Source organism: Nesoenas mayeri, assembly GCF_963082525.1.
Source record: "Nesoenas mayeri genome assembly, chromosome: Z".
In the NCBI taxonomy this organism is placed as follows: domain Eukaryota; kingdom Metazoa; phylum Chordata; class Aves; order Columbiformes; family Columbidae; genus Nesoenas; species Nesoenas mayeri.
The window spans coordinates 8,410,666-8,530,679 of NC_137542.1; the positions used below are offsets into that span (position 1 = coordinate 8,410,666).

The 120,014-nt window shown below is 42.5% G+C and overlaps 4 protein-coding genes across 4 annotated transcripts; 1 reads left to right on the forward strand and 3 right to left on the reverse strand.

Annotated features, from left to right (window-relative positions):
* Positions 1 to 1,781: 1,781 nt before the first annotated feature.
* Positions 1,782 to 69,337, forward strand: PLPPR1 (phospholipid phosphatase related 1; the record flags this gene model as incomplete). The annotated part of the gene is made up of 7 exons (XM_080361935.1): positions 1,782 to 1,844; positions 35,481 to 35,669; positions 49,051 to 49,183; positions 57,674 to 57,924; positions 65,042 to 65,218; positions 67,200 to 67,331; positions 69,305 to 69,337. 7 exons carry the CDS (start codon positions 1,782 to 1,784, stop codon positions 69,335 to 69,337), a joined length of 978 nt encoding a protein of 325 aa, XP_080218061.1.
* Positions 69,338 to 73,144: 3,807 nt separating this feature from the next.
* On the reverse strand, positions 73,145 to 75,047 carry MRPL50 (mitochondrial ribosomal protein L50). The gene is made up of 2 exons (XM_080362333.1): positions 74,946 to 75,047; positions 73,145 to 73,669 (listed from the first exon to the last, which is right to left on the reverse strand). The coding sequence occupies exons 1-2, from the start codon at positions 75,023 to 75,025 to the stop codon at positions 73,279 to 73,281; spliced, it is 471 nt and encodes a 156-aa protein (XP_080218459.1). The 5' UTR covers positions 75,026 to 75,047; the 3' UTR covers positions 73,145 to 73,278.
* Positions 75,048 to 77,934: 2,887 nt separating this feature from the next.
* ALDOB (aldolase, fructose-bisphosphate B) lies at positions 77,935 to 81,074 on the reverse strand (the record flags this gene model as incomplete). The annotated part of the gene is made up of 8 exons (XM_080362402.1): positions 77,935 to 78,030; positions 78,250 to 78,449; positions 78,611 to 78,785; positions 79,291 to 79,374; positions 79,597 to 79,757; positions 79,916 to 79,970; positions 80,480 to 80,691; positions 80,963 to 81,074. The coding sequence occupies 8 exons, from the start codon at positions 81,072 to 81,074 to the stop codon at positions 77,935 to 77,937; spliced, it is 1,095 nt and encodes a 364-aa protein (XP_080218528.1).
* Positions 81,075 to 96,842: 15,768 nt separating this feature from the next.
* PGAP4 (post-GPI attachment to proteins GalNAc transferase 4) lies at positions 96,843 to 98,030 on the reverse strand (the record flags this gene model as incomplete). Its single annotated transcript, XM_080362461.1, has 1 exon — positions 96,843 to 98,030. One exon carries the CDS (start codon positions 98,028 to 98,030, stop codon positions 96,843 to 96,845), a length of 1,188 nt encoding a protein of 395 aa, XP_080218587.1.
* Between the last annotated feature and the right edge of the window lie 21,984 nt (positions 98,031 to 120,014).

A 120,014-nucleotide genomic window follows, 5' to 3' on the forward strand; every position in this document is an offset into this window, starting at 1 on the left:
CAAAACAAAGCAAAAAAACCCCACCAAAACAAAACAAACCACAATGACACTAACCTTTAAGATAAACCTCATTTTATCTCCAAAGTAACATTGAAGTATGTTTGGAAAAACAGGCATTTTGAAAATCCAGAACATTTCTATTTCCGAACTGGGATACAGTGTGGGATGGGAGTGTCTGAAGTGTGTCACAGGCAACATCTCCTGAGTATTTTGTTTGACCTGGAACTGCGTTTTTCCGTGGTTAATAGTTCAGAAGCCACAGGACGTGGCTTCACTGGAGTCATTACAGCTGTGCTGTGTCTAGAACCATATTACCAAAACCGTCGTATACATTGTGTATTTTACAGCTCTAGGTCAAATTGTTAAGAGCTGAGATAAGAAATACATTATCATAGGTGGCAAAAGAAGAGCCTGCAGCATGGTGCAGGTGGCAGGCACTGGCAGCTGACCCAGCTCCTCAGGCTTCATAACCTCTGCTGAACTCGGTTCTCTGATAATAGTATTTCTTCCAGTGGACCTGCTGAGAGCTGGTGAGAAAGCACTGACCCCTTCGTGAACCTCACAGGCTCCATATGCCAAGGCCTGAATTGCCACCCAGATGCCAGCGAGGTCACAGAGCCGGGGGAAGATGTTGTGCAAAGCATCCTCTGGAAAATAACACCAGCTTTCACCTCCTTCCTCCCCCCTGCCCCTAGCCTGTGGAGATGCTTATGATCTGGGCAGGGTTTCTGTGTGAGTGTTAGAAGTGAGGTCAGGCCTGCCTAAATCTGTACTTTTGCTTCATTTACTCGTGTTAAAATTGATGGCAACGGATTTCCGTTCTCTTCTGTGTCTCATGCTCTGTGCAAACATGCACCTGGCAGCTCTGAGCTATGTGCTGCTTTTCCAGACCCCTTTTCCCTGCTAGCCTTTCCCCCTCTCCAAAATCATTTAAACCAGGCTTCGCATCTTGATGTGTTTCCTCATGCATGCAGAAAAGCACATGCATTCCCAGTAAAAATTCTCCATGTTAGTCTTCAGTTCTCTCCTTTCCTACTTTTTGTGCTGTAAAGAGCATTATAATGGTGTGTTAATTAGAATAGCCAGAGGCCTGAAGTAATTCTAAGTAGGTAATGTTTTGTGGGTTAGTGTATGAATTTAGAGCAGACTAGAAAGGCTCTGCAACAAGGGCACAGTCCTTCATTGCATTTTTGTTGTATTTGCTTGTGCATTGTTTTTTGTGTGTAAGACACGCTGTTGTCCTGAGCAGGGCAGACTCTATGCAGATAAACATTTGGATCATGTGTACAATTAATGTACTGTGTGTCATTTGGATCATGTGTACAATTAATGTACTGCGTGTCTTTTAAAGTGCAAGTTCACAAGTCAATTGCCAAGACCTCTTGATTTAACACACACTGTAGACAGGACAGTGAGCTGAAAATGTAATTTTACAACTTTGGGGAAGACACCGTTGCTTGGGAGTGGATTGTAATTAAGGAAAACAGTTGTATTGTGTATCGCTTTTTGCTCTGCACATGATGTGTCTTGTAACCTGCATCTGTCTCTTTTGTGCTGCAAAGGGAGTGATGCCTTAGGTTATTTCGTACAACCACAAGTTAGACCTTGATGTTCCTTTTAGGCTGTATCCCTGGTCCAGTGTGTCAGTGCTCCATGTTACAAATCTCATTGTGTTAAATACGGAGTTCCCAAAAACGTTAAACATACTGAAACACCTTTGTCTTTTGTTTTTCAGGATAATAACATTTTGAACAGTGCCTCCGCAAGAAGTCTGATGAGAAATGGCTTTAGGAAACAATACCCAGAGAAGTTATTCCATCATCCCCTGCTTCATCTTTGTTGAGGTGAGTGCAGCATTCAGTTGCAAAGTTGCATAGAAGACAGCTCTGTCCTGCAGGAATTAAGTCATTTGTTGGCCATATTGTTTGTAAGGAAGAATGCTTGCTCACTCAATAACATTAAATCCATCTTCATACTCAGTGCCATCAAGTTCCCCTGAAAATGGTCCTGCATGAGTTAGCCAGATCTTAGGCACAAGCACAAAAGAATTAGATGCTGTGTTTTCAAGACTGCCTCTACCCAATTTGCCAGCTAGTCCTGTCATATTTGGTAGAGAACGGGCAATACCTGCAGGTGTAGGTCAGCAGCAGATGGTTGCTCACATCTTCCAGTTTTTCCTCAGACCTGTATCCATCTTGCTGCCACACAAGGACTAGACTTTTTTCAAGGAAATGTCAGATCTCACAGTCTAATGGTTCATAGGCTTAGGAAGCAACACTCAGCTCTAATTTTAGTTCAAATGGAACATAAAATTTAGATGAGGCATGCCTATCCTTTAAGCGTGATGAAGAAGCTTGGCTAGCACAAGGGCTGTGAACTGACTAGCAGTGAAGTTACAGGAGTGATTGTTCCTGCCATGAGTATGGCTCCACATCTGTGCTGAGGCTTTTTTGAGGTCCTTCTTTTATCACAGAATCACAGAATCCCAGAATGTCAGGGATTGGAAGGGACCTCAAAAGCTCATCCAGTCCAATTCCCCTGTCAGAGCAGGAACACCCAGATGAGGTTAAACAGGAACGTGTCCAGGCGAGTTTGAATGTCTCCAGAGTAGGAGACTCCACAGCCCCCCTGGGCAGCTTGGTCCAGTGTCTGTTATCCTCACTGAGAAGAAGTTTCTTCTCAAATTTAAATTATTAATAATTTTATTAATTAAATTATAAATCAAATTTTATAATACTTACCCCAACACAGACAGACTGACAAAAATCATTATCCACATCAATGAGTATTTAACTGGTGCTTGTTAGGCTGGAATGGTTTTCTTGGCAAGAGGGGAAATTCTGGGTTTCTAAGGAGGATGAAAGCTTCTGTCAAATTTAAATGGTGAAAAGGAGATAACTGCCTGTGACTGTCTCCAGAGCCACCAATACTCACTCTTTACCCCAAATTGTGAGGCAACTTACGCTCTTCCACAAGAGACACACTAAGGACAGTCAAAAGACTAACTGTAATGCTGGGTGTTGTGTAAGACTTACCCCATTTCCACTGAAACCTTGGAAAGGTTTGAGTGTGCTGCAACAGCGTCTATAATGGGCACTGTGAGCAGTTGCTTTCTAGAGGTCCTGAGCACTGACTTGTCCCCAGAGACATGGGAAAGCACACAGTGGTATCCTGGACCTCTCTAACCCTGACTCGCCTGGAGTCCCCTCCTCATAGCATCTTCTCCAGCCAGGAGATGCAGTTCCCTTATACACACTCCCTAGTTTCTGTACTGCTAGCTTAGCTCCCAAAACACAGTCAGATGATCCCTGGGTGCTTCATCTAACATAAATAGTAGTTTTCCTTTTGACTTGAATGGGACTTCCTTGCAGGAGGAATACGACTGTTCGGAAGATGAGGACAGAGGAAAAACGTAATAAAACCACTAGTAAAGCTTTGCACAGGACCTTCCCAGCTGTCGCGATAGCAGACACCAGCGTGGGAAGGTGTCTGAGCCTTGCAGTGCTTCGCAGGGATTTCTTACTCATGTCATGTCCAGCTTCCTGGGGAATCAGTGTCTCTGCTCCCTGGGGAAACTGGGGGGCTGTTTTGACTGAGAAAATGGTCACTACTTTGTCCCGTCAGCTAGAGAAAGAGAGGTTAAAAATGAAGGAAAAAAACAGCAATAAGCTCATAAGAAAACAAATAAACACCATCAGGAACAAGATGTCACAAATTTGTTGGTTGAAATAAGCAGCTCTGAATATTTTTAGTCCTATAAATGTATGAATCTGAGCCTGGTTGGCAGCCTATGGGAGAGATGTAAATTGTCCTTCTTGTAGGTGAGACTGACATGAATATAAGAATAAATCTTTAATGGACAAAAAGAGTGTACTTTCCTTGTCCTTTCATATACTTGCCTTGCTGATTAAAACAAAAATTTAAATTAAAAATCAGTCAAAATAAGAGAGATAGTATCTGAAAATATGATCTCTTGGCTACGTCTGATGAAAATTAGTATTTCTGCCCCTCTTTGTCCACAGTATAGGTTACTAATGTAGCACTATGGGAACTACAAATCCACAGACTTATGTCAAGCATTGTTTCATTAAACAACAGGAAATGTAATTTCCTGCTGGGAGTGCAGAGATGATTGATAGTAGCCATTCGGTCTGAAAAGCCACGGTAAATCTAAAGGCCCACTGAAGGTGATCTTTTTTTCCTGCTGCCATGACTCTGAGACTAAAGGAAGTGTTTTTCAGATGAGCGACCCCAGATACCAAACCCTGTGCTGGATTGCCTGGGTTGGTGTGAGCCCTATTTTTGTAGTTTGGAAGCCACCATGAGAACTGATGAGCTGTGGGACACCTGGCTGCAGCTGCTGTAACTGCTTGCAGGACAGCTAGAAATAGGTTCGCTGGTTTCACGGTAGCACTTTTCCATGCAAAACCAATCTAGTAGCAGACATGTTGGGTGATCATGAGAAGGATAAGAGATGGCCAGTAAATATTATCATAGGCCTGTTCCCTAGAACGTGCTGCCTCCCACACTGTCTTCCATGGAGTGTGGTCCTGTGATTAAAAGTTTTGAGGTATTTGCTCTTAAGAAGAGCCAAGCCTTGGTTGTCAGGTCAGAGGTGCTGCCAGTAGATATTTGCTACCTGCCCAGTATGCAGCATGCATTCAAAGAAGTTGTGATTTCAGTGGCGGAAATGAGACAACAAACAGTTTGGCCATTTTAAATTCCATTACGCTTCAGTCTGTACAAATGTGACACTTATCATTTCAGTGGTTATCTGAATTTCCATTTTTTTGCATTTCATTTTCCTCGCACTCAACTTACTTGTAGCAGTTAATTATGAAACCTGACCTAAAGATGAATGGCTCATTATAAGAACTTAAACCCTGTGCCTGACTCTACAAATTCCTTTTTATGTTCAAAATATGAACTTTTTAATAAAAGAGAGATAGCATGTGATATCTAATCTGTAATGACAGAAATGTTAAATCAACATTTTCATTCCCTAATGAGAAACACAATGTCACATTATGAGTAGATTTAAAGGCTAAATAGGGAATCATTAAACTAATTTTTAGCCACTTATCAAATCTGAGTCCTTCTCCCAAATAATGCAGGCAGCTTTCTAGATGGTTCTTTATTGTATTATGACGTATGATTGCAGTCTGGCATTTGTCACCAAGTGTCTGTGAAGATTTGGTATATTGCATTTGGTTAAACGTGTAAGCAATTAGTCAGGAAATACAGGAAAATAATATTCTCCTTTTCCCTGCCCCTGTTCTCAGCATCATTCGCAGCAGCATCAGTGAAACGAGCCCAGCCTTGGTTTGCATGCAAGAGGTTGCAACAAGATGAGGCCAATCTTTTTTTCCTCATTCAGCAGACATCTGACACTGCTTTGAGCAGCGTGCAGACCATTGACTACCTGGTCCGTGAGGACTGGTGCTCCTAGCTGCTGACAGGTGTTGAAAAGAAGTGCAAAGAGCAAGATGCCCTGTTCCAGTAGCTTCCAGAGCCCTTTGAAGTCAGTGATGGACCCAGAACATGCAGCAAAGGCTACAGAGCTTCTAGCTGTTGGTATGCTGTGAATCTCTCCCAGCAGATACGAACAGTGCACAGCAGCCTGTTTGAGGATATGTTGGTGGCCAGGACTGATCACTAACATGGTCTTGTGTGTTGCAGGCAAGCATGAGCAAAAGTAGGAGAAGCAGTATCTGGGATGACAGGGAAAAAATTCTAACATATTCTTCTGTTTCACATACTTTTGGCTCTTGTGGCATTGGTTGCCAAAACTCTTTGTGGGGAATCTCCTCCCTCACGGGTGACAAAGTGCTGTCAGAAACCTCTTTAATGATGCTTCAGCAGAGGTGTCTCATTATTTTGCAACCCTGCTTTGGAAGGTATGGTCCAAGAAGTTCTATGATACATATGTGCACTGATTGAAGGTGGGGAAAGGTAAAATGACAACTGGCAGAGGTGTTCTGTACACAGTGGCCCAGTTTACTGCAGGCAGAGAATAAATTGTGAGAACAACTAAGGTCCCTCAGATACGAGCAACATCAGGTGTAGAAGTGGGAGAAGTGCCAAGTGTGGCAAATCCCAGCTCTCTTCGTAGGGGACTGCTGGACTGCCCTGATGTCTTGATCTAGCTATGCTTTCCATGGACTGTGGTCTTTCTTTGTCTTTCTTATCCCATTTTGGGAGTTAAGCTTTCAAGGACAAAACTCGTGCTAGGGTAGTGCAGGGGAGCTGTGTACAGTCTGGCTTTCAATTTAGTGGGTCAAAACGATTGTTCTTGCTTTTGCTGCGTATTTGATACTTATCGTTACTGACAGGAAGTGTAATGCAGTGTGATAATTGCATTTTCTGATAGAAATTGCAAGGATAGTTACGTACCATGAGTAAACGACATCCACACAACTATATGTGACTTCAAGGGGAAAGCATATGAACAACTCCTGAGCCATTGTGCCTGTTTGAATGGTAGTTTTTAAAGAAGCAGTTGGCAAGCAACACTTCTTTTAACTCCGAAGAAAACCCTCTCATCTCTTTTGAGTCAACAGCAGTTGTGACTGTAATGGCTCTCTAGATAATAAATGGAGAAATTTATTATGGAATTTCTGCTGATGCGGCATGTTCTACTTCCTTTTTCCTCCTTCTCCTTCTTCTCACAGTGGAAGTCCTGGTTTGATGGCTTGAGTTGTTCCAGGGTGTGAGTTATCTGAGGATTTATTTTCAAGTAGTTGCTTCTGAAGGAGACAGACACATCTGAGGTGTCTTTGCACATGAAAACACTGCAATTTTCTGGCACTAGATTTAATTAAATTGTCTTAAACTGATCAAAGAGTTACTGAATACTAAGTGACTTTAATATGACTGATGTATGTGCCACATTGTGCTTTATTGTAGATTATTGTAATCCTGACATTGACAAGGTAGTAGGGGCAGACTCAAGTAAGCATCACCATTAAAACTTAAAACATTTCATGTCTTTCAAATTCTGTAATCTGAAGATCCTACTTTTTCACGCTAAATCCATTATTCTGCCCTCAGGAAAGCTTTTGCAGGCAGAGTGGAAACTGTTTCCTCTTAACAACTCGTTGTATAGTGCATTGCAAAGAACTGAAGATTTTGTAAGAAAAATCCCTTCTTCCCCTCCCCACCATAAATAAAATGAAAATTGCTGCAGAATATTAATCTCTAGTCTTACGTCTATTCTAATGCAAACTTCAATTTGGACTTGAGGTATGTTACAGCCCCATAGGATTTCTTTTTCTACAATCAGTGGGGTAAATTTTCCTTTACTTGTTGCTATTCTGCTTTTGGACAGATTGAATAGTTTTCAAATATGATTTCAAATGTAAGTAAAATAAAAAGTTTCAACTTACAGAAGCATAGAAGAAGAGCATTCTTCTTTCTCTGCCTGCCTATGTTTTCCTGCCAGTATTTCATGTAGTCAAGCCAACAGCTGAACTACTCTTTAGCAAGAGAATTTCTGTAATACTGAAGTCAGTTGTGTGAAACAAGTGACTCTTCAACTCCTGTTTGTCATCACCACCACATCAGGGTTTAGGGAGCTATGAAAACCAAGTGAATTTAGAACAGTCATTACATATGTGGCACTTTTTTAATTCTAATTTTTTGTTTAGTTGTTCTGAAAATTCAAAAGACCTTGCATGTTTGAGTGTACTGGCTGGTCCCCTCTAATTTTAAGAAGCGTTTGGGGAATATGAAATATCTTTTTCTGTGTGTTGCGGTCCTCAAAGCAATATTTATAAGAGGCTTTGAATGTAACATTCTATTTGTGTTTCTTTAAAAAGAAGTCACTTGTCTCATAAGAAAAACCTGATGCTTGCATTAGAGCTTTAGTTATATGATGAAAATTGCATTAAAGGACGTATGAACATAGGGTTTAGGTTTTGGATATTCAAAATATAGGTTTTAATTTTGACAAAATAATGTCCAGTTCTCCTAGAAAACACCAACAAATTCCAGGCAGATTTTAACATGAAGGTTAACTAAAAAGCAAGTTGTACCAAGTTCCAAGTAGTTGCAACGATCAGTGACTTTCTTCTGTAGCAGTATCCACCATGTGGGGCTTTTTGATTTTGTCTCCTGCAGAGCAGAAGGGAAGGATTTTCCAGCAGTCCACGTGTGCCAGATCTATTCTTCCCTTTGCTATGAGTGTTCTATAGGTGCTTGTCATAGGTTTTGATTGCGGGGTGATAATAAAACCCTGGCAGATGTATTGTTAACCTCCTCTCCTGCCCCCTTCAGCCCCTCCCTCTCTCCAGAAGGGAGGGACAGAGGACAGAGAGAAGAGAGTTGGAAAAATTAAAAATGTTCTACTAATGCTACTAATAAGAATAGAGAAAATAATACAAAATATACAAAACCAATCTTGAAAGTCTCAGCAACTGCAGAGCCGGCACCCGAAGTCCTGGACTGGACTCTGCAGCCAACCGGAGCTGGATTCAGTCTGTCACTAGGGCCTCAGTTTGCAGAGACGACTCTCAAGGTCCTCTCCCAATGTCGGCCATAAGGAAAAGGGATGAGATCTTCGTGATCTCCCACTTTTATATGAAGTATTCATGTGAATGGGATGTTATACACAGTTGATCAGTTTCTTGGTCACCTGTTTGTCGTTGCCCCTCTCGCGAGATGTCCATCCATGCTTATCAATAACTTCGCATTCCATTGCTATGTTTACCAAAACATGTATCTGGTTTTCCAGGAAAATGCAGGTAACACGAAAGCTTTAGCTGACAGGCGAATTCCCTAAAAGAGAAACTTGTTTTTAACAAAACCAGGACAGTGCTCTATAGGTGTTTCGTGCTCTGTAGGTGTCTCGCACGCAGCCGTGTGGAGCGTGTGTGTTGTTTGTCCGTCTGTGCCGTGCAGGCAGTGGGGCTGTGCTGCTCCCCTGGGATGCTGTGAGGACAAGATGCCCTGAGGGACATGTCATGCGCTGGTGTTGTATAAACTGCCTATCATTAGATCCTCGAGTTAGACTGGCTGTGTGAATTGATGGTGACAGATGCTGTGCAGATTCGGGGGAAGCTCCTCTTGTAGCAGAGCGATATTTCTGCATAATCCACATGCTTCAATCACTTCTGTTTCTTGGGATTCGTTGTTTTGTATTCTGTTCACTCAGCATATGTATCTGCTTCTCTTTTGTTGCTCTTTCTAAATGTCTCTTTATGTTCCCCGTTTGCCAGTCATTCCTTATTGTTTGCTTTCTTTGTCTCTCCACCACGTTCCTCCTTTGTTCCAGATGACTGGATAACTCCATATTGTAAAATTGGCTTAATCTCAGTGAATAGGTGTCTCCTGAATGTTGCATTAGTTTTGTTGAATTGTTAGACAGCTTTCATATTACCTGACTGTAAACTCAAACTTGTGGTTTTTTTAAAATAATCCTTCAAGGTGCTTCAAAATTAGGCCAAAAAAGCACAGAAAAATGCACACCCAAAATGGGCACTCTGGAAAAAAAGCAGATTACTGTTTGATGCTCCTTAGCTTCTTGAGGACATTTTAGAATTAACGTTAAGAGACTGCCCAAAAGGGATTAGCTCCTTTACTGCATTTTTCTTTAAAACATAAATAGAAGTACTGTTGTGTTGTGCTTAGCAGACACGTGAAGCCTGTTTTGTATTCTCTCTCTTCATCCTGAAAAATTCCCATCAAAATTATTCCTCTTGACAGCCTGAGTAACATCTTAGTGTTTGCACCAATGAATTCAGTGCAGTTTTCAACTGATTAAAGGTATCAATAATTCTTTGTCTTCATAAGTAACTAAAAATGTACTTGGTAGTAGAGAAAAACGTTGGCAACATCCTGCTTTATGTGTTTCACTGTGTCCTGAAACAAGCCAACACTTTCTAGGACTACTTCAATTTATAAAATGGTGGTATTTGTAAAATGGTGATATATATAACCAGGTTTGTAATAGAAGGCATTGTGTATTTTTTTTTTTTTTTAATTACACAGCATTTAGGAAGATTGAATATGATTTGTTTTTCAAGTAGAAATGCATTTTGACAATTTGTAAGTTAAAAAGCCCCATAGCTTTATTAGAATATAGGTGGAAAAGCTAGTAATCAGAGTTGGTTGTATAGAGATTTTAAGAAACTTTTTCTAGAACCAGGTGCCATTCACGCAAGTTTTCTGTATTATATGTACAGAACTCTACAAGCCATGTTTGAAGCCTTCTAAGGTGGAAGACATTTCCAGTGATGACTCGGCAACTTTAATTAAACTTAAAATAGATAACAATGTGAAAATGCATATGACACAGAATGTAACATGTGCCACTATCTACCTACGGGAACAGAGTGGTATTATCACTCAAAATTACTGCTGAATTTTTCTCTCATTTCTTCTCAGAAGTATATTTAAATTTTTATGTTTCTTAGAGATCATGGTAGAGGGGTTGATGTGTTACTTCTTTTTGTTTGTTTGCACACTTCAAAGACTTGAGAGCTTTTCATATTTACTCACCCAAGCACACAGTGTTGAGAAATTGATTTGCTCAGATATATAAAAATTTGGAGATCACTTCAGGTGTAATGCATTACTGTATTATTGACTCGTCTGTGACACAACGGCACCACTTCCTCTGGTCTGCACCTCTAAACATATATTTTCCCTTTAGTCTGTAGGAATATGGCTGAGTTTATTTAGCATGATGTTTAACTTGCATAAGTTACATGAAATTTCAAAAAGGGTGGAAAGGAGTTAATAGCAACTCACAAACCCATACTAAGTTACCCTAAATACAAAAATCAAGCCTTCTTAGAACCAATCAGTAGGAAAGATCAGAGCAAAGCAAGATGCTGAATGCATATTTTGCGATATCAAACCCATTCAAACTTTTTGGCAATGGTTTTGACATCAGGAGGATTTTCAAAAGCAGAATAGGTCTCTTTAAGCGTGATGTCCAATTTCATCAGGCTTGCAGGGGACTTGACTTCAGGCTCCTCACCAGCCACTCCAGACATTGAAATGGAAGGTTTTGTTTTAGCAGTGTAAACAAGGGTGAAGTCATCAAGATCATTCTTGCAGCAAACAGATTCATGCAAGCGATTTAGCTTTTAAAGAGTATTGTCATTTTCTGCTCTCTAGAAATTCCAATAGAGTTTATAGACCAGTTTTAGGAATCAGGCTGCCAAGTCTGGTGCTTCCTTTAGAAACCTAAAGTATTACACCAACCTGGAATTCCCCAAGCAGCTGACAGAACATTTTGGTGCCTTGATGTGGGAAGTAAATAGTTTCTAAATTGTGGTATCTTTTCCCCCTCCAAAGCAGAAACAGATAATCCAATTAGCAGCACCTGAGTCCCACAAATAAACTCAAATAAAGCTATTATGAATGCAGAAAAACACGGCAACAAATAAAATAAAATACTGCTTTCTGGAGAAATTATACTGTATGTTTCCGTATTTCTAACTCACTTGGCTGGTGCACCTTAGGTTTCGTGATTTATTTCATGACTTCTGTGGCAGTCTGAAGGGTGTCCTCCGTCCATCCTCACGTCCCAGCATTTTAGCAGTAGACATTTTTTCTCTGATAGCTTTCCTTGTAGTCATACTACACTTCACTGGTGTATTCCACCAGAAATTTCTGTGAGATGTTTGACATCCTACAAGTAGTTCTCAGATCACGTTCCTAAAGTCTGATCATACACTCTCTCACACAGGTGACTTTGCAGGTGTTATGTAATTGTTCACAACTGTGAATTCAGTGGAGCTGTTGGAGACTGTATAGAAACTGACCATATGCAGATGCATTTGCAGGAAATATGTGGGAGTGGTATTGCCGGGAATTGTCGTGATGATTGCTTACAACAATGCTTAGAGATTGACCCTTATTTTTAGAGTTCATCAGTCTTCACAGCTTGTCTTTCAGCTTGATGTCATACCTAAAATGATACTTCTGATTCAGAAGTTCAGGCTTCGTAAGATTCAGGATAACTGTGACTTCAGTATAAATATACAATGATAAATTGTATTAGCTCCTCCTGGAACACTCCAGTTTTAAGTGAAGGAGTCAGGAGCAAAGATGCATCTTCGTCTTGAAACAGAGTGACTTAATGGTTGAGATTTCTCTTGCAGGTAGATTTTTAGAAATTGTTGTTAGATGAATGATTAATCAATATATTACTAAGCACATAGTCGATTTTTAAAGAGTGGTTACACAGTACAAGAAACCAAATGGTTGTGCCTAACAGTCTGTAACTCTTACTTTTAGATGATATGTTTATAGCACTCACTGGAATTAATGTCTGCATCGAACTAGGCCTGTCTAGAGTCCCATGTCTGCCTGTGGTCTCTGGTGGCCTTGCAGCGAAGACTCTGCATGTTATAAGTGCAAAGAGCCAGGCTGCTTTGCCCAAAAGTTCTAAACATAGCACAAAAGCCTGCTATATATCTCTTTCTTGTGTCATTTCATTTACAACTGATTTTGTAAGCAGATGAATGGGAGAACCCATGTAATAGGACTTGTGAGGGATAGGCTATTACTAGCTTAAAATAAGTTTGAATCTTTTATTAACTTTTCATACTTCCACAGCATTATTAACTTTTTATGATTGTACATTAATTATTGATGGGATCTATGCTTCATTAAGGTTAAATAAGCTTGGAAATAATGCTGTGATTATTACTGGAGTTACCATCAGTTTTGTCATGACTTCAGTAGGGTGAATTCTATAATTTAAAGGATAGCTACATTTGGTCATGTAATGGCTGAATTTTCCCCGAATTTCCTTCTCCCAGCTAATAAATACTGCATGTCTATCCTAAAAATCAAATAATCTATTATTTGTGGCAATTTAATGGCTTCTTTCTGGAGAGTTGACTTTGCATACCTGGAAGGAGCTCCAATAATAAAAATAATATATAAATACTTGTTATATACTTTATTAAAACACAGAAATTTAGCGTGTGATTATTTTGTGCAGATGTACAGCATTTTTGAATTTTCGTAAAGTGATGTAACCTTATGTGAAGAAGAAAGAATCTAGGCCCAATAGCAGTGAAAAGAGGATGCAACAAAAAAGCGGATGGGTACAGGAAAGAATAATCTAAAACAACCCTCCAAAATTTTAGAGGAATGTGCAGTAGGAACCATAAGACCAGTTTTGTCTGTGCAGCCCCTTTTCTTGCGATAATTTCACCTAGGAATTGTGTGACCAGTATGAAAATGCGTGTTGATTAGCAGTAGTGAGTGTGCTGATTTCACAGAATCACAGAATGTCAGGGATTGGAAGGCACTTCAAAAGATCATCCAGTCCAGTCCCCCTGCCGGAGCAAGAACACCCAGATGAAGCTACACAGGAATGTGTCCAGGAGGGATTTTAATGTCTCGAGTACTATAAACCTTCCTATTCCAAGCCTTACCACCTCAGTCTGCTTTGTAAATCAAGGACCTGTATTGGTGTGCTGCTTTTTCCTAACATCTGCATCCTCAAGTAATTTCCATTGGAATCTTCTCCGTACTACTCACTGTTTAGCTGCTTACAAAAAGCACGAGTGCATCCTAATGCCTCCTGCTACTGTACCTTGGTTTAGTAAGACCTTGAAGGAGATAAAACTGCCCTTTTTGCATGTGGAGACATGTTAAAGGGGAATTTTTAGGAACATCAGTAATGTTAAATCCAGGTTCAGACAGACTGTCGTATTTCTACTTGTTTTGACAGGGCTAACATTGATAAGGCAGTGGTATCTTTAAGTGACAGGGACAGAAGTGAGCGCCAGAACCTAGAGATTTTATGAATGTTTTCAAAACTCAAGTTTTCCCTTCTTCCCTACCTTGCATTCACAATTATGTAGCAAGACGATTACAGATTCTGAAAAATGAAGTGGTCATTATTAATTTTTTAATATGACTGCCTACCAGAGATAAAGACTTGCATGAAAGTATTGGCTCTGACACAACATGACTTGCAAGCAGCAAATGAGTTTCAAAGTGATAAGGTAATTGTTGTTTTAAAAGCTTCCTGTTCAGTTGGAAAAATATTGGAGGCAAATAAAGTGGATTTTATAATGCATTATACATATTAAAAAGACTGTGCCATTTAGATGAAGTAAAATGTCTTTGATAGTTTCCTACTTAATTTAAAACATTGTCTTTATTTGATTGTTATGAAGAGTCCTGCAGTCTCGATGTCAGCAGATTGTTTCTTTTGGCAGTAGCTACTGCATTCATCAACGTCTAACGGCTGTAAACCTGCACTACTCTATTTAATAACATTGGTCTGGAAGCAAAGGCAAGCTGTATGAATTTTGATGAATGCTGTTCAATTATTGACAAAGATTCAGAGCTTCAGCCACTTCCAAGGTTGTCAGCTTAGAGGGAAAGCCTTCATACTTGGAAGGAATAGTCAACAGTGTTATTAGAATAAGACTACATTCGATTTTCCATCTCCTGCAGATGGTTTTGCAATGATGAATTCTGGACTGGCTTGATACCAAGGGACTTGGGGACTTCTACTCAACACAGCAGTCCAGCTCAAGAGTATTGTAACACAAAATACCTAAATACAGGACACGCTGAGAAATTTCCATCAGAAAACATTCTTTGAAACTGAATTTTTAATATAATTTCTAATCTGGTGAGTTCACTGAAACTGTGGTAGTAGTTACCATGTTTTTCCACTAGCTCTGTTTGGAGACAACTAGAGATCCTGGATTTTTAAGATTCACTGCTGTGGCACAGCTTGATACAAACCCCATAAATTTACCCACGTCTGTGCCTGCCAAGGCACTGTATCTTTTAAGACTTCTCCAAGATGTTGAAGACTAACAGGAAGGTTAGAGAGCTACAATTTGGGTTTGTAAGGCATGGCTTCTGCTTCTAGAAGAGGGCCTCTCTGCAAGTCTAGAGGCTTGGTTCCCTGATGTAAACAAGGAAAGCAAACTGGGCAGGTAGGCTTGGAAAGCCTGTGGCTGTGAGAGATTTTGTGTTCTGAGGCAGATCAGCCTCTTGGAGATACCAGCAAAGAGCCCTGTAGGCTCTTGAGTCAGAGCAAGATCTGGAGGACATAACGTTTCAGAAACTGCGTGTAGCCTGGAAGCTTTGAAGCTGGAAGATCTCTCCCAGTGAATTTTTTTGTTGTTGTTTGAAATTAAATTTGCAGATTTTGCCTTTCAGCATGATCTGCTCCGATAGGATCCAGGTTGGGGTGCAGAGTGATGTCAGCAGGCAGATCTGTCTGAAGCTCTGAGACTCCAGCAGTGCAAAATCATGTGCTGCGTTTCCATATTCAGGCACTGTGGAGCAAAGGCAAGACAACAGGGAGCCCATGTGCCTCTACAGTACCTGCAAGATCTGTGACACAGGGGTCCTGAACTGTTTTCCCTGTGGTATTTTCACTTGTCTGCTCTCCTTATATGAAAATCAAATAGCAAGGCTAATCACACGCCTATGCTGACCATTATCTTGCACCCTTCTCCGCACTGCCCTGTTCATGCTAATTACACTGTGATTTGCCTGTGCAGTGCCACTGGGGATCTTTCTGTCTAAAGACATCAAAGTGCTTGACAGCTCTTAGGAGAATAGGGACCTGATTTAGAACAAGAGAGAGGAAGAGAGCTGCATTGTCCCCAACCCAAGCAGCCCTTGGACTCAGGAGGATGACATGTTTCACCAGTAGACTATGAGGCAATTGTGAGTCAGGCTAAAAGCCTGTCTTGGCAGCAGGGCTCTGAACATCTGTGGTAAGCAGGAGATAGCTAAGAAAGGGTATAAAATAGGACTCTTGTATGGTGACTGTCTCTGATACGATGGTCAGTATTTGCCATGGTCAGAGGGAGTATCACTGTATTTAGTAGCTGTGACAGGTTTTTCTTCCAGATTTTTTTTTACAGTTGCTTTTTGAGCCCTTGTAAATTGCTGGCACCTGTAAGTCCTATGTCAAGGAGTTTTAAAACTTACCTATGCCATCTGTGTTTTTGTTTATGTCACCTAAAAGCTTCATTTAAAGTCTCTTGCATCTAGGGCTTGGAAAGACTGCAATCCTTCCCTGTTTGACTCTGCCATACACAGCCATTTGCACAGCAGTTTCTGGGCTCTGCATTGAGACTTACTTGATCTTTTGGAGTTGTCTTCTGGAATGGTTAGGAGAGTCCTGGGAACCCTTGCAGGAACATTAGGGTACCATGAGGACAGCTAGGTGAGCCCATGGCTGCTGGCAAGCTTCAGTGGCTTGTAGCAAGCTCTGTCACCTGTTCCTGATCAAAGGGGGCTCTGGCCTTGCAGCTCTTGAGTCCTGATCAAGGAGGGTCAAGCACTCTTCTAGCAGGTACTAGGTAGAGGTCTCTGTAAGACCTGGCCTATAGCACAGCTCTGAGAGGTGGCTGTTTGTACGGCAGTTTCCATAGAAGCGAACTGTTGCCTCTGCTGACAACAGGCCCCGTGTCCTCAGTTAGGACAATGATGTGTCACAGGGTCTGGTCCCATCAGCCACTGGAGCCATTTTCCCTGTAACAACAGAAGTCTTGACCAGCACATGGAGCTTCAGGAGGATGAAACTTTGCAGATGTCAGGCTGCAGAGGCACCTGGGGCCTCTTGCTGTGGTTGGGACAATGGGAGACAGCCTTTTGGTTGTTCTTATTGAGAATCTGTGTCACCAAGTACATAAGCTGTGGGAGCAGGTCAGCAGACTGCACAGCATCAGAGATGACAAGAAAGAGATCAAGCAGGTCCTCTCTGAGACCCTACAGCTTCAAAAGCCTGAACCTTCAAGTGCAGCAGAGGGACAGGCAGAGTCTCCGCTTATCAGGTTGGAAAGTGGAAACTTCCATGATAGTGAAGTCTGGAAGCTGGTGCCTTCTGGCCCCAAGGGGAAAGCTTCTGCTCCACATGCAGATCTGCAATAGGTTCAGTGCTGTGGCAGCTCCCTGGCTGAGAGCTCTGTCCAGTGAAGCTCTTGAGCTGGCTAAACCTGAACCATGTGGCAAGAAATGGAGAGTGATAGCGCTGGGAGACTCCCTGCTCATGGAGAATGCAGACCCCATCTGCTGACCTGACTTGCAGAAGTCTGCTGCTTGCTAGGGGCTCAGGAGCGGGATGTTGTGGAAGGACTCTTTCAATCCTCAGATTATTACTCCCTGCTACTGTTCCACCTGAACACCAGTATATTGTTGGGAGTGACCTGGGAAATACCAGCTATGTGGCTCTGCATGCAATGCTCAAGGTTGTGGGAGGCCAGTCAGTGATCTCTCTGATACTGACAGTGAGGAGGAGGGCCTGAAGAGGACTGGATGGATCCTGTGGGTCAACACTTGGTTGCACAACTGAAGTCAGCAGCAGGGTTTGGCTTCTGTGACCATGGGGCCCTCTTTGAGGATCAAGACTGCTTGGAAGGGGATCAGCCTTACCAAATGGGGCAAAAGCATCTTTGCCAACTGGCTGGGCAACCTGAAGAGCAGAGCTTACACTAATTGTGATGTGGGAGGGAGATGATGACCAACAGTCATGTAAGGACAGGAAGGAGCAGGTTGGAAAGACCAGTGAACAACTGGGAGTGAGCAAAGGGCCCAGCGTGATGTGAGCAGAAGGGACACTAACCAACGAAAGAGCAGAGAAGTGAGATCCCACCAGGTACGAGCACCTAAGTAAGGAAGCAAGATGGAAAGGTCTCAAGCCAGGAAACCAGCACAGCTGGATGCTTCTCTGTCATACCACATTTGATTGTGACTTCAGTTCATGGATTGCCCTGTGAGAGAACCAGATTTTACACAGACATCCACAGATGCATGTGCACACACAGTCCCTCACTTAGAATGTATTACAAGCTCTAGTCAGCAAGTAGGTTCAGTTTTACAGATGGGGAGACTGAGGCACAGAGTGGCATGTCTATGGTTATTCCTTTGGCTAGGGTCAGGATCTCAGCATCTGCATGTGAAGTCTTTTATCCTGACTTTTGCTTCAATCTGAGATGTGACTCTCAGATTTGACTGGGAAAACCAGAGTGCATTTCAGCAGCTGCTAATTGAATACTTTTCTCTTCTTTGTAAGGTTTTGTTTTTTTTTTCTTTAATGGTCTTGAACTATCAAAAGAATTTTTCATAGCTAAAGAAAGTATTCTCTTAGAACTAAGCATTTATCAAGTTATAGCTCCATTGCACGGGCACAATATTTAAAAATATATTTTAATCATAAATAAATGCAGTCATCTGTAAAGCTGCTGTCTCTGAAACACAATTACTCAGCCTTTTCCTTTCTTCTTTTCCTCAGCAGATAGCAGAATAGGAATATTGAAGCATTAGTCATTTAAAAGTGCAATAAAGTGTTTTCAGGCATATGGGAAAAGGACAGGGATTCAACAGATGCTTAAAATGTGTCGGAGTGCCATGCCACTATAGGAAAGAGAGGGACAATACTAGAGAAACTGCTGCAAGTATTTAATAATAATAAATGAAAAACTTGGCAGCAGGGTGAAGAATTTAAAATTGTCATTTGTTGTAATTGGTGAAATTATCAGAGCGTCACTTGTGAAATAAAGAAACAGTCAAGGCACACAGGATTTTAGGCACTCTCTGACTGCAAGGAGAGTAGAGGTCTGAACACCTATCAAAATCTTCCTAACAGAACAGAACAGTAGTTTGATCACAGTAAAAGAGCGATAAAATGTGCTCATTTTTGGTGTGCTCCTGGTTGGCGTGTGGAGTTGCCACCAGACTGGTGGAGGTAGAAGGGCAGTTGTGGCAAAGGGTCTGGCTGCAGCCTCTTGCCTCTGCATACGCATTTACTGCTGGGAAATTATTTGCCCATTTCTAACCCCACACTGTTTCCTTAATTAATGCAGCTTTCAGAGAAAGCGTGAGCTCTTAACACCTTTCAAAGTCAATGGCAACATGACCATATATTTCAAAAGCAGCAGAAAGGGGCTCAAGAATGTACAGTGTCTAGGTGTTTGGCTTCTCTGAGGCTTTACATTTGCCATCGGTTTTCTGGGTTGAGAAAAATTGTAGAACAATAGTTCTGTCTAAGAACAAAATAGAAGTTATTGCTGTTCTTTAAAACCTTACAGCTTTCCAGCTAACCAGTCTATCTTCAGTGTTCACTAAAATACAAATATGGGTACATGTACTGATTTGCTTTGGAGTTAGACTTCCTTTCTACTCACATTTGCATTGCTGAAAGCAACCTCTTTTAAGAATCTTAACAGGATTGGTTTCTCATCGAGATTCTCTCCTAACAGACAAGTTGACAGCCAGAACGAAAAAAATGAAAACATGGGCAAAAATTTCTAAGGAGAGAGCAGATTTGAAAGTGTTCTCAGTGTGAGGAAGGTGAGAGGATGGTCTCTCTGACAAGCTGCTCTTCCTGACCATGCACAGTAGCTCTATGACTTTATTGTAAGGTTTCCCTCCCTGGAGAGCTGCTTCCCAAGGCAGGGAAGCCGAAGATCATGAAACAGCTTCCCCTTCCTTGGGCCAGATGTGATCCCAGCAGCTTTTAAATGTGTCAGCCTGATGGGGAGCTTTTTTATAGCTTCATTGTTCTTCCTGGAAGAGCAACGTGTGGATGAGGCAATGGCCTGTGGGCCCCATGGCAGATGTGTGTTAGAAGGTAACTCCTTTCTTCCAAGTAACAGGCTGGGAGTGATCTTCAGGAAAAGAAAGATGCATGGGGACAAGAATGAACAGCTGTTCACTGGGAGGAGAGCAGGTACGGAAAGCTGTTCTGCTGTAGTGCTCCTTGGCATTTGTCTACAAGTCAGGGTGGGCAAAAGTCCCTTCTTGAGTGTCTTTTCCTTTGAACTTTCCTCAAATGTGTTGCTAGAAATGCCACCCAATCCATCATTAACATGTAAGTTTACAGCCTGAAAAGAGGCACAGGGAAAGTAAAGATTGTATTTTGGTGTGGTTTGGTTTTCACTTTCTTCAAACCTTTGTTCCTTTTGTATTGTGCTTTATCCTAGTTCTCCCTTTCATCTGATTCTCCCACTGCCAGCCCCTTCAATCTTCAGAAAGATGCCTGCTTTTCCACCTACAAGGACACATCAGAAATCAAAATATACCTCTGCATCTGTGCACAGTTTTGCTTAAAGATACCACGTGAAGAAACTACAGAGCAATCATGAAAAGCATACTGAAGAGATATATTAGTCTATTGTGCCAGAATCCTGAGTCTTGTCAGGATCTGTTTCTTCTTGTCATTTGAGGAATAGATTTTCCTGACAGCTTTTATATAAGTGAAAATAGTCGTTAGATTAAAATGCCTTTAGAGTGCATGACAGATTTAACAGCTTTTATGAGCCATTTGTACAGTGAGATACCATCAGTCAGTGAACCATTCTCAGGCTTCTGTGGCAACATGGAAGTTATTTTAACCATGGGCAGCGTTACAGCTTTCCAGGGCAGTCCTTGTATTGGACACTTCTGGAGCACACAGCCCTGTGCAAATAAAATGTATGTGTGTGTGCCAGTCAGATCCATATTTATGTGGAATGACTGTGATACTTCAAAACTAAATAATCTGCAATTTTATATTTTGGTTACTGAAAACAGGCAGACATGAATCATTACAAGATTTTGCAGTATTTCTAACAAACTGGATGACTCATGGCAGTATACTCCAGGTTAAGAACTGCTGTCAAAAAGAATCAAACTCAAAACAGCCCTTTCAGAGAAGGGCATGTCTTGTTTCAAGGTAGAAGAACAAATTCAACACCAAATTCTCATTAAAATTTTGTAATTGGTCTCAGTTTTAGAAGACTTCTTTAATTTTGCTATATTGCAATATTTAAGTATCTCAATACATTCCTTTGTTTCAGGTATTTCTGAGGCTGTGACAGACCATTAGGTAGATCCAGTGAAAAGCAAGCTGCAGAACTTTATCTACTCAACCTTCCCCTGAATACAATGTCTTGTAGGTGACTAAAGCACATAATTCGTAAAAGAATTTTGCATGATGTGAAGATGTCATGAGAGAATAGCTGTCCTGTCCTGTCTGCCCCTCAGCGTACACGTCATTTGGGTGCTTTGTTTTACCTCAGTCGCTGTGCTGCTGATCCCTATAGCCGTAGGAGTGTTGTTGGGGCTTTATTGTACTGCAGAATGTTCTTTGCATTACAGTCATTATCAAATCTGCCCTGAGCTCATGCAGGACAGGCTGAAATCCATTATGAAGCAGATAACTGGGGGAAGATGGGCTCTCCAGATACATATCCAGTGCCTGGACTTGCTCCCTGTGGAGCAGTGTAGTGTAGTGACTGCTGAGATAACTGGACCTTCTGAAGCCTCAGCAAACATGGCCCTCCACTGGGAGGCTGGGATAGGACATAGTTAGATAATGAGGGAAAAGCCTTGGTTGGCTCAGTGCTAGATGTTTATCCATTATATTTTAGAACAGAATCTCGTTTTTCAGAGGAGCAAACTCTGAATCCTTTGAAGCACAGTTTGGAGTACAGTTCTCTGAGGACATCCTAGTAGACTTTCTATTTCTGTGCTCTCCTATGGGCAGTTGCATGAGAATCAGCAACAGATCATCCAACGAGATCTTCCAACCAAACAAGCTCTTCCAAAGCACCAGTTTCTAGCAGTGGCTGGTTGTATGATGCTTGAAACATAGACGTTTTTACTTATGTGTTAGATGCTGGATTTCATGGAGTCATTAAGTTATTCCTTAATAAGCCCTGAAGATGATCCCAGGATTTTGTTTTCTTTGGGCAGTCCCTAGATAGGTAGGATAACAAGTCCTGGAGGGGAGGGGAGGAGAGGGGAAGAAGAAGAAGAGAAAGGGAAGGGAAGGGAAGGGAAGGGAAGGGAAGGGAAGGGAAGGGAAGGGAAGGGAAGGGAAGGGAAGGGAAGGGTAAAAGAAAAGAAAAGGATGCCCTTGGTTGCTTATAGTCTAGTACCAGAATAGTCAAAATATATCTGTGCTCTGCTTCTGTTGCTAAAAAAAAAAAATCATTCAGAACAGATGCCATTTTAATGCAGCCTTTTTCTCCTAAGAAAATTACTTACTCTCTGTTATAGTTTGTTGATCATTTCAAGGTGCTAAATGCTGGAAGCAGCATTTTCCTGGCTGTGTGCCATTTGGAACTGGATAGAGCATTGATGCCACCTGCTGAAAAGCCTCTTGGGACCTGCTCAAGGGAAGATATATACTATATTTGGGGCTTGGAGGTTTTAATAACACTTGGTAGTAGTGATAACATTCTTCATGTACAAAAAGAATATAAAATAAATAAAATCGGATACATTTTCCCTCTTGACAGGTAGAAGTTTAATTCTGTTCTCCCCTTGCTTGTATAAATCTCATCCTGACATTTATCAGGAAAGGAGATCAGACCCAACATTACTGCGTGTTTCTAGTATAAGCATCAGGTTTTGCTAAAAGAGGAGTCTTAATTTTCACACACAGAAGATAGCCACCAATTTCACAGGAAGTTCAGAAGGCCTTTATTACTATAGCTCTTTGAGGAACAAATTCTGTTTTACTATCGAGTAACTGTTTGGGTTTTTTTCCCAAACAAAGGCATCAATCTGCATGTACTTGAGGAAAATATGTTAAATGAATTACAAGATGTGTATAAGAGAGACAGAAAAAGTGTGAGACACACCATGATGTCCCAGATACTGGAGCCAAAGCTAGATGGTCTGGACCTGAAGGCAAGACCTAAGTCATTATAGAGACATTTGCTACTGTAGCAGATGAAAGGTTTAATGATACATATCCTTAATGTGAGTGTCATCTGAATGGGCCTTAATGTCCCACTGTTACTGTGTATGTAAAATTATTCTTTATTTTTCTTAAAAATTCCACTCCTGTGTCAGGAGATGACATTACAATCTCAACTTTAGTTTAAAAACATTAGCTGAACTTCCAGCTTTTAATTGTGGAGAAAAAAATTTACAATGCTAGGTGAAAGAATGTGATTTCTGTTAAAATTTTAAATAAATGGCTCTTTATGCTACCCGTATGGACATACTGTGAATCATTGTAAATGACATGTAGATTTTAATACAAGAAGATCAGACCAGATTCAGTAACTTTTATGCTAACAGTGAGCAAAGTAAGAATGACATCACAATGTGCCAGGAGAAGGGATCGGCCCCGAATAAAAGATGAAGTCCCAGAGCCAATGCACCAGTTATGGCTTCCTTTTTAGCTCTGACTCCTTCAGTCACCAGCTCATTGCCAGACTGACTTTCAGACAGAAGAGCTTAGTGAGTTGCCTTCAAGTCAACAATGTGCCCTTGTGGCCAAGAAGGCCAACAGTATCCTGGGGTGCATTAAGAAAAGCGTGACCAGCAGGTCAAGGGAGGTTCTCCTCCCCTTCTACTCTGCCCTGGTGAGGCCACATCAGGAGTACTGTGTCCAGTTCTGGGCTCACCAGCTTAAGAAGGACAAGGAATTACTAGAGGGAGTCCAGCGGCAGGCTGTGGATATGATCAGGGGCCTAGGGCACCTTTCTTATGAAACTGAGAAAGCTGGGTCTGTTCAGCCTGGAGGAGAGAGGCTGAGAAGGGATCTCATCAATGTTTATAAATATCTCAAGGGTGGGTGTCAAGAGGATGGGACCAGACTCCTTTCAGTGGTGCCCAGTGATAGGATGAAGGTCAGTGGGCACAGGCTGAAGCACATGAAGTTCCATTTGAATATGAGGAAAAGCTTCTTTACTTTGATGAGCCAGAGCCCTGGAACAGGCTGCCCAGAGAGGCTGTGGAGTCTCCTTCTCTGGAGACATTCAAACCCTCCTGGACACATTCCTGTGTGATCTGTTCTGGTGAACCTGCCTTAGCAGGTGGGTTGGACTGGATGATCTCCAGAGGTTCCTTCCAACCCCAACCATTCTATGATTCTGTGATAAGCTTTAGGAAAAAAAAGTCTATGCTTTCTGTTGTTTGTTAGTGTAGAAGAACTAACACAAGATAAAATCTTACTGATGTGAACACCTACATTCTTTGTTCGTAATGGTTAAATTGTCAGCGTGGTTACTTTTCCCTCTGAGTCAGTGGAGAGTGAAATGGATGCTTTGAGGGAAAAATGGTTCAATTTAAAAATTGCTTCTTGGCAATACCTCTGTTCTCCAGGTCAGTAGCTGCTGTCAGAGTGCAGCTGTAGGAAAGTGGGGTGTTGTCAGTCATTTCCTCAAACGTGCATGATCTGATGTCAGGGAGCAACCGATGCTTGTGACCAAATATCCTCCGCGAGTGTTGAATGCACCTATTCTTCCTGCTGGTGATAATCCCCTTTGAAATTGCTGACTGCAGATTTACTGATAATAAAATAAGCCTCTCCTCTTTTTAAACTACATAAAACACCGACAAAGACTGCTTTTTAAAATCAGGCTGAAGCCACAATAGGTTATTAAACTAATTGCTACTGTCAGCGAATGGCCTGGAATTCCAGCTCTATTTAAAAAAATGAGATGATCTTGTGAAAAATACAGAGGAGAAACCAAACATATTAAAACCATAAAACACTACAGACTGCGTGGTTGTTTGGTAGTTTGGCATTTGGAATTTAATGTCGCATTAATGCCCCCTGCTGATAAGCCTTCAAAGATCCACTCTGGAGCAAGCTCAGTATTTAATAGTTCTGTGCATCAATACTTGCCTTAAATTAAAAATAAATCCAGCATCTATCTCGTCATAACTGCATTCATCTTAGAAAAAAATAGATTTGTTTTAAGTCTGCTCCGTAATAAGGCCTGTGCTGTCACAAAAACAATAACAAAAATGTCCTCACAATTGTCACATATGAATCCCTTCTACTGTTTGTTTAGTAAAAGGGACAAAGTGATGTAGTATGACAGTGTAGGATCTAAATTTTAAAGGAGAGATGGAATCTTTAAAATTTTGTAAAGAAAGCAGATTATTATACTGAAATATAGCTTGCCAAAACAGAGAAATTGCAAGAAGTTGGAGAAATACATTGCTCTTCAGGATTATACAAGGGGGACCAAAATGATAGGCCCTTTCGCAGCATTTGTTATCTATTTTCTAGCTAAATAAAAGATCTTGGTACTGATTTTTATAGAGACTCTTTTCCGTATGCCAACACAGGTATTACCTGATTCCAAAGGAGCTGCAGATTCGTTTCCTCCCTCTTCAAACTGTGGGGCAATGCTTTTCCTTGCTGCTAGTGACTGAAAAGACACTATGGTGTTTCTTCCAGTTTCTGACACTGTGCTGCTGAATCTTTCCTCTTTGTCCATTCGTCTCCCTGCCTATTTAGGGTACATAAAATCTTGTACAGTTGTTGGCTGACCACTGAAAGTTTGTACGGAAATCTACACCTGTGTGTGGTTCCCTCTGAAGAGAGTGAAGAGACTCCATGTTGTCCTTTTCAAGCACCAAAAGAGGAGTGAGTTTAGCCTTTTGCAGGCACAGCTGATGTAAAGAGGCTGTCCTGAGGGAGCCCAGCTCATCAGCAGTGCCATGAATGCAGTGAGAGCAGGGTCAGGCTGTTAAAACATAAGTATTGTGCCCATGAAGCCCTGGGTGAAACCTGGTGCCCTCCCTGTGCGCAGGGTCCCAGGCAAAGATGAGGCATTCTGCAGGGAAGTACCTGCCTTGCCCATGCCAGCTCTGCTCCCAGTCACCAATAGCTTGCACAGATGTTGCCTCATGAATGCAGAGAACTGGGCATTTCTCCCTTTCAGCAGGAACTCTGAGAGATCACGAAGGGAAAGGGACTGTCGCAGCTCACAGCCAGGTGGACATTTCGTACAGCAGTGTTGTGAACGTGGTACACGTATGCACATGTGTCGTAGTACTGAAATATTAATAGAGAAGACTGTGTGGGAAAAGGCCAGCAAATTTTGTAGCATTAAAGCGCTGATTTTTATCAGTGAAAGGAGACTGCAGAGTATTGTCCAGTGTTGTCTCAACCTTACCATGAAAACAGAACTAGGGATGCTATCTGCTCCCTAACATATGTGTATCTCTTGCAGGATCTAATGCATACCATGCAGCAGCCTGTGGTTTAAACACCTACAAAACAGCTGGAAGTGTCTGAGTTACATAGATGTGTACTTGAGTCACTAACATGAAGAATTAGGAGGAAAGCAGGACCAGCTAGGAAGTACCCACTGACATATGAGGGAAGAGGGCGGCTGATCAGGCCTACAACATACCTGCTGTCCTTTGCTGGCCCTTAAGCAGGCAAGTTAGCATCACCATTGCCAGCGTCCTCAGGAAACAGTGTGGTAGATCTATAAAGAATTTTACTTTGTTGTTTGTAAAGGCATTTTTAATAGTCTTTGAATTAGTAAGCCATTTCCTTACAAAGGCAATGGTTGTAGATTACAAATGAGAAAGGGAAAAACAATAGGACAGAATCATTCACCCACTATTTGGTCAGAAGCAGGTTCGTGGTTCTTGGACAACCACAGCATGAGATGTCAAAATCTTGCACACCCATTTCTGCTGTAGCAGACAGGCAACAGGCCAGAATTTGAAACAGGATATGTCCATGTCTTGAGTTTTCTCCACCATAAAGGAGAAGTGTGCTAAGCAAGTAGAGTATGTGGGCTAGAGAAAAGACGGCAGACTGCTGTTGATGTCAGCTACATTTCTTAGTTGATAAAGTCAGTGTCAGATTTCAGTGGATCTAGGAAAACTTGTCCACTCTGAGGTTTTTTTGACAGGGCAGTATCATGTGATGCATTCATCTGATGTGGCACTTTGTGTCCTCTCAAGCTTACATAACTTCCAGTGCCGATGGAGGTTAGAACATGCTCTAGCATCCTCATCTGCAGTCTAAGAGGGAATGTAGCCAAGGAGTTTATAGAATCACAGAATACCAGGCTGGAAGGGACCACAAGGATCCTCTGGTCCAACCTTTCTTGGCAGAAGAACGGTCTAGACAAGATGGCCTGGCACCCTGTCCAGCTGAATCTTAAAAGTGTCCAGTGCTGGGGAATCTGTCACTTCCCTGGGGAAATTATTCCAATGACTGATTGTCCTCGTTGTGAAAAATTTCCCTTTTTTGTCCAGCTGGAATCTCCACAGAAGTAACGGGTACCCATTGCCCCTCATCTTTTCCCTGTGACTCCTTGGAAAGAAGGAGTCTCCATCTTCTTTGTAGCCACCCTTTATATACTGGAACATGGTGATGTCTCCCTAAGCCTTCTTTTGTCAAGGCTTAACAAACCCAGTTTTCCCAGCCTTTCCTCATATGACGGCTTCCCAGTCCTGTGGTCATCTTCGTGTCCTTCTCTAGACCGTCTCCAGCCTGTGAGTTACCGAGTTTGTGCACAACGTGCCATTATTGTTCCCTCAGAAGGGTAGCAGATGTTTTCCGATCTCTTCTCACTCTTCCTGGAATGGTCCATGTTTCCATCTACTGTTGTAACACCTGTAGGAGTTGCCCTTCCCAAATACCTGCCCAGTAGTACCACGGATATTAAGATGATCTTCCTCCTATCTTACAGGTCGCAAAAAAAATCAATGGAGGAGACAGAAACAAAAGGTATTACAAGCAAATCCGTCTCTAGTGGAAACCTAAAATAATAGCTGAGGTCATCTGCAGCTTAGATTTTTATGTTGATATGGAGAATTATTAACTTTGAAAGGACAGATGCCTGGAGAAAAATGTCATTTTAATTAACAGGAGTGCCAGAGAATTATAGGTTGTAACGGATGCCTGCAACTGGAGTTCAGAAGACCACCAGCTCTGCATCAGTTTTCTAACAAATGCTGCTTCCAACAAACAGGAGAGAGTATTTCTGAATATTCCTATCCTACCTGGGTATCTGAGCATATGCAAAGATATCTGTCTCTGATGCTTTGGCATGGCTCATTTTTATACTCAGACCTTGGCTACATAAAAGCTACTGGACTGTGTGGGCAGGCATTCCTCCTCCCTTCAGGCTGGCAGTTTCAGCCTATGATTGATCCATGGATCACAGTTACCTACAAAAGAAAGTAGGCTTAAATTTAGCACATAAGAATCACTGGTATTATAAAATTCAAGGGTCTGTAAATTAAAAGGTTGAAAACCATTGCTTTAAACTGAGAGAGCTGGAGCAGTGTGTAGTGTGAACTGAGTTACGCCTGGTAATCAAGGCATCACATACTGTTATTTATTTGATTCCTTACATACAGAAACAGTTGTACCAATTACAGCATTTTTACACCTTTATGGCTCTGTTGCCATGAGGAGAACTGTGCTGCTTTAACTACACACCTAGAGCTGGAGAAATCTGCTGCTTTAGGTGGTTGATGTAATGTTAAGTTTCTGTAGTGTGGCACATAGAAATTCTTCAGCGACTATTATATAAAAAAGAAGCCGAAACAGTTTTTAACCAGGTGTCCTTGTTTTAGAGGCGATGCTACTCTCACAAAACTACTTTTCCTGAAACAAGCGCCTTAGGAAGATGTGAAGTCCTCTCTTGTCTGAGAGTGTCTTCTTCAGCCTTATAAACCTTACCTAGTCCCAACTTAATTACTAAAATGGTAAAATACTACAATTAGTTCTTGAAATGGACTTGCAAGAAGCTCTGCAGAGACCACTGTGATTTCTACACAGCCGCAGCTCCAAATCCTGTGTGTGCTGATGACCCCTCTCTGCCTCCGAGCTGCTTCCCAGCTGGTGCCACCGTGCCAGCGGGACTGACAAACTCCGGTGACAAAGCCGTGTCTGGGCCGCGCTGGCTGAACAGACCATGGCTTTTGTCTGCTGCAGCTGCTTGGGAAACCTCATTTCAGAGTCAGGTTGCAAAGTTAGGTATGCCAGGTGAGGGAAAGAAAACGCTTCTGAAGAGTGGCAGCTTAGAAAGGTCATTGGCTTTCGTATTTATTCTGACAGTTGTTATCTGGCGTAATTAAACTATTTGCGTGGAATTATTTTACTGTTAAGTGGAAATCCAATACAGGTTATTTTTCTCACTGTCTTTAAGTGGAGTATTTGTTCATTACACATTCCTCTAGCTGCTTTTTTTTTTTTTTTATATTTTCATCAAAAGTAGATTATTTGCTGCATCCAATTCCTTGGCAATCTAAAAGGTCACGCAGTTGGCCAGGTCCTTACCATGCATTAAAAACATTAATTCACTGCAGTCAGAGACTGTAAGAGCCTTTACTCTGATATAGAGGCCTGGATATGCTACAGAAGTGTGAAGGTGAAACGTTTTAAGGCATCTTATTTGTGATATGATGGTACAGAACAGATGCTTAACGAACTGCTGTAGGGACGAAGTCTTTTGCTGATCCCTGAAGAATTAACACTGCTAACTCCCGTTAATGCTAGTGAAAATAGGTACCTACTGCCTTCACACCTCAGTGTGTAAATAGGCATTTTAGCTGTTAGCACATCTGGATCAGATGGACTTGTAATTAATTGTTGTCTCCACCTTTGTTATCTGTAAGGAAGGCTCGTCTGATGAGGTGTTTAACATTTTCCTCACCGCCTGCCCACTCTGCAATGCAAAAATGTAGAATCTTCTTAAGAAGTTACAGTCAGGGTTTGGGCATAGGCAATATCAGGAGACCCGAAAAAATTCCCAGAGCTATCCTGTGGAAAAGCTTGTCAAAGTAATTGTTTTAAGTAAAATTATAATGTAATAATACAAATCCAGTCTTTTCCAGGAGTCTAATTCTTATGCCAGTATTTGAAGGAAGTTTGATTATTTAAGAAAACAAAATATAAGTAATCAGATGTTTTCTTTCTCTATTTATGTCAGCTACAGACACTAGGGATAGGAAATCTGTATCAGGTGAAGGATGACTTAGTAAGTGTTTACCAGTATTCTTTCCAGCAGTAACTTAGGAGTTCTGTATGTAGCTAACCTGTCTGTTTTCATGGCACACATATGCTACAGCTAGTTGGATGCTCCAGTGTGTCTATTTCAAGAGTCATGTTCTCATCACCTGGCTAAAACAGCACACCAAAATTTTTCAGGCTTTGCGTAACAGAAGTCACTAAATTTTATGCAGAAGGGGAGGTGGAAATCCTATTAAAATGGATGGAACTGTGAGCCGCAGCCTGCACCCATAGGGTTGAAAACACTCATGCAGGTTTGTGGTGCTCTGCTCATGAAATCATGACTTCCATTTCATGAGCTGAAGCCTCCCATTGAAGCTTGCTGGAAACAAACTGAGCAAGGCTATCGGTAGGGATCTCACCAACTCTCTGCTAATCATGTAATATACTGGTTTGGTTTCTTTCAGAAGGAATAAAAATGGAGTCTTTTATGTTGTCATTTGTGTGCAAGAACAATTTTCCAATTATCAGTCATGCACATTAAAGGCACTGTAAGATGTATTATCAGTAGCATGTGGGAAGGCTGATAAGCTGAAAGAATTTACCTATTTATGTATAAATACCAGCAGTACTTGGGGTTTTTCAAATTCATTTGTATGGATTTGCATTATGATTTAGATGAACAACGAAACACACAGCAAAAGGAGATTTTTGCTGTGGCTATATGCCTTTGTTACAGCACATAGAGATTGTATGGCTAGAGACTGCATGAGAAATTTTTACAACCTCTTCCTTTTCTCCCTCAATTTCTTGATTCTCTATTAAGAACTCTGGGAAGTCTTCAATACAGGCTGATCAAAAAGCCGTGCCTCCCACTGCGTCTGTTGTCTTTGTACAATAAGCTCTGTCTTTTACAGCTTTATGTCCTTTTCCTGAACTTTCCTGTTTGCAGAACAGGGGCCTTTTCTCTGTGGATAACTGTAAGGAAAAAAAATAATAATAAAAAAAGAGTTATTTGCAGTGAATGAAGAGACTCTGTGCAGCCTGGGACTTCAGTACCACTACTGGGTGTATAGTTTTGTTTTGTAGTAATTTTGTTTTGGATCTGCAGTGGTCTCTGAGTTATGCTGTCAGAATTTAATGGTGTGGCGAGGAATAGATGTTGAGTGCTACAGAATTAATCCATTTAAATAGCTGGATTTAAGGAAAAAAACACAAACCAGTTGTTTGAGTCCAACTTGTCAAGTCTGATCTAAAATCAAGCAAGAATTTTTAAATGAAGCTGAATCAGACACATGATGTGTTTCCTTCAGACCATCATGAATTAGCTTCTGCAGAATCAGGACATAAGCACATATCATTGAGCTTTTTCATGTTCAGATTATTGACTAATACAGAAAAATATGGTCCAGAAGAAAGGTAAATCTTGGCTGTGCCACTGGCTTTACTGTGACCTAAGGGCAGTCATTTTATCTCCACTGCTTTTGTCCTCTCTCTGTAAAATGGTGATAAGAGCATTTTCTTATCTTACAATGGAGTAGCAATGCTAAATATTAAGGATTATGACATGGGTAAATACTGTGGTAATGGAGGCCATTAAGCACCTTAGACATTTCTGTTCACTGGTTGCTTTTCTAAACTGAATTATTTAACATCTTTAATTTTTCCCAGGTAAACTCAAGGAAATGAGTTTATAAAGATTAATAAACCCTGCAAAATTTCAGTGTTAAACTGTATAGTGTTTTCTGAATTATGGAACTGGATAATTTCTATCTTAAATCAATGTACCTGCTCTTCTTCATTGCTTCCTTCAATGGCTGTAAACCTGAAAATAAGGAGAAAAAGCAAAGTTGTTATCTGCTACAAACTAACTATGACTACAAAAATCAGGGATCTGTGCATTTGTCATTTTAGGTCCTAGCTCTAGAAATCAAAAAAGGTTCATAGAATCATAGAATGATTCTGAGCGTGGCTGGATGGGGCACACCAGCCATGGGTCCATCTCCTGGCCCAGCTCTGCTGCTTAGAGGTGGCCTCTGGGTGCTTCAGTTCCAGGATGACCACGAGACAATGCAGAGGCTGTTTCTTCTCTCATCACCAGACAAACCTCATTACCTTGCAGGTAGTCTTCTATCTCTGGCGTCTCTGCTTCCAGCCACTTTGACCCTTTCTTGCAGCTGTACCTTCTTGGCCTAATTGCCATATGATTCCTCAATCACATGTTATCACTGTTGAGCACTTAAAATTTTAATTTCCCCTTTAAAAACAAACAAAAAACCTCATTCATGTCACGACACATACATATGAAATAGTCACCAAGTGAAAGGGAAAGAGGAAAGGTAAAAGAGGAGGGAAGGGGAAAAGAAAACTAAGTTCTCCATGTTTTTGTTTGCAGCGAATAATCACCATGAGGTGCAGGAATACACCAGACGGCTGTGGTCAGGTCTTCACTGGCTGCAAAAATTTTGCTAAGGTTCATGGTAACAGCTGGACTATCCTTTTGGTACCTCACATCATCTCTTGTTATCCTGAGACCATGACAGAGCCTGTTGAGCTGGAGGTCTAATTTCTGATGTCTGCTGTTGCTGTTTCCCTGAGATGCTGGTCATCAACAACAGCATCTGACATTTTCACAATTCAAATCTCTTTTTGCAGATAATATATTTTTCTTTCTCAGAAGAACAAAACAGAGAAGCTAAAGTGTGACTGGAATTGGGTTTGTTATTGAGGTATCTGTGGTGTTGCAGGTCAGTATTGACATAAGTCAGACTAGATCTGTATTTTATGTGTAGGAGGGGTATTCACGCAGCACTGAGGCAGCGTTTGGCTCTGGGAAGGTCGAGGTTAAGTTGTGCAACCGCTGGCTAGACAGTGCGTTTGGGATAAGTTAAATTTTCCTCCCATATCAAAAAAACACATTTTTTTGGAAATCTTTTTTTCCATACGACACCCAAATAAGTTCAGTACCTGCTTTCTCCGTTTGCCAGTAACAGGGGGAAAAAGAGCTCTCTATATGGTACCTTCTGCTCTCTCCCCCATGTATGTTGGCTGGGCCTGGCAACCTAAAGCATCTCTGAGGGTGTGTTTGGGATATTAAGGGTGGATCAGGTTGCTTCTGACAGCCCTGGGTGTAGGAGGTGCTGCAACTGAGCTTAAATACCTCTATCCAGGCATCCTGTAATCTCTACCATGTTCACCTGGGCATGTCAGTTAGTGACAGTGTCATTGCCTTCCTCTGATGTTAATTTATAAAACTGAGTTTCCCACGGTTGATCAGGAAATCTGTAGCTGTTCATGAGTTAAGTTCCAAATCCTTAATTATAGGACTGTGTTTGTTTATAGGGAATCCCACTGACTAGTATGCTGTAAAGGTCTCTGGGGAATACACAAATACATCTCACTTTATGTTTGCTAAAAAAAAAAAAATCCTTTGGGGCAAGTATGGGGTCTTGAAAATGTTAAACTATGAAAGTTGACAAAAGTAAGTACTTTTTTCAGCTATACATTTGAGAAACAGAATACTCTTAACAGTTTCATCTAAAGCTGTTACACAATCCGTATAAAATTTTGTGAGAGAATACATTTGTTCACACTTCTAGAGGTAGATATTGCATAGGAAAAATTACAGACTAAATCTTTTGAGCTTCCAGCCAGTTCCAGCTGTCTTCAATGGACACCACTGGCAACAGAAGAAGTGTAAACGGGGAGGACGGGCAGCGGGCAACTGCCTTCTACTGACCATATGTGGTTAGCTTGTCTGTAATTCATTGTGGGATGTTAGATTTCAAAGTTCTGGATCTTAAAGTTACTGAATCATTAGAAGGAAGACAAAATTGTTTCAGAAAACAAATGCTTGATTAACATTTTATGTTGACATATTACATGCTGTGAATCAGGGTGAGAGAGAGAACATGCACCATTTGATGAAATAATTATGTAGATTCCTAGTTGCATGAGATTCTAAAAAGGAGCTGTGTGCTTTGCCTGTATAAATTTCACTTGGTACCATAACGCTGTAATCAGCAGAACTTGATGTTTGAATCCGTAGAGCTGATTGGGTGAGCCAAAAACATAAAACAATCCAGGCTGTGTTTTCCAGGGGTAGCATTAATCTGTGGTTTTAAGAATGTGGCTACAAAACCCTATTGTTAATTTTGAAGGTAAAAAATGGGGGAGGGTTCAGAATCTCTCACCTTTGGCTTCACTTTGGCCTGCTTAAGTGTATCCTACAGGTTGCTCAGGGAGGCTGTGGAGTCACTAACCTTGGAGATACTCAAAAGCCATCTGGACATGGTCATGGGCAACTGGTTCAAGGAATGGACCAGGTGACTTTCAGAGGTCCCTTCCAGCCTCAACCACTCTGTGATTCTGTAATCTTCTACTTTCATCAGTGATTTCATGGCAGTTTATTTTAGTTGAACAGTCACTTAAATATACAATTACTTTAATGGCTGTCTGAGCATATTGTGCAAGGTTAGGCCACACGAATGTGTGGATGGCTTGTAAGTGTATCTTTGAGACAGAGTTGCCAAAATTACCTTTTAAATCTCTATTCTTACAATAATCTCATGACAACACAGTTTTTATGCAGAAATCTTTGAGCCAAAATACTGAAAACAAGTCACTTTGGAGCTTGTTATTTCGCTTTATTATTTTTATTTTCTATGCTGTGGCAAGAGAATTGTATATGTGACAACTCTTGTAAGAGTGGCAGGAGGTGTTAGTGTCTCCAAAGAGAATTCTGAATCAGATACTGTAATTTTTGTAATTTCCAAATCAATATTGCTATTTTTATAAGTGATGAGGATTGTGACAGGAGATTTCCTTTGCTACCTGGCAGAGAGGGAACAGGAATGATGAATTAGTATATCCTCTTTATTTCATGAGGTGAGATTAGTGACAGCCTTTTTGAGATTGTTTTGAGACGCGTTGTTGAAGCAGAGTGGGAAGTGGACACTGACAGTGACCAAAACTGATGCACAGTAGCTGTGGGCGTATGCAAAAAAAGTTGATAGCTGAGGTTTTTCAACTAGCCCATTTTGCTAGCAATAAACTACAAAAAAAGAGACAAGAAAGGCTATTTGAGGATTGTATGTGTGAAGCTGAAGATCCAGGCTCAGGCCAGAGTCTTTTTCAAATGCGGTTTGATGGAGTGGGGCAGCCAGGCAGTGCACAGTAGCTCCAACCAGTTGTTCAGGGAGTTGGGATTTCTGGGTAGCCTTCTAAAGCTTTACTGGTAAGCAGCAGCTCCAAGAAAAGTTGAGTGGCAGGAGGCAGATCTTCCTCTGGATGAGTTTTCACCTGGGGCACAGAGAGACCTTCTGGCTTAGCACAGGGTGCACATTCCCCAGCATGGGCTTACAGCTGCAGCGGGGAAGCATTTTGGCTTTAGCTTCCTTTATCCTTTGTAATAATCCTTTCCAGCTCCCTACCACTGCGCACAGGTTTTAGCTTGTCATTGCTGTTGGCTCCTGTAGTGCTGCCCCTCGTCCTGTAGCTTTCATTGATCGTTGCTGCTGTTGACACTCACATGCCCTTTGATAAAGTAGCTGTCAAAGCTCCCGTCGCTCTACGAGCCGCGCTACGGACCCACTGCCATCCGAGACGTTCATTAGTGTCGTTTGCCAAAAGGTTTATGTAACAGATGTTGGAAAGCGAGCGCGCAGAAACACACAGGCTCACACATCGGTATTGCGAGGGCTGTTGGGGTGACGGTGACGGGAGTATGGTCTGCAGGACCAGAGTAGCTCGAAGGCATAGCTGCATCTGTTAAAAAAGCAACTGATGTCTCTGTGTGACCATGCTCTATTTTCAGCTTGTCATCATGGCTGGGACTGTTCTGCTCGCCTACTACTTCGAGTGCACCGATACTTTTCAGGTGCATATCCAAGGTTTCTTCTGTCAGGATGGCAATTTGATGAAACCGTACCCTGGAACAGAGGACGAGAGCTTCATTTCGCCTCTTGTGCTCTACTGCGTGCTGGCTTCAACTCCGACAGCTATTGTAAGTATAAGAAATTATTTGAATTCTCCTTGACTGCTCTGTAAATAAAAGCAATAGTCCTGTAGGATCTTGTCCACTCTCCTCTCTTTTCAGCTGTAATTGATTTACGCTTAGCTGGGTCTCTGTTTTGCCTTAGCTTAATATGATCTTCATCAGTTATCTCCAGAAGTAATTATTCTGAGGTAATCACAGTGCAGGGCTGAGGGGTAGAGCTTGTTAAGCCTTTTACAATAGCTTGCTCACTTCAGTGATTAGTTGTGAATTGCCTGGGCTCCAGAGAGGCTCTAATGCAAAGGTGATGTGTTACTGGAAATAAGGAAACAGGATGAGGAGGAAGTAAAACCTGGGTCGGACATGCAGTATATCCTGGATTATTTGCGGCTATATTAAAAAGGACAGTTGAAGGGCTTTAAAAGGCTTAGATGAGCAGAAGGATGCTCAATACAAATACAAGTATTAATGCTGTTTCCTTTTTATTTATAATCTCTTTATTTTTGGCAGTCACATCCACATAACTTTTTTTTTACCTGATTTTCTTCATTATCGAACCAGAAAGCTGCAATGTAGCTGTTCTGAGCAGATCAAAATATTCAATTAGCTGAGTACATGCGATTCAAACAGATCACTGAGTCACTGATCAGCAAAACTTTGGTCCTTGTCCATTTTCTGTGCGAAAAGTTGCAAATTTCACAAATAGTGAGCTTTGCGGTGTTTGTAATTACATTGATAAATTCCTATCAGAGTGTGTCCTTGTGTACTGTGTTTTATGTCTTTCTCTTTAGTATGTTTTTCTTGTATTAACTTTGCATCAAATTCAAAAGTTGATTAAAGGTGTACATGATTTATTTACTGTGAAAGATGAATGCTGCACCACAGTCCTTTTTGAGTTTTTGTCTGCAGTAGTTTTAATGTATGCAACAGTGTAACACAGAATGTGGTAAGAAATGTGACAGGGATGTGCAGAAGAGGCTATAGTTTTTGGTACAGCATACTCTCTGAAAAAAGGTAGGGCTTTTGAATTGGATTACATCATGAGTTTATGAAAATCCTCTGCAATAACAGTATTGTTTTCTGTATTGAAACTCAGCTGAATGTTGAGAATTTCATTTTGCTTTGTGGTGCAGGGATAGATGACTTGCAAGTTAAAAAAATAAATATATTTCTCCAACTTTTCCCAAATAAGCGGAGTGCCATTGTTTAGGGAAGTGACTTTTGCAGGTGGTGTTTGTAAAGGGAGACTGAGTGTCATTACCACACCTTGATGTTTTAACAATGAAGTTAGTAGGAGGTTTGTCCCTTCATTCAGCATTGGGTCAGCAAGTGGCAGTAAGAATGTGCTCTTTATTTGGATCTTTAGTTTAAAGCCTTGCTCTGGCAAAATTTGATGCAAAATTTTGGTGTTTTGCTCCACTGGATCAACATTTTCTTTCTTTTCAGTGGCCCAATAACTTTCTTCTGCTTTTATTTATGAAAAGCTGGATCCGAGTCTTCTTTGGGAGCTGGGCAATGCTGTTTTTGTAGTTTCCTTAACCCATGTTAAATACAAGGAATGAAAGACGGTAGTGAATGTTGGAAGTTCTGGGTGCAGAGACCTTCCTGTAAGTGCAGTGTGGAGCTGGTGTGACCCTCCCACACAACACAAGCTGTCAGACGCTGGGTGCAGAAGCACAGTAATCACCCTAGGTGACTGGATCCAGGGCTGGATATAAACTAGTAGGTTGTTTCTTGGGTTATGCTATGTGGTTACACTGGCTGTCTGGCTTCATCTAGACAAGATGTGTTCAGGGACAGCACAGGCCTCTTTGCACCATACTTTATTGTCATCTCTAGGTACAACCTCAAGGAGACAATGGATCAAACTTCACTGGGAAGACATTCTTCTTTTCATTCATAATGTAGTCTGTATTAATAAATTATTTAATGCATTATTTGTATTATAGTATTATTAACACATTATTTAATGATCTAACGTATTATTACGTAGTATTGAGCTAATCTTCAACCAAAGCATATGTCAGAGGGATCTTTTTCTGTCCTCCTGGCTGGTGCTCAGCACAATGTTTCCATATGAAAAATTTCATTTTATTTCTCATACCTATCTTTCTGAGAGACTTTCCTCTGCTTGCAGGCTAGTTTCAGACTTCTGCTCCAGGTAGTAGCTGTTTTCACCCAGTCTTCCCTCTGCAGACTGTGTTTTGGCAATGATCATTAGCAGAAAGTTAGTAAGTGAGACAGAAAGTGGGCTCAAAGTCTCCCAAAACTCTCTCTGTGCATTGCACTGCTGGTCAGACCATTCATCATGAGTATCCTCAGCTGTCGTCTGGTACTGGGATGGGTGCTGCTTGTCATTCACACTGTCACAGTCTAGGGTGAGTCGTTTGATCCTCATTTGATCCTGTTGAATCTTGCAGAGACTTCAGTGAAAGGAGCAAGTGCAGCCGTTTCTATTTATACTGTGAGGATTGTACTTGCTAAAAAACAAACAAAAAAACCAACCACCTCCACGCCCCCCCAAAAAAAAACTAAAACAAAACCAAGCCACACAGCTGTGCTTCGTGGGAGGGAACTTTTTGTGTATTCACTGTAGGTTAAGTTGTAGCTTCACTCTCTGTACTTTGCTTTCAGCAACACGCACTGAAATCCTGCAGCTCCACCTGAGAAGAAATTGCTTAAGTCAAACATTTTACTAGCTGTTCCTTACAATCACTTTCCTCTCCTCTTCGAGACACTTCTTTGCTTCACTTTATGAAGCAAACTGGTTGGTTTGGCTAAGAGGATTTACAGCAAGTAATCTGATCTCCCCATGTTGCCTGTATTTTGCCCCCGTCCTGACACCCCATGGCATGAGTGGTGACTGTCAGAAGGGGCGAAGCCCAGCAGCAAGGAGCACGACACACTCATGGCACCAGTTAACAGTGTTTCTGGAGCTGTACAAAATAGTGTTGGACTCAGTACAAGCTCCCTTGTCTGAGGCAGAGGCCGCGTTTAAGTGCAGTCTTGTGTGCACAGGTCTGGAGAGGATTCAACGCCCTGGTTTCAGCATAGCTGTGAGGTCTAATAAAGCTGGCAAGCCAGAGGGAGCATCTTTGTAAATTTAATGGAATAGCTTTTTGTCTCAGTCATTTGGCTGTGACAGTGGCCATAGGGAAAACAGAAGCATGTATTTTATTTCATCCCTGACAACGCTTGTCTGAAGTGCTGTTGCAGGTTGGTGCCACTGCATGTGCATTTCCCTGCACTTCTAGTGGCAAAATAAATAACACCAACCTGTTTTTCTGCAGTTTTATTTGTTGTTCTTGAAACATGTGATGCAACTGACTTTGTTTAACCATATTTTTTTGCTACACTGGGTAGCTAATCATCATACATCAGAATTACAAAAGTCTTTTAATGTTCCTTCTGATAACCTCTTGGTCTCTGATAACAAGAGTTTCTTGCAAGGAGAGATGCCTGAATCTGATGATGACACTGTTAAATAAATGAAAATCACGTATGTCTGACTCTGTTCTGTGAAATGCATTTTTCTCCCAAGTGTACCACTGAGGATAAGTCATCTGCTGTACTCATTTGGAATTTTCTGAGTGTGGTGGTATTATCATCCTTGCTGCAAAGTAGTAGGATATGGTGAATTTGGCATCTATATAAAGAAAAATTGGTTTTCCTTGGAAAGAAAAAAATGGCCACTTTATTTCTGATTTAGTGACTTATCCCTGAAACATACATCTGCAGACTGAACTAGTAAATTTTCTGTTGGCACTGGCAGAAAAGGGAAATTCCTGGAAATCCTGCCTGGTTTTGATTGAACTTATAGTTAACTGTAGGTTCTGATGCCACAAAGAGCTTCATAAGATGTATATGGTTTCATCTTCATCTCATGCCAGTTGTTTCTAATGCCTTTTTTTTTTCTCAGAAACTTTCACCTTCTTGCAGGCTTATTTCACTTGTACTGTCATACTGACATTACTGGCAGTTGGTTATTGGACAACTGCTAAATCTCCAATGTTCCTGTTGTCATGCTGACATGGGTGTAGAAATGCTTTCAGCCCGTCTCACAATAAAATAGAAGCTATGGTTAAATCACTATAATTTTTTCAGACAGGAATGTGCCATTCATGACAGTCATGGCAAGCACTTGGGTTCTGTGCCTACAGCCAGTCTCTGGGGACCAGGGAAGGGGAGTGAGAAGGAGCCAGTCTCTGTGGCCTTACAAGAACAGCAGAGAACTTCGGTCCTTGCCTCCACAGCATTTCAAAGGATCAAAAGTTTCCAGCTTGCCAATAACTGTTTTTGTCTTGGGCTTCAGGTGTGCTACAGCAACACATATCTGCACATTTGGATAGCTGACCTCTGCTTTACAGAGCTTTAGACAGCCCCATATTTTGATGGTTACAGATACTTCAGGAAGGGTGAAACTAGCCAGAGAAAAAATGTAATTTCTTTTTTTTCCTCAGAGTTGGAGATCTTAGAATGCAGACCTTTTTCTGGAGGTAAATATAGCATGGGTATTTTTATCAGTGGGTTTTCCAGTGACAGGGAATGTAAAAATTAAGAGCGTCTTGAAAGTTTAAGCACCAGAGCTTGAGTTCCATTATCACAGGGCTGGTGAATTCAAAAGTGATTTGTCCCACAGCAGTATGTTATGCAGATCCTAGGAGAAAGCGCTGATATTCCAGTGCACTGTCAGTTCCAAAATATTGGGGCAGGGGTACGAGGAGGGTGAGAAATAATAATTATTTTAATTTTTCCCAGTATTACAAGTTTATGAAAACAATGTTTAAAGTGGAACAAGTTTCTCTGTATGAACATAAAATTTTCAAGCCTTTTCCTTAAAAATATTCTGGGATGACTCCACCACATTCATTAGTGTCTCTCAAGACTAGCTTTCCCTGTTAGGATGTTACTGCAAATCAGCCAATTCCCCAGCTGGTACTAAATAATCCTTCCAGGGTTCAGAGCTGCTGCTTGCACTGCTCCATCCTTTGAGATTTGTCTGCCTGCCCAAGAGAAGCAGAGAGGCTTAGGAACAGAGCCAGCTCACTGAAATGAATACTGAACAGCCACAGAAAGCTTCAATGGCACAATTCCTTGTTTCCTTAAAGTAGAGCAGAAATTGCCACTACGGTTTTCACACAATCCTCAGTTTCTCTCTTTCCCTTTCCAGGGAGGAAGCAGCAGTCCACATATAATTAACTGGCCAGTGCTGTTAATTTGTGTAATGTTTTGAGATAATGTTGGAATCAGTCAAATCAAATTAATCTGATTATTAATTAGAAGATGAATTAGAGTGCTGATCAAATTTACCTGAAGCGAGAAGAAACTGTTCCAGCTTCCCTCTGGGGTTTGCACTTACCTCCCAAGCTGCAGAAGCATCACTCTTTTAGATGGTTTTCCTGTTCTCTCTGCCACATTGTTTCTTGGCTTAGTACAGCTGTGTTGTTTCAGTGATTTATTTCTAGAAGGGCAGCGAGGGAGTTTCTGCCTGTGTTGGCTGATTCCCCTGTGGCTGCTCAGCAGCACATGCCGGGAAAAACACGAGTGGCTCATGCAGCTCAGACCTGTGTTACAGTAGCTTCCTCAGCTTTTTTAGGCAGAAATCCCCAGACTCTGCTGGTGACAGTGCTGCCGGAAAGCACAGACTCCTGCGCTGCAGTCTTCTACCCACTGTGCTGTGCGATGGAGAGGTCCTTGTCCATTCCTGGAGTGCCCCTTGCTCCTCGTTAGGGAAGCATATGTCCCTTTTCCAAGGAGATGTACCACACATGGTGCTCACGTGAACTTCCATTTCAGCTTGGTCCCAGAGCGGGGGGATCTCCACTCAAGGGCATTTGGCTACAGCTTTACCATTGGGAAACGGAGCTGGGGTTGTTCACGGGCCAAGGCTGGAGGAAGATCCCCTGCTGCCTCTCAGGTGTCCTCTGCGAGTGGTGGCTTGTGTCCCTCCTTTGAGGCTTGCCAAGGACCCAGCTGGTGAGGTGGTGAATGACAAGCTGGGGTAACAAGGAGTGAGGCAAAAGTGTGCCCGTTACAATGTGTGAATGTTTATATTTTGGTATTTAAACACCATTCTGGGAAACAATAAATACACCTTGTTTGTCTGATGTAACGCTTTCAGGTGCTTCTCCTCCCAGTGTCTCCAGGACTTTGTAATGGTCCCACTCACATGCCAGTTTCTGAGGAACAATGCACAGCTGTGGGAAATTTCGTCTCTTAATCAGATCTTCAGTATAATTATTTTAGACGGTTTTATCACAGTAAATTGGTGGGTTTTGTGCACAATGATGAGGCACTTGTGGTTTTGAGGCAGGCTGGAATCCAAATTGTAGATTTTGGCCCTTTTGAACTTGGAATTAAAAAAAAAAAAAGGTCAGTTTTCTTTCTCTGGAAAAGGACTTTTAACTATTCATTGCTGTTACTTTCATTGAACAACAACAAAGAAACACCAAGAGATAATAAGTAACTGAATGCACATTAAATTTTTGTCCTCAGAAGACTGTGGGTGAGCTGGCTCTGCAGTGTTAGGCTGAAGTCACTGCTTCATTTCCTTTTATGCAAAATACAGAATTGCTTCCTGTGGGCTAGAGAAAACCTGTCTACATGGTGATGGTAAAGATGAAAGTGTCTGAGAAAACTCTAAGCAGATCCCTGAGAGTTTGGAAGGGCCGGGGTCCTGGTTGTGGATCACAGCAGAAATACTGTGTCCTGGAGGGGGTGCCAAGGCAGAACCCCAGTGATCGCTTGCCTCCTACGGTGTCTTTTCTAAATATGAATGTTTCTTAGTGTTTGCCACCTAGGTTTGACTGTGGCATCTCAGCTGTGCAGTGTCAATATTTGACCCTGTAAGTAGCAGGTAGAATGGCAGATCAATAACTCTTGGGGCCTAAGGTAACTGCAAGGGAGATCTAAGGAATTAAGGAACTAACAGCACTAAATGAAAGTCCATATGAGCCATGTTCTTAGTGGGGACTGTAGGCAAAATGTAGACAAAGCACAAGAGGCAACTCTGCAATAGGCACAACCTGCAAGAAGGGAAACTGATCAAATATTAGGAGGGATCTTTTTATGATGACAATAGTCAAACACTGAAGTGGTGCCATCGTCAAGGCTGTGGGATCTCCATTCTTGAAGACATTGGTAACGTAACCGCTCAAGGTTGTGGGTTGAGTAGGAGTTCGACAAAAGGCCTCCAGGGCCCCTTCCCATCTAAATCACTGTGTGGTCCTGTGCCTCTGCGTTTTGTAACGCTAGTGAAAATCTGCTGTTTTACTAATGACAGATGACCGAAGCTGTGAGCTCCCATGTAGAGCCTGAAGTGTCCCTTCCAACAGGCAGCTGTTCTAATGCAACTCTCAGATAAACTGCAATGCAAAAGGGCAGAATTGCTTCTGGCCCAGTGCAAGCCAGTGCTGATGAAACACCTGCTGGACCATTTTGCAAAGGTCACCTTTTGGTGGACAAGACTTCTTTTCCCAAGGAGAGTTGTGTGGAGTCATTTTGAAACTGTTTGATTGGATCTGAGAGTCCCGTAACCTTTGTCTTCTTATATCCTCTGTACATGGCTCGCCTCCCAGCCAGTGCCTTCCTCATATCTCCTCCTACCCTTGGCAGCTATCTGAACACTGCAGACTTGATCAGTTTCATTATATTTGTGACACTAAAAATGCAGCCAGGCACAATCTTCTAGAGGATTCAGGAAATGTCACACACCTCGCTGAAACTTGCCCAGAATGGAGAGTGATGGTGTTCCGAGACACAGGTTCAGTTATGCTTGCTGGCAGAGATTTTTGTGTGTAATAGCGTGTCTCTGGATGTGGTTTCTATGTATACAGTGGTGATAATGAAGACTGACTGTGTCACAAGGATGCTGTTAGAGTAAACAAGTTGAAAGGTCTAAAAACTCCCAGAAATCAGAATGATATAAACTTAATGCATAGAAAACTCACAGAATCACAGAATGTCAGGGATTGGAAGGGACCTTGAAAGATCATTCAGTACAATCCCCCTGCCAGAGCAGGAACACCCAGATAAGGTTACACAGGAAGGTGTCCAGGTGGGTTTTGAATGTCTCCAGAGTAGGAGACTCCACAACCTCCCTGGGCAGCCTGTTCCAGTGTTCTGTCACCCTCACTGAGAAGAGGTTTCTTCTCAAATGTAAGTGGAACATTTTGTGTTCCAGTTTGAACCCATTACCCCTTGTCCTACCATTGGTTGTCACCGAGAAGAGCCTGGTTCCATCCTCCTGACACTCACCCTTTATATATTTATAAACATTAATGAGGTCATCCCTCAGTCTCCTCTTCTCCAAGCTAAAGAGACCCAGCGCCCTCAGCCTTTCCTCATAAGGGAGATGCTCCACTCCCTTCATCATCTTTGTTGCCCTACGCTGGACCCTCTCCAGCAGTTCCCTGTCCTTCTGGAACTGAGGGGCCCAGAACTGGACACAATATTCCAGATGTGGTCTCACCAGGGCAGAGTAGAGGGGAAGGAGAACCTCTCTCAACCTGCTAACCACCTTCCTTCTAATACACTCCAGGATGCCATTGGCCTTCCTGGCCACAAGGGCACAGTGGTGGCTCATGGTCATCCTGCTGTCCCTTGGGACCCCCAGGTCCCTTTCCCCTACACTGCTCTCTAATAGGTCATTCCCCAATTTATAATGGAAGCTGTGGTTGTTCCTACCCACATACAAGACTCTTCACTTGCCGTTGTTATATTTCATTAAATTTTTGCCCGCCCAAATCTCCATCCTGTCCAGGTCTCTGGATGGCAGCACAGCCTTCTGGCGTGTCAGCCACTCCTCCCAGCTTGGTGTCATCAGCAAACTTGCTGATAGTGCACTCTATTCCCTCATCCAAATCGTTGATGAATATGTTGAAGTACAGATCCTGTCTGTACTTCACATAATTCTTCCTAGTATGGGATCTCTGTTATCTTTCTGCGATCAGAAACACCATCAGTTGCACTTTTTCGTGGAAAGCAGCAGGAGGATGTTGTTTCACAGGGAGACTTCAGGCAATCCAGGCTGTGGGCACATCTGTGCCTCCTGCATCTCTTCTGTGCTCCCTGGCTGATGCTCCCACTTTATCTGTGAGGAACTGCAGCTGAAGTGAAAACTGTCTGTGGCAACTTTCACACAACCCTAGTGTTTGCCAAAAGTGCTAAAAAATAGAAAAATTGTGTTTTCCCGGTGAGAGAGTGAATGAGAGGCAGGAGGGCTGTTGAGATGCATGTGGGACTGCATGGAGGCCATTGGGCCAGACCTGCTGGAGAAGAGGGACGAGCAACTTGACCGAGCTGCGGTGAATCTGTAGTGAGTTTTCACAGGGAGGCGGGGAAAAAAGGAGGTGAGATTGAGGCAGTGTGTCTGGTGGTGAGCCAGTTTACATATAGGAGGACCAGGATTGTGGCACTCTGCGGGCAAAGGAGCTCAGACATGACTAAGGAGGAAGACTTGGGCTACTGGAGGAGAGGTAAGCCATAGCGTGGCGGGGGAGCAAAGCAGGGGTGCACTCTTCAGCTTTGCTGGAGGTTTTGAATTGAGGCACAAGGCTGGGCCCATCCTTGGCTGTCAGCACCATCAATAATTACTTTTCTAAACTGAATATAACTCTTCAGGGTGGCCCTTCACACTCACCCCACTGTGGTTCCTGTAGGAGTGCTGCTCTGGGATCCAACTTGTCTGCAACCTCCTGGTTCCTAGCTGAAGGACTATCATTTACACATCTATCATAGACAAAAGGATGTTTAAGAGGAAAATGGCACAGATGACTTTATCTGTCTCTTTGTTCAGGAAGAGCCAGGAAATAAGTAAAGCATGTGCAGCAGGGGTTTTTGAGAGCTGAATATAAAGGAGCAGGTATTTGATGACACTGCCAGTGATGGAAAGGCAGGACAAAATGAAGAAATTTTCTCAAGGGAAATTTCTCAGGCTGAAACAAGCAAGGAAAAAAGACTGCTGGGTTGGTATTTCTCATTCATACTGGGGCTTTGCAGCATCATTGTAGTACTTTCACCTAATAGTTGTATGAAGGAATGTGAGCAAGAGTGTCCAAGCAATGAAACCTTAGTGTAGTTGACCTGCTATTGCATTCAGGAAACCAAGAACAAAATCAGATCCAGTGGCCCTAGCTTTGCTTCGCTGTTGCCTATCTCACCTCAGACCGCAGACACCTGTGCTTTTAGTCCCCAACTTCCAATGCAATTTTCTTGCCATTTCAACTATCGAACTAAGCTAGTATGATACAATGATTAATTAACCTTGCTTTGTTTTCCCAAACAGAAATAAGTAGTTTGCGTGCCATTTTCTTTTTCCACTCATATCTGTGTATCTGTATTTAGATTCCAGATTTAGAACTGAATTGTACCAGTTCCTGGAGTCTTGATTCTGTTCTGGCAGAAGCTAAGGTGCTTAACAGTGTCAGTGATTGATTTTGAGAGGCCAGCTGGACAGCTTGGCTGGATGTGGCCATTGCTGATGCAGAATCATCAGGTTTTAAATCACAAGAATCAGCAGTTACTGGACTTCAGTAATGCCTGAAGAAAACAAACAAAAGATCAGTTCTTTGATTAAGACCACGTTCAATTTTGCACAGCTAGATTAGCTATCAGAAGTAGTTGCCCAGGCCCCCATTGAATTTTTAGGCAATAGCAAGGCTCACTTTCTAGAGCCCACATTAAACAAGGAAACAAAATCCTCAAATTTAGGTCACTAAATTCAGTGCCAGAGATAGCACTGCAAGAATAGTCCAGTTATGTTGAATCATCTTTATGACCTCACAAATAAAGCATTATTACCATACACCTAAACTCTCTATTAAACCAAAGGTGCTCTTCACTTAAAAAAATCACATTTCAATCTGTTACTCTATATAAAATCTGGGATACGTCTGCTTGAATCGGTGAAATGGAATTGAACAGATTTATAGCCTGGCAAAATTTACTCCTAAGTCTAAGTGGAACTAATCCATCCACACGGGAGTTGCTAGGAGTATTCCAGACAGCTAAGTTTGTAGAAATAAAGGTGGAAATTGAAGAGGGAAAGTATTCAGATAACTTCTGATGGAAAGAAACTTTAAAAACTGATGTATTGTTAAAGGAGGACTATTAATATGTTTTATACCCAAGTCTCTCTTATTTGAAAAGTTTCAGTGTTTTGAAGTCCACTAACCCATGTCTTCACAGAGTAAAATTTCTGCAGGGCATGAGTTGTCTCTCAGTGTGTACATATAGATCCAGGCAGACAGAAAGCCAAAGCATTAATTCAAACTTCTGAACATTATCATAATTCAAATAATAAATGGTTTGAAAAAAATGTGTCACTTTAAAACTGCTTTAGTGCAGATGGCCTTTTTCTTAATTCTCAGCCTCATAGTTAGTGAGCTGAGCTTATTGAACTGCTTGCCAATTCTGTTAAGAGCAGATGGAGTGAAATGGGATAAAGGCAATATTTCAGTGTGGCTCCCATGCACTGGTTCCCACCCCCAGATACGATTATTGACATACGTTTTACAACTCCACATCTCTTGCCATCAGCAGTTAGAATTATAAAGAGCCTGAGCATACTTGGCTTGAATGTCAATAATCAATAAGGATGCTCATCTGGCTTAATAAGGATAAATTGTTGCCCTTGAAACAACATACCATTCCAGCAGTCAAAGTGAACTAAAAGTAGTTTCTTGATATTTACACTAACTCTGGGTGTCTGTGCACATGTGTGTGCGCACGCACTTTTGTTACACATTTCTCCAGTCGTTCCCTAACGCTATAGATTCCTCTTGTGTGTCTTACAATCATGTATTAAATTAATTATTTTGAGTGTTCCGTTTTTAAAAACTCATTTCTTCCCTTGTTTTTTTGGTTGGGTTTTTTTTTTTTTTATTATTTATTTTTCCCTAAGGACTTTCATGACAAACTCTATCTTTCTAAAAAGCTCCCAGTTTCCACTTCTGAAGCCTGCTGACAAAACACAATAGGTGGGATTTTCAGATGTGCACACTGTGAGTGAACCATTGCTGCCTGTAAAGCCTGTGATCAAATTTTGTCCAGCTTTAGCAAGTGCAGATAGACCTCTCTGCAACAGAGTTAAATTAATTCTGAGTGCAAAGGAAATCGTGATCCTACTCCTATGGGAAGCAGTTATCATTTTTATAGAGATCATGAATGTTCTGATCACAAAAATGTACGTAATACATGAGCACAGATAACATAAAGATCAATGGATCCCTGAAGACCTCCATTTCCATGTTTTAATGAATAAAGCAGGGCATTCAGTAAATCAGACAGGCCAGAAGTCATCCTCTGGCCATCAGACTAGCTGGCATGTGCAAACGGTAGCCAAATGGCTAAATTTCTTCTATGTAAATAGCAGTGGCTGCATATGGCTTTCCTTGTGGGACTTGTCCCAGGCATTTTCCGAGACACTGTTGTCACCAGGACAGGCTGTGGCAGGGACCATACCATCGGGGTGACCAGCCATTGTGGACCCCTGCCCTGTCACTTTTTACTTTGTTAATACAAATATATTCATCGTGAATTTTGACTGACCTCCCCAAAGGTTTTGTGAGTTCAGATCGATTTCCATTGCTGGGATGTCCTTAATTTCTTTTCAAAGCTGACAGGGGCTCTGTAACCTGTATCTGGCAGACTTAAATGAATATAAGTTTGAGAAGGTTTGGAGGCTTCAGAAGCATCCAATATTGCTGAAGCTTGCTGGTAAAATGCTGGGGTGCAAGTCTACAGAACTACTTTTCACTTCCTGGACGGACAGAAGTCTTCCATCTGTGAAGTCTATACCGTCAGTAAATTTTAAATGCTAATAGCAAGACATGACAAATTCCATGCCAATTGCTATAAGAATGGGAGCTTCTGTGATCCATAGTAATCATAAGCTCATGCTGTATCCCAGGAATTAGTATAAGAAGGCCTAATATTTGCTGTGTCTTGCCACTGAGTGCAAGAATGACAGATCCTTCTCTTGGCTGGGAGTTGGGCCTATGTCAGTTCATCCCAAGTCAATAACTGTGGCCTTGCTGTGGATGTGCAGCATCCCAAAGACCCACTGCTGTGTAGTACTGTTTCCCTGAAAATGAGACCTTCCCCAAAAATAAGCCCCAGCATGATTTTTCAGGATTTTTGATGATGCTCTAAATATAAGCACTGCTCCAAAATAAGCTCTAGTTGCAATTAATAAAAAAAGTCAATTTAAATAGTGTCCAGGCAACTATACACGTAAAAAAGTATGCATCTTTTGGAGCAAAAGTTAATATAAGACCCTGTCTTATTTTCAGGGAAACGGGGTAGGTTCTGTGGGCTGGAACCAGACACCCTTGTTTTAATGTTTGCTTATGTCATTTTTAACCTTCTGTTTCTTTCCCTTTCCTGGCAGATTTTTATTGGTGAGATATCCATGTATTTCATAAAGTCAACCCGAGAAACCCTAATTGTTCAAGAGAAAACAATATTGACTGGAGAGTGCTGTTACCTGAACCCACTACTTCGAAGAATAATACGTTTTATAGGTAAGTGTCCTTAAGCACTGCAAGTTTAGTCCCTGTTTGCACCAAAACAGAACAAAACATCCAAATAATCTACACCACAAAATTAATTAAGCTGTGAAATCTTTGCAGGCGTCTTCCACCTTAGAGGGATAGTCCCCCTCGGGATTTGCAAGGTAATGTTGAAAATGTGCCATATCATGCTGTCTGGAGCTGGTTGATACCCTATTCCGCTGAGCTTAATGCTTCTTCTGGACTGTTCAAGAAAGGTTATGCCAATCAAGTCCTTATATGAATAATTCCATCATTGCTATTCTGTGTAAGCTACCCATTTTACTTACAAATTGGTCCTCACCAGCCCATCTCTTTGGCATTTTTCTTTTCAGCTCTAATTTTAACATCCATAGCTCTGCCACATAATGTTCAGCTGAGCACACTGTAAATAAGCCCAGAGCCCACTTCAAAATAACATTCTTATTTTTATTGTATTAATTTTTGTTAGAGATTTTGTTTAGTTAATTACTGAGAAGGGAGTGAAGAAGTTCTGTCACTAAACCATTTGGAGGTTGCTTTGTACGGTACTTGCAAACTGCTATGCCTTTTTCACAGTGTTGATAAGGGGAAAAAATGTCTACGAGACCTTCCTGAGGGGTCTGTCCTGTGGTTCTTTTGGAGCAGGAAGAAGAACAGCATTGCAGGTTGTGTTTCTGCTGTGACACTGACAAAGTTGTCCTCTAAACACTTCCTAATTCACAGCCATTTACAGCTGCTTAAACAGCATCCCTCTGTGTATAAAGATAAGGAGGGCTATTTGCTCACTTACTACTTGCTTGTAGCAGCAGAGTAAGAAGAGGGCAGCTCTGAACTGCACATTTAAGGGGCTCTGGCTTCCCTCCTTCTTGTTCATAGAATCGTAGAATGGTTTAGTTTGGAAGAGACCTTCAAAGCTCATCCAGTCCAACCCCTGCCATGAGCAGGGACATCTTCACCAGATCAGGTCGCTCAGAGCCCCGTCCAGCCTGGGCTGGGATGTCTCCAGGGATGGTTCATCCACCACCTCTCTGGCCAACCTGGGCCAGTGTTTCACCACCTTTATTGCAAAAAATTTCTTCCTCATGTCTGGCCTGAATCTCCCCTCTTCTAGTTTAAAACCATTACCGCTTGTCCTGTCATAACAGGCCCTGCCGAATAGTCTGTCCTCATCTTTCTCATAGGCCCCTTTTAAGTACTGAAGTAAGGTCCCCAGAGCCTTCTCCAGGCGGAACACCCCAACTCCCTCAGCCTGTCCTCCCAGCAGAGCTGTTCCAGCCTCTGATCGTCTTGGTGGCTCCTCTGGCCCCTCTCCAACAGGTCCATGTGTGTCCTGTACTGAGGGCTCCAGAGCTGGACACAGTAATTCAGGTGAACTTCATGAACTTCTTGAGAAGTTTCAAGTTCATACACGGGATGGAATGGCTTGTCTCACTGCTGGCATGCTGCAGTGGTAAATATAGCTTGCCACTGCCCAGGAGGAGCTTTGCCGACAAAGTACCACAGCACCTCCATCCCTGTATACTCTTAGAGGTAAAAGCATCCTTGCATAACAGCATCTTACAGAGAGATGGGTCTGAATTCACAGTCTGAGTTAAAAGATGAAACAGAACAAAGAGCTGAAAATACCTGGATCGCTTCTTTCCATCACTGCTGAATTTTTGAGCTTCATCTGGAACAAAAACATCTGCTGTGACTGTGACAAGGGTTGTATCACTTCCATGGAGCACAGCCCTGGCTGCAGGGAAGGGTACTTACTCAGGGCATGGAGTTGAAAGACTTATCCTATGTTAAGGTTTTCAGCAGCAGCAAATATGTGCTGCAAAGGAAGAAGAGCCATTGTTTTCTTTCTCCTTCTCTCTCTGTGCCTCCTGTTTTATGCATGGAAGTTTGGAAGGGGAATGTTTTTTTACCCACTCTCGCACCTGGGGGTGGAGACAAAGCACCTGCGGTCATTACTCAGATCTAGCCTGTGTGCTGCTCATCAAAACAAAAGACGTGGGAATGTAGTTTGAAGTAAAATACCCTTGAACCTCAGATAACCTCTAGGATATATTGACAGATAGTAAACTGCCATTAGGAGAGAAGCAGGGTACCAGAGTCCACCGGGCCACTCAGGGATGTTTGACTGTTCCAGCACGTTCAGCATGTTGCAAAGTCCTGATCAAATATTCTTGCCTGCGGGGTCAGCACTAAAAGAGCTTATACTGTGGTGGTTAAGCACTTGCTCTGTATGTTTTCTTAGAGCTAGCTTTATTCCTAACCGTTCATCTATTGTTTCTCTTCTGATGGAGGAGAAGGGGATAACGATGATATAGTGGACTCTCAGAGAGTAGCAGATATGAACCCTGCTAGAGAAATCAATCTTGGCTTTGCAGCTATATCTGTTTTCCCGAGAAAAATGAAGTTAATGTTATTAGAAATGGCTTAAAGTGTTCATTTTATCTCAAACTACACTGATCGTTTGCTTGTTTTCTTCCAAACATTTTCCTTGCCTCTGCAGTAAAATGAAAGAAGTAGAGTTCTTTGAAATAATTTATGAAAGGAACTAAAAATAATCACACATTTTTCATTGACATTCCACCTGCATTTTGAAAACATGACATGGACTAAGCAGCTGTAGCCTGTGCTGCATGATCAGGGAAGTTACCTCTGCTTATTCCAGAAAGCAACTACCTGGATGCTTGGCTCTGGGTAGACTACCAGCTTGCTCATCAACGGATTTCCCAGTGTGCTTTTTCTCTTGCTAAACTTTTTCTTTTGCTAATCCTCTTTTGAGGATTACTGCTCCCAAATTTTAGAAAAGCAAAGAGGCTTCTTGTCCCTCCCTGACTCTGTAACAAGAATTGCTGGAAAGAGTTGGAGTTTTAAGAACAGTAGCTTAAATGTGCTTTCCACAAAACAAACAGTTGTAGATTGAACATTCATTGAACATTCACTTAGATTTTGTAAGGAGAAAGAAGCAAAAAGGGAAACTCCAGGCAATCTTTTGGTGGTGTGAAATACAAGCACCTTTGTCGTATTATCTCCATGCGATCTTTTGGTATTTGGTTGGGGTATCTGTTTGCTGGACATGAGCTTTTTCCCCTCTTGGTTTTTCTTCATGTATACAAAGTGAAGCACTTTTTCACACTTTGGTAGTGGTGCAAAGAATTAAGCAAAACCAAAACCCTTCAACTTCTTTTGGATATTGGCAAAGCCCCGTATTTCTTTTCCTTGATTTTTCTTATCTTGCCTACTATGCTCTCTGCTCTTTGTTTTCCTCGAGCCCTAAGCCCTAAGTCTAAGATTCTCCCCTTGTGAGTTTAGTGAGGACCTTGAATGGTGAGGTTTGTCTTAAATCCCTCCCTGGTTCTTTGTCCACAGGAAGCAGAACTTCAATTTCTTCTTGCTTCCTGACCCAGTCATGTATTCTCCACATTGGTAGATATTAGCTTTTGTGGCGAAGGGCTGCCTCTCAACTTGTATGTCAAGTCCTTTACTGCAGCCTAGGTAGGTGAAGCCTGCTATGTTCCCTGTATTTAGAAAATCAATTCCTTTATCAGTGAGAAAAAGCTGGCTTAGCTTGGAAACATCTGACTTTGATATATGTTGCATTTTTTCCATCTTCCTCTTTACCTTTTATAGCTGCTTCCACAGACATTTATTTTGAAGATTTTCAGGTCAAAGAGGTGGTGTGCAATTGCTTTGAAGCAGCTTTTTCTGTGTAAAATATTGGTGCTGCACTGCTATTTTTCAGTCACATCATCTCTCTTCCCTCCTTTCCCCACCCCTCCTAGCAGTTTTATTACAAATTTTTGATGGCAAAATTTGCCATTTACATGCTGGACCTTTGAGAAACCTGAGGAGGAAAATAGTTGTTTCTTGGGCCTCTTGCCTCCTCTCCCTGTTTCCCAACTTCAGTACACACAGCCTTTTGTGTTTTTATTCACCCTTTCTTGTGTTAATTTCCCATTCAGTATTTGTTAACATCTTGCCATCTTGCATTTGCTTCCGCGTTCTCGTTTACCATTTGCACTGCAAATAGAGGTTATAAATTATTTTAGCACTATTTAGTGAATAGTTTCAGTCAAGGATTTAGTCTGTTTGTATATAGCTGCTATCAGGACCCCAGGATCATGGATTCAGACCTCCCTGATTCAGTTTGGCAGGGTGACTAAGGTGTGTGTTGTGTTTCATTTTATTGTATTAGTTTTTTAAATCCATGTGATTAAGTTGTATACCTGCAAAGCCTTGATAACGTGCAAGTAGCCTCTCTCCAGTTCATATATTAAGAAATGCAATGTGCTTCATGAATTTGTTACCAGTGGCTTTTACTTTGGAACTGCATAATTTGCAGTTAACAAATGGCGCAGATCAGCTTCTGCTGACAGCTTAATTTAAAGCATGGCGACACCTCACAGTGGGCAGCTAAATAATGAAATTAGGGCTTTATTTCAGCAAATTAAGGATCTAGTTCAGCAAATAAAGCTTTACAAGATTTATACACACAATGCGTTTATTGTAATAGGATAGATATACCCCAGAGCTCTCATGTCAGTCCCCTAGACAGCTGCAGGACGCAGTTTGCCTGACCTTATCCTTCTGTCTGCCTTGGATCTGAAGTTCACTGTGAAACAATGCACGTTTTGTTATTAACTGCCTGCCATTCAGCAGGGCTCAAGCTATTTTTGTGTGTGCTGCCTCTAAGCTAAACTGCAGCAGCAGCTTATACTACTGTATGTCTTCCTCCTTTCACAGAAGAACCTCCTTAATGAGAAACAAGTCACTGTGTTGGGGACAAATCAGATGTTACTGTTCTCTTTTATGCCAGACTCTGAGCTGGCTGTTGTCTAGATGAAAATTAACAGTTGTGAAGCAGCGAGGAAGAAGGAAATCCCGTGTGTCCTTAGGGAGGAGTCCTGAGCCTCCGGAGTACTTTTGCACTGGGAACTGAATTTCTTCTTGCATGCTCAGAGCCCATGGCTTCCTTCTAAGTCTTCATGGAACAGTATTTGGGCAGGACGCTCACAGGTGAAACAGGCAGACATAAGAGGCAGTAGATACCTAAATTAGTGGGCTTTGTGGGGTCTTCACTGGAAGATCAAAGCCAGTCCTGGGTTTGCTCAGAAGCAGCTTGCTTCTGAGCCTTTTCCTGATTCCATGGCAACAGACAATAAATTTCCCTGCAACCCCCACTCTTAAGTTGTAAAATGGATTAATGATACAGAACTCCTTTAAAAACACCCCCTAAGATATAATGATGAAGGATGGTTTTGCAGAGTCTGAGTCACAGGACTACAGATGTGTGGCTTTATTGGATGCACAGGATCCACAGAGCAAAACCTTCAGAGATGGGCTGAGGTTCTGCATTTCCATAGACCCATGAGTCCTTCCAATGGCTTCCTCTGTTGAAACTCTAATATTTAAAAAACACAGGAGTGGGAAAGGGATTGAGGGAGTATGAGTGTGCATGTGTAATATGAACATTTTCCAAGCAAAATACGTTGAGTGTGATGTATTCAGATAATTGACTGGGCACTGGGAGAGAGAGTAGTGCCTAAATAAATGCACTTGGTAGAAGACACGGTATGTTACCAAAGAACACAGCTCCTGATGTCTCAGGAGCTCTTCAGTGCATTGTTTCTTTTGTCGCTGTACTTAAAGGTTTCATGGTTTTTCTTTAATAAATCCTTCTACCTCCTCATTCTCATTTTCACCCATTGGCTTCTCACCTCTTTCTTCCTGATGTCTTTTCAGCTGCTCTTCTACAACTGCCATGGTTTTTTGTTTGGTTTTATGTTGTTTTTTTTTGTTTCAAATCAGTGGGATTTTAAATGTGTATAATAGAGAGAGTTTCCATGGAGGCAACAAGCAGCTGCAGTCACTGATGTTAGAGAGATTCAGAGCGGAAGAGAGCTTGAGTATGAGTTGCAGGGAGAAATCAGGGCTGTACTAAGGCTACAGTGAGTGAGGAGAGCTGGTTTCTTCTTCAGGGCAGATGTCTCTGTTAGCAAAAGCAATAGACAGAGCTGGAGGTGGCAACACTGATGAGCAGTGATGAACAGGGAGCTTGGTATCAGAAAGACTATTAGAGGAGCATGTGAGTGAGGGCCCAGAAATTACAGCTTTGTGCTTGGAGGACTTTTTGGCAGCAATTTAGGGAAAGGTGTAAGTGGAGAAATTAAAACTGAAGCATTCAAAATTGAAGCTGCTGAAGGTCTAGATTCTTCTGCCAAGGCAAGTGTTAGTTCAGGTGAGACAGAGCTGGAAAGATTTAAGGTTCATGTTGTCTGTCCACAGCATTTTTGAACGGGACTTGCCTTGTTTGTTCTTTTTTTGGTTTGACCATTTAGTTTGTCTGAGGTCTTTCTCACTGGAGGTAAAGATACGTTCAAATCTGATCCTCCGTTCCTTCTTCTTGAACTCTGGGGCAGCTAAAGAGAGTAGCAAGGGAGTGTAGCCTACCCTCTCTCTCTGGCCTAAATTAGTCTCTCTCCCAGTTACATTCTGTGTAAGTAGTTTCCATTCTAGCCTCTTCTTTCTGGCTTCTCCTGACACACAGAAATACATCTGAGAGCCAGGACAGGGACAAAAGGTCAGGAAGCCTCTTCAGAAACAGCTTCTGCTCCTTCTTTAGTCTCTGTGCGGCCAGACTGTGTGACACGTGTGGCTGAGGGGAAGCAGTGGCTTTACATCAACAAAATTAACCTTTGTCAATCCTTTCTGCTAGTAACCAGCTGTGGAGGATGTAAGGTCTTCTCCCCATGTTGCTTGCACTGTTTGCATCTTTCCTCACCACATGCCAAGTTCAGGACTAAAGTTCACTCCCATGTTTTCTAGGCCAGAGTGAGCACAGTGAGATAAAGCGCTTGCTCCTTAGCAGGATGGCATCACCTCCCCTTACACCTGAGCATCGAAGTCTGGAAGAGGTACATGTTCTCCCATTCTCTCTCTGTGGCATTATGTCACAGACTTCATCTTTGTGACCCTGAAGAGCTAGGGCTGGTTGCTCTTTCCATGCAGCCTTTCAGCAGCAATTTGTCTGCCTGCAAAAACCTGGCAATCACGTCACTGCGCTCTCGTGCTTTGGGCAGTTAGCTTAGCTGCTGTAGGACATTGAACAAATCCATTGAACAGATGGATTCCTGAGGTATAAAAACCATCGGGGGACTCTCCATCACTACCCAGGTTCACTGGTGTTACAGCTTTTAAATGAATTGCAACCAACGCAGTCTCAAAGTCTCCAGGGAGTAAATGATGTGTAATTAGTCTGCAAGGGTTAAATTCATGCTAGCTGAATTCATTGGTGCACATAGCTATGATTTTTGTAAGGCACAGTTTGGCAGAACTGCAAGAGGGGAATTACAGCGATCAATATGCATCACAGCCCGCATTATAAAGGTTCCAGCCATGGCTTGTTCTGCTGCTCTGCGGAGTACTGCAGCCTTCAGCAGCTGAGCCTGGGCCAGCACTTTCAGTGCTACCGGATATTGAGAAAATGAGAATATTGAAACTTTTTTTTTTGAGAAAAATACTGGACCAGCTTGGTATCTATGAACTGCTTAGAGATTGAAACAACTGTGTGGAGCTTTTTCTGAAACACCTTGGTGTATGACTTGTGCTTATGTCACCGTCTTCACAGCCAGTAGAAGCTCCTCACCTACATTAGCCATTGCACAACCAAGCTCAAATGGAAAATACGGTAGGAATCTTTTCAGCCTAGTGAAACAGCAAGTTTCACCAGAGATTAATTTTGTTTTATATACAGCTCTTTGGCCAAATTCTTAAACTTTTTTGGCGCTGTTTTCTGTAAATGGGCATTTTTTTGATGCAAATCATAGGGAATGCAGTGATGACTGTTACTCAGCCCTTTGCAATGCTTGAAATGTAACAGCCAGGCAAATACTGCAGCCTGGCCCATGGTCTTTATAACATAAGTTGTCCTTTTTTCACTTAAGACAAACCAATTCCCTCTTCAGTAAAAAGGGACATAACTTACTTTTTTTTTTTCTTTCATGTGAAGATAAATGCAGTATTTTATATCAGCACTACACTGCTCTTTCAGGTTCAGAGTAATTATTATTACCATTTTTTTGGCCCAGATGTGGTAAAAATAGATAAAGATTTTTAACAACTTGGGTGCAAGACACTTGACCGCAGGCTGTGAGCCTTTGTCATGGTGGAAACTTTACAGGTGCAGAGTTTTCAGTGGAGACTGTAGCTCACATTCTGTTCAGAGCTTGAACTTACAAGAGTACCTGAGCACATGCTTATCTTTTTCAGCCTGTTTCTGAGTCCTTCCAGAGTGCACCTTCCAGAGTTAAGCATGTGGTCTTCTGTGTCATGTCTTTGATGCAGGACTCTGCTGGAGTCAGCAGGGGCTTTTTCTGGGTAACGATTGTGGGGTTTCATCCCTTACCTCTCATTATGTTGCTTCCTTTCAGGTAACAAAATTATTTTAAGCCTATTTGAATAATTATTGTTTTTAACCTTTCCCCACAGGAGTGTTTGCATTTGGACTTTTTGCCACTGACATATTTGTAAACGCGGGCCAGGTTGTGACTGGGAACTTGGCTCCCTACTTCCTGACTGTGTGTAAACCCAACTACACTGGAAACGACTGTCGGGCCCACCACGAGTTCATAAACAACGGTAACATCTGCACTGGGGATGTGGCAGTGATTGAGAAGGCAAGGAGGTCCTTTCCATCCAAACATGCTGCTTTGAGCATTTACTCAGCTTTATATGCCACGGTGAGTGCCAGGGATGTTTGCAGACTTGTATAAGAGGTTTCTTTATGTGCCTCTAGGTGGGATCTTTTTTTTTACAATGGGTTTTTGAAGAACAAGAGGGTTGTTTTGGGGAGGGCTTTCTTCTTTATCTGTAGAGGAAAGTCCTCTTCTCTCTCTGTTTTACCATTCCTGGTACAAGCAGATCAAATGCTCACTGTGTTTGAGGCACTGTGTGATGTGGAGACATGTGGTCCTGATCGTGAATTTGCTGCTGATTTTCTCAGAAGCCTTTGAGTATGCATTCAACCTCTTCTTCTGCCTGCCCCTGTCTCATGAACATTAAAAGGAAGTTGATGCTTAGATGGCTCCTGGATCACTACCATTTCTTTTGTTCACATGCCATGCGGTGTTCAACATTTAAAAAGTAAACTGTGCCATTTCAGTGGGAGGCTGCACTAGGCTGGGTTTTCCTCCCCTTGTTTAGGACCTGAATTGTCCATGCAAGTTAGGTTGTAATAAAAGTCAGGGCCAGAGTTTTGTTGTTATCATAAAGAAGTGGACCCCACTTGACATCTTGACAAACTGACAGACACTGCTATACTGTCAGGAAGGAAATTGTCCCATTTTAAAAGTCTAGTGAAACAGATTGGCTGCTTCTTTGTATTCACTGGCTCTGTAATGTTTGAAAATTGATGCAAGAAGCTTACTCACAAGCAGAAAATCATAGTGGTTTTGCCATTAAGATCCAAGGACTTAACCTGATTCTTGTCTCAAAATGGCTTCAATAGGTCATTTTTCCCCCGATAGCTTGACTCAAATGAGTGGCAGAGTCTGTCTGTACATCATCAGGGGTTGAGAAAAGCCTTGAACTTATTAATGACTGGGTGTTTACTGAATATTTTACCCTGATCTTGGTAGCAGATTAATAAAACATCACATTATTACTATAAAATGAAGAGACCACCCACTGCTGTTTCAATATCCATCTGTTTGCACTGAATATTGTATGAAAAATGATGGAGAATATAAATCGGTGACTCCTTTGATAAGGATTTGTTGGGAAGTGTTTGGAAAGCTCATAACATTTTGCATGCATTACTTCTGAACAATAAGCAACCATGGGTGAAATACAGTTCCCAATAAACTCAACGTTACTGTAGCAGCTGTTTTCATCATAATAAACTCTTAGATGGAAGATCTAGGATCACGCTTGGTCCTGGTTCTGCCCTAAGCTATTTACATCCTTTCATGGGCTTTGCCTGCCCAACCTCCCTTGTTTCCTCAGAAGACAAGTCTTCTACAAACAGGCTGATTTTTACAACTGAAGAGTAATTATGCTTTTCCTTCCTGAGCTTAAGTCCCAAGTAGTTCAGCATTTCTGAGTCGTGGTCTTTCAAGAGTACCTGCACAGGGCCTGCACTTCTCCCTGCACAGGGAGATACCACGTGCCACCAGGACATGGAGTTATTTCTGAGCTTTGAGGTCATAAAAGTCTGCCCTTAAGGCATCTCAGCCCACAGTCCAATTTTAGCCCAGTTCTCTGCCTGAAGACAGTTTCTAACACTGAAGATGTTGTCACTTGTCTTTTCCCTGTCTGTCAGCTGGGATTAACATGAGCATCATACAAGAAATGCAGAGTACAAATCTGGCTTTGTTTAATAATTGCACTGTGTGCAATTTTTTGAGAAGTGTCTTGCTGATTCTGTAATGATAATGTGTGCTGCTGAACATAAAACATGGTGGATTTGGTTAGCAATAGCTGTGTTTTGCATCAAGCTAAAGATTTGATCCATGGAGCAAGAAAAACAAAACCAGTTGAACATGAGGATGCAGGAGACTAGATTCAGCACTGACATTGTCTTTCATCAAATAAATGTCTATTGAGATCTGGGAGTCTCCTCCCACCACTGAACCTCAATTGTCTCCTGCAGATGTCTCTATACTGATTGGTTCATTAGTGATTGGTTTGGCTTTGTGGTTTTGGTCTTGTTTTGGTTTTTTAATATTGGTTTTAGATTTAGTCAACTAGGCTTTTTCTTGTCACCTGCCAAAGAAGCTGAGGAGAACCCAACGCATAATTTTTGTGATCTCTGCAGGCAGAATTGTATCTTGTATGCCTCAAGTATGGGAAAGAGGAAACAGCTGGCCGCCCTGCCTCTCATATTTACACAAAAATTAGAATATAGCATCTAATTAATTTTTATTAGTGTCCCAGAAGTATGGCAGGAAGAGATTGCAGCCACTGTACAAACTACACACTGCTGTACAGTTAGAAATAACATGCTTCTAAGTCCATTTCCCAAGGGAGAATTATAGGCTAGAAAGACTCCTTAATTTATTAAAATTTATAGCAAAACCCCCAAACCAGATGATGTGTTGCATATGGGTTGTCCCAGTTACATCGTCTTTGAACAACTGTTACTTCATACACTTCTGAGAAAGGTCATGGAAGAGACAGTGACAAAGGTGTCTAACAGATTGTAGTGTTGAACCAGAACATGAAAAATTAAAGTATTTCACCAGCACAACTGGAGGACCTCCTATTGTAGAGAAGAGGCAGATATCTTTGGTGATCCTCAGTTTGCCTCTGGAGTGAAAGCAAGAATTGTGTTACTATTGTGACAGGGGCTCTATGGTTGAAAGATACAACTAATCACTTACATTGACCATTTAGTTATGTTTTTAGGATACTTCAGCTAAGTTTTTGCCTTGCAGCATCCACAAGTATTTCTGTCACCTCCATCTGTCTGGGAGACTCACACTGGATCATGACCTGGCATCCGTTGTTTATGCCTGGGTGTGTTGCTTCTTGACTAGATTAGAGCGATGCTTTATACCTGGGCAACAGCAGACAACACTACAGCAAATTCCTTCTGCAAACCAGGTCACTGTAACCACACCAACAATTTCTTCCATTTCTGCAGTAACACCTACCAGACTAATCAGTGAAATTCAAGGCCTTGGCACTTCAGGCAGCTGCACTGAGCATCCAGGAGACTGCATTGTGTTCTGCAGTACACATCGTTGTCAAAGGCTCTGCTTCTCTCTTATTGTCAGATCTCTGTGGTGAAGGAAAAGATGGTCTGTAAAGCTCATAGGACACGGAATTTTCAAGTATTGGTACAAAATTGTGAACTTTCCAATGAAAATAAACTATCACAAATCTCCCTACTTCCTGCTGAAGCATACATATAACATACACTCTAAATATATATGAGCATATATTTGCATATATGTATGTGTATGTCTTAAATTTGAAAACAAAAAAGCCTCCTTGACTCTCTGTGCTTTTTTCTGTCCGAAAAAGATGGGAGAGGAATTATACACAGGATGAACGCTACTATCACACATTGCACATTGCTAAACACACTGCTTGTATGTAGTGATAAGAGCACAGCAAAGAAGCTGAATAGATAATTTATATAGTTAAATCATGTGTAGTTTATTTTTTATATGATTTATGCTATTGACATCTTTTTATATTCACTTCCTCGCTTCTCTCCCACCCATCAAGTAACTGGTTTTGACATTTAGAATTTTGTAAATAAATTACTCTATAAATAGCATTGTCGGAAATTTTCAGAAGCACCTGCTGTGGGTAGGAAATCAAATGTAAGTAACTTTCACTGAGAGTTTGGGCTTTTAAACAAGGCTTGGAAAACATGCTCTAGGCGAAAGGGTAAACACATCGTGAGAATCTTAAAAAATACCTTGGCTTTAGGGAGCAGGACAAGAAAGATCCAACTGCAGTGAGCGGGAAGTCTGAGCAGAATGGAGAAGCTCTCCCAGTTATTTCTGAGCTCAGTGCGTGATTTATGGGTGAGCTGAGGCGTACCTTCTGGGAAAACAGTTTGTCTTGTTTCAAACCGTCCTTGTGAGGGTTTAACAGATTTCCCTTGACAATCTGTTCACATGGTTAATTACCCTCATTGCTAAAAATGTTCTCTTTACTACAAGTTTACATTTTGCTGCTGAGATGGGGGAAACTTCAAACACATGAGATACTTCCCATCTGTAATAAGGAGAACTCTCCCATGTGGTTAACCCAGAGATCCAGTTTCACGTCCTACCTGTAAGAAAATAGGCACGTGTGGGTTGTTCTCTGTCACTGGGGTTTGCAGCTGTCGCAGCAGGAATGTCTTGTTCCTTCAAAGAGGTGCTGCTTTTTCTTTGGATGCTGCAAACTGCAGTAGTGCTTCAGTGGGTAATAGGAAAGCAATCCAGATCCCTATTGCTTGTTTGGGTTGGCTTCTGCTAAGATAAATCCATAGGCTTAAAGGATGGGCAGTAGTTATTCACACAGTGCACGGCCCTTTGGTTTTATTCTTTCCTATTGTTTCCAAAGAACCTGAATGTGTTTTGGTGATAGTCAGGTGCGGGTCAACCTACCAGCAAAGGCTGGGACGAGATTGCCACCTAGTGCTGAGTTCCCAGCTATCATCTCAAGGCATGTGCTGCAGTCAGGTGTTTGGTTGGAAAAACAGAGCAAGCAGCAACCCCTCGAGTAGCTCTGTCCCATTCCTGGTTTAAGAAGGACAAGGAATTACTGGAGGGTGTCCAGTGGTGGGCTACAAAGATGATCAGTGGTCTGGAGCACTTTTCTTATGAGGAGAGACTGGGAGAGCTGGGTCTGTTCAGCCTGGAGTAGAGAAGGCCAAGAAGCGATCTCATCAATGTTTATAAATATCTCAAGGATGCATGTCAAGAGGATGGGGCTAAACTCTAGTCAGTGATACCCAGCGATAGGATGAGGGGCAACGGGCACAGACTGAAGCACAGGATGTTCCGTCTAAACATGAGGAGAAACTTCTTTACTTTGAGGGTGCCAGAGCCCTGGAACAGGCTGCCCAGAGAGCCTGTGGACTCTCCTTCTCTGGAGACATTCAAACCCACCTGGACACATTCCTGTGTGACCTGCTCTGGTGAACCTGCCTTAGCAGGTGGGTTGGACTGGATGATCTCCAGAGGTCCCTTCCAACCTCAACCATTCTGTGATTCTGTATTATACACTATAATGTTCCAGTTCATAAACTGAATTCACCTTCAAATAATGTGCTCAGCAGCACATTTCAGGCCAGAAGACTTTCCCAGGCAGACATCTGTCAAATTCAGCTGTTAGAGAAGTCTAGTACTGCAGTTTCTTGCCAAGTAAAAGTATAATTTTGCCTATGTACAGGCCCAAAGGCACACAGATCTGCTTTCTGCTGGTCAGTTTCTCTGGCCTGTCTGTTTTCTTTCCAAGAGGTGGTTGCTGCATCCCTTCCCTTCTTCTAGAGTTACGTATTGCCATGGGTTTAGGGCTGACATTTTTAACACCAGCTGGTGAGGGGAAGCCAGCAGTAGGAACATTTAATGACCCAGTCAGGGAGAAGTGAAAAGAAAGAATAAAAAGTACACACAATACAGCAGAATAGAGGAATATAAAAAACTCAGTGAAGAGAGTGACCTTAAGAATGGATATAATTTGTTTCTTGATCCCCAACTTTGTGCCAAACTGTAGCGACCTCTGTATACCTGCCTCGTGAAGAAAAAGACATTAAAACGCAGTAAAATAATTGCCCACAGCTGCCAAATAGATCATGAAGCGCAAAGCAGGCTGTGCTGGTGGTTGCCATCGGAAGCACCAAGCCAAGTGTCCACAGCATCCTTCAGCACAGGCGCAGGACAATCCTGCGGCAGCTTCACCCCAGCTGAGCCACTGTGGTCCTGGCCAGAGACGGGCAGCGATAGCCAGAGCGGTGTCCTGTGACAGGAGAACAGCCCCTGGGTCTCCACAGCCCTGCAGAGCCCGCTCCGGTTTCAGTGCCGCTCAGCAGTGCCCTTCCCCAGCCGTGCAGTGATCCTAGAAAAAGACGCGGTCTGTGACCTGCGGACAGCACAACCGGAGATCCCACTTGTGGCGTTACTGCGGATTTGATTGAAACAATACGGATCTTCTGTAGAGTCTTTTGTGCACAAGAATAACAAAACCATATTTCTAGTTCTGATAACTTTAAAAAGGTCAAGAACGGGAATATTTTCAGCTTTGGTGATTTTACTGTTGTTACAACAAGAGAACATATTTTTTATTTATGTATAAAATGGCATCTTTTGATATTAAACATTAGAAGAGACTCTTCCACGGTTTGTAATCTTTCCCTTTCCCAGCAGAAAAGGTGTTTATACTTTCACTAGGTCTGTTCTACACTATGAATCAGGTTCATTTACCAGCTGATTGGTCATGAAGTTTTCAAATGCATCTTCCTGATTTCGTTTCATGTATGGGAGGCAGTATATCATCCGGAGACATTTCTGGCAAATGTGTTTGACTTACTTGCTTTGCTTATCAAACCCTTGGAAATCACACAGGCATCCCTATTTCCTGGCTGAAAAAGGATTTTAATGAATTGTTTTGCCATCAGGCTTGGTTTGCTTGATCTTTGTCATTTTGTGGCTCTGGAATTAACAACTGGCTGCTAATTGTGACCCACATGATTTTGCTCTAAAATACAAACTGCCAAAAAACTTGTGGGGTTCATGAAAAAAAAAAATACTCAGAACACAGTGAAACTTCATGCTCTGGAACTGCATTTCCAGAATCAAATTTGTTTTGAAAGAAATCTCTCTCATTCTGTGCTTCATTTCATCTTGAAAAGAAAATATCTAGAATGGTTTCTCTTAATGTTCTCTTAAACTTAACATCACTTGGGAAACTGGAGCAGATAGTTCATATGGATGCTCAGCTCCATCATGTGCACGTTACAGTTTCTGCAGGAATATAAACATAATGTTTTTATTTCCTTTGCAAACATATGGTCGTGTACATTCTGAGTGCATGTTTGTGGGCATATGAGCAAGTACTTGCACAAGTTAGGAAGTCAGCAAAAGCGAGTCTGTAGATGGCAGCTCAGAAATAGTCCAGCATGTCAGTGCAGTTGATGGGATATTTGACATCTGGAAACATCATTTAACAGTCTATGCTTTGTTCTCTTAACAGTATTCTCTGAATCACATTAAACCTATTCCTCCATTTCCCAGTGATTTTTTTTAATGAATCATGGAGTTTGTCACATCCTTGGTGATTTAGGATTTCTCTGGGTGGAAAAATTTGCATTTCTGGCAGAACCACTTTTCATTTTTGGTTTGCCCTTTGTTTCAGATGTACATCACAAGCACAATTAAAACAAAGAGCAGCAGGCTAGCCAAACCTGTGCTGTGCCTGGGTACCCTGTGTGCTGCCTTCCTCACTGGCCTAAATCGAGTTTCCGAGTATCGAAACCACTGTTCGGACGTGATTGCAGGCTTCATCCTGGGGAGTGCTGTAGCCTTGTTTCTGGTAAGCCCATCAGTCCTTCTTCATTTCTTTGGAAAATACCTCAGTTAAAAATATATGAAAAATTACTATTCTCTTGTGGCCTATTGCTGATGATTAATCCAGTTGCTAAGAAGTAATTCTAGGCCCACCCAATTAAAAGTATCATCAGAGAAAATCCTAATATGAAATCAGGTTGATACAAATAAGTCTGATGTGATGATATTTGTGCATTGTATATATTTCAAGATTATTTTAATTACATGTTCTTACTTGACCTGTCCTGGAAAATACTGTAAAGATAGTATAGATTTCAACTAATGTCGAAAGAGGAGTGTGCTTGAGACATCTTCTCTGACACCCTTGAGCTGCAAAACCCTGCTGTCTGCATGGTATCTGGCAAAAATGCAGGATACAGGGTGCTGTCTGGAGCTCTCAGCAGTGGTCCTGGTGCTCCATTTTTTTTAAGACATTGAAAGAAGTGCAATAGAAAGGAAGGTCAGGACAAACTCTCCGGGAGACAAAACTACCTCCTTTTGCAGCATTTGGAGTTGAGCTGAAACTGTTCGCCATCTCACAGGATAATCAAATGTATTATTTAAACTGTATCAGAATACCATAGAATCTAGAAACGGCATCTCTCTGGACTTCAAATGTTACTTGCTTGGCTGTTCACTGTGGTTTAAATGTTTTCTTTGGTAAGAGATCTCTTACTGAGGGTTTATCCACAAAGCAAGCAGTCAAGGTGATTCTCACTATTACCAAGAAATGTGCCTGGTTCCATGTAATCAAAATATGCTTCAAAACTATTCACTGCATGGCAACAGACACTTCATCCCTATTATTAGGAAGGATTAAGTTTCAAAATCCCTTAAATCTAGATTGTCCTGTCACTGATTGTTTTTTTATTCTGTAGTAAAAAAACCCCAACCAAACAGAAAAAACAGCCTTCCCATATCATTTATTCCTGTGTTCTCTTTAAATAAAAACATGTCTGCAACCTCTGACCTGAATCTCCTTGGCTTTAATGTAAGTAATGTAAGTAATTTGTCTGATTCCCTTTGGGAAAGGCAGCTTAAATCTAGCTCTTGCAATATAAGAAGCAGTCACCCCATGTATCTGGTCAGGACAATCTGTGCTCCCAGTACCTGTTTCTAGCAGTGACAACCTGCTCCCAGACACATTTTGGCCCTGCAGAACCTTCTGCCACCCTCCAGGTGTCTGGAGCCCAGTTGCAGAGTGCTGGAAGGGGCCTCCCTGGAGCTTGGAGGGGAGTGCGGTGAGATTGCCGCTGCCAGCACAAGACTCACCGAGGCTGAAGCCTGCTCAGGTCTAACGAGCAGCAAAGAGGAAGAGCCAGCAAGGAGCTGGCTGCAGGAATGGCTCCGACAGCAGATGTTTCAGCTCCTGTATGTCTTTTTTTTCCCAGTGTTCCCAAGCCCCAAACTGCTATGTGTGTTTGCTCTCATTAGCATCACCATCTGGGTGCAGTAAGTCTGGTCATGCACAAGAGGCAGGCTTGTAGGATAAACACCGTAGCAGTTGTGTTGGAAGAATGGAGGAAGGGTGCTAAATGAGCCTGATGTCATCCAGATGGGAGGTAGACTCAGCCATCCAGTGAGCCTTTTTCACTGTTCAGAAATGACAGTCAGAGTCTGAAGGGAATATCTGGCCAACAAAATGCATCATTGAGGTCGTCTATGGTTCTGTGATGATAAAGCAGGCACAAGAGTCTCTGCTGTATAAAACATAAAAAGGCTGAGAATGGTTTATCACCTCAGATTAGAGGCCAGATGAGCCCATTTACTAAGGTAGTCCACCACACCCAGCAATGTCAATAAATGAACTGTAACCCAAGGCCGAGCTAGATGATGCCTTGAACCAAAACCCACGTTTAGTTCTTCGCAAAAACTGGCAGGTGTGACACCCCTGATGGCAATTCCTGTGACTTTTTCCTGCGGACAGAACATGCTGACCTCACTTTTTTTTTCCCTGCATTACACAGGGGATATGTGTTGTCCATAACTTTAAAGGCACTCATGGAGCTCCTTCTAAACCGAAGCCTGAAGACCCACGAGGAATGCCACTAATGGCTTTTCCAAGAGTGGAAAGCCCTTTGGAGACATTGAGTGCACAGGTACTGTAAATCCTCTCACCCAGACCATCACCAAGCACATTTTCAGTTATGGCAGAGGAAAAACTAGTTGTATACATTAACTGCCCAGGGAGCTGGTTTTATTTCTAACATCAAGCCCATTGAACAGAGTGAATTTGCATCAGGGTAGAGTTTGTTTTAAGGCATTTATCCCTTAAACTACCAAATACTATAGATCTTCTGCCCCTTTGCACATCCAGAGCTAATGCAGTAGGATTTCACATGCCTCTGTGTATCATTTGTGATAACAAACTTTTGCTTAGAAAAACAGAGAACTGAGAGACAACTGATGATAATTCTATCTAATTACACCTCGGAATGCTTTGAGGATGTCTTAAGGATTTACTCTAACATTTGTAATCCTGTGGATAAGCTATGCTGTCCAGAAAAATAGTAAAGAGATTAGTTTTTTAAACTTATTACTGTTCAGCATCTTCTATAAGAAGAAATCATATACTCTTTTCTGTCTCTAAGTCATCAGAAGAGAACAGCATTCTTTCAAGTTTGCGAGAAAATAGGTTAGCAGGAGCATCATCATGGATAGTGTTTCTGTTAAACTACTAGCTTCAAACGGCTTATGTTAGCATAACTGAATCATACCCAGTTATTTCAGAACAGACAAGCACATGGCACCTGCCAAGAATTTCTGACAACAAGGACCAACTGTAGTTTATCAGTTATCTGAAGTGCCCTGGTGTAATTTTATTGGTTCTTCAAACTGTACTTCCTATATCAGATGGCCTGTCGTTCCTGTGTGCAGGCTGTGTGGCAGGATCAATAGTAACATTTGTTAAACTCTTTGACAAATAAACCAAAAATAAGAATTAAAAAAAGTGTAAAAGACACTGTTCCTAATGGCTAGAGATACTTTGCTTAATTGAAAGGTCACTTTTGATTAGGCAAAGATTTGCTGGAGAACTTTTGATTAAATCTGCAGAACTGTTCTCTTGGTGGCTTTGCAGTCCCAAACCTTAAGTGCTACTTATATACCTGCATTGCATCATATATGACAAAATGTCTGAACAGATGAAAATATTCATAGACTAGAAGAAAAAATTCATCTGGTCACCTATTTATAGCTTTTGGACTGTGAAGTGCAGGTAGGGGCTAGGCCTTAACTGTTGATGTCTACTGAAAACAAGATAATTTTGTATGATTCGGAGTGTCAGTCTCTCAATGACCATACATCTACCATCTAGAGCTACACTGGGAAAAAAGTGAGCCAACTCTGAAGCTATTATAAACAAGTCCTTGGGAATGGCTGCTCATTACTGTTTCTTTGGATATAGGAGGTGCATTTTCCTTCTCCGAGCAGATTGCTGCATCCATTCCCACTCTTGTTTTGCCTTGCACCCACACAAACCCTGCAGATGCAGCATGATCCAAGGTTGACTCAATACTGCCACTAAAGTCCTGGACATTGGTGTCTAAGAAGGTTAAATCAACTCTGTTTCCAGCTAAAGAGGACTGCCGTGTTGCCGTGTGTCTGTGGCTGCATGTGTTTTGGCATAATGAGCCCACCTCTGTATGGTTTTAAGCTCTCTTATGTTCCCTGGGACCAAACGGTGTGGGGTTTGCAGGCAAACATCACTTGAAGCCAAGCCGCGGTCTTCTAGGCTCTCCCTGAGGACAGACCCACTGTGTTAGTTATGTGACTGTACTGACACATCCCCCTGGACAGGATCCAGTCCTGTTTGAAAGTCTCTATTGAAGAAATGGTGTCTTGTTTTTCAAGGCTGTTCCCGGGGTGTTCAGAGCACAGAAGGAGGGCTTGAATTCAGCATTTCCCACAGTGAGCTCAGATTAGACAGCAGCCACATTTGCAGTAAAAGCCCTGCATTAGCTGAGCAGCAGATTTTATTAGTGAAGGTTTTTCTCATTTGTTTTACACTCTGGGATATGCAAATGCCAAAATGTATACAAATGTTCATGTGTTTGCCTTTTCCTCTTTGCAGAATCACTCTGCCTCTATGACTGAAGTAACCTGAGATGGAAGACTGGCAACAGAAGCTATTTTTTATTACTCTCCAGTACAATACTCCAAGACACACAGTTACTAAATGTCTAACTGTGATGACCAGTATTATGTTATGTCTAGTTAGAGGCTAATGTTTTGTACCTTTTTTGTATGAGGAAGTGATGTAGCTTGCCCTGATTTTTTGTCAGCTTTAATATTATTATGCCAGAATTTAAAAGCAAAATGGAAAAAAAACAAAAAAACCTTTTCTTGTTTAAAGTGTGCACTGAGGAACTACATCTATGGAATTGTTGATGTTGTTATGTGATATTTGTACACAATTTTTTTTTCATTTTTGAATTTATATATCTTGAAAAAAATCACTTTTACCTTTTCTTACCATAAGAAGTGCTTCTACCAGTGAGTCAGATTCTGATCTGAGTAAGCATGGATCTGAAGTAATTGCTTATATTTAACTCAGATTAAAATAACGGTGATCAGGAATCTAACCCAAATGATACTGTCAACACATAATAAACATCCATCCTTGATTCAGTGAACTACTTAAGCGTTCCTTAGCATTATGGACTTCAGCTAGCTGTCCAGTTTCCAACCTACTTGGCAGACTTGAAGTACTGATACATCCTTAAGCATCTCACTGAATCAAAGCCTGATTGTTCTGGTGTGGGTGATAGTGCTAGTTATTGAAGAATAACTAAAACAACGTACTCAGTCTGCAATATAGACAGACTGGACACGAGAATTTATAGTAGTAGCTGATAGCATGTGAACTGACTATATCATCTCCCTAGATCTCCGTTCCTCCCTGAGGCCCAGCTAAAGCTCCCAGTGAAACCTGGCTTCAGGAATTGACTATGGGGATATACAGCCACCACTGTGGAGCTGCGCCTGGGCTTTAAGTGTTTCATAACTTCATCATAGATTTGTGGGGTAACTAGTAACATTTGTGCAAAGGAAATGTGACACCACTTCTTCAGTGGCGTGGCATTACTTGGCATTCACATTGGTGTAACCAAGAAGCCAGTTTTGCCCTGATAGTGTGGTTTTCACTAAGGGGCTTTGGCAAGTGAAAAAAACAAAACAAAACAAAACAACCCACACAACAACAACACCAAAACCTAAAAAAACTGACACAGTCTGTAGTAGCAGACTGCATTTTTGTAAATTCTGCCATACAGAATTTATATCAAAACTGCTGTTTTATGATTTAACAAGTTGTTTAAGAAAAAAAAAAGACAAATAAGTGTGGGGCGGGGGGGGAAGAAAACAAGGAGCCCATTTACAAAGGCTACAACTGGGGCAAAGGCTTCATTACATGACTTTTCACTATTTCTAAGATTTTCCTGCATCTCATTCTTCTAGCATGGTGATAACTGCTGTGTGTCTCCTTTAAAGAATGGAGCCTCTGTTTGTCCTTTTACTGGAATGTTTACCTCACATTTCCATGTTGTTTTTTCTTGGCTTTTTTTTGTATATTTTTTTCCAAAACAGATGAAAAAAAAAATTATCAAAAAACCAAAACATGTAGCCTGGTCTTTGTCATTTGCCTGTGACACAAAAAAAAATCTGTGATGTCCATTTGTGTCTGGTCTTGCGGTGTTTCCTTCAGGTTGGTATTTTCTTCTGAGTCCACCGATGTCTGCATCAGCTTTAGGAATATAAGCAACAGACTTGGGCCATGTGGGCTTTCTGTGACCATCAGGAACCATCAGTAGTGTTGTTGGTCCTGCACTACAACTTTGATAAAAATTCCACAGGGAAAAATTGCTGAATAAATTTGGCTGTGGAACCCATCCTTGCTCCGCTGTGTTAGGAGAATAGTTACATGTTAGCAAAACTTATCAGCAATGAATATTCATTCAATATGCTCAGTCAGCAGCGCGTAAGTCCACTCATAATGCAAAGGGTTAGGAGGGGGTTTAATTCTAAGATAAAAACTTTATATTCTGTAGCCTGATTTTTGCAGCTGTGGTCCCTGGGAATGTGTTCCTCCCAATTTACCACAGTGTCAATCTTGCTTTCATGGTCAATAGCTTCCACAGAATCAGTAGTGATGTTGTGCCTCTCTGCTTATCCTCCAGCACCATGGTGCGGGCAGTTTTTTGTGAAGGAGGTAGATGTGGGTTAGAGATTCTTCCTCATCTTCCAGGTTGAAAAAGGATTTGAATCTCAGTTTTCCACTTCCTGAGGGACTGATTTATCCTTGCAGTTATAGTGCAGCGTGGTGAGAGGCATCTCTCTCAACTTTGAAATAAGCAAGTGAGCCCCATTCTCTTCTCTTGACATGGTATGTAAGGACGCCAAGACCCAGGAGAGGTTGCAGTCCTCTCTGCAGAGAGATGCAGATCCACAGGGCTGTGCGTGCTTGTTTGCAGGTGCCTAAGTTCTGGATGCCTGGTTAGATTAAGCTACACCTGCCACACACATTCGCCACATTTCCTCTTGGCTGGCTCTCTGTGTTTGATTTCTAGTACCCTCAGCCTTTTCCAGTTGACAGATACACCCCTACACAGGGAGTCTAAACTTAACATTTGCTGTTTCCAGGTACCTTGCCATTCAGGAACAGTGTGTGTTCACCTCCTGGAATCTGTGACCCAATGAAAAATCAGTCTTCAGGTAGTCTTCTTGGATTTTTGGGTTGGTTTTTTTGGTGGTTCCTCCTCTGAGGTGTATCGTTCTCCATGTTCTGCGTACAGTGAGTTTAGGCAGCTAACAGCGGCTTCTGTAGTCCAATGTTACAACTGTGTAAAAGAAACGTTGCAGTTGGATCGTCTCTTAAAACGGATGTATGGCCCTTGGGCTGCGAGCAGTTTCACGCACTTGAGCTGTGAACCTGCCCTGTGTAATGTGACTGGCAGCAGTGTCTGACCCGCTGCTCAGGGTGTCACCCAATTAGATGGCCAGGGTTCAGCAGACTGAGGGGTATTTCTGGATCATTCCCAGAAACATCACACATACAGCATCTAACCTCACTCTAAATAACCTGCTTTGTAGAAAACATGCACAAAGTACCATACATTTCTCAGACTATTGCATTTATTTTCTTGTCCTCCTGACCTTGCCTCCTCTGATTAAAAGCAAACCTACATCATCAATTACAGGGGAAGAAAAATGACATCTGTCTATTACATATTTTTCCATAGCTACAGAAAAATTAACAAGTAATAAAAAATAATAGCTATTAGAAGGACCAACAGAACTTCTAGAAGGGTCCTTTGACAGACATGCAAGAATTCTACAAGCTGCCTTGATGGCAGCTTTTTTTTATAGGGCTGCTGGAGAATTCACCACTACTGAGTTAAGAGATTTCAGAATTCCACGAGCTACTATCTTCATGTAGCATTTTTAAGTAGTACACATGGGTTTATTTTAAGATTGCACCTGTGATGGCTTTTAAAAATCTTTTTGCTGACAGGGTCTTATTTTCAATCTCGTGGGGAAAAAAAAAATAATAATAACAATAATAATAATAATTTTAAAAAAAATAAAAAAGCTGGCTTACTTCCCCCCTTCCCAGGTGTTTGCTGCCCACCACAGTCTTCCTGGCTGAGTTGGACAGAGCACCTGCCGCAGCCAAACCACACTGGCAAAAGTGCGTTACACAGTTCAGAACCAAAGACAAGCAGCTTATGAGGTGCGGGCAAGAAAGTGGGGAGTTGGTCCCCTCTGTTTATCCCCACTGGATCCCATAACCACTGGGCAGCATGGTAACTGCGAGACAGCATCTGTTAGTACCATTACTGACTGCACTGCAATATCGTCTCACAAGGAGAACTTCTGCTCCTTTTTTCCGTATATAATAAACAGAAACAATGAAAACCAAGGACAACTAAATGAACTTTTATTAGCGATATTAATGCATTTAGTTGCTACCACATTGAAAGGGCTCTACTGCTCTGCAGCCCTGCCTTAGGAACACCGGCACAACAAAGCAACGCTTTGTGGTGTGACTCACTGCTTCCAGACAATCTTAAGGTTTGGGGGCAGCTCTGAGGCGCACAGTTCATCAAACTTGGACGCATCCTTGACAGGTGTGCTATAGAAATTCAAGACATCCTCGGCAGTGCACATCAGGTGGAGCTGTGAATTTGGGACAGCGTGACCAAGCTCTGCTGCCAGTTGAGCCAGGAGGCGATACTTTAACTTGTTTTCGTTGAGGGGTGTTTGCTGCCAATTATCCGGAAGGGAGGGTCCAAAAACCTCCTTGACGTGAGACTCAAGGTAGCTCTGTATATCTTCTGGAGGATGATACTTTCTGCTGCGTGGTGGGGGACAGATCGGGCTGGGTTCACTTTTCTCTTGAAGAATTATTTTGTCTGCTGCAACTTCTTTCTCCTCCTTCCTGTTGACACCACACAGAAGTATTTTCAGATTCAGGGCTACTTAAGACTGAGTCAAAGCATGTTTCTGCTGGGCTCAACCTAGCTATAGAGAGTTTATACATCCCATAGACACAGCAGGTTCACAAGCAGGTTCATTTCACATGTATGAACAAAACCACACAGGCCAGACATTGAGTTTTTCCCCAAATGCTGCTCCCCACATCAGCTGCCTCTACATGGCAATCACCTGCCTAGCTTATTTTATTGGTCTGAGTGTAAACAGAATTTTAACCAGATTAATGGCTTATTTTCCCAGTCATAGTTCTATTTTCTAACCTGCTGTGAAAAAAAAAATAACAGAAAATAACCACTACTGTAGAAAAAAAGAAGTGCCCACAGATTATCAAGCACTGGAACAGACTGCCCAGGGAAGTGGTAGAGTCACCATCCCTGGAGGTGTTTAAAAGGTGTTTAGATGAGGTTCTTAGGGACATGAAGGAGGTTGGTTAGTAGATGGAGAGGTTCTGCTTCCTCTCTACTCTGCCCTGGTGAGACCACATCTGGAATATTGTGTCCAGTTCTGGGCCCCTCAGTTCCAGAAGGACAGGGAACTGCTGGAGAGGGTCCAGCACAGGGCAACAAAGATGATTAAGGGAGTGGAGCATCTCCCGTGTGAGGAAAGGCTGAGGCCGCTGGGGCTCTTTAGCTTGGAGAAGAGGAGATTGAGGGGTGACCTCATTAATGTTTACAAATATATAAAGGCGGAGTGTCAGGAGGATGGAGCCAGGCTCTTCTTGGTGACAAACAATTATACGACAAGGGGCAATGGCTACACACTAGAACACAGGAGGTTCCACGTAGATATGAGAAGAAACTTCTTCACAGTGAGGGTGACAGCGCCTGGAACAGGCTGCCCAGGGGGGTTGTGGAGTCTCCTCTGCAGACATTCCAACCCGCCTGGACACCTTCCTGTGTAACCTCATCTGGGTGTTCCTGCTCCATGGGGGGATTGGACTGAATGAGCTTTTGAGGGCCCTTCCAGTCCCTGACACTGTGATTCTGTGAGTCTATAATTTAGCGCTAGAGTTAGGTTATGGTTGGACCCGATGATCCTGAGGGTCTCTCCCAACCGTAACGATTCTCTGACTCCATGAATGATCATCCGCTCTCCCGCCAGCCGCACAGCACGGTCCCCAGCGGGGGACACGGCGACACCCGCGGGCCCGCCTGCCGCCGAAAGCCTCCCGCCGAAACACACCGTGGCCGCCGGCCGCACCCCCCGTTCTCCGCCGTTACCTGCGGCCGCCCCAGAACGCCCTTCGCGCCGGGACACCGAGGCCCGCCCGCCGGCCCAGCGCCCGCAGCGCCGCCGCCATGCTCCGCGGCTCTCCCGCCGCTTCCGGCAGTCACCGGGGAGTGACGTATTTCCGCCCCTGCCCGCAGTGCCTCACGGGAGCTGCAGTCCCAGCGCGCGGGCTGAGGAGCCGGGCGGCGCTTCCCGCTCGTCAGGGCCCGTGCGGGCGGACCGTGTGTCACTGAAACAACACCAGGCAGGGACACGTGTCGTCACCCTCTGCGACGCTGCGACCGCGCTGTGGTTTTGATGCCCCAAAAAAACCCCACCCTCTTGGCAGCGATCTCTGGAGGTTTTCACGCCGTGTTTTGGGTGCTGCCAGGCGGCCCGTCTTCACAGGGAGTTTGTTCTATAGGCCGCGTTTCTGATCTGGGCACACGATTATATGAGAATATCACTTTTCCTGTTCTTCAAAAGGATGTTCGTTTTTTAAAAGCAAGAAATAACGCTTCATCTGTACGCTGCCTTGCTTTGATTCACCTTTGTACAGCCAGAAGACATCTTTTTGCTCCAGTCACACAGCCACCAGCTCCGTCAGGCACAGCGTGTGTGACACGTGTCCAGCAAGGCAGCAGGAGTCATCTAGCAAAGCTACAGCCTCAGTTTTATGAAGTATGAGAGGGTTTATTTTTGAAATAAATCACTTACACTTTTTCTATGGATAAACAACGTTTAATCCATTTCCTTGTGTTCCGTAAAAACGTGTTCATTAGAACATAAGCAAAACAGCGCTGGGTGCGCGGGGGATTCACTCCGCCCAACACGCGCACTTTTAACAATAAGAAGTGTGCTTAAATACAGTATGGTATTACATATTCATAATGACCCCAGAAACACCTATACATATTCATGACCTTTCCCGCTTTTTATTAAAATGAGTCTCAGATAAACATTTACATATTCCCCTCCTTGACCCTCCCCTGTTGCGCCTGCGCAGTGTCACTTGGTGAATTTGAGGAAGGGTCTTTAGGGGTCTTTGGATGAAGGCTCCTTCAGCTTCGTCACAGTGGACTTTTTACCTTTGCCCCATTAGGAGGAACTGGCTGGAACCCAAGCTACCAAACCGACTGAAACCAGACTGGCACCCCCTTTTTGCTGTAAATCTTGGCTATCTTGTCTCCTCAAGGTTGCAGCTGGTGCTGTAAAACTTCTTATCTCGGCATTTAATGAAGTCCTGATTTTTTTAGCACAATTAGTTACATACAGCTCTAAACTAGATATTAATAATGTGGTTTAAAATGTTAGCTTGTTAGTAGGCCCTTATTATATAGTTGCTTAACCTTTAAAGTGTTAGTTCCCTCTATCAATATAACTTCCTAAACAAGTTTCATAACTTTTTACATAGAACTTAACCACCTTTTCCTTTTCCAAGTTCAGAGTCCATGCCTCATTTGGTTATACCTGTAAACATTAAACATCTTAGCACGAATCACAACTGCATTTTTCACAATTTTGCTAGGGTTGGGTAAACATTGTTTTACACTCTCAATTTTAAGAGAAGCAATCTGCATATATCGTTAGGATGCTTCTCATCGGGAGCAGAGGTTTATTTGATCTGAGGTGCATGGAGACCTACAGGACCAAAACCAAACTACAGAAGAGGTGTTGTCCCTAACTCCAAGATGGACCTCTGAAGTGTTTTTGGGCAAGTCACTTGCTCTAGGTTCATGGTTGAGGTCAGGACATGGTCAGTTATGCAGTGATTGGATCCGTGTAAAGGAGTTTGGCTATTTACTGCCTCTGTGAAAGAGTGGTTACTAACGTGAGGAACACAAGGAGGTTACAGGCCAGTGACTTTCTGTTTTCCCTTTCCTTGCTGGCAGGAGCTCCGTCTGTGTGCATTTGGTCTCAGGTGTTCCTGAAGCAAAGGGGTGGGTGTCTGCTGGCTTGCAGTCTTTGCTGGTTGGTGGGCTGCTCCAAGGTGTCACAAGTTGAATGGTGTAGCCTGTTGCTGGGCAAATGTTTTTGTATAACCTCAGGTCTGCTGTTTCTGACACTTGTGCATTTTTTTAAATAATAACTGTCTAATTGTGCTTTAGGTAACAAAGCTTATGTCTCTAACAGGTACGTTGCAACACACCACAGGTCAAACTGGGCCAAGTTGCCTCCCTGCATATTTTATGTTAATTGTTGTGGAAAACACCACTGTAAAAGTACTTTGGAAAAACAGTCATTGCACAGCACTGACTCAACATGTGCAACCCTAACTTAGCCTCATCACAACAACCATGATCCTCCAGAAGCACAAGAAGCTTCTGAAGGTAGTTATTTATATGTACGCTGCTCACCATATGCATCTCTCAAATTTTCTCAGTGTCTGTCAGACTTCAGTCAGCAGGATTAATGTCTCCAGCTGAATCACTACTGGATTACTTCCCTTTCATCTCCTCAGGGTTTCACAAACTTGCCAGTAGTAGCACTTTGTGACTTAACCTTTGTACAGGCTACTGAAAACCACAGACGTGTGAAAAAAGACTGTAAAGTTTACACACAGTAAGGAATTGTGAGTCAGAGATTAGTTTTCAATTACTGTTTTATTCCCATGATTGAAGACACAGTCAGGATTTTGTAATTCATTATTTTGGCTGCAGAATGTGGTAATGGGCAAGGGAATGTATTTTAATTGCTAGGGAACTACTTAATCTGCCTTCTATTTTGAGGATTAAATTTAAAGCAGAGGGAGTGCAGGTTTGTGATTCATTGGCTGCTGTTGTTTGTTGCACAGAAAGAATTATTCTTCCTTGGAACGGGTAGATGAAACAGGAATATCCCCTTGGTAAATTGTGGTAGCGAAGGGTGTAGAGGAAGCTAATCCATTTTATCCCCAGTTTTGTTTAGGATAAGGGAAATTAGTTTTCTTTGCTTTCCTTTCATTTCTGAACATCTTCGACCTTGTGAAGAGGGACAGGATGAAGGAAGGTTCCTGCACATTCAGTAGGTGTAGCTGGCAGTGAAAAGTGACTGCGTGGCAGCTGTGTCAGTCTTCCCAGACACAACATACTGTCCTCTGCAAGCCAAACTGTTAATCTGAAAAAGAAACAAAAAGAAGGGGACAACAGTTAGCTTGGAGTAAGAAAGGCAGATGTAGAAAGACAGCACAAGTAACCAAGCAAGGCAAAAAGAGTAGCACCCCCAGTGAACATCAAGCACCAGGAGATGTGGGAACAAGAGGAACCTTAGGAAGGAGACAACTTGTCTCACTTCAAGGTAAGCAGCTCCTCTCTGCACTGGGGGGAAGGCTTGTACCTGTGCCCGCTTGCGGAAGGCCTCCTGTGCAGCCTTCTTGTTCTCACTTTTGCCCACCCATGCTGCCAGGGCAGAGGCTTGCAGGGCTCTTCCGTATGAAAAGGTCAGTTTCCAAGGCTTAGGCAGAGGGGACTGATTCATGGCGTTCAGGTTGACAGAAGCCTCCTCTTCACTCTGACCTCCAGACAGGAAGCAGATTCCTGTAAGAAAGAGGTTTTGAGGCTTAGAAACAGAGTGCTCCAGCCACCACAGTCCCTGACATTTATGTGCCAGAGGAGCAAGTGTGTCAAAGACAGCAAGAGTGACAAAGCCAGCAAGAGTGACAGCATGAATGGATACGTAGGAATGAACTGGGAATCACCAGGAACAGCAGCAGGAACGGTGCGGAGAAGAGTCGTGACAGTTGCTACAGCCACATCCTGCGGGGTGTACTTCTTGGTGCAGGAATGCCCAGCTGTCACCATATTGGGTTTCAGCAGTGTCCCTTCCAGGTACACATGATGATCATTCAAAGCCTTGTAGACAGCAGCCAGAACCTGGAAACAGGAAGATTGAATACAGACCTCTGCTTAAATTTTCACCTCAACTTCCTGTGGAAAGCCAGTTCATTCCTTAGGAGTGTAAGAAGAATTGAATATTTGAACTTTGAAGAAAAGAAATTGAACTTTGCTTTCTCATGAAACTTATGACAGATTGCAGCCTTGGAGACACCACTGCTTTTGAGATGACTGGGATACCACTCTTCCTATTTATTGGATTTGTCCCTGCAAACTGAGGTGCTGAAAGAAGGGTGGTTTTGCTCTCAATCCGTCTTTTTGAGATTCAGAATGCTTATAATGGCAGTTTTAGTGGAAATCCAAAAGCATGGATTCTACTCTTGTGTTTCCTATTTTCTCATTATTTGACTGTGAGCAACTAGTTTTTGTGATCCAGTTATGAAGTACCTTTTTGGTCAAAAGTCTTTTGATATCTGTGAACACAAAGTCCGCATAGATTAGCTACTGATTTGAGAAGGGGAGGAGAGGAGCAGGAATCTCTTACCTTTTCTGTGACATACTGGCAGTGCTGGAGATCATGATCTCCATCAGGCAAGATCTCTGGCTCCACAATGGGCACCAAGCCATTCTAAGAAAAGAAAAACAGAGGAGATTTTGGGAATGTGGAAGAAAAATTGTCCTTGTTTTCTACCCTGACTTTGTTGGTACTCCTCCTTTTGATGCTGCCCTCCTTCCTTGTCTTTCCCAAAATCCTCGCAAAGATCCGCTTTTCAAGTTACCTAGAATGTTATCACAGGGAACAGCGATAGGGGCAACAGCACCTCAGGAGAGATAACTGGAGGTTACATACCTGCTGGCAGATGCTGGCATAGCGTGCCAATGTGTTGGCATTCTCTTGGATGGCGAGTTGAGAGGGTGTTGTGCTGGTGATTTTCAGCACTGCACGCCACTTGCCAAAGTCAGCACCATCTTTTTTGTACTGGGCACACCGCTCAGCCAGTCCATCCAGCCCTACAGATGAAAGAACATTCCTTCACTGAGAGCAGTTCGTCAGGACATATGTCTGAAAAGTTTAATGACATCAGCCAAGGCTGTGACTCAGGTGAGTCACCCCATGGCTTTTGCTGCACCAGTCATAGCTTAAGCTCCTTAGATCTCTTTTTCCATACCTTGGATGGTGGTTTCTCCATTGGTTCCTGCCAGGGGTGCTGTGCCTTTATCCAGCTGTGGAGATCAGAAAAACAGGAAGGGTTATAGAGAGTTGGAAGTCAGTCTAATCGTTATCTTTTTACACATGGCTACTCTGTGGGCTCTAAGTGAAGTATGGGCTGATCGTGCTAAGGGTGCAAAGGAGGGAAATGCTGGAGCGAAGGGGAAGAAAAGGAGTGAACTGAGTAAGAGGAGGGGACAATGTGTCAATGGCTGCAGGCTGGAGACCTCTGTCAGATGCAGAAAGGACTGGATTTAGGTTACTGCATAGAGGGATTTAATTGCTGTAAATAGTGAGGAGATGGGAGTTGGTAGATGAAAAGGTCCTGCATCAAAAGCAAATGTGCCCCTGGTTAGTTGTACAAAAGCAAAGTGGCAGAGATACTCTAGTCATTTTAAAACTAAGCACAATAAAAGAAAAAAATAATGTTTGGCAGGAGAGTATGCAGCCCCATATATATTATAATTTTCACTAGAAATGGCATTTGTACTATGCTGCCAGACAGACATGTACAGATATTCACCTTTATTCCCACCACAATGCCTTTTTCTTTGATGAGCGCTGGAAATGGCTTTCCACTGCTGTCTTTTTGATAGAGAGTCTCATGGAAGAGGATCACTCCCCCAATGCTCTGGTTGATGGAAGCATCTGAAGAGAAGAGAATCTCTCGAAAAGCCCGGCGATTCTCCTCTGTGTTCTCCACATTGATCCTCTGCAGCCTGTTCCCCATGGTACCTAGCAAGGTAAGCAAAGAGAGTTGTGAGGCTTGGCTGACCTCCTGGTCCCAGCAGGTAGTAATGAACTGGCCCTTCAGTTCAGAGCTTCCCTTCTCAAGCCGGAGTTTGTTAGCTTTTGTTGCTATAGTCGTGGACCTGCCTAGCCCAGTTGTTCCTGTTCAGTCAACAATTTTTAAGTGTTTTTAATTTACTCCACTGATTTCAAATGTGAAGAAAACTTAAGAGAAGAAGTTTTGGGTACTTTTAATTGATTGATATCCAGAACTCACCCACTGATTCATCTGCAGCTAAGATCCCCTTTCCCGAAGCCACAATCCGCTGAGCAATGTCTGAAAGAGCTTTCTTCTGCTCTGGAGACAGTGCTGGGAACTGGTGGGTCATGTTGACTTATCTGTGGAAGAGAATTACTGTTACAAGCTGGGGGAGACTGTATACATGAACTGTGAACCAGAAACACCACTTGGGTACTTCTATCGGACGACACACATTGCTTGCCTGGTCCGTGTTATCATAGGTGCGTGCCCAGACATGCTTTCGAGTTCATCTTGGCTTACTGGGTTGGCATAACTAGAGGAGAAAAATGCAAGAGCTACATCGTAACACCACAACCAAAGTGGGAAACACTGCGTTTTATGTGAATTTGCTCAGAGACTAAAGGAAGGTCAGTCTGTCATAAAAATGTCTACCAAGCTAACAGGTATGCTGATTGCAGACTCTGCAAACTTCTTTGCAAAGCACTTAGAACTTTTTGGTACCAGTCAGAAGAATGCAATTACTACATTGCTTGCCTTTACACATTTCCTAACAATGCCCCTCTATCATCCCTGGCCTGCGTTGCCAGTGTTTGTCCAGTTACTTTTCTATCCCTCCTGCCTTGCTTTCCAATACTCTCACAGTATCACAGTATCACAGTATGTTTTGGGATTGGAAGGGACCTCAAAAGATCATCTAGTCCAATCCCCCAATCTCCTCACAGCTGCTTTGAGAACTGTAGCACATTGCTTAGTCTATGTAAGACCTGAGGGTTAAGAAGGTTTCACCACCCATTTCTGTCCTTTCAGCTGCGGTAGAAGCTGCAGATACCCAGCACCTGAAATCCAGGTTCTGTCTTATGACAGAATGCTTGATCTTATTAAAGTTTTGATTATATGGCATGAAATTACAGTTTCTCAGATCATCTGAATAGTCCAAGTTACGACCCTATGTGTATAAGCCTGTGAACCTAAGACATAAAGACTCTCTTCCATTTATCACACACTGTAGCTAAAGCAACACCCATGTTTTTATCAGCAGGTGGCAAATCCATTACTTGAATCATTAAGAACAACACAAAAGATCTCCAGTAACAAGTGTTCCTTCAGAGGGACAGGCCTCTGTGCAGCATCTGCATTTTCAAGTCTCAAACTCAGCCTTAGAGAAGATTGAGAACATGCCATTCCTCATTGCACCATGTGTCAGAGATAACCAGCAAATACATCTCCTCGTGTAAGCATATGTGCAGCCAAATCCTCTGCCCTCTTTCCCTGCACACAGATATTACGTTGCCAGGGAATCCTTGTCTTGACCTCCGCGCTGAAGGGTGTAATGGCGAGAAAATTATGAGTCTGGCTGCTACTCATGATAGGATAACACAGTTCTGTGCACCATGCACATGGTGCCAAAATTTTCTGGCAACAGTGACACCTCGGAACTGTGACAGCTATAAATCCGTGTCTCTGATTTAGAGTTGAAGGTACTTTGGTATTGGTAACGTTATTGTGCAAGATTCAAATGGCGTTGTCTGCCAGTACAGACCAGTCAAGTGCAGTGTCCAGATGTCTGCTTCACCTTTTTGTGAATTGCTTAAGACTAGAATTCGTCCTATGCAACTTATCAACAATGAGTCATTCTAGGTTAACAGACAATTTGAAGGAGAGTATGATGCATCAAAGGAAAGAGGGTTCCCTCCTTTTCCAAGCACTGAAATCCATTCCTGTGGTCCTGCAGAAGCAGGCTTTGCTGAACAGCTCTCTCTGGATGAAAGGCTGTGGCCAGAGCTCTGGGAAGCATCCTTCTACTGTGGTGACCACAACTCCATCACTCTCAGCTCTTATCCTATTTGGCCTACCTAAAGAAACATGAAGAACTGCGGTGTATGCCACATAGCTAATTGAGTTCACTTGTTAGCCTCCTTATCCCTCACTGGCTTTCTGTGTCTGATATGTCTCTAAGAAATAGAAAGCTGGCTTGTTATTATGATCACTGTAATAATAGCTTGTGTTGTCAGCACTTCACTCAAAGCCACAGCACTGTTAAATAGTTATGCAAAATGATGAGGAATCACTCCAGTAGTTCACAGCCTCTGTGGAAAAGACTAGAAAATTGTGATCTGGCAAGAATATGATCTTGTTCAAGGTCAAAGCTAATGAATTGCTAAATCAGTAATGGGATTTCAGAGTTCAGTTTAGAGGTATGCTACAGCACGAGTAGGCACATCCAGATAATCTTTAATCCAGCTAGCTGAATTACAAGATCAGTCACTCTGGTTATGCTATTAAGGGTATACTTTCTCTCCAGCAATGCAATAAGCAATGAGACTAATGTCTGCTATGTCTTCCTTGTTTCCAGTGTTTGCATAAAGATAACAAAAAGACAGTTATCACTCAAAAACAGCTTGCAAAGCAAGTTGCCATAATACAGAGATACGAGTTTTCAGAGGATAATGCTGGTCCAAGTGAGTGCTCTCAGAAACTGAAACAATACAGTGTAGTTCCACAATGATGAATTGGAAGACAGCAGATTAGTTCCAGTTACATGCGAGTATCTCATTGAGTGTGAAGGAGTAGGTACAGATTTGCCAAAAGGCTCCGCAAAATGGTCTGTAAGGCCATGGTGAGTGGTTCCCAGCTACTCTACTGCGCTACAAGGATGAATAAAATGCACAGTGTTTCTAAGTGAAATGGTGAAGAAATGAGTGCAGTTGTAAAGCTAATGCTAACTCTAAGGTCCAGAATGTTCAATGACCTTTGATTTAGGACTTTGTTTTCCTGTGATTCTTTCATGAGGAACATAATCTCCAAGGATCTTCCTCGTTGGATTCATAAAGGATATCTCTGCTGTAAAGTACTGCTCTGAGCATTTAAAGTGGAGTTGGAAATCTTAGACTTCAGTAACAATTCTTTACAGCTGCCTTGTAAATAGTAAGCTCTCAGCACATCCACAGAAACATTAAAGCCCCGCCTTGAACAGCTGGATGTGTCACCTCACAGGTCCTGAGGAAAAACAGTTGTGCCCAGGCTGCCAAAGCTGCACAGCTCATTTCATTCTTCCAAGAGTGAAACCATATTATTCAGCTTTAGTTGTTTAATTTGACAACTTTTCCAGGCAGGAAAAAGCTCAAAGGAACTGTGTTCTCAGTAACAGTATCTAGGAGCTGTCCCACCACTAAAATTTGTCAGTAAGTTTTATTTTTATTTACCTATCTTGGGCTGTGGGCTACTACCATGGTGTCACAAGCTCAAGTGATTTCACATTGATTTGACATTGTATGAATACACGTATTCTCTTTGTGGTAACTGCTTACGTAATATTTTTCTTTAAAGCAGAAGAAAAACCAAAATAATAAAACAGCACAGAATGCACAAAACCCCCAGTTTGATGGCTTTCTTGAGTGTCGGGCTTCAGCAGCTCCTTAGGCAAACAAAGTTCTCAGTTCTGCCCCCAGCCTGTGACCAGCAGAAGGTGGCAGTAGGGAGAAAAGGGACAGCATAGTTGTTAAAAGTGAATATTGTACTGCTGGAGTCTCAATTTTTCTCAGCTATCATAATGGAAGACTGCAGGGGAAATATCTTCATGGATATCAGCACAGGCACTGCATCCTGTTAACAGAGAGAGGGCAGAGGCAAGAGAAATAGTAGAAGGAACAAACTGTTACATTCCCCTTCAGGTCATCGTAGAAACATTAACACTTCATTGGCATCTTCTATTTCCAACTGCTTTAAAGTGACTGGCATCTTGTAATCTTACAGAAAATCTCACTTGAGTCATGGGTTGCAGACAGGAAAATATTGGATTAGAATCTGTAAGTTTTTCTCTTGGGTCTTTTCACTGTCTTCTTTTATAAAATTGGTTCACAAAGTTCAGGACTGAACTATCAAAATACAGTTTGTAACCAATGCGTGTAGCTTTTCCTGTTCAGTTACTAGTAAACAGCCCTTCAACATCATCTCTGACAGCAATACAAACCACACGTGCATGTTGTTGCACTGTACACACAAAATACTCTGCTTCTGAAGGGCAGGATTTGAAGAAGCAAAAGTTGAATATATCAACATATAAATACAGTTGATAGGAAAAATGAAATGTATAAAAAAAAATTAGCCTGTCACATGTAGGCACGGTGTTAACTTGACTGGATTTAGTCCTCATTTACGCTTGTGTGCTTAGGAGGTACCATCACATAATGAGCTATGCACCTTATATTCTCATTACAGTGGATAAATCTAGTTATTTGCCTCACTTATCTCTGGAACTTCATTAAAAAGCTCTTTCTAAGTAAGTTTGGTTACCTGGATATTGGGCAAACTAATAGGTATGAACGGCTGGGCAAGCCTGGCCCCATCCTGCTGACCGAGCACATTCTTATCTAGCCTGCAGATGACACGAGCTGGCAGGACTAGTTGATATGCTTGATTGCTGGGCAGCCATCCAGAGGAGCCTGGAGCAGGGGTGGGAAGAGACCAACAGGAGCACCACCAAGTTCAGCCAGGACAAATGCCCAGCCATTGCCTGAGGGGCAGAACCCTGGCAGTGATCCCACCAGGGCTAGTGGAACAAGGGAGCAGCTCTTTAGAGAAGGCCCAGGGCTCTGTCAGGCAGCAAGGTGAACAGCAGCATTCTGCATGAGCAGGGGTCCAGCTCAGAGAGCCAGGGCAGGCCAGGGACTGCTCAGCACTCTTTAGATCACATCTGGGTACTGCATCCAGTGCTGGGCCCCTGCAGTACAGGAAAGACAAATGAGTTCAGCAGATGCCACTGAGAAGGTCAGGGGCTGAAGCACTTGCTCTGCAAGGAGAAGGCTGCACAGGTGGGTCAAGTTCAGGTTCCAGCAGAGATGGCTTCAGGGCGACCTCTCAGCAACCTCCACTACCTACAGAGTGGTGACTGAAGAAGCAGAGCCAGGCTCTTCAGAGTGGCATGTGATGGGAGAGCGAGAGACAACAGGCATAAGCTGAAACTAGAGAAATTCGGACTGGATACAAAGAGTGTTTTTTCCGTTGGAAAAGCCAAGCAATGGAGCAGCTTAACAGAGGGGCCATGGTGTCTCTATACTTGGAGGTTGTTAAGACCCACCTGAATAAAGCTGTGAGCAGACTGGTTTGACCTTGTGTCTAACCCTGCTTTGAGCAGGGGGTTGGGACCTCCTAATGTCCCTTTCAGCCTGAATTACCCTGTGACTCTGTGTGAGTCCTTGCTGTAGGGAGTTGAAGTGGAAGCGGTGCCTCCTGTGTTTATGAAAGAGCTCTGAGGGAAGGACAGGATGTTTCTCTCTTCATCTTTGCAGTGAGAGTGAAGGTTTTAGTATAGTAAAACTTTTCATTTCTGGGTTTGAGAAAGTGCCAAGGGTATAGGACAAAAAGAAATACTGAGACTTCTGTCAGCTAGAAAAAGCAGATGGTTTTGATTGACATACTAATTTCACCATCTCGATAGGTCCTTTGGGACATACATAATGGTATATTGCCTGGTTGGTTTTCACCCTCTATTATGATGGTGGGTATGAGGGGTTTTTTGCCTTTTCATGTTCTCTCTAGGGACCTTGCTTCAACATCCTGTCCCAAGTGGATGGGAGTATGTGGCAACTCCAGGTCCCTGTCCTGGTTCCCACATTAGCCTCAGACATATAGTCAAGCCCTCATCAAATATACCCACATTTCATCTCTCTGTAATATGAAAGGAGGTTATGTACTCAGGGACCTGGCCTCTGCAGTCAGTGCAAACCACTCCTGGAGCACTCACAATGGCTTAGAGATGGCGGAGGTGGAAACTGGTTTCTTGGGAGTAAATGTGGTCGTTAGGGTGAAGCTGCCTCTCTCTCAGGGCTGGGCTCTTCTCCGAGAAGAAAAAAAAATGCTGTCAGACTTGCATGAGAATTCAAGTCTTAAAATGCCAGCAGGGGAAGCTGAGAGAAGCAGTAGTGAGTGTTTCAGGTGGGCTAAATAGTTTTGGGTGCCAGGCACATAGGATAGTTGAGACAGTGCAGAAGGATTGCAGACTTGGTGAGGATTTGAGTTTGTTGAGCTGTTTTCTGAAGCTGCATGTTCACAACATTAAAGGTTATAGCCTAATGCAAGAGCAGTTTTTAGTTTCCTGCATTACCTTACACCCTCCCTGCCAAAGAACCTTATCCATACTCCTGCACTAATAACTTCAGAAAAAGCTGCACAATGAACATACATAATTACACTTCTGTCAGCATTAGGGTTTGTCAGGACCAGCTGCATTTTTCGGTCATTCTTCTCCTTGTAAAACACAAATTTATATATCGTGCAAGCATAAACAAACACATAAAAAACAAAGCAGTAGAAAGCAATGCAGGTATGTTATTGGTCTAGTCCCCTTAGACTGAGGATTCACTTATTCCAGGATTTCTGAGTGACTACTCTAAGTTAGAAAGCCAGTGTTAGCAGCACAGGGGTCCCATTGGAGATCACTGCAGAATGGCTGAGTGCTTATTTCTTGCAAGCTGTTGGAAGGAGAAAACAAAACAAAACAAAACAAACAAAAAACTCCCCAAACCTACTTCAGATAAACACTTCATGTCTCAGCTGCTGATATACATTCCACCTTTACAGTTAGAATTTAAATTATTGCACTTACTTGCCAGTGGACAGTGCCTCTGCTGCTACGAGCTTCTGCTGAGGTGGTTACAGGTGAAGAGACCTGGTCCTTCTAACTTTTATAAAATTCTTGACTTTTTTTTTTTCCCTCTGGTCTTTCATTGTCCCTCCTCCCCAGGCTGGTTGGGGAGATGTCACTGCTCTGGAGCGGTCATTGGTTGTCAGACCACAACCACACACAACCAATGAAACCCAGCCTCGCTCCCAGTGACCCTCCCCCCTCCCCTCCCCTGTGTATATAACTTTCTGTTTAGAGTTAGACCTTCTGGAAGCTCATACTTAGGAAACGACCCAGTGAAGGAAGGAAACGTAGCAAACAGAATGCAGAAACAATGCAACAGATCGTTAATTGACATGAGTTATTATCATCTCACTGGCTTCCCAGGTGTTACTATGATTTTCCTCACTTGAAAATTTAGCACAGAAACATATTTTCTTTTTCCATTTAATATATGAAAAGGCAAAATGCAGTGCTACAGAATCAGGGTTAATGAAATTGCAAGTTCTGATTTCCTTTAATGCAGTGTATATGTGAGTATGATGGTTATCAGAAGAAATATGCCCACACTGAGATGCACAAATGCATTTTTCACTAAAATCCCAGTGAAACACCTACCCATATTACAATGACATACAAACTTCTCAGATGCTTAGCAAAATTTATCTGTGAAAAATACTAATGCTCTAAAATTAGTATAGTAGCATTCCAGTTGATATAGAAATCACAGTACAACTGTTCACCAAATGCAGGTAGATAGAGTTGGGTGTTTTTTTTCTCCCATACTGCAGGTCAGTATTCCTGGAGGGAAGTACAGCACAGGAACTGTTATGCAAACATCATACCCTCAGCAACAACACACTCTGTGACCTTGGACATTTGTATGTCTTTACCACAAAGACCCCGTGTTTGCCTGAAGAATGACGTAGTTTCTCTGTTTGCCTCACGTAGTGTTACCTTTAGCCTCTATATGGACATGGTGAGACCTCTGACTTATCCTCTTCCTGAGCAATGCCGTCTTCGTTAGGGCACTTCTCCCCGAGCCTCTCTTCTAGAGCTGCAAGCTCAGATCGGTGCCTGTAGGAAATCTAAACAACTGCAGTAGTGCTCCAACACAGTCAGCAGATAAACCTCTGAAAAAGCTGGGGGGTGAAGTCTAATTAAAAGCCTTGTGTTTGTGTTGTTTTGTTTTCTTTAATGTTTTCCTTCCAGATCTGTACATTTTTGCTGAAGAATGCTGTGGCACATAACATGGACATAAAGCGGTCCCTACATTACAGTGTTTGTTTTATATTCCATTTTGCCCATCCTAGCAGAAAGGTGAAGCCCAAAGGGTATTAAAAGATTATCCACCGCAAACAGAAGCATCTAGTATGGATTAAATATATTTTTAATGAAATATATGATCTAAGACTCTCTTGAGACCAAGAAGGTGTCATAGGCATGGTCTTCTTCAGGGCCACAGAAAAAATCAGAGTCTTGAGTCTAGTCATTCCCGGTTTGGTTAGAAGCTGTCACAGGTAGGAAAGTACTTGAAAGTCTGTCTTTTCCAGAGTCGTCTGTGATATAGCCTGACAGACTCTTAGAGAAAAGCTGGGGGAGTCTTCCTGGAAAAATAAAAATTGTCTGACATTTAGAAACCTCTTTAGATAATCCCCTGCATCCACCGTGCATTCTTAACTCTTTCTGAGTAATGACTATTATGTGCCCTTCTAGCCCTTCCACACCCATGTCCAGCACTTCAAGCACCAGGCTTACAGGTCCTAGCAGAGATTCTGGGGAGCAAGGAGAAAAAAAAAAAAGAAAAAAGGTGAATGGACATGGTGGTTAACTTCTTCACTTAATTTTGGAATGTGAGCCTTTTCAGACAAGAATATGGAATGAGCAGCCATGATATGTCAGTGTAAGGCTGAGTATTGTTAACATGCAGAACCATTATGCTGATCATGCTGTGAAGAACTTAGTAGCAGAGTGATATTAAAAGCACACTGGAAAAGAGTACGTACTTTCATCATCATAGGTATGTGACCATAGTTTGGGGATACTTATACCTTAAAAAATTGGATTACCAGTTGTGTATCATGTATGGGGAATAAGCTTGCATCATGAAGGAAATGCAATAAACTTGCATTTAACCAAGCAACTAACCTGCCCCATAAAAAAAAAAAAAAAATAAAATCAAATCATTACCTGCACTAATTATTCCATGGTAAAATAGGTATATTACCCAGGTAGTAAACCTGGTTCATCGAGTTAGTGCTTGAGCTCATAGTATTGCCAACTCTCTCAGTTTTTCAGTGACCCAACTAATTTTGGAATGATTTCTTTTTTGTTTAAGCCTTTTTCAGTGTAATGTGATGCAGCCATGGGGCTGTATCTAGCAAGAGGCTGCCTGCTGGTGTGACCTCCCTTGGTGGCAATGGCTGCATCGAGGTATTTCTTTGACAGAGATTGAATTTGTGGCCATGGACAGCATGACACTGATAATACAAGAAGAATGGGACACCTTTGGTGGATGTGGAGTGGAAGGAACACTGAAGCCACAGTGGAAGGTATGTTCAGAAGATAAGGATGCATGTCAGGCATCAGATTTGGGAGTTTCAGGAAAATGGGAAGCAGGAGGCAAAGAGGTGCAGTGGTCATGCAGATGAATGCGAAGTGTTACACATAACAACTTTATGACAAAGTGGCTCAGAAACAGATGCCCTTTTGTAGCATGCGCTGTTGTTTTTGTTGTCAGCCATCTTAGTGGTATGTGGAATTTGCCTTCTGCAGTTTGTTATGCTGGCCATGCGGGCAGGGTTTCCTGTGGGAGTCACTATCCTGAAGAAGCACCAGCTCTTCTCTACCTCTCTGGGGTTCCTCATGCCCCTCTGCCTCTGGCTTGGGAAGTGGGAAGTACTGCAAAGATCCCAGGATGAAGATGAGGTCAGGGAAAATAGAAAGGGAGGGCATTTGAGCTGAAGAAGAGGTACTCTCAGTTATTGATATTCCTAAAAATAATTTTATAGAATATTACCGTGATTAATGACCCACCTTTTTAGTGAAGAGAAAAATCTCTTAATAGAGGAAGTATTACTATTTTTTGAGAGTATGGGGTATGTGAGAGTTATTACTCAAATACACACCTAACTAAATACAGTGATTGAAATTCCTCTTCATGGATTATGGCTTTTTTATCTGTTAATGAGAAAGCTGATATAACAGTCTTGCAATATAAAAATAATTTAAACCTCTCCTTCAAACATCACTGCAAACAAGATGCATGAGTAGTAAGATAACTTAAATGTTAGTTGTTGTGCCTTTTATAGCATGGAAACAGAAAATGGTGATAAGCTATAAAAGAGATTGATATTGCTAAAACACAAGCATCTAGCATTTTCTCTCACAAGCATGGCACAGTGTAAGTGAATTTTGTAGTTGAATGGCTTGGAGTTTTTTGCTGATGTTGTCTTTTCCATCTGAAATTACCATACAATAGTTGACAGAAATATACATTCAAAAATTTTAAAGACCACTAAAAACTGTCTTTACAGGTGGCTTGAGTTATTATTAAGGTGTTAATCTGTGGTTTTGTTTTCCTGAGTTCGCCAATACAAGTACTGGATTTTCATAGTAGAAGTTAATTTAATTGCTGTCCTTGCTATATCCAACCTTGCTGTCAAAGGATCTCTCAGTTCTGTATTGAAGTTTTGAATAAAGTCTGTTGCTGGATGAAGTAGTTTAAAATCAATGGAAAGCCTGGTTTAAAGGCAATGGGTAAATATTTTAGAATTGCTTATGTTTCTTCAGGTTGATGATTGTGTTTTTTTCTGTGTGTTTCTAGCAGTATCATTCTGATAGGGGTTTTGCCTTACTTATTCATGACTAACTAGCATTTTAAATGCAAATAATAAGTAAATGTGAAGAGAGACAAACTGTAGTACATATGAAAAAGAAATAAATGGATGAAGCCATTTCAGAGATTACATGGTCACTAAGAGAAAAAGTAAAAGATTAAAGCTTCCCTCTGTACTTCAGTAAATTAAGTACTTATCAATCTTATCAACACTTCTGTATGTGGTCAGGCCCGTAAAAGGGTTTGAAATGGAATGGAAAAAAACACTGGAAGAAGGCCTGAGTATAATATGCACCCACATGGAAAACACCTGGCTCTGAGTGCCCCAAGAGAGTGCTGCCTGCGTGATGGGGTTAAAGTCTAATCAGAGAAGATCTGAGCTGTGTGGAGTCTGCCTCCTTTTCACCTCTCCACACTGTGCTGGATATTTCCTGTTTTCTGTACTCTGTAGTCTTGCTTAATGTCCAAAGTCCAGCTTGTTCATCCCTATCTAATCAGAGGTATTGTTTATTAAGTGGGTTGTTTTCCCCATTCACCTGCAGCCCTCACCCCCAATTGCTGAGATCCTGGCCTTTGACCTTGCTGAAAGAAATCACCTGTATTTCTGGCTCCATAGCAGCAGGGAGGGTATGGACAGTGTTGGGCAAAACTGATTCAGGCCCACTTAAAGCTGCACTGCAATCAACACCATGACTTGGAATGAAAAACAGGCAAGAACATAACATCACTGTTATCAAAACCCGAGCGTTTGTAATAATTTCAATAGTGAGGATAGCAAACAAGGATATGACTTTAAATTAGGCCACCAGTAGCGTAGTTTCTGGGCTGTGCAAAATAGTTGTAACAGGACATGAAGATAAATACAGTAAGGACATTAGTCTCTGTGCCTTGCTCTTGCTGTTTTGTTTATAAAAAAAACCAACAAGTAGGCAAACAACTGGCTGCTATAATGGGAGACACATTACTGTTTATTACCTGTTTATCTAAGCACCACAGTCTCCCCAAAAAAGCATACTTAGGTGCTGCATGTGAACACTAACATACAATTTGCAAAATACAAACTACAACAGATATCTGAAGTGGACCTGTTAGCTGAAAAGACCATTGCAGATGTGGCTTCTGCACTGCTGGAGGGACACTAGACACCATGGCAGAAATTCCAAGAGAAAGTAGTCACTGAAGAAAAACAGCTGGCCAGAGACTTACCAACAGGGCAAGAAAATGCAACACTCTTTGTCAACATTTTAAAATCACCAGTGGTTACACAGCTGGAAATGTGGCATTCATAGCTTGCCATTCAGAACAAGGTCCTGGAAGTAGACATTGATATGGCTGAGTCTTAGCACAAATAAACTAGCTAACGGGGAGAATTCTATCAAAGCATGAGCGGTCAGAACAGATAGTTTGTGGAAATGTAGTTACTCTAGCAACAGAGACACATGCAGTGAAGGAGCACAGACTGTGGAGTACCAAATTCTATATGCATTTTTGGCAGATGTAGGTTATACTGAAGGTTATTCAGAAGCATATGTTGGACCCTGCCATCTGCTGAATTTGGATATGACAGCTATAAAGCTGGTGTGGAAATACACAAAAAGAAACTCTAACTTTAGGAGAGAAACTCCCAGTGCCTTTTTAACTACAACTTGCTCCCACAGAAAATTACTTTTTTATTTTGTGAAATATATAGCCTTCCTATACAAAAGTATGCTGAGGTTAAATTCAAGCACTTAGAGCTTAATTTTATCTCAATGCCACATTAAAATGCCTCAATACTTGATTGGAGAAGGGTCTGACCAGCCTGGTCTAATAAGACCTGCTTTGAGTGGGGAATTGGACCAGGGACCGTCAGAGGTCATTTTTAACCTGAATTATTGTAGGATCCAAATTATTACATCCATGCAGGTGTAGAAAAAAGCAAGTGTCTTTCTTAGTCAAATGCCGTCAAGAAGGAGGTGGATCTGCCAGTCAGGGAAACAAACAGTGGCACACAGAAAGAAGAGACAACAGAGTTTTAACAGAAAGGTTGTTTATTTGGTAGAAAGTTTGCTTGTAAATACCTTAGAAAAAAAGTAATTCACCCTGCTTCCAGCCATATTGCTGTAGAAACACCCAGTCTGGCAATTCACAGCTCCTCACAACTCAGAGGAAGGCTTTGTCACACAGATGCAATGCCTTCTCACTAACACATTGATACCTGCTGTAGTTAGAAAATCCTCTTGGGCTTCTCATCTAATAGAGACCTATCAATTTACGCTTTATGTTCTGAGGCAATCATGCTTATGTTGGACATGCCTTGGAAACAAAGGTAATTTTTGTTTAATTGAATAAGTTTCCCTGAATTGTCTTGGACAATAATGCCTTGAGTGTTGCTGTGTGGCCCATCAGGAAATAATCCTCTTGTGCAAGCAGTAGTTGCTGTGTTGGAAATAGTCTCCAAACTATTAGAAATTAACAAAAACTCAAGAAAATCTATATTATTTGTTTAAAAAAAGTCACTAAGTTTGGTGTAATGTAAATAAAACCAAACTCTTATGGCCACATTTCAAGGAGCTAATGCTAGGCTTTGAGCTTACGGAGCCCGAGATACAGCAACGCAGGTCCACTCTCCTGATAGAAGAGAGAAAAGCCTTTTGTTTTTCAAGCTGCATTTTTAGCTCGAAATGTGGAAATCCAGCAGGAATTAAGCACTCACAGTAACCTCGATTTTCTGTTTGAAGGGCAAAGTAAAATTCTCTGACTTGTAGTTTCTAATAAAACATGTGGCACAGAAAACAGAAACAAAAATCAATCTACATGTGAAAGTTCAGAGGCAGCAACAGAAGGAACACTTGCCTGTTATACCACATTGACATGGTGGGCACTGAGTAAGTACCTGACTAACTCAGAAATAGCCCCCAGCAGGCTCAGTAAAAGAAGCACATGTGTTGTAAAGGCAAATTGGGTGCTTAAGGAAATTATTCCAGAAGGACCTGAAGAATTTATTAACATTCTCCTTGCACAAAGGAGTTTATTCTCAGTGGGCTTATCTGAAACTCACCTCTGGCAGGTTCAAGTTGTAGGCCCTCTGCATATTGTTTGGTTTCCCAGTCAATTCATATTGTCTCTTATGGTCTGAAAATTGTCTATGAATTTAGAAGGGATGCCTCAAATTCTTGTTCTTAATTTCCACCTGTGAAGCTCAGTGAAATTATTGACCTCCTCTGGGCTTCTGGCATGACAAATAAATTACTACTGGGCAGACAAGGAAAGTAACTTTGATACAAATGGATTAATCATTTCCCACATCAAAACATTTATTAACTGTATATAGTTAGTTGATTTATTTTCTAAGGTTTCTGTCTTTTCCTTCCTTGTTTTTCTTTCCCCTGTCCCATTTATTGTACCTTGCTGTGAGATTTTCTTTGCAAGAATGAGTATGAATGGGCCCTCATGAAAAGAAAAGGGGCCATTGTACTGGATTTGTACAGTACAAAGATAGAAAAAGTGATGAGAAAGCACACTGCCCTGAAACATTCACAGCTTGAGATGCAGAAACAACTTGTATTTCCTCACACACACAGGCACTTAGTGGAATAAATACACAATGACACTCAAATCCTGCCATCTTAACCATATTCTAGTAAAACCTGAGAATAGGTTTGCTCACCTGCCACTGTGTGACCACTCTGGTATCTTCAGGATTTTCAGCAGATGGGAATAAATTGTGGTTCTACCTGTGCAATTTTTCACGTGTCCTCTGCCAAGAGAGATGCTTTGCCTTTGCAATGACATGGAATCCACAAGTAGGTTTTACTCACGTCTGATTTTCAAAGGTGTTATTCCAGCTGATCACTAACAGAGCAAAGCACTGCTCTGTGTTGTGAAGCCATTTCTAATCAGCTAACTCACACTATGCATTTGTGTTGTGTAATTGATACCCACCACATACTGACAGCTGGCGGTTTGGAACTTTCTTTGGTTTCATCTCTCAGGATTTTTATGTCTTTCACATCTACTACCACACTTGTTAAGAGCTTAGGGCATAAACCACCTGGGAGAGACTGGAAGAAAGAAAATTCAAAGTAGAGCTCTTCTCTCACCAAAAACAAGAAGCTAGGAATATGGTTTCAAAAACAGTTCAACCAAACTCCACGTCTAAGTGAATGCGATTCAAAGCCCACTGAAGTCAAGGTGAGCTTTTCATTAGACCTAAGCATTTTGGTGCCAATTTTGATTCTGCATGAGATCTCTGTCATCCGGCTGGCTTTATTTTTAACTGTGCCCACAGCTGTGGTACAAAGTACCTATCCCAAATGCCTAACAACCAGAGCACATTAAGTTAAGGGGTCAGTATCAGGGTGACCCCTTGTGCTGTGCTACTATTTATTTTTTATGCACAGCTAGCTTTGTTTCTGATGGGTATTTTGCTTGCTGCCAGGAGGAGCGTATGAACCGCTTAGGCTGAGCTATGAATTACAGCTCCAAAATGAAACAAAGATCCTGCACAACAGCCGTACCTGATGTAATCTTTCCTTTGCCTGCGTGCTGCTAGCAAGTCAAGGTAAAATAATGTTGAATGTCTAAGTCCAATCAGCAACTGATAAGGCCTCTTTTAGTGACCTGGATCCACTACAGCTAGTGATGATACCAACACAGTAGTCATCTATGTTGCCTGTGATGTCTGTAATGTGTTAAAGAAAACATGCATTCGTGACCTGGCTGTGTCACATCAATGGCTGTTATTCTGTTTTCCTTTTTGTCAGAGGTGACCTTTAATAAAGCAGCGGAGGCTTTGTTTTTAAGAGGTTCTGTTCCAAGAAAATAAGGATTGGGAAGGATGGAGGTGCAGATAGAATCTGTAGGAGGAGACAGTAGCAAATGGAGACTTAGTAAAATTTGAGTAATCTAAGCAAAATTTGTGGGAAGGTTCACAGAAACCACTGCTGCTTTTGAAAAGTCTGCTCAAAACCACGGCTTTGAAACAGATAGGGGTCAGGGATCAGACCTCAGTAAGGATGGAAAAATAAAGCTTTTTCCTCCTCACTAGCTTAAATGTGAAACATTCACTTTCTCCAATACTTCTGTCGCCCTAAGGTGAGAATTTCTGTAACTAATATATAGCAGAGTAGGCAGCATAGCTGTTTATATTGGTGTGTGAGCTTTTCCCTAAGAACGATTAAGGACAGTAGACAATCCACACTCTCAGCTGGAATTCTCCACTCCCCTCCCACACAGTGCATGCTGATTAGTTCCAAGTACATATCAAATAGGGTCTGCATGTACGGAAGTTTATTTTTTTAAGAAACTTTTTTTTTTTAAAAAAAAAAGAGAGTCATTCTTTGTCCATCTGGAGGCACGGGATGCCCAGTGTGAGCAGCACGACATCAGAGTTTGTATACTCTCTGCTCAGTGGCAAGTTCCCTGGGCTTTGTGTCTGCAAAGGCGTGAACAGATCACAGCAGTTTCGGATTGTCATTTATCCGAAGGCTGGAATACATTCCCACGTGTCGGACCAGATTGGGTTCTACAACATAGGCATTCTCCCCCTTTGTACGCAGCAGTGAGTAGAGGGCAATATCCTTAGCAAAACCCTGTCGGCAGTGCATCCCCTTCAGATAACCTAAGGCACGGCGGGCAGAAGGAGCAGAGAAGAGCATGGCAGGTGTACAGCACTCGGTGACCGGCACGATATTATACAGCGTGGGGGCCAGGCGGCGCAGCTCCAGCATGTAATGCCGTCCCACCAGCTCCGACAAAGCCATGCTGTACAAAGCAAAGAACAAGATGATGGGCCAGCTGAGGCTGGGGCGCCCAGTTGCCCAGGAGTACACACGGTTCAGCACAGGCCCCAGGAACATGCCCAGACCGAGCCACTCAAGGATTCTCATGGGTTCGGGGTTGAAGTAGCGCTGAAGCCGCTCCGGATGGTAAAGCTTGAAGTAGAGCGCGTCTCTGAGGTATGGTTTGGAAAATCGGGCCAACAAGAGGTGCTGCAAGACAGCAAATATGTCCTCCTCTGGCACAGCATCATCTTCCACTATGAGGACATATTCTGGGCTGTACACCAATAGCGACTGCTCAAGGCAGAAGATGTAGTCCTGCTTCTCCTTCTCAAACTGGTTCACTCTGGGGTCAGGGGTCTCCCCAGTTTTGTCACGACTGACCATAGGAAAGAAGCTGCTCAGCAGCTTAACATCTTGATGGCTACTGGGGTCTGACTCCACATTACAGAGGAGGATGCGGTGGCTCTGGCAACGTGCACCACATTTCTGGAGGAGGCGGTGGAAGTGGGAGGCCACTTGCAAGACATAGTGGAAATCATTCCGCCTCTGCACAGTGATGATGGTGACCAGCAGCAAGGGCTGGAAGGCGTCACTGCCAGAGGCCTCAGAGGCGTTTGGTGTTTGCAGCTTCTCAAAGTAATGGAGGGCAGCCTGGCCCTCCTGCTGGTTCTGCTCCAGGAACTCCTGGCTCATGGGGTTCAGGTGCCAGCGCCGCAAATAGAAGTACGAGTGGAGGAGCCGGTGGCATATCAAAGGTGCGAGCACACCAAATGTCACCACAGTCAGCGTGAGGAGATGGATAAAAGGGCTGGACCAACGGCACCACCTCCCATATTGCTGCCAGGCTCGGTGCAACATGGCTGCTGCAGAAGGAGGGCACCCCTGCTCTATTCATGTCCTCATTTCTTCACTTCCGATGCATCCTCCCTGATTGCAAGGTTTCACTGGGACAGCAGATGCCAAACCTGCACAATTTGACCCAGCCCAGAGAGGAAGAAAAAGATGGTTAATGAAATAGGAACTGTCAGAGTGGAAAGCCCATTATATGAGAAAATTGAAAGCTGAGGGCTAGTCACTGATTTAGACATTAAGGCAACTGAAGAGTCCCTTGTGGTGGGAAAGTCCAATCCCCCTGCCACGAGCAGGGACATCTTCACCCAGATCAGGTTGCTCAGAGCCCCATCCAGCCTGGCCTGGGATGTCTCCAGGGATGGTTCATCCACCACCTCTCTGGCCAACCTGGGCCAGGGTTTCACCACCCTCACTGTAAAAAATTTCTTCCTCATGGCTGACCTGAATCTCCGCTCCTTTAGTTTAAAATCATCACCCCTTACCCTATTGCAACAGGCCAAATTGTATGATCACATAATTTTTGTGCAGGTTGAGAAGAGATAAGCCACACCTAGTGCTCAGCAAAGTGCCTCTAAGGCCTTTTCAGCCTATAGGAGCTCTGATTTACTTAGCTAGATAGGACTTTGTTCTGCTTGTTACTGTGCTTGAAACGTGCAACAAACAGGCAAGGTAGAAGCAGGATGCATGGAATACCTTTTTGTTAAAAGCAGAGAACTTAGATAGCACTTTCTCATCACAGTGACATAGTAAGACTTGGGTCATAGACAAGAACCAAAGCTAGATCTCTTACCTCTTAGCCTAGCACATACCTGAGAGACAAACTTTCACCTCTGTGGAATGACACTTGGTTCCCTTCTGTTGCTCACACACTTCCAAACATGTGCTTTTTCACTTCCCAGAGTGTGAAGCAACATAAGAAAGATACCAATTTACCTCACTAAAGGCATGTGTATGCTAGGTGTAATGTGTGTCTGTCTCAGATGTCTCCTTCTGTCTAGGTCCTCTGAAATACAGTCATAGCAAGATCAACAAGTTGCAATGGAGCCATCGACTCATATTTATTATTATTTAGAAGTCAGTAATTTAAAATTACATGCCTTTAATTTAAAATAAAAAAGTTTTTTTTAATACATACATACTAAGCAAACATCCACCTTCAAATAAATTATATTTTGCCATATTTGGCTTTTCTGTTCTGCTTCTCTGGGCTGCCATGAACACCTAACAGCCTGGCTGTCAGAAGCTTACACAAAATCAGGGCAATTAGGCTGTTCAGATTAATTCCCTTGTGCCAGTAATTTCCCATTTTAATCCACTGTTTGACTCTCCCTTTTACTTTCCATTCCCTCTCTTTACGAACTGAGTTATTCATGTCCCCCACTACTGACTGACTGTGCCTCATTCCATGGAGTTTCTCCTTTTTTTAACCTGCCTTTCAAATGTCACCCTTTTTCTCCTCTGCACCGTCATCTGAAGCAGCCTAAGAAATGATGTGTACATGGAAAGTAATCACAGCCGTGGCTTTTCTTGTCTGTCTCAGAAGAATGGACCATGTAGAAGAAATTACTCAGAGAACACTGAGCAGGGCCTAATTCTGGGACTACTTCTATACTGCCTTCATTACCATAGTCACAGATTTGCTGGTTTTGCCATCAAAGAGAACCACTTCGTATTACCATATGGGAATCTGACAATCTTATAGGAAAGACCTTTTACTAAGATTAATGGAAAATACACGAAAGTTATTCCAAATATTTTTAAGAGGCAAGGCACTTGAGGCTGTAAGATCTCAAGCCATCCTTGGATATACTGTGGCATCAGGGATGTGCTGTGTTATTAACAAAAGCACAAGACTTTGAATATTTACTGTAATTAAATAGAGACAATGAATTTATATGCTGATCCATGAGAATCTGTAGTGTCTTCTCAGACTTTTTTTTTTCATTCTGATTACACAATCCTGTTCCACAGACACTGTGTTGCGTCAGTGGACCTTGTAAAGGCCTGAAAGGTGATGGCTGCATTTCAGCTGCCAGATACAGGCCATGATGGGTCAGGACGAAGACCTGAAATCCATCAGATGCAAAGACTTAGCATTTCAATGCAAGTTTTTTCACCCAAAATCCAGGGCTTTCCTTTTTTCTTATTTTCTGTTAACCAGCCACAAATATTAAGGGAACACACAAATAGAGAAATGTATTCTGCAGCTCACAGTGACACACCTTTGGGCCTCCTCTTGATGCAAGCAGCACTGTGGGCACTGAGTCAGCCTCCAAACTTGAAAGTGAGGACCACAGTGGAAAGGAGATGAAAAAAAAGCTAGAAAGTAGTTTAGTTCTCAGGGAGTAAAAAAACTTACTTGCTATCTCCCAGCTTTGCTGGAAATCTGAGCTGCAAAAACTATGAGCCTGCAGCGAGTTCTGTAGCTGTTGTGCTACACGCTGAAGGATTAATAATCCCCCCCACCAAGCAAGAGACCTCCTCCCTCGTAGTATCTTCTGCTGCAAAGGGAGAAATGGCCGTCACGTCTTCCCTGCAGCTGTGGGGGCTGCAGCCTCAAGATGAATCGAACGCACACTTGCCGGAGGTGTTGCACTTCTGCAGCCCTTGTTGTTCAAGGGTCGGTCTGTCCTGCACCATGAGAAGGTCCTGCGGGTGGACTCAGAGGGTCAGCTCTCCACCAGCCTGCTGGGAAAGCTGTGGTGGGACTCCACCTCGTGGTAAGGGCGCCCAGGGAGGCACCAGCCTCTCAGGCTCCTGTCATACAAGGCAGTAGGTAGCTCTGAAACAGCACACGGGACTGGAAGCCAGCCACGCAGGTCACAGTGTCCTGTTCACAAGCGTTTCTGACTAACCGTGGCTTCACACAACTCAAGAGCTTAGAGCTCTTATGCTGGTTTTGCAACTCCAAGCACCTCAAGGAAAACAACCATGAAACAGGCACTAATGCTTCTCTCCAGATCTTCCTCTGCTGCCTGGGCTGTTGGCACTCATGCTCTGTATCAGTTTATTTGCAAAGGAAAAGATTATTTTCACTAGGTAGTGGACTAATGTGCCTAAATGTGGTCAGGACCATAGTAAAGCGAGTTTAATACTCTATGCCAAAAAAAAAAAAAAAAACCACCACCAAAACAAACAAAAGCTGAACAATCTATAAAAGGAGGGGAGACACTGACCTCCTCACTCCTCAGCTGTAACACTGGGAACCTGAGAGTTCCACACCTAGACAGAAATTCCATGCTTCTGCAGAGGTGACGTATGAGCTTATCTGCAGGACTTGACTCCAGAGTTTCTGGTCTGTCTGTTTTCTAGTCATTAGGATGGTTCTGCCTTCACAGAAGCTATTCTGTTTTCAGAAGCTGCTGGAAATGTTACTTCCACTTTTTTTTTTTTTATTTTTAGGGGAAAAAATCTTATTTGTTCTTCTTTAAGTATTTAAGTGGCATTTCTGACAGAAAAAGGAAGTTTGAGGAGAAAGGCAAGAATCAGAATTGGAGGTTATAGTGCTTAAAAAAACCCTCTGTGAATCCTGAATAGTAACTGTTCTGCAACCACGTAAATACTTGCAGTGGAGGCCACTTTTATATATGTTCTGAGTAGAACGGAGCCATTGCTTAAACGCATTTAGAAGCTGTGGTGATATAAAGCTATATATTCAGTTTGTTTCTTAGATCCTCATGATGATTCCTTCCAGAAACACCTGGTTCGCCTAGTTCCAAATGCTGAGGGGTCTGGAGTATCTTTCTTATGAGGAGAGACTGAGAGAGCTGGGTCTGTTCAGCCTGGAGAAGAGAAGCTGAGAGGGGATCTCACCAATGCTTATAAATATTTCAAGAGAGGGTGTCAAGAGGATGGGGCTAAACTCTTTTCAGTGGTGCTCAATAACAGGCAGACTGAAACACAGGAGGTTCCATCTGATTATGAGGAGAAACATGTTTACTTTGAGGGTCCCAGAGCCCTGGAACAGGCAACAGAGAGGTTGTGGAGTCTCCTTCTCTGGAGACATTCAAACCCACCTGGACACCTTCCTGTGTGATCTGTTCTGGTGAACCTGCTTTAGCAGGTGGGTTGGACTGGAAGATCTCCAGAGGTCTCCTCCAACCCCAACCATTCTGTGGTTCTATGCTTCTGTGAAATCTATGTTCCCATCTTCGTTAGTCCCCTAATTACTTGGTTGAATTATACTGTTCAGGAAAGTGACCTCTGCACACGCTGAGGAAGAGTAGAAAAATGAGTAATGTCTTCTTTGGGGTGCAGAACACTGTCTGATGTGCCAGTGCTTTAAAAGAGAAAGCTGATTTTCTGTCTGCTCCAAACTCTTCCCCACAGAGGTACTACTGTGGGCAGGCATTCCTGGAATAAAGCTTCCTACGTGTTTCAAAGCTGCGAAACTCTGGGAGGCTCCTGTATAGCTAATGTAAGACAGGCCATCTGTTTTCTACTGCCTGGTCTGTGAGACAGGGCGGTAATTATTCCTTCATGATTACAATGATGCCTTTCTGCCTAACTACAATTCTTTTCAGTGTCAATGGGAAAAGTCATTCCTTTCCTAACATATTAATAATATTTCCTAACCTATTAATAATAAAAACTGTTCGATGAAGTCGTGTGGTCAGAAGCCACAGAGTCATCTCTGCGGGAAACAAAAGTAGGCTCTCGGAAAATGTCATGGAAAGGTCAGCTGTTACAGTCCCTGCCTCGGCCACAATCACAGAATCACAGAACAGTTTGGTTTGGAAGGGACCTTCGAAGCTCATCCAGTCCAACCCCCTGCAATGAGCAGGGACATCTTTACCTCGATCAGGTTGCTCAGAGCCCCGTCCAGCCTGGCCTTGGGATTTATTTTCTTAGTTGAGAATGTACAGCATGGGTGTAGGGATTCAGTTTTTCTTCCCCCAAAATACAAGAATTCACAAATTGGACCAGCTATTAAAGAAGAAAAATGTTTGCAGAACACAACTTTTTACCAGAACATAATACACAGCTTACAAAGATTACAGATTACAAAGAGGCCTGTAGACTGTGTTTTCTCTCAGAAACTAAAGGAGCAAGAGGCAAAAACTGTCAAGGCATTTGACATTACCATAAATACCTGAGGTTAGTGGACAGACATTAAAGGTAGAATTATTCTCCAAATTCAGTAATGGTGGTGGAAGTAACAGTGTTCATACGAGTTGTACTTTTGACTTGCGTGTTAATCCTACAGTAGCACCAAAGTTGAAACCTTTGTGCAAAAAACACTTCTTCAGCCTGACATCGTATGGACAAGCTGCAATCTCAAGACCAAGCTCCTGTACTAATTAACCTTCTCTGGCAGAGAGAAGAGCTTTGTCTTGGCTGTGATATTGTTACTGCACTAGGAAATAGTCCTGCTTGAATCTGAAGGAACTGATGGAAGCTTCAGAAAGTCATAAAGAGCCATATAGGTCTCCTTCTGTTTCATATATGCATGCTGACAGCTGACTCTTGTGTACAGACACCCTCAGCTTCCAAAACCTGAGGTCCCTACCATGAGCTGATCCCTATTACTGGACCAGATGGCCAGCTTTCCTCCTCTGCAATTCTGCTTGTTTTCTGACAGCTTTTAGTAGGTCAGGTGCCAGATAATATTTCTGCAATGTGTTCAGGATCACATTGAAAACAGCAGTGTCCTGTAGAAACCAAGCATTCACAGATCTGACCATTACACTTAGATGCCAAACTGGTAATTCGGCTCCCTAGAAAATATAAACCATCTTGGCAAGAGCTCCGCTTCTAAAAACATTCAGCAGAATCTTAGTGGTAAGAGCTCAGCAGTTGTTCTTTGTTTTTACTATCTGGTACCAAATATATCTCTTACCTCTTCTACTTCCAGCACTGCTTAAAGCAATTGTCATTATGTTGTTTCTAGACAATTAATGTCGAATAAGCGAGGCTGTTCCATTTAACTTTCATCTAAAATGCTCTCTGCGATGGCAAAGGCCAGGGCTGCTGGAGTTCTCTTAGAACTTTTTGTGTCTTGGGGTCTACATACTAAACGCATAGCACTGCTATGGTCCAACAGGTCAATGATAGCTTGAAGAGTAAGAGAAGTGGCCAGGGAGGTCAAGAATGTTTGGACTTGGTCCTTTGCAAGACTTACATGGTGTAAGAGGTAGAAATCAATGGCATAGCCATCTGTTTTGAGCTGCTGGTTCTCAGAGCCTGTCAGTGAACATATAAACCGTTTCTGTTTAAGGAGATGGAATTTAAGGTCTATTAGAAAAGTGAAAATGCAGACAGATACACTGGGAGTCACCCTGTCCAGTTAGGAAACCCCACGAACTGCACAATTACATCTTCAATGTAAATTTATTGATAAGCTGGCCTGCTTTTCTCATTTAACTGCGGTTAACTTGTGGTTGTTCATAAATCCCTAGAAATCCATGGACCACAGTTTGAAAGCTGCTGAACTAAGAGTCAAGGTGGATGGATGTGGCAGATGGAAGATGCTTCCTCCATTTCACTTGAACTAAGAAGGTGAAACTATGCCATCAGTGAAAAAAAAAAAATGAACTAAATATATATTTACAGTTATATCCCCAACTTCTCTTTCCTTCTCATGTATATTAATTTTCCTCTGCCACAAAAATCTGAATGGAGCCCATTCTCAACACCTCCTCATGTTCACCCGGCTGCCTCCCTGCTATGCAATGTCACAATGTTCCTCCATGGTGGTCCCAAGTGCTAAGGTCAGTATTTAGATCAAATGAGAGCAGAAAGCAGACTGGAGAAGAGAGTTCTGCAAGATAATAGTTTAACACAGACAAGGAGTTTTGTGAGGAACTGTCTTTTAGACAATGACACCAAACCTTTATGTGGTTTTAAAATTAATTATTCAGTCCGTATCTGTCTGAATTTTTATTTTATTTTGTGTCAGGTAAAAAAAAGGATATGTTGTTAGAGAACTTGACAATGATCTGTATAAAAACTGCTGGACGCTTTCACAGAGATCTGCCTGGAGCCCTCCGAAATCTTAACTGTGGCTTTTGGTTTATGCTTTAGCATAAAATTTAAATCCCTATTTGTTAAAAAAAGAAAAATCATATTAGACAAAGCTGCTGCTAAGAGTGGCACCAGCTATTACCTTTTGCTGCCTGCTCTTGGAATCTCAGAGCTAAATGTGCATTGACTCATCAGAGGTGCTACAAATAATTTGTATTTTACCTCCTTGTGTCACAGTCTTTTGCTAAAATAAGACCAGGGCCCCTGCACGCAAGATTCTATACACAAATACAGCTAGAGGCAATTTCTACCTTAGTGGATCTTCAGCTTAAGAATATAAAAGATAGGAGGGAATCTGGTTTTCCCAGATATATAACAAATCAGCCTGGTTTTGTTGTCATGAATAACTGGCATTTTATAGTCTAACCTTACTGGTAATCCACACAGGTGAATCGTCTAGAATATCTATTGAAAAAAACAGCTACTAAAAGTGGTATGCTGAAGTAAATAGCAACTCTTTGCAAATTAAAGCAATCTGAACAGAAAAGGAAGAGGAATTCTTGGTCTTGAAGAAGTCTGTCCAGAAGGAGCTATTCCAGAGCAGCAGGAATGAGGTATCCCAGTACCGCTATTGAGCAATAGCTCCTTCTGCCGTAGCTTTTCTATTTCGTTTCTATATACAGTTGTGCCCTCATGGCTTGCTAGGAAAGCAGCCATTTCACAGCCTCTGAAAAGCCATGTGCAGATTATATCAGCTGCCCAAATATCTGTGATGCGAGTAGGTGTGAGAGGTGCACCCACTCTAGCTGAGTGCGCAGTGCTTTGGTTCAGGCGTCACCAACAAACCAGCCCCACGGTCCAAACCAGGAGAACTGTGCTAGGCCATATCTTCTCAGGAACTAAGGGGCCATGTCTAGGACATGTCTTTTTGGGAGCTAACAGTACCAGCCTGAGCTGAGACTTGACAAAACTACAGCTGCTACAGCTGCACACCTGCACACACACCAAAGCGGGGGCTTACGGCAAATCAATCACTTCATGCTGTAGATATGTGCAGCCTCCTGAGCCCACAGAGTGCTCCAGTATGGCAGGGGCTGCACGGTGGTGAGCTCCTCTTGAGCATGGACCCCGCTCCTGGTTATTCCTTGAGGTTCAGAGACCCCTTACCCAGCATCTGACATCTATAATGGGATAAACAACATTTTACATTAGGCCTAAAAGCATATTGTGTGCTAGCGACATGTATATATCCAGCTATAGCTTAAGTATTAGAAGTGTAGTAAGTAGCAGAATGTTTGTCCGCCATCTAACCATCATTTAAATCATTGTTGACATCATCAATTAGATCATCCTTCAATTACCATTTCATTAGAGCTTAATTATCAATTAATTATTGTTAAATAACTGATAAATCACTGTTTAATTGTAATTCAATAACTGTTTAAACATAATTTATTTATCAATCATTATAATTTGATCATCATTCAATCATTAATTAAACCTTTTCATTAACCCAAAATTATGACTTCTCAATAATTCACCTGTGGCAGTGTGGCTGGGGGTGTGGGGGAAAGGGACAGAAAATGAAACAGATGTGGTGGCTGCTAATGCAGATGTTGCAGCTTTATTCTTATTAATTTATGATTGTAAAGAATAAAACAAAATGAACAAGGAAACAAGATATTACATCTGTGAGCAAAGGCCTCTGCTGATAAGGCTGTAAGTTTCCAGCTAGGATAGGTCTATGTAACAATAAAAGTGCAAAACTGTACTAGTCAACAACTAGAATATTCTGACTTTAACCTCTGCTTGAAATAAAAAATGTTTAGTCGCATTGATAAACAACATTCCTCTTTCAAGAGACCCTGTCTACTAATGTTAATCAGTACTGCAGACTTTTTTTCTGTCTTCACCCCTTGTGGCTGAGGAATACTCTGTCTTTCTCCCCCGTCACCATGTATGAAACAGACTATTTATCCTGCACATAAAAGCATGGTAATTGGGATGACCTGGTTTGAGGGAATACTGGTGATCTGTTTGAGCCCCAAAGGGAGAAAATACAGTAGCTGAAAAACAGTCTGTTATATAATTAGTATTTACCTTCTTAGGCAGACAAAACGAGCAGCAGGTTTCACATGTGCAAGAGGGTGTATCTCCTGGGTTTTGTGCTTGCAAATGCTTGCTGAACCTGGTGTTCCTTTATGGCAGCACACTGGCTGTACATGAAATTATCTTCTCTGCAACTGTGTGGGAGCAAGCTAGCCTATAAACCTGTGGTGTACACTGGAGCAGTTTCATGTTTTGCTGCACCATCAGCACAGCTGCAGATTTCCTCCACAGCCTGTGATTTTAAATGTCAGTGACTTCAGCCTTTAGGTGCTCCTGTTTCCTTTGGGAGAGCTGCCAGGTAGCACAAGGTGACCCTTAAAGCACTGGGATTAATAGCAGTTACCTTAGTGATGATGGTCAAAGAGGAGAGGGCGTTAGATAAGAAAAGCTGATCCCCCCTCCACTCTCTGCCCTCCTTGCAAAACAGCAGAAACACAGAGGGTATTTCAGTGTGCCCGGGCCTCAGCGCCTGCGCCTGGACTTCTGAACAGAGGAATTCTTCCACGCTTTTACCTCCTTTGGGTGGAACCAAGCTCAGGGTGGAAACTGGCTGAGTTGTTATGTGAGGTTTTTTTTTTTCCTCTTGTTTCCTTAGGGGAGCTTCTCTTCCATTCACCTTCTCTGTTTCTTTAAGCCCAGCCAGGCTCTGACCACCCTGTCTCCTGCTCGTCACCATGCATAGTCACAGCCTCAGAGCAAGCACAAAACATTTTCTCGTTCCCTGGAGGTTTTCCACTTCTCCCCTCACTCGGGTGCCTCAGCTACAGGCGCTGAGCCCAGCCGGTTCCCGGAGACCATGCCCTTCCCTACTGCGAACGCCTCCGTAACTTCGTGCCTTCCCTGGCCCGGCTCGCCCGAGCATCGGTGCAGCCGGCAGGACAAACGCCCCCCGCCCCGGGAGGCACTGCCTCCTCCCTCCGCAGCCCCCGGGAAAAGCGAGAACCGAGCCTCCCCCGGGAGAGCCCGACCCGGAGGGAGCAATTTACCCGTTCCTGCTCGGCAGCCGCGCCCAGAGCATCAGGCGCCGTCCTGCAGCCCGCGGGAGAGCCGGGCTGCCCGGGGAGCCCGCAGCGCCGCTCCCCTGCGCCCCGCCGCCGGCACCCCGGGCGCTCCGCCCCGCCGCGGGGGGTCCATGCGGCTCCTTTCTCCGCGTTATCTTGCCACTCTGCTTGTTGCTCACTTCTCTCCCGCAAATTTTTCTCCTCCCTCTCGGGCGGTGAGGGTGGGATCAAAGGCATCAAAGCCTAAACATGTGACTCCGCCAGCACAGGGATGCTCGGAAGGAAAGGGGAGCTGAGGCGAGCCAGAAATCGAAAAGCCGCGAGGGGGGAGGTGTGCGAAAGCAGGTTAAGAAGTAAAAATCCAATCGCCTGAGTCCCTGAGGACTCGCGGGTCGAGACCTCAGCCCAGCCAGAGCCCCCTTTATTCCCGCTCTGTGGTCCTCAAATACCCCACGGGGGGCAGCGAAACGCCTGCCCAGCTAGTGCTGTCGAGCCCCGCGGCCTCTGCGGCTGCACAAGCCTGCACAAACCCTTCCCAGACGGGATTTCTAATGCGCTCCAGTCTTGTGTCAGGTGTATCTACCAGCGCCTATGGCCATGCCTTTGTGACACTGCCCCGTCTTCTCCTTCTGCATAGAATCATAGAATAGTTTGGTTTGGAAGGGACCTTGAAAGCTCATCTGGTCCAATCCCCTGCCATGAGCAGGGACATCTTCACCCAGATCAGGTCGCTCAGAGCCCCATCCAGCCTGGCCTGGGATGTCTCCAGGGATGGTTCATCCACCACCTCTCTGGCCAACCTGGGATAGTGTTTCACCACCCTCAGTGTAAAAAATGTCTTCCTCATGTCTGACCTGAATCTCTTCTCCTTTAGTTTAAAACCATCACCCCTTGTCCTGTCACAACAGGCTCTGCTAAAAAGCCTGTCCCTATCTTTCTTATTGGCTTCTTTTAAGTACTGAAAGGCTGCAATAAGGTCTCCCTGGAGCCTTCTCTTCTCCAGGCTGAACAACCCCAACTCTCTCAGCCTGTCCTCCCAGCAGAGCTGTTCCAGCCTCTGATCATCTTGGTGGCTCCTCAGCCCCCTCTCCAACAGGTCCATGTGTGTCCTGTGCTGAGGGCTCCAGAGCTGGACACAGCACTCCAGGTGGGGTCTCACTAGAGCAGAGCAGAGGGGCAGAATCACCTCCCTCCACCTTCTGGACACGCTCCTTTTGATGCAGCCCAGGATATTATTTGCCTTCTGGGCTGCAAGCACACACTGCTGGATCATATCTAATCTCTCATCCACCAGTACCCCCAAGTCCTTCTCAGCAGGGCTGCTCTCAATCCCTTCATCTCCAGCCTGGATTGATATCAGGGGTTGCCCTGACCCAGGTGCAGGGCCTTGTACTTGACCTTGTTGGACCTCATAAGCTTCACATGGGCCCACTTCTTGAGCTTCTCCAGGTCCCACTGGATGGCGTATCATCCCTCAGGTGTGTCAGCTGCACCACTCAGCTTGGTATCATCTGCAAGCCTGCTGAAGGTGCACTGGATCCCACTGTCTGCATCACTGATGAAGATGTTAAACAGTACTGGTCCGAGTATGGACCCCGAGGGACACCACTTGTCACCGGTGTCCCTCCAGACATTGTGCCATTGACCACAACTCTCTGGGTGCGACCATCCAGCCAGTTCCTCATCCGCCAAACAGTCCAATGCGTGGCTCCCATCCCTCCCTAGTCAGCAGCTGGTTCATTTTCTGGGCTGCGGCTCCATGCCACACACCGAGCCCCTTGCCAGGGCTCCAAATCACGGTGCCTCACTTCATGGAGAGATAGATCACTCCCTGCATGCCGAAGTGGAAAGTCTGTGCTTCAGAGTTACTGGCAGATTGTTTCATGTGCGTGTCAAACATGATATGTACAAATACTAAGCTTTCACTCTAATAATCTGTAATGAACTCATTACAGATGTATTCATTGAAGTGGGGAGGCCCATCAGCTACACAAAAATTTTTATCAGGCTGTTCCAGATCCAAAAATCATATAAAACTGTTTCAAGAGTGCCTCTGACCTGTTAATTTCCTACCTTCCCTCTGTGTTCCATTTGCCTGTTCTTCTACGTACATACCTTTCAGCCCCATGGCTATAATACTTAATTATAGAAATTGTTTCTAACTACAGCTATCCAAAATATGCCTCAGAGAAAGTTTTCTGTCTTTCAGTCTTTCATTGTCAGGAACTGTAAGAACTCCTTCGTTTTGTGCCTGCAGCTTCAGAAAAGATAGTGCATATATTTAGGCCAAGTTATTTTAAGGCTCTGACCTCTCTCTTACCTCTAGGAAAAATAAAAATAATAATTTAAAAAATCCCCTACACTGTTTCACTAAAGCACAGATATAATTTTGCTAAAGCCCAGTCTTATAATCAGAAGCTTCCAGTAGGATGCATAATTTTTTTAATGTATCAATTTATATTATTCCCTCTGACAAACATTATGAACAAAGGAACTCAGTTATGCATGCCTGTGACCCCTACTCATTACAACTGGCAAGAGCTGTCCCTCAGCTAAGGCTTCTTATTGTGGAGACAATGCAGATGAAGGGGGGAAAAGCCAGAGGAACAGTAATGTTCATAATAATAACATAATCAGCTATCACATTTGAGTTCCTATAGTGACCTCCTCGTCTAGGAAAAGGTGAGGCACGCTGGAGGGTCCACAGGTTTACCTACATGCATTGTTACTCTGAAAATAATAAGGAAAGACAGTAGAAGAAAGCATAGTTTCTCAGGTGGTTTGCTTTCCAAAATCCTTTGCTGACCACCTCTGCCTCTTTTTCTAGCAGCCTCTAATGATGGTGATTCATACTCTACCTTTTACTTATATGTTCTCATGCTTGCAAATATTGACGCACTGGAAACAAAATACATCCTGGAACAGAACACAGGCAAAAGGGTGCATGAGAGTACTGGAAGTAAGAAAGAGATCAAACATTCCTAGGATGTCCATCAGCATGTTCTTCCCAGGATCAGAGTTGCAGAATTTGTGAGAAGCAAAGATTTTTTTCCAATTCTGTGTCAGTATGTGCGTGGCAGAGTCACTATTCAGTGACATCAGTGGAAACACATGTCACATTGCACCCAGTAATACATTTCAGATGGGGTTTCAGCCAGCAGAACAATTTGGTAGTAATAATTCCTTTCAGAATGGGCCAGAAGGACTTTTCTTTGGGAATAAGTATTTAGGTAATTGCAACTTTGTGAGGAGCCTTTCTGCCTAGTCTTCTCTACTCCCACTTTACTTGTCTGCTTCTCAGGTAGCACTTGACTTCCATCCTTAAACACTTCTTTATTTGAAACAGCTTCTGTCAGACCCGAAAGACTGAGGGAGAAAAGTCGCAAGTGACTTTGGGGCAGTGGCACAGTTTACAAAACAGCCTGTCATCCCTGACTAATCATTCTTGCCACAGTGCCATCTCCTGTTCTGCACTAGCATAAGGGAGGCTGATTTTGCTAAAAATTAAACCTTTTCTTATGATGGATTATTTCTTATCGGGATCACTTTATCTCTTTGTTTCCCCACACCAGATGACTATGTCAGCACAGCAGGAACAGGTCTAGAAAGCAGAGATGAACATTTTGCGGCACAACTGCTCATGCAGTGATCTGACTGCAACCTGAAATGCTCAGAAGAAATAGTGACTTCTGAAATCATTCAGCCTGTACAATAACAGGATGATACTTTACAATTATGATCAGGAAAAAAGTTATGAGAATTGTATTCGAGTAGAGGAGGTTCATCCCAGCCATCCAGACCTGAGTATTCTCTATTGCCAAAGCAGCCAACCCCTCTGCCATCCATCCCCTCTAAGAACTCTCACAGCACCGAGCATTTGTGCAAGGCAATGACTTTAATATTTTCTTTTGCTTTGAGATCAGGTCCAGCTCCTGCTTTTCATAAACACAAGTGTTAGAAGCAGGACAAGCTAGTTGGCTGATGTTTAGATGCTTGCACAACGTGGAGAGGAGCAGAGCAGAAATTCACAGTCTTGGCGGCTGCTGGTTTCTTACAGAGTTGTGTCATTTGTGCCCTGTGCATCACTGTTAAAATACCCTTGGCTCCTGTCTCATGGCGCTCACTCCCCAGCTCCTTAGCTGTCCTCTCACACTGAAGTCCTGCTGCTCTATGTTTTTACCAGAAGACAAGAGCGCATGGGTGTGTGTGCTCTAGTTGACATGGAGCTACATGTGCTGATGATCCAGCCAACAAATCAAACATGCAGGTTCCCATCTGGTGTGTGCTGGAGGCTCTCAATGGGATGGAGATGTAGGTCTCTGCTCTACATGAGATGGCATGAAGTATACAGCAGCAAACTTATTTGAGACCTGCCTCTTTCAGCCATTTGCAATGAAATTGGACAAATGTATCCAAATTTATTAGGGACAGGGAGGAAACTGTGAAAAGCCATTAAAAAAAAAATCTAAAAATAATATTTTTTTAAAAAAATTGTAAGTTTTTTGTCCTTAGGAAAAAACAAAAACAAACAAAACCACCAAACCAACAACAAAAACCCACAGAACAAAACAAACACCAACCAAACAGTACCCCCCGCAAAGTGATTGCATTCTACCAGGTGGAATTAATAGTACGTTTAGCACAATATGTCGTACCACTATGTGTATAACTTGGTCAGTTGTAAAGGCTGTGCCTCTTCTACCCGCTGCCAGCTGCACAATAGGTATCTTAACTTCCTAGGTATCTCCTGTTCACTTCAACAGCTAACTTTTAAAGTATTTTTATTCACTTGCTACATATTTATAGGAAAGAATCCAAAATAAATCAATAAATATTTCCTGCTTATGTTCTGCTTTTTAAGAAGCAGCAGACATTTCTGATGGCTGTTTTGAATAAGAATACAATATTGATGATAACCAAAGTACATACAGTGGCTTTCTATGTTTTTATTTTATACTTGGTATTGATCGCTGCCAACAAAACATGTTCAAAGTCCTTTGTTGTTTACTGGAGACATAGTGAGCTCATGTCAGGGCTGCTGTGTTTGACTTTAGACAACGGCTGTGAGATAAAATACAGCTCCAAAGGGGATGAATTTGTGCCGTCTTAGCTGTCTAGCATACACTAATATTCTCTGAAAAGGCTGAAATATTTTTAACTCCTTTTCATGCTGGTCTGTGTGCTTGGTTATCTATCCAGAACTAAGCACTCTTCGTGTATTTCCCAGGCCTTCCCTCTATACAGCTTCTTGTATACAACAGCATTCCAGACTTTTCAGGCTTATACCAATAACTTATTCATCTTGTAGATAAATTATTAAATACTGTTCCTTTAGTCTCTCTTACCCAAGGTGCACACATCTGAAGATGACAGAAACACAATTACTGGTAATTGTAGTCCAGTTCTTTTTAGAGCATTGCACACAGGCACACACACAAAGCTTTTCTGTGCTTCCTCTGCTTCCCTGATGAAATCATTAGGCAGAGCTGTTCATAGCAAAAAATAAAAATGCGAGCATGAGCTAATATGGTGATGTGTTAGATGATGGTAGGGTTTCAGAAGGACTGCAAGTGTGTGCACTCAGATAAACGGAAATATCTTAATCAGTTTAGTTGCACATGCTCTGCTGATCCTCCCTGTGTTGCTCCAACATTTTGACTCTTTGAGAACACAAACCAAGTATTTCAGAGAGCGAGGCAAAGGTTTTAGAGTCAAGTGTTTCTCCAAACTACCTGTTAAAACATGCTGGCTATCAGTTACTTGCTCTGTGTTGCAAGAATACTCTGTACCAGTGTACTTCTTGCAGCTGCTAAAAACCAAAGTGAGGTAAAGAGGCAAAACACAGGATTTCCAAACTGAGGGTCAGACTGGAATTATCCCCCAGGGACTGCTGGAAATCTCTTAATTTTCCCTTGCAGAATGGAGTAAAGTAATTCTGTATGGGTGCTGGGCACATTTCACTAAGCAATTATTTATCTGCGTGAGAAGCACAGTGCATTAGTAACTGCTCTGCTCTTTCTCTGCAGATTTTGGGTGTGCACTTCTGGAACTAAAGATCTGACACTCGCATGACAGAAATGGACCATCTAGCTGGAAAGATTCAGTACCACTCAGACAAGGTTTCAACTACACAAAGACTCTCAGGAAAATGGTATCCAATTATGATATTTGAGAACTGCTTCACATCTCTAAGGGCAGCACTATTGGAATTTAAAAGCTTTTAATTCAGTTTAGCTTGAATGGTCTTGGGAAGTGAAAGACGCAAAATAAATGTTAGCCTTTTCTCATTCTACATAATAGTGTCTGTACAGGATGTAACACAGGGACTACCATAGTTCACTTTTAGTTCATATTTTTAATTCATTCAGATTTTTTTTTTTTACTGTTTGAGTTCAGATAAGTCCTGGGAGGCCAACCAGAGGCACCAGCTTTATTTGAAGAAGGACGTAAAAGTCCATGACTAGTCCCTGATTCTGGATAACCTGCTACAATTACTAGTGCTACATTGGCTAGTATAAAGATGCAAGTGATTTCTCTAGAGTTTATTTTGTAAATTCTGTAAATTTCACTGCTGGTGAGTAATGAATATTTTCAAATAAATCTTATTTTCCTTCTCTCAGTCTCATAGTGTAACAGTATAGAACTTATCAAGACATGAAGCAATTTCTGAACAGCAGCTGTTTAAAATTTAAACACATCTATTAGGATGCAGACTGGACACAGGCTCATTTTCAGGAAACTCTTCATAGCATTGTTTCCAGACCCATTTACACACTGGAATCCTCCATGCACAGACAGCAAATTTAAGGGCGTATGCTGCCCAGCAACTGAAATAGAATACACTCAAGCTCCTGCTCCATTTGCTGGGCTTTTTATTTCTCATTATCATTATTGCAACTGGGCAGTGAGGCAGCAAGACAACAGCCAGTAACCCCTGTTGAGACTTCCCAGTCTGAGTTACTCACTGGCTGGAGTCTTTCAATTGTTCTGGGTGTGGGGACAGTGAGCCAGAGACTGAGAGAGCACTTGTGGTCTCTGTGGTCTTGACTCTTAATTGAGCTGCTTCCAATATTTACCTTTTTTGCTTCTCCAGGGCTGTCCGGTTCTTCAGGCACTTCTAGCATGAGTGTTGCCAGCACACAGTCTTTGGCTTATTACAGAACAACATATTTATAACATGCTGAGCTGTGCAAAAGCTGCTGTTGTAACTACATAGTTAGATAATATGCAAAGCTCATATTCAGAAAAAGTATGAGAGGCCATCCTTGTGAGTTATCAAACAGGAAGGGCAAGTAGGTAAAGCATGTTTTACAGACCTTATTATTTTCGTAAAATAAAACCACTTAATCATCTTTTGCATTCACATTTGTATTCTCCATTTAGCTTACAGCATCAAGTGTTTCTCTACAAAAGGAAGACAAACAGGGAATTAACATGACAAAACAAAAGCGAGATTTTCTGTGGAGAATATAAAAGCCACTTAAACGTTTCTATCCAAGTCACTTTCTGGTCAGATGACAATGAATTTCATTCCTACACCTGAGAAAAGTATAATTTGCATCTCCCTCCCCACATGTGTGCCGTAAGTATTCTAGTATGCTGTAGGATTAACTTAGATGAGCAATAATTAACTTAGTTAAAAAAAAAAGTAATACAATTTCTTTTTACAGTGAAGCAAGAACCCACTTAGTCCATGCGTAGTCACTACAGTTTTATGTGTGTTCATTTTCTTCAGTCAGCTTGCCTGCCAAGAGAATTATATCATCTTAAATAATATAAACGGCAATTGTTGGATAGATCAAGGATGTTGTAGAGTGGTATATTTGTATGTGATCTGATGCACACACTGCATTGGGTGGATATTATTAGGTACAGTACCCTGATGTTATTAAATACAGTTCCACTGGTGACCCTAAAAAATGTGTGCCTAGCACAACACACTGCACATTTTCATTCTGTTTCATGCCCACAGCAACAACACTAGCTACTTCACAACATTTGTGAGAGAAAAACAAAAATTATCCTATTTTTACAGCACATCCTTAACCACAAAGAGGTAAAGACAAAGTCATACCTAGAGGACGGGATACTAGAACAAACCTTAAAGAACCAAATTTTGAGCAAGGACTGAAGCTTTGTGCTTCAAAGGTCAGATTAAAAAATAAATAAATAAATAAATCTTTTTGCCAATAAGAAAGGGACGTCTTTTAAGACACTAGTGTTTCTATTTTTGCTTCAAAGCACCACTGATCAAAATAGCAAAATAAGCTAGAATCATCTTGGAGTATGTAGCCAGCACATGAGAAAATTAAGGGGGTTAGGAAGTTCAGTCTAAGCTCTTTGTCCTCTTTATTTATTTATTGTAGTTGTTTTACCAAGGAAAGAACTAAATTTGCTTTGAAGCCAAAGACCTGCACAAGCATCTGGTACTCTTATTTGGAAGTATGTTCTACTAACATGCATATTCCTTTTTGTTTGTTTCTGTTTTGTTTTTTTTCCTTTTTGAGACTTTCACTACCTTTCTTGTGAACTACATGATCTAATCTAGTAGGCTCTGAGCATATGTGCAAGCTACCACAGCACACTTCCACACCTGCTGTTTTATGGTACCTGGCATGGGGTTATCATGAAGTAACTGCTGTGGTTCCAGTTTACAATCTAGCAAATGAAAGGCTGACTTGTGTGCTAACACAAAAGGATAACTTTTCCCACATAATTATTTACGGCAAGGGCTTTGCTTCATTTGATTTTGGAGTCTGGTTAGCTCTTTTAGGGCAGTTAGTCAGCTGTGAGCATTGTGGATACTATTTTGCTTTGCCCATTCACATTAGTTGCCTGAAGTCACATTTTTCTAGCTTATTTTCCTAGGCTAGCTGCTCTTTGTGAGGCCAAAGTCCTCAGGTCCATTTGTCCAACCTCATTCCTTGCGTATGCAACTTGCAATCGCCTTCTCCATCTGCCACCAACAGCACCAGGAGCTGACTGGCTGATTCTGCTCCCTTCCTGTCTCCTGGTATTTCCTCAGCAGACTCCAGGGCACATAACCTTTCTGGCAAAACAGCGGATTTCTCTCAGCTCCTTCTGTTAGGCATAATCTCCGAGCCAGTTTCACTAACGGGTTTTAGCGGGATCAGCTATCGCACCACCTCCCATACAGCCTTTCTTCTTGAAAGCAATACAGTTATTTCCGCTGGATGAAAGGTCATTCTAGGTACTGCCCTGGGTGTGACCAACTTCCAAATTTAACTACCTATCTGTATGTTGCCTGTCCAGACACATCTGTGTAAGGTGTGAGCAGTTCCCTGCACTGTGTCTCAACATCTTGCCTTACTGAAGAGCACGCATGTCAAGCCAATGGGTTGAGCTTTCATAACAAACTTCGTTGCACGCTATTGCTCTTACAACTTGAGGGAGAGCCAACATCTGAGGTTTTGCAGGTCATTTTGATTTGGAATAGTGATGGACTGCTGATGGGTGATGCTCAGCACAGCCCTGGTCACAAGTCTTGTCCACAGGAGGAGAATCAATCAATCAATCAGAGCATCCTTCTGCAGTCACAGCCCTAGTACACTAAGAGCTCAAAATTGTCTCCTCCATAAGCTGTTCCTGATATGACTTTATTTACTCAGTTCATCTCAGCCATTGCAAATGAAGGACTCTAGTTGAACCTGCCAGTTTCAAGAAAAAACAGCCCGACCTGTCACATTGCTAGTAGATTCTGAATAATTGCAAATTGCTGCAGGACATCCTCTGCAGTTCCTCTTCAATGTCATTAGACTGCTTGGTTGTCCCAGTTTCTTCACTGAATTATCTCAACTATTAATACTCCCTCTCTTTTGCTCCTTAGTGCTTGTCTTTATGCTTGTATTTTTTCCCCACATCTCCTTGTATTGTCTGTGCATAATGATTCACAAGGACATGATGGTTAATCAATAAACAGCACTAAAGGGAATGGCACATTCCTTGTACTGGAGGGGAGCTCAGAGGAAATGACTGCCAGGAATTAAGTAAAATCAGAGTGGTGAGGGCACAGAGGATGGAGAGGAGGAGGGGGATAATCTTTGTGTCCTGAGTTTGCCGTTTGTGTGGGAAGCTACACAGATATCCTGAAGCACAGCCACCTCTTTTTTTAACACTATAATCTATCTGTCTTGAAGAACTTTCCCCATTTTATGGCAGTCCCAAACACTATGCAGTACGCAGTGTATGACAGAGCAGCTAAAGGATCGGCTTGAATGCTTATCTAAAGCATTAACATAGACATGGAAGAGAATGTACAGAGTAGAAAGGTGCTTTGTGGAAATGGATTTTTCTTTCCCTGTGGAGGAGATGCCAAGGTGCACAGCGATAAAAGACACAGCCCAAAATAAATATTAAAAGGTTGTGACTGTGTCCATTTCAGTTACAGGTTTGCTGTGATGAAGTAAAGCCAGCCTGCCTGGGATCAACACCTGAGAAACAATATGTTGAGGGGAAAAAAAAACAAGTACAAAGCAAAGGCAGGAAAAACCACAAGGACTGAAAGCTATGCTGCCTTAAAGACCTGATGTGGGATACATTTGACTCAACCAAAAAGCTCCTTCTGGTTTCGAACATTTTGGTCAAGGGCTGGCTGCACTGAGAATCAATGACTTAGCAGCCGTTTCTTACTCAGCTGGGGGGTCTCCAGCTGCAAGGAAATGCTGTGAACAAAAAATGCAATAAATAAATAAATACATACATACATATATAAATAGATATATATATATTATTTTTTCAACTAGGAGAGGTTTGAATGCAACTTTTTATAAAAATCCCCTGAGGTACCCACCTTTCTGTCTCTGTTCCATGAAGTTTATTGTCCCCTGCAGTACAGTGTAGCTAACAGACTTCAAACAAGTGGGTCAGTTTCCTCGTCCTGGCTGCTCTCTCACTTGCTCACAAAGCTGCAGCAGCTCCCTGACTCACTGAGCTGGTTCTGCCAACTGCAGGGGAAACAAAGAAAAAAATAAATAGGAAAAGCTTTACTTTTCCTTCAGGAACTCAGATGTTTATTCAGCCTGAAGCCTTGTAGTCTGGTACTAGGCTCGTCTATTGCTCTTGGGCACAGCAAACCACATGGGGTTGTACTTTTTCTGGCATTTCCCAGCAGAGAAAGCTGCTGTGGGGCTGGGGTAAGAGAACCTCAGCACCTGCACGAAAAGCTTGTAGCTGCTTAAGAGGCACAAATCTCGCTTAAACTGGTAAAGAAAGCAGGAACCCTGTCAGTTTGATGAGGTTTGTAGGTATTTTCCATGTTTTTCTACAAACGTGGGTGGAGACCATTGAATCACAGAATGATCTGGGGTGGCTGGGACCTGAAAGACCGTCTCATTCCAGCCCCCAGAAATAAATGAAAACAGGTCATTGCACACAATTCCTGCAGTCGAGAAATGCATTTTCTACCAAATGAGCGGTACAAACCAGGGTTAACACCACCTTTCTGTGCACAAAGCATTTCTGGGCTGAGCTTAAGGCACCTGAAACAGTCACGGCAGCTCCTGCTTCTTGTTTTCGCTAAGGTTTATTTTCATGATGAAGATATTAAACCTAATATATCAAAGTCATACTTTAAACTCGCATTAGCAAAAAAATATTACTTCAGTCTTAGTTGGAACAAGGCCTGTGTGGTATTTTTAACCGTAAGGAACGTTTAACGAAGAGCTGTTATTTTTTACATAACTGAGGACCTGGCGCCTGAGCCCAGCGGGGTGAAGGACCGAGAGACATCGGACTGTGAATCTTTAATGTAGAACACAGTCTCTTCCCAAAATATGTACTGACACCTGTATACATACTGATACCTGTATTTACAAGTTAATTTAGGGGGAAGTGTAGCCAAAGTAGCAGGAATCCATGTCTTAAATAGATTGATAAGGGGAAAGGTGTTGTATGTGTC

Excerpts from the sequence above, each read along its gene's own strand:
- MRPL50 (XM_080362333.1), bottom strand. The coding sequence starts at position 75,025 with ATGGCGGCGGCGCTGCGGGCGCTGGGCCGGCGGGCGGGCCTCGGTGTC. Across the intron at positions 73,670-74,945 it reads GCGTTCTGGGGCGGCCGCAG|GAAGGAGGAGAAAGAAGTTG; the intron begins GTAACGGCGGAG and ends TGGTGTCAACAG.